Genomic DNA, 110,811 nt, shown 5'->3' on the forward strand with positions numbered 1-110,811 from the left:
CCTCACGAGAGCTGCTCAATCAAGGTTATGACCTCTCATCAGGAGCGGGCCACCACCAATGACTGGTTGAAGTGGAGGTAGAAAAGCTTGCTCACCCCACTCTGGCCGGAAACTGGGACAACTCCAAGGGGTCTCCCAGCTGCTGGTCATCCCAGCTTGAGGCCTGGCTGAGGCATTGGCTGCAGCTGCATGAGAGTTCAGCCCTGCTCCCCTCACATCCTTACAAATACTGTTTCCAAGTGCACTCCATAGAAACCTGCTGCATGCAAATCTCCAGTTTAGAGTCTGTTTTTAAGGTTTTTAGAGAACCCAACTGAAGGCAAAGGATGAACCGGCTTTAGATAGTATGACTGTCAAATTCAATCTGTAAAACATTTAGTTTTAAAACATCTTCCCATATTATTTTATTTGCTCCTCTAAACAACTCAATTAGGTAAGTATAGAATTATCCCACTTTGGCCGGGCGTGGTGGCTCACGCCTGTAATCGCAGCACTTTGGGAGGCCAAAGCAGGTGGATCCCGAGGTCAGGTGTTCAAGACCAGCTTGGCCAAGATGGTGAAACGCTGTCTCTACTAAAAGTATAAAAATTAGCCGGGTGTGGTGCCAGACATCTCTAATCCCAGCTACTCGGGAGGCTGAAGCAGAGAACTGCTTGAACCAGGGAGGAGGAGGTTGCAGTCAGCCGAGATTGCGCCACTCCACTCCAGCCTGGGCGGCATAGCAAGACTTCGTTTCAAATAAAGAGAATTATCCCATTTTCTATATGAGTAAAGTCCAGAAGGATTATGTGTTTGATACAAGTCACATGGGCTATCAGTGAAGAATCCTATCTAGGCTTCTGGTCCTCCAAGCCCTGCTCCCTAGTCACCACAATGGCCAGAGCTGACGGGTGAGGGACTGCATCAAGGAGAAGAGACAGGTGGAGTCAGGACCGATGCCACAGACCATCAGGCTTCACACAACTTGGGGTACGATGCACATTCCTACTCATCAGAGATTTCTATTTTCTCTTAACTTTCCAGCAGATGGCAGTCGAGTGTCTTGAGGAAGGGGCAGCTCCTCCTCATTTGCAGATTTGCAGGCTGGCATTACTTGAGCTAGTGGGACCACTAGCAGAGGCACGAGCACGTGTGTCTGACTTGGGCTGAGGGTACGTGTCAGACAGCAGATGCTTCCCGCTGGGAATGGCCCCTCAGATAAGAGCATTACCCTGTCCATTGTCTAGGTATAAAGGCAGAATCGGGTCACCAGCCCCCTTTGGCAGGTCATGGCCTTGACGATGAATACATTTATTTTTTTCTCTGCCGCATTCTAAGATAGAGGGTCTCAACTGCTCAGGTCTTCAAAATAAAGCAAGAACGCTCACAACCCATGAGGGTAGTATCTGATTACTACTTAAAACTACCTGGGGTAGGAACTGAAGTGGAAGACTTTCTTCAAAATATAGTGAAAGACACCTTTTGAAACATCACTAAAATGACGGTGAAATAATTTTTGTTTGTTTGTTTTGAGATAGGGTCTCATTCTGCCACCCACACTGGAGTGCAGTGGCGCAATCTCGGCTCACTGCAACCTCCACCTCCCAGGTTCAGGCGATTGTCCTTTCTCAGCCTCCCAAAGTGCTGGGATTCCAGGTGCCCGCCACCATGCCCAGCTAATTTTTGTATTTTTAGTAGAGACGGTTTCACCATATTGGCCAGGCTGGTCTCAAACTCCTGACCTGAGGTGATCTGCTCGCCCTAGCCTCCCCAAGTGCTGGGATTACAGGTGTGAGCCACCATGCCCAGCCAACGGTGAAGTAATTTTAAAAGGACAAAATGTATGGACAAGGGGCCAACAGCAGATGCGATGACAACTTTCTGGAAGTTTGAGCAGTGACTGCCTTAGCTGAGTGTGCCTGCAGAGCGAAAGCTGGCAAAAGAAAGCAAGGGTAGCCTCTTTCCAAAACCCTGGAAAGTTCTCAGGACTCCAAGCATTGGGTACCTTTGAAAACGGGGAGGAAGAGTGAGGTTAAAAACAGGAGAGCTAGTAAACAGTTTGTATTCACAGCAATTGAGCTGCCAGGCCCTCCCTCACCCAACACAATCTGGCTGCGGATAGCAGAGCATCCTGTCTTATATGTTTAGACAAAGAGTAAAAGAGAAGGCCGGTGCATTGGCTCACACCTGTAATCCCAGCACTTTGAGAGGCTGAGGCAGACAGATCACAATGTCAGGAGTTCAAGACCAGCCTGGCCAAAATGGTGAAACCCTGTCTCTACTAAAAATAGAAAATCAGCTGGGCATGGTGGCTCATGCCTGTAATCCCAGCTACTCAGGAGGCTGAGGCAGGAGAATCGCTTGAACCTGGGAGGCAGAGGATGCAGTGAGCCAAGATCGCACCACTGCACTTCAGCCTGGGTGACAGAGTGAGACTCCATCTCAAGGAAAAAAAAAAAAAGAGTGAAAGAGAAGCACGAAGGCATTAGTTCTGTGGTTCACCATCATCCAAGCAGGTGTTTCTGCAAATCTCACGGCCCTGCCTTCAAGGCTGAGGGAGGTTTCGTCAGCTCCAATCATCATGTCCTCGTTCAAGGCGTGGAGAATTGAGAAGAGGAAGACGGTAGAGCCAGCAGCTCCTGTCCTCTTTACCAGGAAAACAAATGCTCTCTCAGAAACTGCCCTTCCCCAGCAGAGGTTTGCTTCTGATGCTTGGCCCTCGTGGAGTCACATGGCCACCACTGGGTACAGGAGAAACTGGAAAGGCGAATACTGCGTGCCTCCTACAGGCTTCATGGGAGAGGCCAGCAGGAGAAGGAGGGCTGGGGGTGAATGTGGAGCAGGCAGAGTTTCTTCTCAAGTGGGCAGGGTAGACGCTGGTGTGGATGCCCAGTATCAGAGCTGTTTTCTCTTGGGCTGGTTGGTGTCTCACTGTGGAAATTCCCCAGCCCCCGGCCTAGTGGGAAGTGCACAGGAGAGTCAGAGTAGTCAGAGTTCCAGCGCCCAGCAGAAGGAGGGACCCAGGGTTCTCAGCAGACCCCCTTACTTTCGGTAAGGATCCTCGAGCCTGCCTCCACTGTGCCAGATGCCCCCCACCTAGAGCTCAGAGATAGCCATCTGCATGAGGGAGGACCAGCCTCTGCCTGGGAGGCTGGGTGAGGCCTTTCTGGGTCTGCTGGCCTTTGTGTGGCCTCCTGTTCTCAGCCCCAGCCTGCATCTCCACCATCTAAGATGCCTCCTGGTCCTGCCTGTTTGTGGATTCTGAGGCCCCACTTGCTTCTTTGCCCACCTCCACCCCTGGAATTAGCAGAGTGAAGAAAACAAGAACACAAGACAGTTACTACTCTTCCATCCATTTACCTTCTTCTATATCTAACCTCGAGGAGAATGGATTAATCCAGTGCCGTGGAGGCAGAATACAGAACATTCTGAAGCTATCAGAAGCAAAGAACCAGCTGCCTGCGCCACAACACAGACACAGTCCAAAAGCAGAGCGTTGAGGGAGAGACGTAAGGAAAAGAAGGAAATCTAGAACAATACCCATTTATATAAACGAAAAGCACGTACACACCAACGGCCATTAACCATAAAAAAGTGCTCACTTTCATTAGTCATCAGGGAAATGCCAATTAAAACCAGAGTAGAAACCTCTGCACACCCACTGAAGGCGCTAAAATGAAACGACAGAAGCACTGAGTGTTAGGGGAGGGATGCGTTCACTGACGGCGGAGGGAATGTTGGTGGAACCCCCATGGAAAACTGGCAATATCTGCTGAAAGTGAACGCACACTATCCTATGACTCAGCAAGTCCACCCCCAGGTATGTACCTGGCAGAAACAGGTACATATGTTCATCAAAATTTATGTACTAGAATGTTCATACGTGTGCTACTCATGAACCCCAAACTAGAAACTACCCAAACACCCATCAGCAGTAGAATGGAGTCTGCTCTATGCAGGATTCTGTACGGCAACAAGAATGAATGAACTACAACAAGCAGCAACATGTAACTCTCGTGAGCACAAAGCTGATCAAAAGAAGCCAGACACGAAAGAGTTCCTATCATTCAATTCCACTTGAAACAAATACCAAAGCCAGGCAAAACTAGCAAGGGGAATTCAATGCGACTGTCGTAGCTAACTCTGGGTGGGTGAAGTGGTGGTGACAGAAGGAGGGCACAAAGAGATCTTCTGTGGTGCTGATAACGTTTGGTTTCTGTGTTGTGCTGCTCTCACCGATGTGTTCAGCAATGGAAAACCCTTTGAAATGAATTTGGGATTTGTACACTTTCCCATTATGTAGGTTCATTAGATGTAAAACATAAAAAGAAAAGCTTTGGGCTGTTAGAAGAGAAAACGCATATGCACAGGCAACAATACTACCTGTTTTACAAGGATGTGCACATAAATACCTCCTTGAGCTCTTAGAGAGGTGCCTGTATTAAGGAGACGGCAGTGGAGTGATGATAGGGGAAAGAAATACAGCACAGGAGAGGAGTGATAATACGCTTAACCCAGCTTCGAACCTGAGGCAAAGTAAAGGCAAACCTTGGGCAAGACTTAGGGCCAAATAAAGGAAATATTAGTTTTGAAAAACATTTATCTCTGACAGCTGACTGCGTGTTCCTCTTACTGCTTTAATTAAATAGGGTTGGTCAGGAGCGGTGGCTCACGCCTGTAACCCTGGCACTTTGGGAGGCTGAGGCAGGTGAATCACAAGGTCAGGAGTTCAAGACCAGCCTGGCCAACATGGTGAAACCCTCGTCTCCACTAAAAATACAAAAAATTAGCTGGACATGGTGGGCTGTAATCCCAGCTACTCGGAGGGCTGAGGCAGGAGAATCTTTTGAACCCAGGAGGCGGAGGTTACAGTGAGCCAATATCACACCACTGCACTCCAGCCTGGGCAACAGTGTGAGACTCCATCTTAAAAAAAAAAAAAAAATTAAATAGGCTCTGGCAAAGAGAAGGGATAGCCAAGATCTTGGCAAGGGTTCTTTGTAGGAATTGCCTGTCTCCGCACACCTGTGGCCCTTCTCTGCATTCTGAGACCTTTCTTGAGCCACAGGTGTGCTTTTATGGATGAACCTCTACAGGGTCAGAGCTCTGGTTCCTCTTCCCCTGGGTTTCTCTCCCCCTGTTTAAATTTGGGGTGCATGTAGATTTAACAGGCTCAGCCCACCTCTCCTGCTGGCAACATCCAGTTGCTCAGTACGAAAGGGGAGTGAAAACCCTACTCCTGCTACCTATGGAAGGAGGGGAGGCAGGTCTCCACCCCGCCCCCAGCAGCTTCTGTCCTAGCCTTGTCTCCTGCTTGACCCAATGTCCGTTCGCAGTGGCATCTTCATTCTGAGGCCGAGAAGCCCGTGATGGAAGTTTTTAGGGAGGTGGGACATTCCTGCTGCTGTACTCCCCTCCGGCCTGGTAGGTGTGACTCTGGAAAGGCGGTCCCGCCCGGGGCCGAAACGTTAACGTTGCCTGCACTTCCTCGTCTGGCCGATAGCGGGAGCTGCTGGCCCACCTGAGGCTGGTCGGGCGCTAAAGACTGGCAGCCGACCTGTGTGGGGTCCATCCTCGGTCCCCAGACACCCTACTCGACTCAGGGCCGGAGGGCCCATATCCTGAACTTTACAGTCCTGTAGACTGACTTTCTTCCAGATCCCCTCCTGCAAGCAGAGCAGCCCCTCTGTATGTACCTAAGGCGTCCAGCGAAGCCCCACACCCAGGTTGCAAAGGGACGCCGTCCCCCGCCCCCTCGTCGCCCTCCCACTTCTCCAAGATCCTCATCACGGAGGGGCAGGTCCCAGCCTCCGGGCTCCCAAACCCAGCACCTCTGTGCCTTCTGGGACCCCGGCGCCCATTTGTCTCTCTCAGAGCGGTTCTTGCCTCCGGGAGCCCCGAAAATGTGACAGGAGAGTGCACTGTCCCTTCCAATGGCCGCTCTGATCTGTGGGCAAAAGCTGGGAGCCTGTTTGGTTTAAAGCAGAAGTGTGTCCCCGCAGGTTCTGGGCAGGGGCGTGTGAGCAACCGTTTGTCAGCGTCTGTCTCCGTGCTTGTGTGCCTGTGACCGTGTCTCTGTGTGCGAGACAGTGGGTGTGTGGATGTGTGACTCCAGGCCTCTGTGTGCGACGAGGTGAAGGTTGTGTGTGGTCCAGGAGGGTGAATGTGTGTGTGTCTGTGTGTGTGTATCTGTGTGTGTGTCTGTGTGTCGGTTGCCTGCTTGCCTCTGGGTCTGGGGGTGTGTGTGGTTCTGTCAGCGTGTGCGTCAGTGTGTTCAGGTAGGTGTGTACCGTTGTGCAGATGTCTGTGCCATCCCTGTGTCTCCAGGGAAGTGTGGTTGAAGTAAGTGTGTGCGTCTCTGTGTCAGTGTGTCAGTGGATGTGTGTCTAAGCCATGTGGGCGTCTGAGTTTGTCAGCGTGTCTTCCTCAGTGTCAGTGTGTGTTAGTGATGTGTCTGTCTGTGTCTGCGGGTGTGTGGGTGTGTGTGTCTGTCTCAGGGTGCAGGTGTGTGTGTCAGGGCAGGTATGCCTATGGCAGCGTGTGTCTGTTTCGGCATGAGTGTCAGTGGACACCCGTGTCCACGTGGGTGGGTGGGTGTCTGCTGTAGCCTTCCCAAGTCAGCAGGTCGTGTGTGTGTGTGTGTGTGCGCGCGCGCGCGCCAGTGTTTGTCAGTGTGTGCCTGTCCGCCTGTGCGTGGGTGGGCATCTGTGGCGAAGCGTCCCCGGGTCGGCGTGTGTGCCCCCCGCGTGTCTCTCTGTCCGCCTCTGCGTGGGTGGCTATCTGTGGCGCTGCGCCCCCGGGTCAGTGTGGGCGTGTGCGCCCCGGCGGGCTGGGCGGGCGCGGGAGTGTCCCCCTCCGAGCGGGCGGAGCGCCACGTGCGGAGCCCCGGGCGCGTCGCTCTGGGGCGGAGCCAGCCCGGGGCCCCGAGCCCCAGGCCCAGCCCAGGCGGGCCCCGCCCCCGACCCCGCCCCCAGCACAAGCCCGCGCCGCTCGCCCAGCCCGGGAGCCCGGACCGAGCAGCGCAGCCGAGACGGCGGCTGCGCCCGTAGGATGCGGGGATCGCTCGCCCGGGGCCGCTGAACCCGCGCCCAGTGCCCCGAGCCCCGCGCCGAGCCGAGTCCGCGCCGAGCCGCAGCCGCCCACCCCAGGTCCGGACCGGGGGACCAGCAGGTGAGCGAGCGCCCCCGCGCCCGGCAGCCCCGGCCCGGCCGGAGCCCCCTCCGCCTGCCGCCGCCCAACTTTCCTCCCCGAGAGCCGAAGCCTCCAGCCGCTGCGTGCTCCTCCCCTGCCCCGGGTCCTCCCGGCAGCTCCCTCCGCGACCAGTGCCCCAGAGGGCCGGAGGGGGCGAAGGGGCGCAGATCCGCCCGGCTGGAGGGGATCCCCGGGGGAGGCGTCCCTGATCACCGCGCGCCCCCCTTCCCTTCCCTTTCCTTCCGGGTTTCCCGTTGCGCTGTCGAGGGCCGGGGGAGGGGGAGCTGCGGCCCCCGCTTCCCGGCCATCCCTGGCGCAGACTCGGGGAGGGTCTGGGATTGGGACCCGGATTCCGGAGGCCGGAGACCCCAAGGTCAGAGCGGCGACTGGGCGCGCAGTGAACGTGGTTCCAGAGAGCGGGGGTTGCGGGGGCTGACTGAGCGGGGCTGGATACGAGGGAGGAAGCCAAGCACCCCCTTTCTCTGGGCACAGGGGGAACCGTCTGCTCGGGCTATCCTCTGTGTGGGACGAGATATCTGCGCGTTTACACCATGGAGAGATCTCGGTGCCCTTTGACGCCCTAAAGGGGCCGCATCTCCTCTGTCTGATCTCTGTGCTTCTTGAAGGGGGAGAGATCTCTCTGCCTTCCTCTCTCTGTGAGCCGGACAGATCCACGCACCCTGATGGGAGGTGTCTCTCGAACTCTGTGTTATTTGATCGTCTTTGGTGGCGCCCTGGTAGAAAGTGGAGGTGCCAAGCCTTGTCTGAGAGGCCAAGGGCTGGTCAGGGGCAGAGGTGTGGGGACTGTTAGTGGTAGTGATGAGGGTGGGGGGAAACGATGTTGGGGACAGTAGGCCTGCCTTGCAAACAACTCAGGACTCCATGGCTGAGATAGTGCAGGACTCACGCTTGTGCTCCCTAGTGCCTTCAGCCCAGCCCCAGGCCATGGGATCCATCTCCTTTTAATATCCTGGGCCTACGTTCCATTCCCAGGTGTCTGTTCACCTCCTGCTGAGACCCCTGGTGTGTTTCCCGGTGAGCCTAGGCGGTATCATCCAGACAGGCACACCACATGACCCACACCATGCCATGGCATCCCAAGCCCGCTCCCAGGTTCCCACCATCCTTCAGGATCTAGTGGACCCTGAGCAAAAGAGGTGCCAGCTACTGGAGGCCCAGGCCCTCACTGCTGCCCTCAACTCCATCTCTTTGACTTCATCTCCACTCAGTTAGAATTGGGCAGGTGTACCTGAGTCGGTGATAATGAGTGGGAGGGGGAATGAGGGCGGTCAGGCTGCTGTTGCAGGGGCATGGGGAGGGTCAGGTCAGTCCACAGTCAGGGTGTGGAACGCAGATTCTGTTTCAGTGTCCAGCCCTGTGCTGAAAAGAGCCTCATTAAACTTTTGATCCTGTCACCACCATATTGTGCAAGTGGGGAAACTGAGGCCCAGAGGGGCTCAAGGAATTATTCAATGTCATCTAGAGAGTCAGTGGATTGGGAGCACCACTCAGGGTGAAGATACCTTGAGATCTGCTTTCTCTGTGGCAAATAAGCCTAGAATTGACCCAAGAGGATCTGAGCAGAAGAGGAACTGGCCCTGGGGTGCCAAGAGCCAGCATTCAGCCCAGTGTGGCATGGGCAGCTGCTGTGCTCCAAGGTGCTCGGCCCCCTCTCTGTGGTGATCAAAGCTCCTCTGGAAAAATTCTAGGATTGACTCACTCAGCATGAAGACTGGGCTTGGAGGACTGGTGGGAAGCACCAGAGACAGCTGGGGCCAGGGGAACAGCGGAGGCTGGTGCCCAGGCAATCCAAGGAGAAGGGAGTCCTGAGGGCAGCCAGGGACAGTGGCAAATTGCAGTCTGTGTCCTGTTCAGAGGAGGCTGGCTTCTGCTCACTCTTGGGAAGGTTATTGGAAGGGTGTGCAGTGATAGAAGTGTGTCCCCAGAGCCCACTCACAGGAGAGGTGGTTACCTTTGGCTGGGATAGTCAAGAGTCTTATTCTAACAAAAATAACCTTCCACTGGGTTTTGAAGGGTGAATAGGAGTTTTCCAGGCAAGGACAGTGCAGTCTAGCTGTCAGGACCAGTATGTACGAAAGCACAGAAATGTGAAACAGCACAATTATTAGTTGAGTGATTCCTTGGGCACCATGGTGTGAGGAAGAGAAGAACGGAGTTCAAGCCAAGGTCACAGTCACGGGGGCCCTTGTGAGCTCTGCTCAGGAATTGGGAATTTATCCTCAGTAATGTTACTAAAAATAGCTAACATTCACTGAGTGCTTTCTGCAGGCCAGGCATGGCACTAAGCGCTTTATAAGGTTAATCTCACTGAATCCTTGCATCAACCCTAGAGGTAGGGACCATCATAATGGCCATTTTGCAGATGGTGAAACTGGGGGTCCAGAAAGGTTCAATAGTTGCACGCCGTCACACGTTTTCTAAGTAGCAGAACTTGGGTTTGAGCCCAAGGGTCAATATCTGCTGTGCATGATACCATCTCCCCGGCTCAGACCACGGGTGCCACCCAAAGTCTTTCCATGGAAGGAGAGGTGACCGGCAGGTTACACAGGATACAGAATTTATGGTATTCCATCTTCCTTCTAAGTGACGTGCTGCCCTCCCATTCCCCACCTCAACGTCTCACTAAGCGAGGTGTGCTGCCCTCTGTCGCGTCATGAGAAGAGGAATGGGCAAGTGAAATTTGGGTTGGCAAGCTTGATGAAGAGCAAAGGAGAAGGGACAGATGTTTCATGGGTCTGATTTGAAACTGTTATATTTCTGGACACAGATGCTGACATCCAGAAGGTAGTTGGAGGGAAGGGCCCAGGAAGGAAGTATGTTCAGGATGGAGATCTGGGCTGGAAATGGAAACGTGGAGTCTTCAGCAGAGCTTGGTCATTGGAGGCATGACACTGAATTAGATTGCCCAGCGAGAATGCAGACCTGGGGTTCTCAATCCGGGTGACGTCAGCATCACTTGGAAAGCTTTAAATAAAAATACCTCTGCTCAGGCTCCACCCCTAGACATGCTCGTTCATTTGGCCCTGGGATGGGGCCTGGGCGTCAGGAGTTTTGAAAGCACCCAGGTGATTGTAACGTGGTGTAGAGGGTGAGAAGGAAGGAGGTTGAGTCGGGAGCCCAGAAGTGTTCCAACAATCAAGGCAGGAGACGTCTGCAGAGAAGGCTGAGAAGGAGCAGCCAGAGAGGCAGGAGGAAAGCCGGGAGTAGGAGGTGCTGCGGAAGGCAGGGAGAGTGCCCTGTTCCCTTCTGCGGAGAGACTTAAGGTGCATTCTCAGAAGTTCATGGATAGATAGAAAAAGAATGAATAATTTAAAAAGAAGTGTCCATTAGATCGAGCCACGGTGAGGGTGCTGGTGACCTTGGCAGGAGAAACTCCACTCAGTGCCCGCAGAATGTAGTGCCCGGCACAGACAGGTTCTTGTTGAATGAATGAATGGGTGACTTGGTGGGAATGGAAGCCAGTTTGGAGTGGGTTGAGAAGTGAGCTGGAGGTGAGGACGTGGAGACAGCATGTGTAGACAGCTCTTTCAAAAAGTTTGATGGTTGAAGAGGGAGGAGAGAGATAGAAGGGAGCTGGTGAGGGGTGGGGTCGGGGAGGGCTGTCGGGAGAGCCTGGAGTGGACGCTGTAGGCGTGCGTGCCTGGGCAGCACATTGCCTGCAGGAGCTTGGGGATGGCCTTTCCCTCAGTGAGGGCTGCAGGTTATGCGTCAAGACAGTGACCATGCAGTGTGTAGTGGTTACGATTTGTTCAGGGGGCAGTTAGGGAGGCTGGGTGGGAGGAATAACTCTTTCTGTGAATTTCCGAGACAGAGATTTTGATGGCAGGAACTGTGATTCCTGCTGGGGATGTGGGCAGGAAGGGGAGGGAGCCCTTGCTCTACAGAGAGAAGGGTGTTCCGGAAAGCCACATCTGGAGACAAGATGAGGTTGTCTAGGGCAGGTGTCCAGGGTGATAGGATTGGGAGAAGGAAGCTGGAGTGAAAGTCCTGTGGCTGCTAAATACATGAAGAAGGCAGAGACAGAGGCAAAAACAGGGCCAATGGGTAGCCTGTTGACAGAGGCTGGGCCCCATGGGAAGCAGACCCACTACAGGGCTGGCCAGGGCTGCAGGGGGAGCCTGGGATGGGAGGGCCCCACTGCCTGCTGCCAGCCCAGGCTGCCCTGATGCAGAGGTCTGAGACAGAGTTCATGCCTTTGGGCCATGGAAGGTTCTAGAAGGTGTACAAGCTATAAAAATTGCTCTCATGAAATTTATGTACAAGTAGGGAAAAAAGACAGACTGGATACCATTAAAGCAATCCATACAGAAGATCATTTGAGATAGGGGCTGGTGCTGTGAAGGAAATACAACAGGGCAGTGTGATGGAGAGACACGGGTGGCTCTAGACTGGCTGGGCAGGGAAAGCCCCTTGAAGGAGGAGACTGACCTGAGACCTGAATAACATGAAAGAACCAAACCTGAGGAGATCTAGGGAAAGAATGTGACAGAAGGAAGAGCAGGTGCAAAGGCCCTGAGGCAGGGGCGAGCTCCGTGGGTTAGAGCAGAGGGAACAGGGTGAGGAGGGAGAGGTTCTGTGCCTCCATTTCGGACCCGCCCCTTTAGACTGCACAGCTTACACCACTCGCCCCGGGCTGGCAGCGGTTCCTGAGGATGAGACTATTTTTAGACATAACTCTCCTCTCTGTGGGCCTAGAACATACCGTGTCTTTTTAAGATGATCAATATGGAATGACGCTATTTATAGAGACCCCACGTCAATTCCCAGAGCCTGGGACCCCCAGTGGGGGGCAAGTCCAGGACCAGGCTTTGCGGAGGTAGGCACCACCCCTGGCACAACACGGGCCATCTGACATCAGTTCTCTAATGCTCATCTTACCTCCTCTACCCTGCCTGCTGTCGCCTGTCTTCCCTGAAGAGCCACAGCCAGGGGCTGGGGAGCTCAGTACCCACAGCTCCCCCAGCAACTGCCTTTCCCCAATGGGTACCTGGTGTGCCGCAAGCCCAGCAGAAAATTTAGTTGTGATTTTTGAAGCCAGAGTCTGATAGAACAGTTTCTCAACTTCTCTTGTCCCTTCCTCACTCTGTTTACTATTCTGGAGGGACAGAAAAGGACGGTGGAAATCCTTAGGACCTCCCAGGTTTGCCTCAGAGGGCCAGGGAGAGATCTGCCCAGCACAGGAAGAATGAAAGGTTGAAGTTAGGGGCTGAGATTCCCTGGCGGGAGGTCAGTGTGGTCCAGAGCAGCCAGGGGAGACTGCCTGGAAGAGGTGGGACTGGAACCCCACCACAGAGGATGCATAGAATTCAGAGAGGTGAGTGCTTTGATCGTGTGGCTGGGCCTGTTGTCAGGACAGAATGTTTATGCTCTGAGCTTTCAGTTCTTTCTCTCCTCTTCAGTTTGTTCTCCTGATTAAATCTCCTAGGAAGGCAGCGGAAAGTCATGTCCCCACAGGGGTATTAGCAGAGTGGAGGGATGGAGCTGCTCTCCCAGCATCCGTGTGGGCCCAGGAGGGTCCCTCGCCCACTCAGAACCCTGTCATCACCAAGGGCGTTCCCTGCCCTCCTAACAGCCCTGGGTGGCTGAGGCTGGTGCTGGCTGCCCTATAGGCTCAAGGTCACATGGGGATGTGGACAGAGCTCGGACAGGACCTCATCCTTGCCCTTGCCCAGGGAGCCCCCATGCTTTCTGGGAAAGGATTGTGAATAGGAGAGAGGCTTCTCCTGGCACCAGGAAAGTGGTAAATGCTGTTCTGGTGGGTATTGATTCCTCGAAGGCTTGTGCAAGGCAGGAGGCCTGGCTCAAGAGGCCGCTTTCAAAGAGATGGCAGAACAGAGAGAGGTAACCTGGCACCAAATCAGTTCTCAGGGTACTCAAGCTACATTAGCCATCCCCCTACACTCAGGCCAGGCTGGGTGGTACCCCAGATGATCTAAGGTGGGGGAAAAAATCAGACCACACGCAGGACCAGCCCAGCCCAGTCGGTGCACCCGGCCCGGCCATCAAAGCCCCAGCCTCATCAACCTGGGCCAAGCACGGAAAGTGGCCCAGACTAGCCCCTCAGAGCCAAGGTGCCCACCCTCGCCTGCCCAGCTCTGCTGCCTCTGGACATGCTCCTGGGAAGAACCCAGTCCCATGTCCATTCTCTACTGAGCCCAGGGCTCCAACCAAGGGACACCAGCTGGTGTGGGGTACAAGGAGGCTGAAGGCCAGAGGCCACCCACCATAGTCCCCGTTCCTCATGTGCTGCTCGCAGACATAATCAGAAGACACGGGAGCTCGGCTGGCCCTTTGCAGCAGCAGCCCCGCCACTGTGCTGGGTCAGATGCAGCACGGACTGCCAGTTAAATAAAGCGACAGCCTACTGCCAACAAAACTGGAAACCCAAGGAAAGCCCCCACTCACTTGCTGAGCCTGGGCGCCTATTAGATGTCTAATTGCTGAGCTTCTGTTTCAGGAAATGTCTGAGGGAAAGAGAGATAAAGCTCCCTAGGAGCCCCTTGGGGCCTACAGTCCCTAAAGTTAGCTGGACTTCAGTTCCCTTCCAGTCCTCACCTTTTATGATCAAATTAAGGACGTGTCTCCAGGTGGGTGACCTGTGTTCACAAGTGCATTACACAGGGAGCTTAGATCACACTCACCAACAAATAAAAAGTAAAAATCTCAAACATTATGTTGAGCAAAAACAGCCTGGCACAAAAGAGCCCATATGGTAGGATTCCATATGCACGAAGTTCTAGAACAGGCAAAACGAGTCCAGGTGATAGAAATCAGAGCAGGTGACTGGAAGGATTAGCGGGGAACTTTCCAGGGCGAGGGCATGTTTACTATCTTATTGGAGTGGCACTTACTCAGGTGTCATTTGTCAAAACTCATCCAACCATACACCTAAAGCGTGTTCTTGTGCTTAAAGCATATCTCCGTATAAAAGAATATTAAGGAAAAAGGGTTGCACGTTTCATTAAACTTCATCATGGACATTTTGTGGCATAAATGTAGTGTATTGGTGGATTGGCTTATTTCTCTCTGGACACTAAGGGAGCCTAGAGGTAGGCCTCCCAGGTTTCTGTCTCCCTTAGTGCACACAGTAGGCGCCCTATAAATACCTTGGTTGCCATGCCATCAGTGCACAGTTCCTCTGTGAAGCTTTTTTTCAGCTCAAGTATTGAGAAAAATGAGTTGGAAGAAATGGAGCTAGGAAGAGTCTTAGAACTCTGATTGCGGTCACGGGCACCTGTGTGCCATGAGGGTGTTTCCTGGGCCACAGATGGGCACCTTTCTGGCCTGATTATGTGTGCCATGTGGGTGTACACAGAGATGATCTGGGGTCTGGGGTGGAATGCCCCTGGGTGACTGAGCTGGCTCTCCAACTCTGGGTCTCTGTGGTTTCGGGGTATTAGACCGTCCAGATCCCCACCCTGGAGACCCAGGGCCAGAGGCAGTGCTGCTTTGGCTGACAGCGCTGTGCCCCTCAGCATATTCTAGATCCCCTGTACATGGACCTGGGCATGTGTAAAGGGGCTGACAAGGAAGACTTGGGCCCGGGGGAGGGGGTACCTGAACGACCTGGGCTATTTGCAGTTCCCCTGGCCTGGCCAGACACTGATGAACAGTTGATGGGCTGAATGAGCTGCTCCCAAGCCCCTGACCCCATCCTTGCTGTGGGGAAGGGCCATGAAGATAAAAACAGGGCCCCCCCGTCTTTCAGAGTAAACAGTGGCTACCCCCAAGCCAGTTTGTCCTTGGGAGGTGGGCTAAGTTCAGTGAAAATCGACAGTAAGTTTCAGATCATCCCTCCCGCCCAGGCAATTACCTTCACAGTCTCGGCTCTCCCGCGGTAGGCCAAAGGGCCCACTCTCCCTCAGCTCCCACCTCTGCAGGGGGACCTGGTCTCAGGGACTCCCATTTCATTTCATCCTTGCCTGGGGAATCACTTCAGCAGAGCCGCAGAGCTAAAGCGGGTGGGGTTTTCCAGTCAGCTGAATTAGCCTCGGCTTCAGCCTAAGTGTTGGAATAAATGAGATGCAAATGTATGTAAATGAGGGCATCCCCGGCTTCAGGGTGGGTGTGTTCGCCTCCACCTCTGGGAGGGACGGGGATGATTCTGCAGGACTTACCAAGGTCGTTGGAGGTGGAGATTAAGAGTAGAGGAGGACAGGCTCCTCAGACTCTCCCACCTCCCCCAGAACTGGGCTCCGGACTGGACAGGGTTAATCCCTGTGCAGCCTCCAAGGAGCGAGCCAGTGGGGAGCTGGTTAGCGGAGGCCTCGTGCAAGGACAGACCAATGTGCCTTTGATCTGGGAGCTGGGACCTGAAAGCACAGGCCACCAGCACCAGCTGGCACCCCCACTGAGCCTTTGTCCAAGCGGTTAGCCCGGGAGAGCCGAGACTATGCAGATAATTGCCTGGGCGGGAGGGACAGTCTGAAACTTACTGTCGAGCCCTCCGACTTCCATCCCTCACCATCCCAACCTGTGGCTTGAGCCTCCACAACCACCCACAGCCGCTGCCGGCAACCAGGGTGGCCACTTTCTGGTCTGTGGAGGGCAACAATTCACTCCTTCCCTGCAGCCCTCCCCCCCACCGCCGCAGCCCTACCCCACCCACCACCTATCTCCCCTAGAGACTTGCCTGACGTTCAGTCCCAAAGCAGGTAGAATTCCTTTTTTTTTTTTTTCTGTTTTTTGAGACAGAGGCTCACTCTGTTGCCCAGGCTGGAGTGCAGTGCAGCGGCACAATCTCAGCTCACTGCAACCTCTGCCTCCTGGGTTCAAGCGATTATTCTCAGTCTCCCGAGTAGCTGAGATTAGAGTCGCCCGTCACCACACCTGGCTAATATTTTGTATTTTTAGTACAAAACGGGTTTCACCATGTTGACTAGGCTGGTCTGGAACTCCTGACCTCAGGTGATCCACCTGCCCCAGCCTCCGAAAGTGCTGGGATTACAGGTGTGAGCCACTGCGCTTGGCCTCAGGTAGGATTCTTTAAAGGCTTAGGGCCTGGTAGCTGGAACTCCATGTCAGTGCCATCCAATAGAAATATAGTATGAGTCACCAATGCAAGCCACATATGTAATTTTAAATTTTCTAATAGCCATATTTTTTAAGCTAAAAAAAGTGAAATTAACTTGAACACATTTAATCCAGTATGATATTATCAACTTAAATACTATCTGTTCAGCTTGTAATCGATACTAAAAATCATTAATGAAATAGTAAACATTCCTCATTATACCAAGCCTGCACAAGGGATGTGACTTCACAGCCCCACAGCTCGGTCCGCAGTAGCCACATCCCAAGCACTTGGTCGCCACATGTGGTGAATGAGTGGCCGCGCTGCCTTGGACAGTACCTGAGCTGGAGAGAAAAGCTGCCGGGGAATCGGTTCTGTCAGGAAAACTGTGGACTCTGTGGGCATGGGCAGAAATCGGCTAGGTCTCCCTGGGAGCGTCTGGGCTGCATAAACAGAGAACCAGGCTCAGACGAGGCCGACAGGGCTGACTCTCAGCCTTGAAGTGGGGTCACAGACACGCTCAGCCCAGGCAGACGGGCCATAGGTAAGCCGTGAGCCTTTCCCCGACTCTCTGCACACAGAGGTAGGGGACAATGTAGTGCCGTGGACGGGCTCACAGGCCCGGCCTCAGACAGACTGAAGCTCCTTTCATCTCTCCTAGAGTTAGATTTCCCATCTGTACAATGAGGATAATAACCCCTGTCTTCCTAGGATTGCTGCAAGGATGAGGTAAGGTGATCCGTTAACAGCGCTAAGTGCAGTGCGGGGCACAGAATGAGCATGTGATGCTGCTGGGGCGGCCCTTAGGCCGGTGCCCGGGGCTGGAGAAACTGAGGTCTAGAAAGGGGACCAAGTCCCAGTGTGAGTGTGGGTCCAGGCAGTAGGAAGGTTAATCTCGCACTCACTCATTCTTTCATTCCTTCATTCACCAGTCCCTGCTTTGAGAGACCGGGACAAACACCCAGGGGGGACGCAGGCATGCAGGCAAACTGCTCCATCCTGTGCTGAGGTAGGGATGGGAATTCAAGTGTGCCAGGAATACAGAGAGGAGGGAAAGAGCCAGCCCAGGCAGGGAGGGCTGCTGAGGGCAGCACGGAGGCCTTCTCAGCTGGATCTCCCATAAGAACAGTAATAATAACAGCAATAACCAGAATAGCAACTGAATTCATTTGGCACTTTCTGTGCGCCAAGCATGTGCAAATACCAATACATTTATGCTTCACAGCAGCCCTGTGAAATAGATCTTATTATTAACCCCATTTTACAGATGGGAGAACTGAGGTAGAGAAACATCAATCAATTAATCTGCCCACAGACACAAGACAAATGCGTGGCCAGCGCCCAGATATACTCTGGTAGCTGGCTTCCCAGCACAGCCCTGTTTCCTTATCCCTAGGAACATGAAATCTTCAAGAGGGTGAGGTGGGAGGCCAGAGTGGGAGGCAGAGATGGGTACAAGGCCCGGTTCTCTGGCTCAGAGCATTTCCTCGTTGCCAGTGTCTGCGAGTCTGGGTGAATTTCCTTGCCAGCCACCATGGACTCTCTTTGCTGGTGACTCTTCCCCTTCCCCGCATTATCCCCTGTTGATTTGGGATCCATCGCTTTGGGAAGACAAGTATTCTGTGTAGTCATTGTCGGGACCATGTACACAATGGTTGCTGATTAAATGATCACTGGGTCATTCAGTTAATAAGACGGGTCCGTGAGGTGTTGGCGGGTGACATGTTCTCAAGGAAGGTCATGCAGTCGCCTTACAAGCAGGACTAGAAGTTCTGATGGGGGCTCCAGGCAAGGAAGCCCAGAGAGTGAGGTTCCTAGCTGTCATTTCCACATCTGGGGGCCTGTGGGGGCCTGTGGATGACTGGGGTGAAGTTACAGCCTGTCAAGCTGCCCCTACTCCCGTTCTCCTGTCCCTGGTCCTGCCAGTCTAGGAGCACCCACTCATCTTTGTAGGATGTCCTCTCAGGCAGGGTAGAGAGGAGGGGCCCATGCTCGTCTGTGGAGTGTGATCAGGGCGTGGGCAGGAAGTCCTGGCACCCTGACCTCCACCTTTAGGGAGTGAGCGCCTGCTTTGAGGACACCCACACCCTCTCCCTGAGCCTCTTCTTTAGCACTGAGGAGCAGGCAGAAGGGGAGTGCCCTGTGGCCGGGCAAAGCTGCACTGCGTTCTGGGGTTGGTGGGACTGCAAGCCCTGGGTGCTGCGTGCTGCAGCCCGAGGTCACCCCAACTGCAGGGCAGGAGAGAGGAGCTCAGAGCGGAGGAAGCCCACAGAGATTTTCTAGGAAGCCTGGGAACCACTTCCACACAATGCTTTGCATAAATTTACATGGCAAAGAATATTCTTTGCATGCTGTGTTCCAGAGGCTCCGATTCCAAGGCGACCAAAATGCCAGACATGACTCAGGAGGTTGAAGTGTGCCTGCCTTTGGGATCAGGGAGGGGAGTGAGTAGGGAGCGGCTGCAAGGAGAGGGGAGACTCCCCGGGGTGACCAGCCACCCTGATTTGTCCAGGACAGGGAGAAATTTTAGTGCCAAAATGAGGAAAGACCTGTGTAAACTGGGGCAGGTAGTTCACCCCACACCCACCTCCCACCTCCCACCTCCCACCTCCCACCTCCCACCTCCCACCTCCCACCTCCCACCTCCCACCTCCCACCTCAGACAGTGCCTGCAGCTGCACTCTACCTGCCTGGCTGTTGTGTCCGTGTCATAGCAGTGTAACCATTGCTGATTGAGTACCAGCTCTGTGCCTTTGCCTTCAGAAAACCCTCCTTCAAGAAAGCCAGTTGAGAAAACAGTGCAGGGGGGTCTAGTTTCTGGTGTGAACAGTGAATATTCTTCTCATGCGGCATCTCTGCCTTGATGTGAATACGCATGCTACAGGACCTGTCCGTAACCAGCAGAGGCCAGGAAGGGGCCAGAGCTGAGCAAGGGGGAAAGGAGGAAGGAGCCAGTGTGGGTGGGTGGGCAGTCAAGGGAGGTGCCCTGGAGGAGGTGGAGTGGAGAGGAGAGCAGGAGGTGAGTCTGGCATGGCTCAGGGCACACAGCGATGGCTCAGGGCACGCAGAGTGTTGGAGAATGTCTAAATATAGGAGCAGGGTCTGCATATGTGGGATAGAAGGAAAGAGGGAGGCACTGCCATGGTCCAAGCAGGGGCAAGGAGGCCTGTCCCAGGGCAGCGACTTTGGATGAGGATTGGGAACTTATGGCCAGTGCCAGAAGAAAGGGTGCCAGGAGGAGCCAGTCTGGAAAGGAGGATTCAGAGCCTGCTCCCATCATGAGCTCTCAGGAGCTTCCCGGATGCAGGGACGGATGCATCTACTTCCAGAGGCTGATGAAATGGGGCAGGATGGAGTTGGGGAGGGGGGCAGGCTCTAGAGTGAAGCCCAAAGGACAGGGAAACCTGGCCCAGGAAGCGTGGATGGCCGGAAGGAGCGGCCCCAGCCTGATGAGCTGCGGTAGGGCTGGGGCAGATGGCGAAGCTGATGCAGATGGAGCAGCTCTCCTGCGGGGGGAGAATCATGAGGTGCTGGCATCTAGGGGATCAGTGACTGTGGACTTACAGTCAAGCCAGGTCCAGCCTCCCCAAACACTGGGGCAATGTGAGACCGAGACCAGGGTCCCCTGCTCACCTATTTTCCCCTACAACCTTCCACAGCTGGGGGATGGGTTGGTTCCTCTGCAATCTGGAGGCCTGACATCCTAGACCTGAGGGCTGTGGCTGAACCTGTACCCAGAACATCCTCAGACCACCCCTGAGCCCTCCTCACCCTGGCAGCAGCGGAAACCCTGCAGCCGGGGCTCAGCCAGGCTTGGCCACAGCAGGGCGTGGGCTCTGAGCTGCTAAAGGAAGGGCAGGGCCAGAGCCAGGTGCAGGTGGCAGGAGAACAAGGGAGAAAGCGGATCCCGCCCGCCCACCAGGAGCCGCCTGTGGGGCCCAGAGACAAAAGGCACTGTTCACGGGTTTACTTTGGAACATGAGGCTTCCCGGGTGCTGCAGCAGAGAACTGCATCTAGAGTCTGGTTTCAGGAGCTCTCCTAGGCAGACTATCCCCTCCCAGGCCAGGGCCCTGAGGGAGCGGATGCTCTGTAGAGGCCAGCGGGGGTAGGCTCCTTCTTAGGACCTAGTGCCTCATCACCAGGTCTTGGATGGAGAAGACTGGGGAGGGTGTGGAAATGCTTGGACACAGGACATCGGCCCCCCTGGTCCTCGTCCATCCCACAGGGCCACTGCAGGACTCAGAGTGGAATTTCTCAAGTCCAAGGGCGAGGCAGACTGGGGTCCCAGTCCACACCCAGAAATGATACAAAGTCCAAGTAAGTCAGAACTGGAGGCCAGGGGAGCGGCTCCACTCACAGTAAGAGCATTATAGAATCCCAGAAAGGACTGGGAGGCGCGTCTCATCCTTCCTCACTTTACAGATGAGGAGCTGAGGTGCACAGGAGGGGACCCCAGGGTCAGCACCTGAGCACGGACCAAGCAGGGTCTTCTCTCCACCTGCGAGTGAAGCCCATCTCAGAAGCACATACTCTGAGACAAAATAAAACACATAGGATTAAAAAGGAAACCAACTGTATTGAAATGCAGCTATCGGAACACAAAAAACAACTTTTGCTAGTGTAATATATGTCTTTATTCATGTTTTAAATTTGAAGATCTAGCAGCAAAGCTAAGTGCTGTGATTTTGCAGTCGTGATGAGTATTAACGTGATTTGAGAGGCCAGCAGCAACTGTACCACGACAGGGAAACATCTGCAGCTTCTTTTGGTCAGAATTTCTGCTTTGTTGCCTACATTCATAATGGAAGGAAATGCTAAATTTGAATTAGAGGTTAATGAGGAGATGCGATTTCTTCCCTGAATTTTCCATCACCCCTTCACGGAGTCTGTTAAGAAGGGCCCCTGAACTATTAATACATAGACAGGCAAAACGAATCTATGCCATTAGCAGCGAGGAGAGTGGTTCCCTTGGCAAAGGAGGGTATTTAGCGACTGGAGGGCAGCCTAAGTCTAAGAGACTGGGAGCGTTTTATCTCTTTGTCTGGGTGCTGGTTACCAGGTGTATTCCGTTTGTGGAAATTCATCCAACTGTACATTTTTGTGTGCCTAACTGCATGAATCCTTTATTTCATACAAATTAAAAACACCTTTACTAGAACAGACATACGTGCAGGTGTAAGCTCGCACCCGCACACTCTCTCTCTCTCACACACACACACACACACACACCCTTGCCAGTTGTACCAGTGAGCCTCTGCAGATCCATGGGCGGGCTTGTGTCCCCACAACCCTTGCAGGCATATGGACACAGATGGATACAGTGAGACAGAGAACACTATTTTTAGGAAATAAGTCCAGGCAAAAGAGGTGGCTTCCCAATTTATGGAGCTGATTGCTCGCAGTGGAGAGGGTTGCCCTGTAAGAAGCTGCTGTCATCCAGACTGGTTTCTTTTTTAATTTTTAAAATAAAAAGACGAATAAGTTTATTGTTTCTGTAAAAATAATGCAAGCTCATTATAAAGAATTCAAGCAATGAAGACAAGTGTAAAGAAAATAGTTTAAAATTACCCAAATTTCCACGAGCTAGAAGAAAGACGTCTTCACTCACACGTGTTGATGAGGGTTGCAGATGCCTGTCTGTTCACTCAAAGATGGAAGGGAGACAGGGAAATGCTTTTATACAGTGGAAACCTACTCCCTCACCTGCTATTTTTAACAAAGATGTTCCTTTAACTTTACTTGAATGAAACAAGAAAAAGACACAGAGTGGCTCTTAACGTGCAGCTCCTGGGACTCTGTCCTGCCTCCCTCCACAGATTTCGTGCTGCACTTCCCCAGGGACCAGCGGCACCCTTTTGAGGCCTGAGTGTGTTGTGTTTGCTCACTATTTACCTGCCTCGTGGCCAGGTGCCTGCTTCACAGCAATCCAGTGCTCAGGGCTGTGACCCCCAGGTCCAGGCCCTTTGCTGCCCACGTGCAGGGGTTGGCACAGCAGCAGCTCGCTGGGGTCATCGGTGACATGTTTTGCAGGAGGAAGATCAAGGCAAAGCTGACCCTCGTGAGGGAAAAGGATTCTGTTCTGGCAGAGATGTCCAACAGGTGTCCACCGTGCCCTCTTGAATGGGTGCCCGCCGTTCCCGGGTTTGATGTGGTAATTAGCGATGCAGCCTCCCAGCCTGGTGTCAGAGTCAGGAGCTGCTCTGACCACATCCTGTTTTGGTGGGGCAGTTGGGACTGCATTCTTCTGCCTCGGTGTCATAGGCAGAGTGTGTTCACACCAGGTTCTGGATTGTTGGAGGCCACCAGGGGCCACATTCTCCCGGTTTGGCGTCACATGCCTGTGCTGGCTGGACGTCCTCGCTGATGAGTGGTCACCGTTTTCCGATTCTGCTGTCACTTGGGATCAGCATTCATTTATTCACATTTGGGAGGAGGGGAGCAAGGAGCAGTGCGAGGAGCCAGAGATGCTCCATCAGCTCTTCCCATTATGATTCAATTTATTGCTAGAATTTTATTTGGTTATTACCAAATCTGTAAGAGTGTATGTATTTTTAAAGGGGATGGGGGACATGGCAGGCAGAGTTATCTTCAGGTTACCTAAAGTGCCAAGCTAACTTTAACCTTTCCAACAAAGGGAAATAGGTCAGATGGGCAAGGGAGGCATTGCCCATTTTTTGAGCCAGATTGTTTGGGAAGGTTGCCGCGCCCTGGGGATTTCCTTGTGAGCCTCTCTGCAGGGGCTCCACTGCAGCTGTGTACACCAGGGTACCAGAGTTTGGATGAGAACTCCAAGCTGACAAATGTCTCAAGTGGTGACAGTTAAGGAACCAAAAGATGCAAGTGTTTCCTGTTGTGTGGAATGGGGCAAAAAGAAGGTGCTTGGATGACACAGTCACTGTTGCCTGCTTGAATTCAGACATGCTTGTTAGGAGGGGAAGAGCAGGCGGCCCTGCTGCCTGCCCACATGCGTGCCCCGTAGCCGGCCAGTGTTGCCCAGGTGTGCCCGTGGAGTGGTTGGCATCCTGGGGTCTGGAGCCTCTCTACAAACCGTGTCCCTCCCGCCGGTAGCACAGCCACCCCCAGGAGGTCTGCCCGCCCTGCCCTCTGTCCCTGGGCATAGCATCAGGACCACTGTCTGTGTCTTCCAGCTTCCCTGCAGGCAACGTGAGGAGAGCCTGTGCCCAGAAGCAGGATGAGAAGATGGCAAACCTCCTATTACCTCGGGGCACCAGCAGCTTCCGCAGGTTCACACGGGAGTCCCTGGCGGCCATCGAGAAGCGCATGGCGGAGAAGCAAGCCCGCGGCTCGGCCGCCTCGCAGGAGAGCCGAGAGGGGCTGCCGGAGGAGGAAGCTCCCCGGCCCCAGCTGGACCTGCAGGCCTCCAAAAAGCTGCCAGATCTTTATGGCAATCCACCCCGAGAGCTCATCGGGGAGCCCCTGGAGGACCTGGACCCCTTCTATAGCACCCAAAAGGTGACTACCGCCCACCTCCAGCCCTGCCTGCCTTTCTGTGCAACTCCCTTGTCAATAGAGCAGACGTGGAGAGGGCCTGGCCTCTATATGGGGCTGTGTTTAGGGCAGCTTGCCAGGCTTTGGGGGAATGAGTCACTGATGATCTAGATTCCAATCACCTTAATTTGGGAGTTCTGGAATAAAAGACAAGAATTATGCAGCCTGAGATGCTGGTTTGGTGTAATGAAGAAAAGAGAGGGTAGCCTTAGGGACAGTCATGTCTCCTATGACTGCCTTCTTTGGGAATGACCTGTGGTTAGATTTTCACCTTTGAAGGACTCCTCCCCATTGTGTGGGGTGTGTGTGTGTGTGAATTGGAATCAAGCCCTGAGTTTCAGCCTGCGTTTGGGCCCCAGAGTATAGCATGTGGTCCCTTCTCCTTACTGGGGACAGCGTGTAGCCCCCACACCCCACCTGCCTGACAACATGAACCCTTTGCCGTGCATGGCTGTGCTGGCTGGCTTAGGCCATGGCCACAGCAGCAGCTCCCTGAGCTTTGAGAGCTGGCAAGGGACCAGGAAGGCCAGTGGGGAATCTGAGAGGGATGGAGGGGGCAGTGACTGCTGGGGGATTTTGGGGTGAGGGTGGCACGTGGTGTTCTGCCATTGTCCCTTCCATGATAGGGAGGAGAAGTGGCTTTTGTCCACTAGGGCAGGGAGACTCAGGCGTCCTCCCAGCATGGCTCCGGCCCACGAGGTAACTGCCCCTGTCTCCATCCCCTGCCCTGGCCTCCCTCCTCCGGATCTCAGGCCCATTTGTGCCCCAACCGTGCACCCCACCACACACAGACGTCCCACAGAGGCTTGGTCTCCCAGCTGCCCACACTTCTGGGCCTTACTTCCAGAGGAAGGGGAATTGGAATTTGGGGAAGGTCTTTTTCCCAGAAGGCTGAACACAAGGAAGACAGTGCCATGCACAGTACTGCAATCAGCACCAGGCTGAGGAAGCTCGTGGGGGCAGACAGGGCTGGTGTGGCCAGTGTGAGAATGTGACTGCGAGGGGTGGGACTGCGGTGTGAGACCCAGAGCCTGGGGGTGGGCCTTGGGCACGTCTTTGGGTGTGCATGCATGCCTGCATGCCCTGTGTGTGTGAGTGGGTGTGCATGCATGCCTGCGTGCCCTGTGTGTGTGAGTGGGTGTGCATGCATGCCTGCGTGCCCTGTGTGTGTGAGTGGGTGTGCATGCATGCCTGCGTGCCCTGTGTGTGTGAGTGGGTATGCATGCATGCCTGCATGCCTTGTGTGTGTGAGTGGGTGTGCATGCATGCCTGCGTGCCCTGTGTGTGTGAGTGGGTGTGCATGCATGCCTGCGTGCCCTGTGTGTGTGAGTGGGTGTACATGCATGCCTGCGTGCCTTGTGTGTGTGAGTGGGTGTGCGTGTGAAGGAAAAGCCCACCCAGTCCACATAAACAGGCGGGGGAGGAGGCCTTGAACTGGTCTGCTCCCAGGCCCCCAGCTGAACTTTCCCTTGGTTCCAGTGACTCCAGTGGAGTCCAGGCCAAACTGGGGCCACAGCTGGTGTCAGAGTGAGACTGGAAGGTGGGATTAGTCAAGGTGGGCGGGCCTAGGTCATGGCTGGTCAGAGATGGAAGTGGGAATTGGGGTTAGGGTAAGGCCGCAGCTGGTGGTGAGTCAGTTACAGGGGCAGGATGAGTGGCGGTCAGGCTGGAGTTAGCTGGGACAGGCGGCCCCACGGCAGGTGGACCCCACTGAGTTGAAGTCGAACCTGGGCTGGGCTTTTGGGGCTGGTGGCAGCTGAGGAGTCAGGGACACCATGTCTTCTGCCCATGGGTCTAGGAATGCTTTAACAGCAGCTCCAGGGATGATTCCGGCCTCTCACTTTGTTTCCACTCATGGATTCCTGGCCACGCTGCCTGCAGCCCCTCAAGGCAATGGAGAGCAGAACTTTTGGTCCTAATCTATCTGGTCAGCTTGTCTTCCCAGACCAGGTTAGGTAGACCCTTGTCCCACCAGCTCAGCCTGTGGAGAAGTGAGACCACAGAGCTGTGACCACCGCACACCGGGGCAGGTGGGGAGGCACTGCTGTCCTCAAAGGCTGCTTGGCACCTGACATGCATGTGGCTCAGCGTTCAGCTCTCGTCTCTCCTGTGCCCCATTGCTGTGTAGAAAGGACCTTCTATACAACCCCTCCATTCTAGATCAGGGAGGGGTTGCATTGCACTGTTCATGACCCCCTGGAGGGGGCGGTGGGCTGTGACCTGCAGGATGGGGCTGATATTTGTCCTGGACTCCAGGAGACAGGGTCCCAAGCTCTCTCAGGGGACTGCATCTGCATTTTCTTTTTCCCTTCTCCTCACCTGTAAGTCCTCCCTGCTGACCCAGCTTCCCTTTCACACCCTCCCTCCCAGTGGGGCTGGCAGGGACCCCATACATGGTGAAGAGGGGTCAGCTAAGGGAGAAGGGGAGGGAGGAGGCATTCCCAGGTCTGCTGAGCCTCTGCTTTGTCAACAGCTGGGCAAAGACTGTGAAAGGTCCCTTCTTTTTGTTACTATAATTTTGAAACTAAATCTCAACCAACCCGACATCCCCCTAAACTAGACCTCCCTCTCGTGACCCATAGGCAAGACAGTGGATTCACCAACCTGCTGAATGTGCTGGCAGCCTCCCTTCCCCTTTTCCTCCCTCGGTCCCTCTCCTCCTCCTCCCACCCCACCCCTCCGCCACAGTCCAAGGGCTCTGAGCCAAAAGCTGCCCCCAAGAGCCTTGCTACACAAGGGCCTAATGTTACTGTCTGTCCCCAGACTTTCATCGTACTGAATAAAGGCAAGACCATCTTCCGGTTCAGTGCCACCAACGCCTTGTACGTCCTCAGTCCCTTCCACCCCATCCGGAGAGCGGCTGTGAAGATTCTGGTTCACTCATATCCTTTGCAGTTAATAGCTGCTGAGAATCCCCTGGCTATGCGCACAGGGTGCTGCCCCACCCACCTCCGTCCTTGTTTAGGGGTGACAGTGCTGCTGATTCCTTACTGGTCCTAGGACAAGCAGCCTGGCCATGACCTGGGAACTGGTTAGAAACGAAGAACCTCTGACCCTGCTCCAGACCTGCCAAGTCAGCACCTGCATTTTCATTTGATCCCCAGGGGATTCTTGAGCACATGAAGGTTTGAGAAACCCTCTTCTGATTCTTCAGGAGAACAATCTAAAAGCTAGGCTACTGAGGATGCCAGAAGAAATGACATCTGTGGGGCTCTGCTGTTGGCTCCAAATGTCCCCTCCCACCACACCCCCTTGGGCCGTCCTGCCCCCCACCCACTTGCAGGGACCTTCAAGCAGGTCACCAGGCCTCAGCCAAGGAAAAACCATTCCCCAGCAAAGAGGCCTCCAGTTATTCACATGTGGGCATCTTTCGAGGGAGGCAGCACTTGCTTTTTGATTAGGTGTTGACAAAATGTTTGCAGTTTCAGAGTATCTCAAAGAACTCTGGTTAGCATTAAATTATATAAACCACAGCTGAAAAAAAAAGCTCCAGCCTGCAGAGGAGAGCCACTGGAGTGCTGCAGCGTAATGACAGACTTAACGGGCTGGGGCCTGAGAGGGGCACCAGCACCTCATCACTCTGTTCTCTGGACTTCAGAGAAGGGGCCCCACAGATGGAGCCTTCAGGGAGGGGGGTGCCAGCTGCAGAGTCAGAGGCATGAGTATTTCACTGCAAGGGCCTGGGCAGTCCTCCCTGTGGCCAGTGGCAACCAGGGTGAGTGCACCCATGCAGGTGGCTCTGCTGTTCATCTGAGCAATGCTGCTAACTCAGCAGTGGGACTGATTGTGGGTCTAGTGGGCTGGCCCCACAGAGCTCCCCAAGGTCCCCTTCAGCCCCTTCTCTGAATGGACTTTTTTGAGGCAGAGATAAAGACTTCACTCACCTCCAGCCAAGGCAGGAGGCTTCAGGATGACAGCTGCCTAGTGAGTGACGAAGTAGCCAGGCCCGAGGCTGGCAGGTCGGGAGCTTTTCCTGCCCAGGCAGGGGTGGAGTTCTCCTTCTACGGCTCCACTTTCTTCCCACCTGTATCCAGTGCCTGATCCTGACCCCAGGGGGTAATTGGAGGGGTGTGCGCTGCAAGCAGTGTCTGTGTGCAGATGCGCAGCGAAACGCATGCCTCCAACCACGTGTCTGCTCTCCTCCAGCCCACCCCTGCCTTTCTGGTGGGGTTCCTGAGACAAGCCCACATGCAAGCCATGGCTGTGGCATCTGCAAGGTGGGAGGCAGACACTGTGGCGAGGGACATATGCAGGGGGCAGCCTGCCATTCACAGCTGCATCTTACTGTGTAGGGCAAGTGTGGGTCCAGGTTTCATCTTGAGCCATCCCGAGTTCCCTGTAGGTGTCAGGGGGCTCGCTGGGCACCCTGGGGTATCGAGCCGACAAGGACCCCGTCTGGCCCCTTGGGAATTTTATAGGCCCCTAAAAGCGATAAGGCAGCTTCGCAAATAGTTATCATTTCTATTTAGTTATTTCTTCCTGAGTGCGGTCACGGCCTGGTAAGCAGAACAGAGCAGCAGGAGGAGGAAAAGTCAGCTTCTTTCTTGCTCTGAGCCTGCCTCCAGCCCCACTCCAGGGGCCTGGCCTCTCTCAAAGCATCCTCCAGCTCTCACCTGGGGCTTCTCCTCCAGGTATCTAACCAACCCGGCGCTGTTTGGCAGCCACAGAAGCCCTTGGGGAGGCAGCAGCAGCTCCAGGGCTCCCGCAAGGGGCTAGGCTGGGCATGGGGCAAATGGAAGGTCAAGGAGGCAGGTGAGCAAGGGAGGCAGTGGGGCCCCTCGAGTGCCCAGCCGGGCCAGAGGGTCCATTGAACAATGGCTCTGAGGCTGTGAGGTCCTGCTTCCACCTGGAAAAACTGGCCCTGAGGACTCCTGCCTCCCCCAGGACAGCTGCCCCAGGGAAGTGCGGAGCATTAGTGAGGACCCGTGCTGGGTTCCCAGCGGCTGCCTTCTGCTGCTGCCTGGGGATGGCAGCACATTGCTGGCCCTCGACAGCGCCACTTAGTGGGCTCAGTGGGCACTGGGAGGAAGAAGAGGCCTGGATTGTGGGGTTTGGGAGCAGACCCTTTGCAACACCGTTGAGCCTTCACACTGAGTGTGTTGTGTGGACCAGTAGCATCAGCTTCACCAGGACGTTGTAGGCATGGCCAAATCTCGGGTCTCACCCCAGAACCTGTGTTTTAGCAAGGTCCCGTGTGCACGCGACCCTAGCGCAGCTGCTCCCAAATGCCAGCATGAGGGCCACCTCAGTCTCACCTGGGAAGTTGGTTACAATGCAGACTCAGCTTTTTCCGGATCAGAATCGCCAGTGTGAGGCCTAGGAATCTACAAGCACTCCATGAATTATTTTTTAAATTTGAGGTGTACTTCATATACCATAAAATTGACCATTTTTAAGTGCACGGTTCAGTGGTTTTAGCATATTCATCAGGTTGTGCAGCCATCCCACCGTCTGCTTCCAGAGCATTCACATCACCCCAGAGGAAATCCTGTGCCCATTGTCAGTCACTACGCATTTCTAAACATCATCACATCTCGTGTTTTAAATGAACTTTTGCTCTGCTTAAATTTTTATATTCATTCAGACATCTACTAAGTTCTCCGTGTGCAGATTTCCATGCCACACCCTTTGGGAAGGGCAAGTGGGGCAAAGATGAGCTTAAAAGGGGGCAGGGATGCAGCCTGGTGAGGAAACCTGCTCACTCGTGGCGATCCAGGAACTCACAGGAGTAGCGAGTGTGCACTGATCCTGCTTGGCCTTTTTCTGGGCTCCGCACTTGCCGTGCATCTCTGGGAAGTTACTGAAAAAGCAGATATGGGCACGTAGAATGCTTTTTCTTCATATGTATTTTTGTTATAATCCTGCAGAATGTGTTCCTGCCAGGATTAAATAAAAGAAACCAGCTGAACTCCATACTCTACCACAGTCACATTCAGAGAGGCCTCACACACACACCAAGACACATTCTGCCTTCCTGGTTGTACAGGATCTGTGCACAAAATCCTCCCACGTTCCTCTACCAGATTCAAATGGGCAATCAAACCACATGTCTCTGTGTGTATGTGTGCATGTTGATTTAACAGCACAAATACGTGAAAATACCCCCACCCCACCCCCGGCTAGAGTTAATTCCCTTTTCTCTGGGAGTTTCTTTTCTTTTTTTTTTTTTTAAACTCCCTGGGATCTGAGGACTTAGGCAGCCCAAGTGTCAGGCATTCCCCACAACTCAAGCAGTCCTTGCTGGCATTTTAATCACGAGGCTAGGAGTGGGTGTTTGGGGACAGTGACATGACAAGACTGAAGATGTTCGGCGGAGCACAGACCTTGAGAGCTGGCCTTTGCCTCAGCTCGCATGAGGGACCGGCTCCGTCTTTGGCCTGAAATTACAAGGCAGTGCAAACAGGTGTGCCCTGGCCAGGAGCTCAGTTGCCTCGTCTCTCTGGCATTGACTGCATGCTGGGCTCCGTGGGGTCCTGGGTGTGCGTTAGTCAGAGTCATCTGGACCTGGGGCTCAGTCTAGGAAGGAAGAGATCTCACACATGCAGAAGAACTGACGATTGTCTAAGTATTGTCCTCAAGGCCACGGGAACCAGGCAAGGATTTTGAGCAGTGGAGTGGCAGAGAGACAAGAGCTACACCTCACCCTAAGCCATTGCTGTGTCTGGAAAAGATAAAACCCAGATAGATAGATTGCCCACCATGGGACCCAGGCCCTGACTGGTGGGATTCAGAGGCTGTTCAAGTTCTCACTCACCTCTGTCCGGGTCCAGCCCATCCTATAGTACAACGCAGCCTGTCCACCCTGCTGCTCCCCACAATGGGGCCTGTTCCCCACTCTAAGAGAAGCTGTGAGTAGTCCCCCTAGATCTTGGAGGGACTGGGCCCCATTGAGTCCACCACCCAGCCTTCAGCCCACCCTGCTTCACCATGACCAACTGGGCTGACTGGTTGCTGGAGCAACCCTGGTCAGCCTTGGTGCTTATCTAAATGCCTCCTCCAGGAAGCCTTCCTGCCCAGCCCAGCCAGAGGCATGTCTGGTTTTCTCATAACATCCCATGTCAGAGCATTTTGGGAATGCGACTCCATTGCCTCCCTGGCTCCCACTCACGGCCACACACGCATGCTCAGGTGGAATTTCCTCTTACAAACGACAAATAATTTCCTCCCTCCTGTATGGTAGTCTCCCATATTCGATGGTGCTCTTTACCTCGTTTGGTTTTCACACTGCTCCATGGGTGGCAGAGGCCAGGCGTGGAATAGCTCACCTGCTTGGCAGGTGAGAGCTGGAAGCAGCGTGACTCATGCAGGCCCTCCAGTCTGGAGGCAAGAGAGTGGCCCAGGGAGCCTTGAATGTCATCTTGCAGGGACAGGGCAGCACAGGGCCTCGGAGTAAGGCCGGGATCAGGAGAGCCGGGGTGCAGATTGGTTCAGCCGCTGATCAGCCTGGTCCCTGGAGTACTTTCCCAGGAGTGCTGTAACAAATTACCACCAACACAGTGGCTTAAAGCAACACAGATTTATCATCTTACAGCGCTGGAGGTCAGAGGTCCAAAATGGTTCTTGCTGGACTCAACTCAAGGTGTCGGCAGGGCTGCACCCCTTTTGGAGGCTCCAGGGAAGAATGTGTTTCCTGGGCTTTTCCAGTTTCTGGTGGCTGCACTGGATTCTTGGCCCGTGGTCCCGTTTCATCGTCAAGCCAGGAATGGCCAGTTGAATTTCACATCACAACAGTCTGGCTTTCCTTCTTTCACTTAAAAGCACCCCTGTGATTATACCGAGTCTACCTGGATAATCCAGAATAATCTCCCAGCCTCAAGGTCTTTAATTTAGGGCCAGGCACAGGGACTGACACTTATAATCTCAGTAGTTTGGGTGGCTGAGGTGGGAGGATCCCTTAAGCCCAGGAGTTCGAGACCAGCCTAAACAACATGGCATGACGTTGTGTCCACAAAAAAATTACAAATTAGCGGGATAGATAGTGTACATCTATAGTCCTAGCTACTCGGGAGGCTGAGGCAGGAGGATCTCTTGAGCCCAAGAGTTCAAGGCTGTGGTGAGCTTTGATAATACCATCGCCCTCCAGCCCCAGTGACAGAGCTGGACCCTGTCCCTCGGAGGTGGGGAGACACTTAATTTAATCACATGTTCCCAGTCTCATTTTGTCATACAAATTAGCCTATTCACAGTTTCAGGATTCATCTGTGGCTGCCGTGGGGTGCTGGGGGCATTAGTCTGCCTACCGCAGTGACCTTCAACTTGACCACTTTGTGCTCAGTCTTCTCGCCACCTAAAATGGAAACAAAGTCCCCGCCGCATAAGGTTGTTGGGAAAATTGAATTAGCAGATGGACACGGAGAGGAAATTCTGGCATCTAGGAAGGGCTCAATAAATGTTGCTTGCATATTTTAGGAGTTACCTGGGATCCTCAGTAGATGCTTAGCAATAGATCCGTGGGAGTGAATAAAGACTGGTTGGAGGGCTTGTTAACAGTCTACCCAGTGAGGAAAGCCTTGGCACATAGCCCAGGTGTGGGCTCTGTGTGTGTGTATGTGTGTGTCTGTGTGTGTGTAAGGGCAAAGGGGTGCTGATACTGAGATGATTATCTGATCCTGCCTTGAAAGCTGGAGAGGGATGTAAGCCTGGGCCTGGAGACCCTCACACAGGCAGAGAGCTGGGCAGATACCAAGCTGATGGAGGGACCCCAGGGCCTGAAGTGATGCCTTCTGGCCAGGGAGAAGTCATGGCTTCCTGGAGCTATGGTACTGGAGCCATGGCACCGGAGCCCTGAGCAGTCCTGTTGGCTCAGCCCTCGTTTAACTAAGGGAGACTCCCAAAGCCTAATTCCCTCTCTCCCAGATGAGAAATTAGATAATTAGAAACTGGAGGCTGGTTTGAGATACTGATTTCCTGATTGCCTGACTCCCTAGAAGAGGACTGGTGGCGTGGAGGGCATCCACCTGGTTAGATTCCTGAGAGGCCTCCCCACTGTCCCCAGCTGGGGCAGCCGGCCTGGTCTGTGGTCGGATGCAGCGGCCTCCCCGTCAGGCGAGGCGGAACTGTGCTAGGGAGGAAAGAGGCAGCCCCTGGAGCTCAGTTACCGCAGCTCCTGGGCGGCCCCTGGGAATCGCCAGTTTGGCAGCTGTGCATACGGGGCTGAGGCCGGGTGTGGTGTCGTGTGCTTGGGGGCAGCCATAGGGTGTGGAAGGCCCAGGCTCTCCTCTGGAGCTGGGGGGGGTGGTGGTTGTGAGAGAATCACAGGGTCCCTGCTCTAGGCCAGGCCCCCAGGGGTGCCCTAGCCCACAGGAGGCCCAGAGTCTGCCCGCTTGTTCCTCTGCAGGCCTGCAGGAGTGAGGCAGAGGTGGAGGAGGGTGGTTTAGAGCTTGAAGCAGCAGCTAGGATCTGTAGCCAGAGTCAGGGTCACAGAAGGCCTGGACAGCTCATTTCATGGCTAGGAGCCTACAAGCAGGCCTGAGGCACAGTTCTGGCATTTGAGGACAGATGGACATTGCCGTTCAATGAGCTACCATGGCGAAAAGAGGGGTGCCCGAAGCCCCCAGGGCACAGGGGCAGCAATGTGTTACCAGAAAGGCAGGACAGGCTGCTGGGGAGTTGGGTGGGGTCCCGCTGAGGGGCTCCTGCGGGGCGAGAGGATGTCTAGGTGAAGCTTGAAGGGCAGGTGCACAAGCAGGAAGCAGCCAGGGGGGCGGCCCTACCTCCCAGGGCAGCAGGCCCCGGCCATGCGTGTAGCTGTGCGGCAGCAGAGCATTCTGCAGAGAAGCCCTAGACAAGGCCTGGCCTGGGCTGCTCCCTAGACGTTAGGGAGGGAACTCAGAGCCTGCCACCCTGGCCTCGCCTTCCCCTGAGGAGCAATTTGTAAATGCCCATTTCTCTCCTGTGTGACTGAGGACAGGGCCCCTCGCCTGACTGCGGTTAAAAGCCTTTGAGGCCTGGTAAACACCTTCCTGCCTTCCCTCCACACGAAGCCCTACCAGCGGTGTGGTTTCAGGCTCTGGTGCCTTCTAGGTGTCATGGAGCAGGGCAGGGGCCAGCCTGGGCGGAGGGGGGTTGGCATGGACTGGTCACAGCCCCAATGTGTCTCTTTGGAGACCCTGTTTATTGCTCTGGTAGCACTGGCCTGGCAGTGGTGACCCCAGGGGCAGGACCCCCTGCGGTGGTGGCACCGCTGACCCGCGTGGCTCGGCTTTCCTTGACCCCACGCACGCTCTTCAGCATGCTCATCATGTGCACCATCCTCACCAACTGCGTGTTCATGGCCCAGCACGACCCTCCGCCCTGGACCAAGTATGTCGAGTGAGTATCTTCTCCACGTGGCCCCTCCCTTCCTTTCCATTCCATGCCGTGGCTTCTGAGGCCGCCCCGGAAGGGGGCTGTGTCCAGGCCCAGGAACTTACCGTGGCAGCGGGGAGGCCCTGGCCTCAGCTGCTACCCTTTTTTGACTTTCCCAGTCCTGGCTTTGAGTTGTGCCTTCTGTGGAGGAAGCTTTCCAGATTGGCAAAGTAGGGAGTTTCTCCCTGTCCCACCTAAAGAGAATTGATGACATTGGAGAAAGATCTGAAGTAATAGGAATGTATGGAGCATTTTGTGCACGCCAGGCACTGCCATCAGAACAATAAGCATCATCTCCTTTAACCCTCATGGCGACCCAGTAGTGTGGGTGCAGCCATGTTGCCCATTCCACAATGAGACTAAGAATTGGAGAAATAGCTGGCCTGAGTCACGCAGCTGGGAGGTGGCAGCTGGGAGGCGCCCCAGGGCTCTCCCCACTTCCGTAACACCCTCTGCTGCCTTTTTTTTCCCCCTAAGTCCTGCCTCCTATAACCACTTGCACGATTTGAGAAAACCGCCTCTGGTCTTTTCTTCTTGAATGGAAGTACCTTACCGAGAGGTTCTAAGCAGACCTGATTGGCGCTGACTGCATTTGGCTGCTGTTTTGAGGCCAGCAGAATGCTGGGGCAGCCTCTCTTCCCAAAGCAGCCTGTCTGGTAGTTCTCCACGTTCACACAGGGCCCAGCAGCTCTCTCAGCTGGTACATGCAGCTGCTGGGTCCTGGGATGGTCGTCTCCCACTCCAGCCCTGGAGGCCCCAGTCCCAGCATGCAGGCATTGTGGGTTCCCTAGGCTGCCCCAGAGAGAACAGCACCCCCACTCCCACCAGCCCCATGCATTAGAACATAAACACCCCTTCCGGCCCAGGGTGGACAGCTGGACCCAACTACCCTGTAAGCAGCTGAGGATTGACTGGGCCCATTGCTAGCTGCTGAGGCCCCACAGACACGAGTGAGGGTCCATGCATGCTGTCTACTGCATGCCTGTTGTGCACACACCCCCCAGGGCAGACAACTGAGAGAGAACACAGAGTTCAGATGGACACATAGCAGTTACTCAATAATATGGAATTAACAGATTGGACGATGTATTCGTTAGCCAGATGTTTATAGCAAAGCTCCTTCCCCCAACTCCAGCTCAGCCATGGGGGCATTGCAGACAGCGTCGCTTGGTGGCCCCTGTCGAAGGGAGCTGTGTGGGGCTCACACCATGTAGGGAACCCGCAGAGCCTGGCCTGCTTGGGCCTCCCTGAGAAACTCCACTGGCCTCTCCCGCCCAGGTACACCTTCACCGCCATTTACACCTTTGAGTCTCTGGTCAAGATCCTGGCTCGAGGCTTCTGCCTGCATGCATTCACCTTCCTTCGGGACCCATGGAACTGGCTGGACTTTAGTGTGATTGTCATGGCGTAAGTATCTCGTTTGCTGTGCTGTCGTGTGCCATGCAGGCCACACTGGGATGGTGTGTGCACCACCCCAGGCCCCGGACCACCCCTCTCTTTCTGGCTTCCCCCCTGCAGTCCACATGCACACAGGCTGAAGGAAGGTAGGGCGGAGGCCCTCAGCTTGTCCTGGTGGGTAGAGACGGCTCAGGCAGGCCTTGGTGGTCAGGCCCGCTGGCTCACCTGGGGCTCCACGGCAGCCCTGGGCTCCAGGGACATCATTAAGATTCTGGTTTCGTATCCTCTGCCCTTTCCACCAAGAGAAACCAGTATTTCTACCCCTGGCCCACTGTGAATGGTGACCTGGATTCCAAGAGATTAAGAATGAAATTGCAGTAAAGAGAAAGAGCCTGGAGAAGTGACTAAGCATCCCCAGAAACCCACACCAGGCGCACCAGCACATCAGCTTGCTCCATCCAGAGGCTGAACGTTTGGCACATTTTAAAGCACCCGGCCACTGACACAGTACGGTGGATCCTCACACCAGCCAGAGACGTAGGCTACATGGGGATGGCCTAGCCCATTTTATGGGTGAGAAAACTAATGCCAAGGACACACAGGGAGCCTGCCAAGAAGTGGACACGACCCCAGGCCTGCCGCAGCCCAGGCTGAGGCCCCACCTCTTTGCAAGGAGAAACTCTCGCTGAGGGGTCCGTCCTGTAATTCCAGCAATTTGGGAGGCCAAGGTGGGCAGAATCCTTGAGCTCAAGAGTTCAAGACCAGCCTGGGCAACATAGGGAGACCCATGTCTATGAAAAACACAAAAATGAGCTGGGCGTGGTGGCACACACCTGCAGTCTCAGCTATTTGGAAGGCTGAAGCGAGAGGATCACTTGAGCCCATGAAGTCAAGGCTGCAGTGAGCTGCGATCACATCCCTGCACTCCAGCCTGGACAGCAGAGCAAGACTGTCTCAAGGAAAGAAAGAAAAAGGCCTTTCTGAAGTCAGAGGACCTAGTGTGTGCAGGGTTGAGCACTGCACCTCAGCAAGGAGCAGAGCTGGTGAGGCTTAGATCCCCTGCCCTTGCAAACCCTGTTCCCTGACATGCGAAAGGACATGGTTGCTGTGGTGTCAGAAGCTCAGTTCAGCTCTCACTTTCTAGGGTGCCTGAATCCCCGAATCTACCTACTGAAAACAGTCTTTAGCCCAGACGTGAGCAGCCCTGAGCTCAGCCATGCTGTGGGGGAGAGACGGCAAAGAGGGAAGCTGTACCCTGAACCCTGGTGAATGGGGCGCTTTCAAGCTAGGCGGTGAACCTGGCAGTGGGAAAATGCATCAGAATCTCTGTTTCCGGGAATACTATTTGTGAGCCAACTCTCGCCCTCCGTTTTGCAAGTGGGAAAACTGGCTCCAAGAGACAGTACCACATACTTGCCCCAAATCCAGCGTGGACTTCGGCCTCAGTGGCACTGAGCGAGCAAGGGAATAGTGGCAGAGGATGAAGTTACAGAGTAGTGGAATGGAGGACAGATGGTGGTAAAAGCCAGGTGTGATGGGAGTCCTGGGGGGTAAGAACAGGCCGAGCCGGGACCTGCTTTACATTCTGTAGAGACTCCCCTGGCTGTGGTGTGGACCACAGACTGGAGACGGGGCAGGCGGAGGCAGGCAGAGTAGTTAGGAGGGTCTCTCGGCAGCCAGGAGAGAAGGTAGTGACTGGAGCCAAGGACCGCGTGGAGAAGGGGAGCACCTGGTCAGATTCTGGAGCCGTATTTTGCAGGTAGGGCTGATGGGAGGCCCCCTAGATGGTTTTCGGTTGGAGCAGATTCTGGGTGGACGGTGTTCCCATTGGTTGAAATGGAAAATTGCAAAGAGCATCACTGGCTGAAGTAGGAGGAAAATCAAAAGTCCGGAGTGGGATGTATGACATTTGAAGGCACCCAGGGTGAGATACTGAGTAGGCAACTGGATATTCCAGTCTAGGGTTCAAGAAAGAGGTCCAGCATGGAGGTATACATTTTAGAAGCCATGGGATACGGATGTAATTTAAAGCCAGGAGACCAGATGAGACCACCTAGGCCAAAGTGTGGTGTGTAACCTGAATATACTGTGGGGCGCTCCGACATCGGGAGGCCAGGAGCGAAGACTGGAGCGTGGAGGCAAGTCAGGAGAGAGAGGTGTCTGGGAAGGAATGTGATCCACTGGAAACCCGCCACCAGGAGGCTGGGGAAGGTAGCAACTAAGAATGGACTGCTGGATTTGACAGTGGGAAGGTCACTGGTGCCCTTGACAAGAGGGGTGCACCTGGTTAAGGAGGGGTCGAGAGAGAGTGGGAGGAGAGTGGGTGTGGGAAGTAGAGACATCTGTTTTGTGGGGCTTGCTGTAAAATGGGACCGAAAATGGTGTGGTGATTGGCAAGGAATGTGGGTCAATCAAGGGAGGACTTTTAAAGAAGGGGGTTGTCTTTGCAGCCAGTGGAAGTGATCCATTAGAGAGGGGATGCTAGGTGATGTAGATGAGCAAGGGGATTGCAGGAACCAAGCCCTCGAGCTGGCCCAAGAGGGTGGGAATCCAGCGCCAAGGGGGAGCATCGACCTGAAGAGCGGGGAAGGCAGAGTTTCAGGTGGAGATGGAGGTGGACTGATAGAGCTGATGATGAAAGAAAAAGGAATTTCTCTTCTGATTGCTTCTATTTTCTCAGTGAAATAAGAAGCTTGATCATCAGCTGAGAACAGAGTGGGGAGGCATGTCTGAGGTTTCAAAGAGGGAGAAGTTTTCATGTCAGAGCCGGGAAGTTGCACTGACTTGGGAATGGAGTAGGATTGCCAGGCTGGGCCCTGGGGTGCCCTGTGGCTGGGAAGCAGTAACACGGGGTCCTGAGGCTGGGTGTCCCAGGAAGGAAGAAGGTTTCGGGCAGGAGAGGAGACAGCATCTGCCTGAGCCTTTCCTAGCTCCCCAACCTGGAACCTGGGCAAGACGGTGTCACCACAGAGGGACCCCCAGCTTGCTTTGGGGCAAGCTGTGGCTCAGGCTCTGTATCTGGGAGAATCCTGAGTGACCTCAGGCCCTTAGCAAGTCCTCCCTGCCTGACTCCTGGGAGAATCCTGGTTTCATTCCTAAACCGCTTCTTCCACTGAGAGTCACAAAGCAGGTGTGCCTTCCTCACCAAAACCTGCCTTCACTGTGTGCCAGCGCTGGGGCTGGCAAGGCAGAACATGGCCTTAGAAGCTCAGACACTCTCCACATTTCCAGGCATCTCACAGAAATGGCACATCCACTTCCCATAGGGCTGTGTGACCTATTGGCACATCAGCTGTGGGCCCTTGGCTGACCTGGCCTGGCAGCTTCGACTGATGGGGATTCTGCCTTATGAAAACCAGTTAATTACTGCGTTTAAAATGCATTCTCGTAGAGATGCAGTGGTTCAGTAACAAGGGACTCTAGGATGATCAAAGCAGACGTGAGTGAAGGGAAACATTCTGTTCAGTGAAATTCTCTGTCTGGCCTCCATTACACAGATGGAGAAAGTGGGGCTCACAGAGAACCTGGCACCTGCCCAGAGTTATAGGCTGAATCGGCAGCAATGCTGAGACTCTAACCATGAGATGGATGGGAGAGGCACCCCGAGTCTGATGTTTCTGTGGGGCAATCCTCTACCCCACTGATCTAGAGGCTGTGGGAGCGTCTGGGGCAGGGTGCTGGGAAGCCTGCCAGGCTCGGCTCTCAACCCTCCAGGCAGAGCTCTTCCTGTGGCCCTACTCACAGAAGGGCGTTACCTGCTAGTTAGCACAGCCTCCAACCTTCTGAGTTGTTATGGAAACCAAACCTGGAGGGGAAGGGAGGGAGGGCAGAGAGGAGGGTGGCAATTCCTGTAGTCACTAACAGCATGGGCTTCACCATCTCAAGATAAGGGCGGGGCAGGAAGAAGGCTTCCCTGCGCTGGGGCTGGTGATGGGATAGGATTCTCACCCACCACCCTTTGCTCTTTCTGTGTCAGAGCCAGCAATCCCGTTCCAGCTGTCTGCCCCTGGCTAGCAGCATAGCCGTCACGAAAGGGGAAGACTGGCTTGGAGGAGGGTTTTGCCAGCCTGAGAGGGGCAAAGCTCCATCCCTTCACGCGACCCCACATTTGCCACCTCCGCAACTGGCCCTGTGTCATACCAAGCATTCCTCCTGCCCTGCCACACTCAGAGGACCCAAAAGAGGCCTTGGTGGGGATCTAGGCAGAATAAAAGAGGGCAGCAGCCTCCCATGTCACCAACATGGTCCTGGACATTCAACACCCTTACCCTTTAAGTCCTCGTTTAAGACTTCCTCTAACTTATGATTGCTCTCCCAGACAGACACACGACCACCAGCTGCACTCCTATTTCCAGCCACTCAGCTGGCTTTGCAAGCCTGCCAGGAGCACAGATATGGTCCTCCCTTATTCTGTCATTAAGCTGTCCTTGTCACCTTAGGACACCAGCTGCCTAGAAGGCAGACAATGAATGGAGGCCAAGCACTGTCTGTGCTGGGGACACTGTGCTGGGGGCAGCTTCCACCCTGGGACGGGAAAAGACAGGCAGAATCTAAACTCGAGGCAGGCAGTTTTCAATGGAGACATCAGGGGACAGACTGGGTCTATAAGGGACAGGAGGGAAGCAAGGACGGTTGGTTCCCTCTCTGACCTGCACCCTGAGACTAGAAGAGACAGCCTTGAAACCAGTATCCTGGGCGAGGGGAGCTGCCTTCCCTGGCCACTCAGTAGACTGGCAGCCGGAACAGGGGCCCAGCGCCTCCGGCAGCCAGAGCCATGGTTTCCATGGGATGGACACGTCAGCAATATCCCAGGCCCAGCCAGAAAGCCCTGTGGCAGCACCATGTCTGGATAGAGACCGAGAGAAGAATGTGGGACAGAGGCCTGAGGGTCTGAGCCATTGTGGAGAACCGAATAGCTCTCAGAAGTTGAGAGGGACCTTGGATCAAATTAACAGGTGTATATGGGCCAGAACGAGCACAGTGACTTCTGCTCCCCAGCACATGATGGGACTGCATCTGACTGCCACACTGGAGAAAGATGGACATGCTGAAGTCCATACAGGAGACAGAATGGAAACCACACCACAGAAAGGGTCTGGTGTCGCCAGAGGAAAGCAAGCTCTGGCAATGTGTCAGCCGACACCCCATCTGTGTAGAGCTTCGTAAGGAGAGATCAGCGTGGTGCATAGGGCCAGGTGAAGATGGAGGGGCTCCTCCAGTGGATATAGAAAAAGCTGTTGTCAGCCCAGTGTCAATTACAGCCGGACCTGCAGACCTCAGGGCACTAAGCCCCTTGACTCAGCTGGCTAAGTTCTTTCCTGTAGGTATCCAAAGCCTGACGGGGAACTGGAAAGCTGGGAGCAGACGGGAAGGGCCTGGAGGTCCAGATCACCCGGCAGAGTGATTCTGGTGGCAGTGCCAGCCCACCCTCACACTCTCCCAGAGCCACGGGGCTGACGTCCTGTGTCTGACATCACTCAGACACCTGCGTCAGACGCACTTGGTTAAACATCAGACATCCAGAGTCCAATGTCCTTTGCTAAACACCAGACACCTTCGGTTAAATGTCAGACACCCTGGATGCAAAGCCTTTGATTAAATGTCACAAGTTACTTGCCACTGTCCCGATGACCTTGGTCACACACCGGCCATGGTCCTCATGGTCATGTGGCCCATCTACTGCATGTCATCATGCTCTGCTTGTGCAGATCTCTGACCCCCAGAGACAACCTTCTTCTTCCCGTCCCTGTGGAGGCCATGGATCGGCAACTGTCTGAGTTCCAGGAGGGGACCACTCACCCTGCTGAGTGTCACTCAGATCCAAGCAGCACAGACCCCAGGGAGGGCATCTCGCCTCTGAAGACCACTCCTCCAGTGGAGACCCAGGGCCATCCCTGGAAGATACCAAGGGTCTGGGGGTGGGGCCGGTGGACTTGTGTGGGAGGCACTCTGCCACCTTGGGGCTCCTCTTCCTGTCCCTTTCTCTCCTTGGGTTGCTCCTTGCCCATGAATAGTTGAAGAACAGATATTCAGGCAACCTCTCTTCCCATCTTCCAGTGCCTCTGTCTTGGGAACTCTGTTTTTTTTCAACTACCTCCACCTCATGACTTCAAGGACTTCTGAGCCAGGCACAAGCTGATCACAGACCACAGAAGATGTGGACCGAAACTAGGAGCAGAAACGCACTTGCTTCCTGTATCAGCTGACCTGAGCCTCCTGGAAAACAGGCTTCCCTTTCACTCTGATGTGTCCGCAGCCCCAGACCCCACATGTGGCTTCATGTCACGGGCCTCAGTGGTATGGAGACAGTGGCAGAGTGGCTGCCTCCTAGCACCGGTTTTCCATGGCAGCATCACCAAGTGAGCCACCTGGAAGCTTGCTGTGTGGACGTCCTTGCTGTGTGGACATCCTTGCTGCGTGGACGTCCTTGCTGCGTGGACGTCCTTGCTGCGTGGACATCCTTGCTGCATGGACATCCTTGCTGCGTGGCACTCAAGCTGAAGTCCTGTGTTAGGAGGGTTGAAATCCAGAAGAAAACCTGAGGGAGGCCCTGGGCTATCCACAGCACTCCCCCCACCCGCTCCTTGGTGGGAGGGGGCCAAAGGAGAGGGCTGGTCGGGGAGGGCAGGTGGAGGTTCTGCTTTGTAATTCCCAATAACTGTGGTTTGATTCTGCAGGTATGTATCAGAAAATATAAAACTAGGCAATTTGTCGGCTCTTCGAACTTTCAGAGTCCTGAGAGCTCTAAAAACTATTTCAGTTATCCCAGGTAAGATGCCCAGGTCTGCCTTTCAGATCTCAGCTACAAGTGACTCTCTCTCTGTCTTCCCCACCCCCTCCTCCTCTGACTGTGTGTCTCCTATTGGCGTGTTGTCGTTGTCTCGTGTGTGAATTTCCCTTGTTACAGATACACAACTGAATTTGTGGACCTGGGCAATGTCTCAGCCTTACGCACCTTCCGAGTCCTCCGGGCCCTGAAAACTATATCAGTCATTTCAGGTGAAAATCGGGTTAAACGCCAAGGCTGGAGGGATATGCCTGGGCCTTCCCAGCCTCCTGGGGGCCACGGCAACCCTCCAGAAGGCCCTTCGACTGTGCCTGTCACCAGAATACCTTTCCCGGGGCTCAGGTGGCAGGGGCTATTGGCAGTGGACCTGCCTGTCCCCCTGGCACCTCAGAATGGGCTTCAGGCTGCCCACCCTAGCAAAGCCCACTCTCACAGATGCCAGGGGGCGCAGAGCACCCCACGGCGGGGCCTACATTGAACCCAAATGTTTTCCAAGATAATGGACTGCTTTTCCAAACCACACGCAGCTATTTGAATAGCTGAAAGATTTTACATGAATCACTTCAGCCCGAAATGTCAGCTTCTGATGAGGAAGCCAAAGGAAATGTGTTTGAAGCACCTCCATACACACCCAGAATGTAAAAGGAAAACTCCGGCACAGCCTTTGATGACTGAAGGCCTCGGCCTGCCTTGTGCCCCGTCTGGTGAGATGAGCAGGGCCAGGGCCTTAGCCCCGTTTGTGAAGCAAAGCGTACTCTGTGGACAGGCGCCATCGGGCCTTGGTGTGCAGTAGAGGTTTAGCAAACCACGCATGGTAACCTCAGGAAGAAATTCTCCTTGGCAGATGTTGGCAATTGCACCTGGGAAATCTCCTAAGCCCAGATGGCCTCTCTAGAAACCGTTCCATTCGTCCATCCAGGAAAACTCTGAAAAGACTGTGATTTCTGAGCCTGGTTGTGTGATGTGCCCGTGCTGAAGCTGAGTTCCACCTGGGAGACATTCCTATTCCAAGTTTGAATTCCCCCTCCCTAGACTCAAAGCTCCTCCTGTTTGGAGGAACTTCCTCTGGAGGGGCAGTGCCCAGAGGTTCCTGCCAGGAGTCTTTTCCGAGGGCAGCCACACTTAGAACTGGGGAAGTTGCTTCTTTTAAGAAGGCAGCTTGGCCAGGCATGGTGGCTCACACCTGTAATCCTAGCACTTTAGGAGGCCGAGGTAGGCAGATCACCTGAGGTCAGGAGTTCAAGACCAGCCTGGCCAACATGGTGAAACCCCATCTCTACTAAAAATAAAAGAATTAGTTGGGCATGGTGGCACACTCCTGTAATCCCAGCTACTTGGGAGGCTGAGGCAGGAGAATTGTTTCAGCCCAGGAGGTGGCGGTTGCAGTGAGCCAAGATCACACCGCTATACTTCAGCCTGGAAGACTCTGTCTCAAAAAAAAAAAAAAAAAAAAAGAAGGCGGCAGCTGGAGATAGGCTGCACGCTGTCATTCTGGGGAGGTGTGAGAGCTGAAGGGAGGATCGGTTGAACCAGATGGCTACATCCACTCCTGATGTGGACCTTTGTGGCTTCCAGGCCTGTGGCTTTGAGCTATTGTCTCCCCCAAGGAGTCAGGGCTCCATAAAGAATCCGGACTCCCCTGGTAGGCTAGTTATCTTGTCAGAGGAGCCCCCAGTTATACTGTGTTGACGCTGAGCTTTCTGGCCTCTCAACCCACTATCGTATGTTCATAAGGGCCACATCTCCCCTAGGGCTCCCACAAGTGGCCCAGACCCCTGCTAAGGGCCAGTAGCAAGGGGGCAGTCTCCCCGCCGTCTCGCATGGAGCCACCTGCATGGAGACAGACATCACGGCCCAGGCACACATAGACTCAGAGCCCACGTGCTCTGTCCTCTAGGGCTGGGGACAGCCTCAGAGGCACACACCCCACCACAGTAGACAAACACACTGACCACAGGACTCAAGGCATGTTCCTGGTGTGTTTTATAAAAAAGATTTACAAAGGGAAATATTTCTCGGTCCTGGGGAAAAGGAGAAGCCCACCAGTCTCAGCCTAGCTCCGTGGGATCTCTTCAAAGCTGCCAGCAACCTGGTGAGACAGCAGGCTCTGAAAGCGGCCATTAGAAAAATGCCACGGTCAGCATTATGGAAGGCTCTCGGGAGGAGGTATCCTCTGAGCTGAGTCTTAAATAGCTCTAGTTCTCTCTAGACTCGGTCTCTTTTCCATAAAATGAGAGTGAAATCAGACTTGGTGGTTTCCGAGGGCTCTTCCACCCAGCCTGTTAATTCAGTGGCGGGATTTCCCAGTCGGTCTCCTGGGGCCCACGCCTTCCTGGGTCTTTTCTGAAAGAATCCTGCAGTTCTATTGGAGAAGCGAAGTGATGATTTCTCATATCGTCAGTATGAGAAATGTTCAAAGGGGTGAGTTACCCTTGGCCACTGTCTCCACAGAGCAGGTTGGGGGCGCTTTGCTGGCCTTGAACGGGATATTTCAGCCCAGAGACTTTAGCCTAACAACTGAGGCAGAGACCAGTTTGGGTATTCGAGCTGCTGTCCATCAGTCCTCACTTTGTTCCCCTCGAGACATGCGGGTCTCCAGGCCCAGTAAACTCACCAAAGGGTGCAGGAAGCTCTGCTGCAGACGAGGAGCTCTGGACCACGAAGAGCTGGGAATCCCACCACCACCGCTGCTGTGGGCCCAGACCCCCACTGCCCAGGCAGTTGCCAACATCTGCCAGGACGATTTCCACAAGGAAGGCTGAGTGCCTCTGAGCCCTGGGCGGGCAGCAGCATCAGTGGCACCATGGGGAGGTCATCCTCTCCCCATCTTGTGTTTGCCCACCGTGGCCTCCCTGCCTGTGGGTCACAGGCCCAGCAGCAGGCACAGAAGCCACGGGTGCTCCTAACACATTAACCGGCTGGACAGTGGATGGATGGAGCTTAACCTGAGATCTGGCTGCTTGGACAGGGACATGAGGGGCAAGGCCCTGCAGCTGGCAGAGGAGCCCCTCATTCCCCGTGCTCTGCTTACACTTGTCCTGGGACAGTCGCTAAGGGCCAGACTGGTGTGTACATGTGCTTTTTTGTCATTCGCTGTGTGGTGCTGGCTTCTGCAGGGAGCTGGGCCGTGCAACTAACAGATCACAGCCTCTCAGCTGTGGGCAATGCGATGGATGGGGCAGGGGGCGGTCCTAGAGGAACAGGGCAAGTGGGAAGATGCAACGCAGGTCAGCCCTGCTCCTGAACCTTCCCTAAGGGCAGGCCTGAGCCAGCACATGCCCCTTAGACATCACCCACCATGACCCTGCCAGACCCTCACCCACGGCCCCCAGCACATACCTGACCACAGCCCCCAGCCCCTACCCAGCCAGACCCTGCGCCCCTAATTTCCTCCAAACAATCCACACTCCCTGGCATCAAAGAGAGCCGGCCCCAGCAGTGGAGCAGGAGGACCCCCTGGCATGGATGGCTCTGTTTCTCCCCAGCTCAGGATTGAGGCTGAGGCCCCTCCGTTGCCTCCATCCCCTTTTCCATGGACTACATTCAAAGCAGTAGGCCTGGCGTACCTTGAGACCAGCCGGAGGGGGACATGCTCTGAGTGTCTGTTTTCTCAAGGAAACAGCACTTTCTACATCCCTGCCATATATCTGGCTGGTGGAGAGCAAGGAGGAGCAGGGGCCCTCTGAAAATACAAGGCCAGCCTGGACTCCTGCCGGGGATGTCAGGACACAATCCCAGCTGCCGAGGAAAGCGGGGCTCGGGTCTCAAAGCCCGGGAGAAGCCTCCTTCATTCTGTCCCCACCTCCGGTTGCCCACTCTGACCCCAGCCCAGCTCACCTCAGGCCCAACCCCGCCAGTGGAGCACAGAGCTCGGTGCCCGGGTGACCTGGGGCTTGTCCTTGCCTTCTCCAGGCCTGAAGACCATCGTGGGGGCCCTGATCCAGTCCGTGAAGAAGCTGGCTGACGTGATGGTCCTCACGGTCTTCTGCCTCAGCGTCTTTGCCCTCATCGGCCTGCAGCTCTTCATGGGCAACCTGAGGCACAAGTGCGTCCGCGACTTCACCGTGCTCAACGGCACCAACGGCTCCGTGGAGGCCGACGGCTCGGTCTGGGAATCCCTGGACATCTACCTCAGTGACCCAGGTGCGGGCTCGCTCTGCAGCCGGGGAGGGCTTTGCGAGACCAGCAGGGTGGGGGCGCCTCCCACACGGGCGTCACCAGAGGGCAGGCCTCCAGGGCTGTTCGAGCCCTGCCTCATCCCCCAGAGACTCAGACCGAGGACAGGCAGGGAGCAGACCTGGGGCCTGCCTTGTGACTTCTCGGGCTAGATGCCTGAAGAGCGGGAAGGATGGAGTTAGGTGGAGGGGCAGACGGGGGACAGCAGCTGCAGCACCGGGAGACGGGACGGACCCTAGAGTGTTGCAATGGCAAGGTGACCAGCCTGCCACAGAGCGTCAGCTTAAGAAAGAGGGAGGACACAGCCGGGGTAGTTGGCTTCAGACTAAAACCCCACCTACCTGGCATGGAGATTTCCCGGTCGACATCAGTGTTCCTTGCTAGAATGCTAATTCCATGTACGTGTACCCCAGAACTCTGCAAGAGGGTTGGAGCAAGCCCAGTGATTGTGCCAAAGTGTGTGAGCCCCTCCGATGTTTCACTGCTCCATGGCTCACACTCCCATGCTCCAGGCTGACGGCCAGCACCACTCTTGACTAGAGCCATTGGTCTGCTTCATGGCACATGGTGGCACAAGGCCAGATTCCAGGCCACAAGACCCTGGGCCAGGATGACCCTCTGGGCCATTCTGAAGTTAGGGCCTCTTCCATCCACCAGAGTCCACTTTGGAAAAAGGAACATAGACACTTAACGAGTAGTTCAGCAGTGGCCTTAGAGCGGTGATGCTGAGACTTCCGTGTGCTTCTGAATCACCTAGAGAGCTCCGGAAAACAGTCTGTTGGGCCCCACCTCTGGAGTTTCTGAGTCCGTAGGTCTGAGTGGCAATCGGGAAGTTGCATTTCTAAGCAGTTCCCAGTTGATACTGATGATGCTGGTTCGAGGACCATGCTTTGACAACTGTTGCCTATGACAAAGCCAGGAGACGGTGAGCGTTGGGACTGATGACAGCCACGGAGGGAAGAGGACAGGGTGGGGTGTCCTGTCTGGCGCAGTCCCAGCTCCATCCAGACAGACCACAGTGTTGCCATGGTGGCTATGGCAGGCGTCACTTCCACCATTTTATGTGACAGAAGTGAGTACAGAGCTATGTGGGAGCTGGCCAAGGCCCCACAGTGACTCGGCAGCCAAGCTGGGACTGCGCAGACCCTTGCCTCCTGGCCTTGGCGGGCCCCCTGAGTGGCTTCGGGCAGGGTGTAGAAGCTTCCTGTGGGGACAGCTGCAGCCCGAGCATGGGGCACTGGCAGCAGGATGTCTGCAGAGGAGCAGGAGGAAGGCCAGAGGACCAGCCGGAGTTGCCTCAAGCCTGGCCAGGCAGAGGGCAGGGGCAGGGCGGGCGCCGAGAAGAAGGAAGACCATTAGTGAGGTCTCCACCTCCCCAAAGCCCTGGGTGCAAGGTGGGAACTTTTGCCAGAGCTTCCCTCACCGTCATGATGTTTCTCTTACAGAAAATTACCTGCTCAAGAATGGCACCTCCGACGTGTTACTGTGTGGGAACAGCTCTGACGCTGGGTATGTGGCACCCCCCACCCCGGGTCTCCTTGTCCTGCCAGGGGAGTCTCCTGGTGTTTGCACAACTGACTGTATTTTCTATTTGTGCCCTGACCCCAGGGACAGCAAGGCCTTCTTTTGTCTCCCTTCCCTGCCAGGACCCCGCCAGCTTCCCCACCCTGCCCCCAGCAGAGGAGATAGCTGCTGGAGAAAGTCAGGGGCAGAGCTGCAGGGAGAGCTGACGGAGCCCTGAAGCTGGGCTGGGCCTGGGGGGATAGCTTGGAATGCCTTGCACTGCCCCGCCACCAGCCCACCCCCAGCTCCATTCCCTTCCAGAAGCTCCCCAGAACTGCTCCCTCCAACTCCGGTCTTCCCTCCCTCGCTGCTGCTCTGTGCCTCAGAGGGAACGTGCTTTCCCCAGCAGCCTGGACTTTCCTCGAGATGCCCAGTAGCCACGTGCAGCTTCCGGGGCCCTGTGCACACCCGGGGTCCAGATCAGTGTGACAGTGCCATGCGGTGTCGAGAAGGGGTCACAGAGGGTCCCCTCATGGGAGAAGTACCGAGCGTGCTGCCTCCTTCCTGTCACCAAAGAGATTGTCTGGAGGATCTTGGGGCATTAGCAAGGCACAGAGTTCCCTTGGCTGTATCCATCCGCTTGCTAAGTCCCTCATGTGTGTGCGTGTGTGTGTGTGTGTCTCACATTTCCTCTTTGGGAGAGAGGCTGTCACCTCCAGCTCTGTGAACCGATGTGCCTCCCTGAACCAGTGCCTGTGTGCACCATTGCGCAAATGGGCTCCTGACATGGCGAAGCCCCAGCCCATCCCCTCCAGAATCATTTCTCAACCCCAGGGCTCTGCCTTTGCCCTGGGCTCATCCTGTTCAGCTCAGCCAAGGCTCAGTGCTCTCCCCAACCCTTTTCTCCCCTGTGCCCGTGCTGTACGCAGCTCCTCATGGGGTAGACGGGCAGAGGAGGAGACATGAACCAGGCCTGTGTGCTTCCTCTCTGTGGGGAGAGGCAGCTTGATAGCAGCTGAGGATGGAGTGTCATATGGGCAGAAGGGAGTTTGATTTAGGCCTGGCAGAGTACAGATAGGTAGAGTAAAGAGGAAGATAGTGTCCCAGTGGGAGGCACAGCACAAAGTCACAGAGGCAGGGCCCAGCAGTGTGGCACTAGGTTTTACAACTCAGCTGCACAGAGCGGTGGGGCATACACTGGGTTGCCCAGGGAGAGAAGTCTGGCCCAGCAAGGGTTTCAAGGGCAGCAGACTACTAACTGCATGGAACAAAGTCTCTGTGTGTGGCTGCAGGACATGTCCCGAGGGCTACCGGTGCCTAAAGGCAGGCGAGAACCCTGACCATGGCTACACCAGCTTCGATTCCTTTGCCTGGGCCTTCCTTGCACTCTTCCGCCTGATGACGCAGGACTGCTGGGAGCGCCTCTATCAGCAGGTGCGTGTGTGCCCAGAGGGACAGGAGGTATGGGCTCAGGGTCCAGGCTACACAAGTGACTAGCCATATGTGGCCCCAGCAGCCTTCCCACTGGTGAGAGCTTTGGAGGGGACAGGGGACAAGGACCCTTGCTTCTGAGGGAGAAGGGATCATCAAGCAAAGAAACTTTCTTTTTGCTGGTGAGGAAGTACCAGTCCCTTTATATAGGATGCTCTCTGCTCTGTGAGGGGGACACTTTTCCTCTCTCTAGGATGGAGTAGTCTCCCTCTGTGGGCACAGCATCCCCCAAGTGTGACATTCTGCCTCCCTCCCTGGGTGGGATGTGGCCCCGCTGTGTGCAGGTCATTCTTCTCTGCAGGTCAGCACATGTCTCTCTCTTTAGGTGGGACATGCTCCACCCTCCTCCCTAGGCTGTGGCTATTTGCACCCCTGGCACAACTAGACTAGGTGACTTGGGGATGTCATAACCCAGAAGGGGCCCCAGCGAGGGTGACATCTGCCCCTTTGTTCCCCCAGACCCTCAGGTCTGCAGGGAAGATCTACATGATCTTCTTCATGCTTGTCATCTTTCTGGGCTCCTTCTACCTGGTGAACCTGATCCTGGCCGTTGTTGCCATGGCCTATGAGGAGCAAAACCAGGCCACCATCGCTGAGACCGAGGAAAAGGAAAAGCGCTTCCAGGAGGCCATGGAGATGCTCAAGAAAGAACACGAGGTGGGTGAGCAGTGCCACCAAGGAGCCCCCAAGCCCTCGCCTGATTATGGGTGCCTATAGGCAGGGTAATTGCTGGGTAAAGCTGGTACCTGTGGGTGTGGTGCATGCTGGGTAAAGCTGGTACCTGTGGGCATGGTGCATGCTGGGTAAATTTGGTGTCTGTGGGCATGGTGCATGCTGGGTAAAGCTGGTGCCTGTGAGTGTGGTTCATGCTGGGTAAAGCTGGTGCCTGTGGGTGTGGTGCATGCTGGGTAAAGCTGGTACCTGTGGGCCTGGTACATGCTGGGTAAAGCTGGTGCCTGTGGTTGTGGTGCATGCTGGGTAAAGCTGGTGCCTGTGGGTGTGGTTCATGCTGGGTAAAGCTGGTACCTGTGGGCGTAGTGCATGCTGGGTAAGGCTGGTACCTGTGGGCGTGGTGCATGCTGGGTAAAGCTGCTGCCTGTGGACGTGGTGCATGCTGGGTAAAGCTGGTGCCTGTGGACGTGGTGCATGCTGGGTAAAGCTGGTGCCTGCTGGGTAAAGGTATTTCCTGTGAATGTGGTATCTGCTGAGTAAAAATTTGGAAGCTGCTGGGTTAAGATGTACCTGTTGGTGAGGGGCCTGCTAAGTAAAAGTGACGTCTGCTGGGTAAGGTGGGTCCTATGAGTGTGGCTTGTGCTAAGTAAACTTGTTCCCTATGGTCATCATGTCTTCCACGTGAAGGTGGCGCCAACTGGGTAAAAATGGTGCCTGCTGGGTGGTAGCTCCTGGGTAAAGATGGTTCCCGTGAGCATAGTGCATGCTGGATAAGAGATCCATGTGTCCACGGACATAGTTTATTCTGGTCAAGGGATGCCTTCTGCTGGGGGCCAGTGAAGAAGGTCCAATGTCAGAGAACAAAGCTGTCTCAGAAAATGAGCACTGACAATGCTGCCCTGGCCACCCGCAGTCCCCGCCTTGGTGGAACCTTGAGGCTGGCTACAGAGTGAGCTTACAAGCCAGGATGTGAGCATCCACTTGTTCTTCTCACTACCCCTTGCCACATCTTCCAATACACTTTTGGCTGCCTAAACCTTCTAGAAGAGCCTCTGCCCTCTGGTTCTGGCCACTTCTCTGTTCGTTTACACCCACCTCCCTTCTGTTCCACACATGCTCCTCCTCCAAGGCTGCCCACTTCAGCCACTCCTATCTTCCTTCCTGGATCTTGGTCTTTCCCAAAACATTCTGGGCCTGTCTGAGTTTATCGCCATAATGTCCTCATTTTGGAGTAGGTGTGCAAGATCACTTACTGATAGGGAAAACCAGTCACTGAGAGTTGCCTGGCCTGCCTGAGCCTGAGGCAGCACAAAGTCTCAATGATGGAAACATCCCTTTCTCTACTCTTCCAGGCCCTCACCATCAGGGGTGTGGATACCGTGTCCCGTAGCTCCTTGGAGATGTCCCCTTTGGCCCCAGTAACCACCCATGAGAGAAGAAGCAAGAGGAGAAAACGGATGTCTTCAGGAACTGAGGAGTGTGGGGAGGACAGGCTGCCCAAGTCTGACTCGGAAGATGGTCCCAGAGCAGTGGTAATCCCAGCTATGGTTCTGGCTTCTCCAGGGTGGGTCTGGCATTAAAAGTCCACCATGCTAGGCTCCTGTACAGTCACAGCCCCCATGGTTGTTCCCCAAGGAGAGCAGCCTTGAGCCCCCTCCCAGCCCTTCCTGTTTCCCATGGCCTTTCTTAGAGTAGGGGAGCTCTGGGTAGACGGATAGGGTAGGTTTGGGTGTTATGATATCCCCAACCTGAGGCTAGTATCCCAGCACTGAGGCTGGGGCTGGGGGACAAGGCCACATGGTATGGGTTGGTAGGCGTTCAAGGACATGCCCTTAAGAGCGAGGGGCCATGCCAAGTGCTCCAAGTCCTGCTAAGGCCAGGAGCCTTCCTGCCTCCTTCTCCCTTGCCCCGCCTGAGCTCTACCTCCAAGCCCATATAAGCTTCAGGCTCCCAGCTCCAGAGACGTAGACTTGATGTGACTAGAGGTCCCAGAAGATACAGGATTATCTCTCACCCCACATCCCCTCTTCCAAATACCCCGGCCCAACCCACCCAGTTCCCGTGTGGCCAACAAAGCCCTCAGTGCTCCGGGAAGTTTAGCTGAGGCCAATGGCACAAAAGACAGATTGAGAGCACATGAAGAGCTGTCATGGTCATGTCCCCTCTCCTCCTGCCCTCAGAATCGTCTCAGCCTCACCCACGGCCTCAGCAGGACGTCTACAAAGCCACGTTCCAGCCGCGGGAGCATTTTCACCTTTCGCCGGCGAGATCTGGGTTCCGAAACAGATTTTGCAGATGATGAAAACAGTACAGCGGGGGAGAGCGAGAGCCACCACACGTCACTGCTGGTGCCCTGGCCCCTGCGCCGGACCGGTGCCCAGGGACAGCCCAGTCCCGGAACCTCGGCTCCTGGCCACGCCCTCAATGGCAAAAAGAACAGCACTGTGGACTGCAACGGGGTGGTCTCCTTGCTGGGGGCAGGTGACCCAGAGGCCACATCCCCAGGAAGCCATCTCCTCCGCCCTGTGATGCTAGAGCACCCTCTAGACACGGTGAGCCAACCCCGAGATGCAGGTGCCAGGGTAGCTCTGGTCTCCCAAACCGATCAGCAGTGCCAAGTCCAGAACGACTTTCTGCAGGTTCATGCACCGAGCCCAGCACACAACACACTGCACATGAGCGTCTATTGTGTACTGGGCTCTGGGTGCTTAAACCTGCAGAAAAATCTCTGCCCTCAGAGAGTATCCATGCTAAGGGGGACAGAGAGACAAAAATCAAAAGAAAGCCAGGCGCGGTGGCTCACACCTGTAATCCCAGCACTTTGGGAGGCCAAGGTGGGCAGATCACTTGAGGTCAGGAGTTTGAGACCAGCCTGGCAAACATGGTGAAACCCCATCTCTACTAAAAATGCAAAAATTAGCCAGGCGTGGAGGCGTGTGCCTGTAATCCCAGCTACTTAGGAGGCTGAGGCAGGAGAATCACTTGAACTCGGGCAGCAGAGGTTGCAGTGAGCCAAGATCACGCCACTGCACTTCAGCCTGGGCAACAGAGTGAGACTGTCTCAAAAAAAAAAAAGAAGAAATAATGTCTATATTGTGTGTCATGGTGATAAAGAAGGATCACAGTTAAATATGTCACAACTAGTAAGGCCATCATTACCATCATCTGGAGAAGCCTGTTCCAGGCACAAGGGACAGCGAGTGTGAAGGCCCCGAGGCAGAAGTCTGCCTAGCCTGTTGGAGGAGATGCCATGAGGTCAGTGTGGCTGGAACAGAGGGAGCGAAGGGGAGAGAAACTGCAGTTACCGTTACAAAGGTGATAGGAAGGGACTGGCCAGATCACGAAAGGCCAATCGGAGCATTGGTCACTTAGTCAATCCTATGACAGACTGATGGCTGCCCAATCAGCCATCAGGTGTCCTTACTGACCCTGGGCCCCCGACACGGTGACCAGAGCAGCCCACCCAGGAAAAAGCTGAATGTGTGGCTCAGCTCCCAAGGTCTGCAGGGTGCACTTGGAGAGGAAGCTAGAACGGACGGGAGGCTTGACCAGGAAGGTGGAGGACGGCCTGAAGAGGCAGGGCTCCCAGCCACATGGCTTATTTTGTGCCACTCAGACTCGCTCAATCTGCAGGACTTGGTCCAGGTTAATTAATCTCTTTGTGCCTCAATTTCCTCATCTGTAAAGTGGAAACAATACGCCAGCGGACTGTGGTGAGAGCTGAAAGAGTACATCTAGGTCTGGTGCTGAGGCCCGTACTAGCCTCATGTTGAGTCATTAGTATGATCTGTCATTGGTATTAGGGAGCAGGAAGGAGTCAGGCTCCTGGGCACACTGCGGAATGCCCGCGCCCCACACTCCTCTGGAGCACAGTGTGAAGGGAAGGAAACTGGGCACCCCTTGGGACAGACCACAGCTTTAGATAGAGCTGGGGAGGCCCTGGCCCATCTGAAGGGTGGGATGTCTAGCTTCCAGGCAGGTTCAGCCCTGGAGCCTCAGCCTCATGGAATCAGGTCGGCAGCTGGGAGCGCTAATAGAATTTCCTAATCTCGTTAAGGAGAAAATCATCTCATTGTACTGCACATGTCAGGAGGAATCTAAGTTCAAGCACTTCATTACCAGGAATTCTGACTTCACCCATTCTCACTTCTGTGGGGCCCATTTGTAACCTTAAAGGGATTAGCAGGCCAAGACAGGGTCATTTGCAAAGTTAAAGGAATTAACAGACCAAGATGGAGACATTTGAAAAGTCAAAGAGATTAGCAGGCTGCAGGCCCCTGGGAATGCCTTCTGTGTTTCCACTGGGTCCCCAGTGAGACATTTCTGCCCAGTTCTAGTCTGAAAACAAAGCACCGTGTTGGGCACACTGTGGATGCCTCATCAACAAGGATCGGGGGAGGAGCCAGCCCAGCACACAATGCAGATTGGGAGGTAGGGGCTGAAGACTTACTTAGCCCTCTGCTTGTATGACAGTGCCTGGTTCCAAAAGGCCAGATAGAGGTAGAAGCAGCACACTGAATATCCATTCCTCTTCTCCCTCCACATGTTAGATCTTCATCCTCATTCCCTGTGGTCACCTAGCAAGTTAGGACCAGAGCTGGAACTCTAACCCAAGCGTTCTGATTGATTCCCAAGAATTTACCTATCCACCAATATTTATCTAGTGCCAGCCTGCCATGTGGAGTGCCAGGCAGTGCTGAGACTCCAGGGTTATAGCAGCGAACAAAGAAGACAAATCCCTGTTCCCCTTGGAGTTTGTACCATAGTTGCGAAAACAGTAAATTGGTCAATATTTTCAGGTAGCAGTAAGTCGTGTGATGGAAAGTTGCTAAGGGGAGGATGGGGATGAGGCCTTCCCAAGGAGGTAAGTTAAAATTGACAGGCAAAAGATTTTAGGGAGCCAGCCCTAAAATGCAGAGGAATAGCATTCAGGCAGAGGGAGTAGCAAGTGCAAAGCCCCTGAGGGGGCACGTCCGAGGGGTGAGAAGGACTAACAGGGCCACGTGTGGTGCAAACATTAAAATGAGTTTCATGAGTTAGGACTTGGGCTGTGCCGGACCTTGTAGATCATAGAAAAGTTTGGATATACTGTGAGTAAGATGGGGAGCAGTAGGGTAGAAGGAGCTGTTGAACAGAGCGTGACATTATCTGATTTACTTTGTAAAGGAATCTCTTCCTACTATGCAGAGAATAGAGCGACAAGGAGAAGGAAAGAAGCCAGTTAGGAGGCTGATGCCGGGTTTTGGGAAAGAGATGCTGACCACCTGGACTAGGACGGTGTATTAGTCAGCTGTTGTCACAATAATGCTGTGTAACAAACCACCCCAGAAGTCAATCTCTAGCAACAAGACTTTATTCTCATGCTCATTCATCTGCAGGTTGACTACAATGTGGCCCACGTAGGTTAGGTTAGCTGGGCAGCCCTGCTCCAGACTGCACGCTGGCTAGGCTTGGTTCCATGTTGTAAGTTAGGCTCAGGGCTGCTCCACGAGTCTTTGTTCTGAGGCCCAGGCTGAAAGGGTGACAGCTATCAGGGAAGCTCTTTTCACAGAGGGTTCCTGGAGCACAAGAGCAAGGTAAACAGCACTAGCCCAGCTGAGGTTTCTGTTCACAGCATGTTCACTAATATTCCGTTGTCCATAGCAAGCTGTTCTGCCCGGGACACGGAAGTTTAATTCAGCCCCGGTGGGAGGGGAAAGAGTGCATACATGCTAAGTGATAACCAAACCGTCACAGATGGCAAAGAAAGAGGGGAGAGGTTGGGAAAATTTAAGACATGCTCGTGAGTCAAGCTGGTCAAAGTTATGGTTGCGTTGGACCTAAGGCAGTACCGTTGCACCAGCCACCTCTGCCCTCTCAGGGGCCTCCACTTGAATACTTCCATGACCAGGAGCTCACTACCTCCCTAGGCAACATTTCAGAGCAGTCCTACCAATGGCCAGGATGTCCTTAACTTGAGCCCAGATCTATTTGGTACCACCCCACACCCTGTTTCTCCTACCCTGGGTAGTCTAGACCCACTTCCCTCTGCCCTACGAAGATTACAGAGTCTTGCTATCGCATGCCGAACAGCTTGGCGCCTGGGCTGTGGTCACGCAGGGCCCTGCTGAAGTGAAGACTTTATGGGCCCTCCTTGGTTTTGTGGGAGGCTCCAGGTAAGTCTGGAGAATGCCTGCCTGCCACCTCCCTTCACCAGGGCTGTTTCCAGACCTCGGTTTTTTTACTGATAAAAATGGTGCATGCATGGTGAAAACAAACGCCCCAGTGCAGAAGCACATGAAGTGAAAAGGGAACGCCTCCCTCCCTTTCCCCTCCCCCACAGTCCCGTTCCCCAGATTATGTCCACCTTAATTATTTGGCATGCATTTTCCAGATCTTTTTCTTGTTTTTTTCATCAAACTGTTTGTCTTGGAGATGTTCCCATGGGAGCATACACAGAACTGCCTCGTTCTCTTTGTAGTCGATCTGAGCCCAGGCTTGGAGTGTGTCTATAATTGATTTTAATATGGTTGCTATTGATTGGTTGTTTTCTGTTCTTATGGTATTAGGAACAGTGCTGCAATGAACATCATTTATGTGTATTTTTGATGCACATGTGTAATTATTTATGAAGTAAGATTGCTAGATGAGGACTTGGAGGGCCAATTTAAACTCTTCTTGGTAAATCCAGCCTAACTGCCTCCCCAGAAGACACAGCCTCCCACCAGCCACGTCTAAGCATTGCACTCTGTCCTTCTATTAACATCATCTTAGAACATGTTAGGTTTTTTTTTTAGCTTCTTTATGCTCTTGACTCTAGGAAGCTTGTGGTCAATTAAGACTTCCACATCGTTTTTGCATGTACTAATGTGTATGGCAGCATCTGGCTCAGGGAGGCCCTGTGAGATGTGTAGCTTCCTGACCACACTCAGGAATCACTGCTGATGAGAGGCAGTGAAGAAGAAAGGAGGATGAAGGAGACAGTGATTGGCAGGAGGGGCGGAGGGAGCTGTTAACTGGGAGGGAGTTGGGAATAGAGACAGCGTTCAGTGTCCCATCAAGACCTGCATCCTATCCCTGTGGCATCCCCAGCCTGAGTCTGGACTGGCCACCCCAGGTCCAGCAGGACTGAGGACAAGAACTGAGGGCAGAGCTGGGGGCAGGCCCCCTTTCCCCATTTCCCCAGGCTGACGCATATCTCCTGATTGCACTCAGACCACGCCATCGGAGGAGCCAGGCGGGCCCCGGATGCTGACCCCCCAGGCTCCGTGTGTAGATGGCTTCGAGGAGCCAGAAGCACGGCAGCGGGCCCTCAGCGCAGTCAGTGCCCTCACCAGCGTGCTGGAAGGTCAGCACCCCCAGGTCATTTAAACACTCCCCGCTTCTGCTGCAGGCACCCTCACCTTTATCCCAGCCTGACCCAGGCATCCGCCATTGGACTTGGCCTGCCTTGGACATCCCCACACTGTCCCAGCCTTCTCTGTCCTGTGCAGCCCTGCCTGTCCTTACGTGTCTTTTCATCTGTTTCAGCTTGTTCTTTCCTAGGAATTACCATGTCTGTGTTTCTCCCCAACACTCCCACATCTGACCTGTCCTAGACGCTTATCAGTCTCGTTCCGCCATCTCCCATCCATAACCACGTCTGTCTAGAACCATCCTGTCCTGAGCACACCCATGCCTGTTCTAAGCTATTCCCATATCTACTTCAGACTATTCCAGCCATTCCCACCATGGGCAACTCCACATCCTTCCAGTCTGAACTTGCAGCCCCATCCTGGTGTTCCCTCCTGTCCCAGATGAATTCTCATCTTTTCCAGCCTGTCCTTGGCACCCCCTCCCTTTATCCTGACACAGCCCAGATGTCCACATCTGTCCCTCCCATTCTGTCACAGGTGTCCTTGTGTCCGAACTTGCCTGTCCCATTATCGCCTCATCATTTTCAGCCTGTCCTCCCCTGAAGATCCCGTCTCTGCGGGTCCGCTGTCTTGAGCGAGCGCACGTGTGCCCTGATGGCCCTGTTTTCCCCACCTCCATCTTGGCTTCCTGTCCCGGTGGCCCTCTTCTCTCATATTTCCAGACTAATGAGCTAGGACACAGGCCACCCATTCCCTCAGCCTCCCCTGCCCCCACTGTCCCGCTGTCACATAGCAGCCCTGTCATCTCCCAAAGCGAGTCACAAATCTTTCCTGGAAGGTATTCCAGATACATGTGCTCAGTCAACAGAATCAAACTAACTCACTGGCTGTCTCCTCAGAGCTGGAGGAGTCTCACCGCAAGTGTCCACCATGCTGGAACCGCTTCGCCCAGCGCTACCTGATCTGGGAGTGCTGCCCGCTGTGGATGTCCATCAAGCAGGGAGTGAAGTTTGTGGTCATGGACCCGTTCGCTGACCTCACCATCACTATGTGCATCGTGCTCAACACACTCTTCATGGCGCTGGAGCACTACAACATGACAAGTGAATTCGAGGACATGCTGCAGGTCGGAAACCTGGTAAGGGCCGCCTGCCACTGGCTCTCAAATGGGCATCCTGGCAGGAGGGGTTCTCGGGCAGCTGGCACAGCCTTCATGGGTAAGGGAGAAGGGATCCTGCACACAGAAGGATCTTTTGGGGGTGGGAACCATTGTGGAAGACGCCTTGAAGAAGGGAGGGAATCTGAGTTGGCTTCTAAGGAGCTGAGGAATGTAGATGTGGAGTGGGAGGGTGGAGTGAAAAGCTTATGCAGATGCCCAGAGGCTAGAAAACAAAAGTGAGTTGGGGGTAAACCTGAAATGTGTGGAGACCTGAAATTTTGTAATCTGTAGATGGAGGAGAGTGCGTGCAGAAGGAGGAGTTCTCTTGTGAACGGAGCTAGCATCAGTGTTGTTGGAAGGGGGAAATTGTGGATGGATGGATGGATAGAAGGAGGGAAGGAGGGAAGGAGGGAAGGAGGGAAGGAGGGAAGGAGGGAGGGATACATGGATAACTGGGCGTAGTAAGTAAATCAGTCAGAGCCAGATTTGAATTCTGACTCAGCTCTTACTAACTAGCTGATCTCAAGCAATTTTCTCAGTAATTGGCTCAATAAATATTTGTTGAATTCAATAAATGTGAAATTAGTATGACAATATCAACCTCACAGGAAGGTAATGAGGACTGAATAAGATGATGTGTATGATATGCTTGGCTCATAGACAGACAAACAGTACGCACTCAGAAGAAATGATAGCTGTGCTGTGTTGTCGTTAGACTGCTCCTGGAAGTCAGAATGTCTGGGTTCTAATTCTGACTTTTTTCCTTGAGACCAAATCAAGTCCTCCCTCTTTACTGTACAGAGGGGTAAACCAAGGCCCAGAGACAGGAGGGGTGACATGGCAGGGGCAGAGTTGGGCATCTCTCAACTCCCAGGGACAGGGCCATATTGGATCAGTCCAGGCAAACAGAGTCAGCCCATCTTTAGCAGATCCTAGGACAGAGCTGCCATGAGCCCACTGGCCTCAAAAAGGAGCTTCTGAGAGCATCATTGAGGTTGGCATGGGGGTGGTAGGGGGACTTCTGGCCGCATTGGATCTAAGCTCGCCCTTACTGCAGACCCAGCCTGTCTCAGGCCCAGCTGTTCAAGTGACCCCCATAGGCAGGTAGGTCTCTCATACTGTGGGGTATGAGGATTTTCTTTTCTTCTTGCTTTCCAAACCCAGGACCTATTCAGGTTTCTTCACCAATTTGAGTCCGCTTGCTATAATTTTACTTTGCTTTCTCTATGTGTAAACAGAAGGGAAACCTCCATCTCAGTCTGTAGAAGTCTTACGGCACTGTTGTGTGGTCTTCAGATGGTGGTCATCCAGGGTTTCAGTTGGGTGTGGTTTACCAGGTTGTGACGATTGGGTTGGACTGAGCAGCAAGTTAGGTGTGAGAATAGCACTGGTGGCTTCACTGGGTCAGCACGTTGTGGCTGAACTGCAGTTATATTAAACTTGTCATTGAATTACTGATAACGGGCAGTGTAGCTGGGTTACGGCTATATTTTGTTCTGTTTGAATAGCTTTATTGCTAGTATGTAAGGTTTTGATTTTATTGCACTTAATATAGTCTAGGTAGTTTAAATATTAAGTGTTAAGAAATAAAAGCATAAAAATAACATGAGTAAATAATCAGGATGGGAAAAGCCTTTCTAAGCATGTCTCTGAAGACAAATTCCATAAAGGAGAAGATCGATAGATTTGACTAACTTTTTAGCCCATCACACAAATAAAGGTAAAAGGCAAATGAAACTCGTGTCTCCAGCAATATTCTGGACAAGAAAATCTGAAGTCTCCTATTAATAAACAATTTAAAATACAGCAAACACTCTTTGAATTAATAGCTAAGTGCATGAGAAAGTACAGTAGTTCCTCTTATCCACAATTTTATTTTCCATGGTTTCAGTTACCCACAGTCACTCATGATGTGAAAATATTAAATAGAAAATTCCAGAAATAAGCAATCCATTCGTGTTAAATGGCACGTTGTTTTGAGTATTATGATGAAATCTCACACCGTCCTGCTCCATTCTGTCCGGGGACATGAATTGTCCCTTTATTCAGCCTATCCAGGCTCTATATGCAACCTGCCCATTAGTCACTTACTAGCAATTTCTGTTAACAGATAGACCCTTGTGGTGTCACAGAACTTGTGTTCAGGTAACCTTTATTTTACTTAATAATGGCTGGCAATTCAGATATACCAAAGAGAAGCCAAATATATGCCAAAGAGAAGTTGTTAATCTCTTATTGTGCCCAATTTATAAATCAAACTTTATCAGAGGTATGTAGATTTAGGAAAAGGCATAGTACATATAGGATTCAGTTTATCCATTGTTCCAGGCACCCACTAGGAGTCTCGTTGGAATGTATCCTCCATAGATAAGAAGGGGCTACTGTAACAGAAACCCCAAGTGCCAAAAACAAAAGGAGGCTTAAAAACCATGGCAGTAAACATGGAAAATGGTTCTGTAGTTGCCCTGGGTGGGGTGGGGAGGTCTTGATTTGCATAATCTAGAGGCTTGGATTTTAATGAGCACGTAGAGTCAAGACACTGAACCTTGGCATAGTGTGAGTAGGGGTGGAAACTGAGTAGCCCCATAAGAATATGACCATACATTCAGAAAAATGATGAACCAAAAAAAACCTACACACAGACCCTGGGAAATGATAAAGAAGCCCTGTCTCCAGGGCTGGAAAGGAAAAAAAAATAAACCCTGGAAGGCTTGTGACTGTGGATTTGGTCTTATATAGGTTTGGGGTTCAGATTTACACCTGAGTAGTCCTGGAACCTATCTCTAAAAAATTAACATAGAAAGTGATCCTAGGATGATGTCTTGGGGCCCGCCCCTAAAAGGGAACGAAACTTCTCTGAAAGGACACACCTTTAGTCCAGGTCAAGCTGGATTCCCCAAATTATAAAACACAGAAGGAAATATTCCACCATGAGGAAGAGTCAGCAGACACACACACATGCACACACAATCAGGCTACCCCTTAAAAGTGTCACATAGTAGAATTACTTGATAGAGATGATAAAAATGTTCTTCATTGGCCAGGCACAGTATCTCACACCTGTAATCCCAGTATTTTGGGAGGCCAGGGCAGGCAGATTGCTTGAGCTCAGGAATTAGAGACCAGCTGGGCAACATGACAAGGTCCTGTGTCTACTAAAAGTACAAAAAACAGCCGGTGTGCACCTGTGGTCCTAGCTACTTGGGAGGCTGAGGTGGGAGGATCACTTGGTTCCCCCACAGGGTCAAGATTGCAGTGAGCTGAGATCGTACCACTGCACTCCAGCCTGGGTGATAGAGCAAGACCCTGCTGAAAAAAAAAATGTTTATAATAACTAAAGACATAAAAGAAGGGATTTGGAATATAAGAAAATAATACAACTTTGGAAAAGAACCAAATCTCTAGAAATAAAAATATAGCCACTGAGATTAAAATTTCAAGGTACACATCAAATAGCATATTAATCCAGTTGGGGAGATAATTAAATGATTGTAAATTTAGATCTAATAAAGTTTTCCAGAATGTAATGTAGAGAGATGAAGAGGAGAAATAGAAGAAAGAAGGAGGAAAAACGTATCTGACATTATTTTCTAGATTATTTTGTTGTCTATATACATCATTTGAGAAAATCTAGAGAGGCTATTAGAACTAATATGAGAGTTCCACAATATTAGTGCGTACAGCCTCAGTATTCCAAATAGTCTTCCTAGTCATCATCCACAATCGATTGGAGAAAATAAATTTTTAAAGTTATCACTTATAATCACAATAAAAACTATGAGAAATTTAGTAATAAATATAACAAAAGGTATGCAAATTTCATATAAAAAAATTGTGAAACTACCAAAAAACATAAGACACATAAGTGGAGAGATGTGCCGTTTTCATGAATGAAAGTGTGAACATTGTAGAGATACCAGTTCTTCCCAAATTAATCTATAAGTTCAATGTAATTCCAATCAAAATCTCAATAATTTTTTTTAATGGAACTTGACAAGATAATCCTAAAACTCATGTGGAAAAGTAAAGCAGATCAAGATAAATTAAGAACTAAGGTGGGGGATTTACCATAGTAGTTAAGATATCTTATAAAGCTAAAAATATTATAGTATTGGTACAAGGATGGAAAAACAGATTGTGCTACAGAATTGAGACCACAGAAATAGAACAATCCATATTCTGTGACTTGATAAATAACAGAGATGGCATTATAAATCAGTAGGAAAAGGCTGGGTGCGGTGGCTCATGCCTGTAATCCCAGCATTTTGGGAGGCCAAGGTGGGCAGATCACCTGAAGTCAGGAGTTCGAGACCGGCCTGGCCAACATGGTGAAAGCCTATCTCTACTAAAAATACAAAAATTACCCAGGCATGGTAGCATGCACCTGTAGTCCCAGCTACTGAGGAGGCTGAGGCAGGAGAATCGCTTGAACCCGGGAGGCAGAGGTTACAGTGAGCCAAGATTGCACCACTGCACTCCAGACTGGGTGACAGAGTGAGACTCTATCTCAAAAAATAAATAAAATAAAATAAATAAATCCATAGGAGAAGGACGGGACTGTTCAATAAATGATGCTGGGAGAACATCTACATGGAAGAAGATCAGTTTAGATCCCTACCTCACATCATATTCACAAATTAGACGTAGGGGAATTGGACTTAACACCTAATGTGATAAAGCAAAACTTTAAAGCTTTTTGGAATAAAAACAAGAGAAAAAGCTTTAAGATCTTAGGGTTGGGAAGGCCTTCAACAATCCAAAAAGCTTATATCATGAAAGAAAAGATTGCTAAATTATAAATTGTTAAAATTTATCATCTCTGTAAAACAAGGGATACTACAAACTGAAATCACTACCACAAACTGGAAATTGATATTATGATAAGTATATGGAATCCAGACAACACTGAAGATTTACACATCAATAGGAAAAGAGGGACAGTGATAAAATGATAAAAACAGAACCACAACCATGGACAAAGGAAATTACAAGCAAATCACATAAGAGGAAATTCAGATGGTTATAAACAAATGAAGAGAAACAGAGGAATGGAAATTAAAGCAGCATTGAAATACTTTTTCTTATCCTAACAGAATCAAAAATAGACTTCTGTGTGTTGACCAGGATGTGGAACAGTGGGAACGCACAGCTTGTAAGAGTGTGGATCTGGTACAACCGTTTTGGGGAGCAATTGAACAATATCTGGTAAATCACAGATGTACACTGTGTACCCTGCAACTCAATTCACAGTACTTTCTTAAGTATATATTAAGTATATATCTTTAAGATATATATGTATATATATAATATATGTTAAGTATCTTAAATATATATAGGTACACACATATATATATACTTAAGAAATCTCACACATCTGTATAAGGAAACATGTACAAGAAAGTTATTTACAGTATTTTAAGTCATAGGGGAAATTGGAATCAACATAAATGTCCATCCTTTAATTTTATAAAGTGGATAAATGTGGTGTACTCATACAATGAAATACTGTACACAATTAGAATGAATACATATACATGTGTCAATAAACCTCTGAAGTTAAGAATAAAAAGAACTTGAAAGAGGATATATACAGCATAGCCCATTTACATAAAGCTAAAAAAATACAAAAATACTATGTGTTGTCATTATATACATTAAAAATGTAAAAATGTGTAGAAATGATAAACATCAAATTTGGGACAGTGATTACCTTGGAGTGATTATAGTACTCTGGGTGACTCCTGGTTTATCTGTGATGGCACATGATGGGTAAGAATTCATGGAGGAAACCATCGTTTGAATTACGGTTTAACTCCTTTGTATCTCAGTTTCCCTACCTGTAAAATGGGGATAATAAACATTACATATCTCATAGGGCTATTGTGAGGGTTAAATGATTTAATATATGTAAAACACTAGAATCGTGCCTGGCATATATCAAATGCTATCTAAGTCTTTGCTATTGTTTTGTTGCTGTTGTTTTGTTTTGTTTTTTGGTAAGGAAAAAGAAAACAAGATTTGAAACAAATATGGCAGAATGTTAATATTCATTTGAGTTTGGTGGTGGGTGCACAGGTAATCATTTTATTATCCTATACAAAGTATATAACCTGAAATATTTTAAAATTTAAACAAATACAATAAAGGTAAATGACAAATCAGGAAAATTGTGGCAATACAAGCAGTATTAATAGACAAAGGGGTAATATCCTTAATATATAAAATACATTTATAAACCATACAAAAGAGCAAACACCTTAATTGAACAATTAAGAGCGAAGGATATGAATGAGAAATTTCATCAAATAAGAAGTACAAAAATTAAAAGAAATGCCCAATAAAACAAGAGTGCCCTTTTGGATTAGAAACGAGAATGGGAATGGAATACCCAGTATTTGCATAGTCAAAGAGAAGTAGTTACTCACAGGCAGCTCACGGAATTGGTTAAAACCTTTCTTTGAGGATCATTTAGCATTATGTGTCAGAATCTCTAAAAATGTTCATTGACTATACAATTTCATCTCCAGAAATCTTTCCTAAGAAAAGAATTAGACAAGTTGTTTTAAAACAAGCATGTAAAAGGGTATTTATCTGGGCAATGTTTCTAATAGGGAAAAAGGAATGACTATCACAGGGAAATGGCTAAACCGGTTACAGCACATCTCTACGGTAGAATGTGCCATAAATGAAAAAAAAGAAAGAAAGAAAATGATGCCATAGATTGTGTTTAATTGGCATGGAAGGACGTTCACAAGGTATTATGCTTTAAATACAGGTTTTCAGTTCATGGAGTATGTTCCCATTAAAGTCATATGCCAAAGTCAAAGGGAGTTTGGGGTTCCCCGTAAGTCCCCCCAGTTCCTGGAAAGCGGCCATTTGCATTCATTGCTCAGTGAACCTCCTGCCAGAAGTTAGGGGAAGTGGGTCACCATGCTCAGAGCCTCCGTCTGCCAGATCTGAGTGAGCCTGTAAAACATGCAGAGCTGTTTATATCTGAAGGCAGCCCCTGCCTGGGTCTGGAGCTCTTGGCCACTCTGAGCAATCATAATAAATTCTGCTGACAGTAACAATAATTGCCCTTTCATACGGAGTACCCACTTTACAGCCATTAGCTGTAACTCCTAGAAACCTCGTACAGAGTCGTTATTATCCCCATTTTATATATGGGGACCCTCAAGGCTCAGAGAGATGAAGAAACTGGCCCAAGATCACACAGAGGCAGCCCCTGCTCTGGAACCTGGGCCTGGCCACCATTCTCTGCACATCCTAAGCCATCAAGCTTTGATCACATGGCCTTAGAGAGCATGGCATGAGCCTGTGGAAGGAAGAGGTCTGTTACCAAAATGTATGTACTTCTCAAGCTTAGCTGCACATTATAATCACCTGGGAAGTTTTTTTATTAATCCCCATACCTGGGCTACTCTCCAGTCCAATATAACTAGAATCTAGGATGGGACCCAGGCATCCATATTTTTAAAACTCCCTGGGCGATTACAGAGTGCACCAACTTTGAGAACTCATGGTCAAAAACAGCACTTGAACTTTGAATCCCAGGAATCTGGTCAAAATGCAGATTCTGATTGAGCAGATCCGGGACCTTGTTAAGATTCTGCATCTCCAAAGAGCTTCCGGGCGATGCGGCGATGCTGTTGGTCCCTGAAGCATCTTTTCTTATTTCCCCGAAGAGCATTCCCCCAGAGCCTCTTCTGTCTTTTTCTTCCGGAGTCCTAGCTCTACCGGATAACTGCCATCTTGGCACCAAAACAGCTGGGAGCCTGCACAAAGTGAAGTGCAGGGCTTTTCCTGAGCTCCATTCTCTAGAAATGTGTGTCGGTGCTCATGGGTGTCAGACCCACCCTGGTGCACCTGGCAGTGCTGAGGAAGACCAAAGGTGAGGTCCAAGGGAGGCGCTCCCCGGGCCCCAGCTGTAGGGGCTCTCAGGGAAGCCGTGCAGGGTGTGCTGCTGAGTGAGGGCTCCATGCACAGCTGTGTGTGTCTGAGGCTGGGTAAGGAAGGCTCCTGGAAGTCAAGCTGAGCAGCACAGGACAGGCAGGACGTGGCACACGGAACTCAAAGGCTCAAACATTTGTACATCTATTCAACAGATACTAGTGGACCACCTATGGGCTGGGCACCGTTCCAGGTGCAGTAGGGAAAGGTCCCTGCCATCACAGAGCTTACCTTCTAAACACATAAGGCTCGATAAACAAATAGCTGTTGGATGGTGGTGTGAGGCAGACGAAAATCAAGCAAGGATGGGGGATAAGAAGTGTGGTGGGAGGGAGGCACATTCTCAGTTGCCAGGATGCCCATGGATCAGGTGCTCTGAAGGGAGTGAGTCGTGCGGCTGGGGAGAGGCGCGGCCCAGGGAAAGGGAGCAGCAAGTGCAAAGGCCCTGAGGAGGGGACAGAAAGAAGCGGGTGTGGCTGGAACAGGAGAGCAACAGGCAATGGGGCCAGGGGTTGGAAAGTTCCGGAAGCAGGTTTGGGTGCTGGGGAGAAGCAAGCTCCAAGGCTGTCTCTCCATGTGTGAGGGCAGCCCAGGAATGTGAACTGAGGCTGGAGGATTTTAGGGTCCCTCCCTTTCCCAAGAGCCCAGCTGGTGGAGGAGCAGGTCCCTCGGGGCACAAGCAGTAAAGGGACCACCAAAGTCAGGAGGGCTGGCTGGTGGGTGGTGCCCCGTGTGGCAGTGCTGAGGAGCCACCCACCTGCCCTCCTGGTACCTCTCCCTGAGCCAACGGCATCCCACTGCTCTCCTGCCCACCTCCACGGGGCCTCTTCTGAGCTGGTGGAGAGAGGATGGCACTGGGGTGACCAGCAGATGCCTCTCTCTCCTTCCAGCACAGAGCCCCATCAGGGTGGGTGCCCAGACCAGAGTGACCTCCCCTCCTGATTGCCAACCCCAGTGAGGTGCCTCGGCCATACCTGTCTCTGACCCCAGCTCTTCACGACTGCTGCAGGCCTGGCACTGTTCCATGGGTACTGTTCCCTCTGGCTTTAGCCCTCCCCTCCAAAAGACCTGGAGTGCCTCCTCACTGCCCTCAGGACAGCCCCTCAGCTCCCCAGCATGGTCAAGAGGCCCTGCGTACAGAACCCCAACTTCCTGCCACCCACACTGTCACAGAACATTCTCCCCTCCGGGAACCATCCATTGGCACACCGCAGGGCAGCTGGCATGGCTCTCGGGTCCCCTGCACCATGGGATGCTTAACCACAGGGTTCTGCCAGCCAAGGTTGGGCAGCTCGGGACTCATAAGTCAGTGAACCAGACAAAGCTCAGCCTCTGCACACTCAGACATGTTTTCAGAAGAGAGAGGAGGTTTCCCTAAATCCCAAAGGGCAACACTGGGTTCCTCTCCTCCTTCTCAAACTTAATAGCTACGTGACCCCAGACAAGTTACTTAACCTCTCAGTGCCTCAGTTTCCTTACCTATGTAAACTGCAGGCAATGATACTACCTCACGGGGTTGGATGAATCAAAAGAAACACGTGCAGAGTGTTCTGGCCAGCACTTGGCACATAGCCCTCGGGAGGCAGGGGCTGCCGATTATCGCAGCAGGCACAGTCCAGCATGTGGACGACGAGGAAGGGCCTCCTGGGGAGCAGGAACAGCAAGGACAGAGGCCCTGGGTCGGGGGAGCCATGAGCATCTGTGGTGATGCGTGGACTTGGCATGTGTCAGGAGAAAGCCCTTCTGTGGACACACAGACCGAAAGGAGTCTGGCCCTGGGTCATGTGACCATCCACTGCAGGTTCCCCCTAGAGCTGAGTCTCTGTGGAGCCTGCAAAGGGCCCAGGCCATTCCTGAAGGCCAGGCTGGTGTGCCTGGTGTGCTTGGTGAGCAGCTGCAAGGGCTGGGGGAGCAGGCTGGAGAAGAGAGCTGTCCCCAAGGGGCTGGGCTGTGACCAAGCAAACCCCCACTGGGAGCCTGGCCCCAGTCAGAGCAGTCAGGAGGCAGGCGCCCGTGCTGGCCACGGCGTCTTTCCATCCCGAACGATTCCTGCTCCCTTCTCAGGTCTTCACGGGGATTTTCACAGCAGAGATGACCTTCAAGATCATTGCCCTCGACCCCTACCACTACTTTCAGCAGGGCTGGAACATCTTCGACAGCATCATCGTCATCCTTAGCCTCATGGAGCTGGGCCTGTCCCGCATGAGCAACCTGTCGGTGCTGCGCTCCTTCCGCCTGGTACCTGGCTGGACCCACTGCAGGGAGGGTAGGGGTGGGGTGGAGGGCGGGGCACAACCCAATCTCAGGTCACCCCTACTTTGGTCTGTCATGCCTTCACCCAACAGCCATTGGCTAGGTGTCCCTGGATGCCTGGCCCATGCTGGTGATATGGGGGGTGCAGAGGCAGGCAAGACAGGAGACATTCCTTCAGAGGAGCAATTGCAGTGGCCATCCCGATGAGTGCAAAGCCCTTTGTGGTCCACAGTAACCCCTTTAGCCCTCACAGGATCCAGGAGTGGGGCCGGTATTACTTCATTCCCATTTCACAGATGAGGAGACTCAGACTCACAGAGGTGAAACGAATTCCCACAGCCACGTGGCAGATAACAGAGGGAGCTGGGCTGCTGACTGCTCTGAGGTTCTGCCTGCTGGCTTCTGAATCAGCATCATTAAAACATTAACGCACATGCAAATCACCTGGGGATCTTGTTAAACTGCAGATGCTGATTCAGTGGGTCTCAGGTGATGTCAAAGCTGCTGGTCTGTGGACCACACTTGGAGCTTGAAATGCTTGAGAGGTCCAGACGTGGGGCAGGAGGTGTAGTCAGGAAAGGCTTCTGGGGAGGTCCTGAGCACTATGGGTCGCTGCACATACAGTGGATGGGAGTCGGGGGGTGGCGGGATGTGTAGGAAGACAGGGTGATGGGGGCAGGAGGGAAAGCCAAGGCTGTGGGTTCTAATCCTGACTCCACTGCTATGAGCCAAGGGACTTAGACAAATTAGTCCACCTAAATGAGGTAATGCCGGTGCCAACCTCATGGTTATTGGGAGTTCTGAATAAGTTCATCAGTTCTAAGCACAAGGCCTGGCACAGAGGCATTCAGTAAGCATTAAGCACCTGCCCTCTTTCTCTGTGATGACAGAGAGAAAGGCGGAGGTGACTGGCCAAGTCAGAGATGGTCTGAGCCGCCCCAAAGGACACCTGATGAGGACAGGTCTGAAAGAGCAAGCACACTTCCTGTTGGGAGAATCTACTGGGAAGTTCCTGGAAGTGAGGCCAAGGCAGAGAGAAGGCTGGTGTGGGGACAAAGAGAAGGGCTGACTGGGGAGGTGAGGCTGGAGCTGTTGACCTGCCCCCAGAGCAGGGTCCAGTGAAGCCGCCCTCAGGCTGCGGAGAGGAACAGTAGCAGGTGCTCTGGGAGATGGGGGGAAGATAGGTGTCGGTGCCCTGCAAGGACTCTCTGGGCTTTCAGGCAGGAGCTGGAGAGAGTGACGGTGCCCATGGGCAGCAGGAGCCAGAGCGCTCACAAGGTCCCCTCCTCTTCCTCCTTCCCCAGCTGCGGGTCTTCAAGCTGGCCAAATCCTGGCCCACCCTGAACACACTCATCAAGATCATCGGGAACTCAGTGGGGGCACTGGGGAACCTGACGCTGGTGCTGGCCATCATCGTGTTCATCTTTGCTGTGGTGGGCATGCAGCTCTTTGGCAAGAACTACTCAGAGCTGAGGGACAGCGACTCAGGCCTGCTGCCTCGCTGGCACATGATGGATTTCTTCCACGCCTTCCTCATCATCTTCCGCATCCTCTGCGGAGAGTGGATCGAGACCATGTGGGACTGCATGGAGGTGTCTGGGCAGTCATTGTGCCTGCTGGTCTTCTTGCTCGTTATGGTCATTGGAAACCTTGTGGTAAGTTGGCCAAGGGCCTCACACACACACCATGCATTCATCCACCCAGCTACCTACCCATCTAATTATCCATTTACGTACCCTTCTGTCCATCCATCTACCCACCCATCCATCCATCTACTCATTTACCCACATTTCTTTCTATCTGCTCACTTGTTTATTTCATTGCTCCCCCATCCACTCACTTGCCTGTCCATCTATGGACCATCAACAAACCATCTATTCATGCACCCGTTTATTCTTCCATGTATATGCCCTACAGCCATCTATCTGTCGATCATCCGCTTACCAATCACCCACCCACCAACCAACCCAGCCATCCGTTTACCACTCCAGCAATCTGAAGGATCCATCGATCCTCCCCCAATTAACAAGCCACCCATCCATTTATGCACTTATTCACCTTGTCATTCATCCATCAACCCCCTTTTCCTCATTCGCTCATCTATTCATTAATCTGCCTATCAGTCACCCATTCATCAACCCCCATGCACACACTTACACATCCATATGCCCATTCATCTATCCACCCATCCATTCACTTACACAATGATCCATTCCTCCCTTCATCCACCCAATCACCCAACCACTCATTTCTCTACTCATTCTTCTCCCATCTGTCAACTCACCCATCCATTCACTCATTCACCAATCCCATCTGTCTACTCATCTATCTATCCAGTTGTCTACTGCCTCACTCATTGACCCATCCATCCATTCACTCACTCTTCACCGCATTTTTTTTTCTGAGACTGAGTTTCACTCTTGTCACCCAGGCTGGAGTGCAATGGCACCATTTCAACTCACTGCAACCTCTGCCTCCCAGGTTCAAGTGATTCTCCTGCCTCAGCCTCCCAAGTAGCTGGGATTACAGGCATGCACCACCACGCCTGATTAATTTTTTGTATTTTTAGTAGAGATGGGTTTTCACCATGTTGGCCAGGTGGGTGTCAAACTCCTGATGTCAGGTGATCTGCCCACCTCGGCCTCTCAAAGTGCTGGGATTATAGGTGTAAGCCACCATACCCGGCCTCTTCACTGCATTTTGCTTATTCATTCATTTACCCACTTACTTGCCTATTTATTCATTATTTACTCATTTTGTTTTCATTCGTTTACTTATCTGTTCATCTACCCATTATTTCTCTGTCAGTCACTCTCCATGATTTATCACTTGGTTTTTCAACTCATCTTAACGTGCTAAGCCCTTGTTGCTGGGAAAACATTGTGCCACATACTGTTGGGCATACAGAGGCAAATGAGGTCCAGCGTCAGCCCTGACATCACTCTCCGACTTGAGGGATTACTGGGGAGGTGGAGAGTTCAAACAGACCCGAAATAACTCTCAGACTGGTCAGAGTGATCAGAGCCGTTAAGGAAGGGACCATGGGTACTGTTCCCATTCAGCTAGAAAAATCAAAGAAAGCTTCCTGGAAGAGGTTTTGGAGCTGATCTGATGAACAGGTAATGCCGAAGAGGGAAGGAGCGGGATGGGCAAAGCACAGGTGCAGACAGGTGGTGGTCCAGGTAAGGCGGGACCCATAGGAGCTTTCTTTATATGTCTCCTTGAGTGGCGTGGTAGGAGTCTCTGCTGTCCCATCGTGAGGGCTCCATATCTTTGTTCCTGTGGGTTCCTGTATGTCCTTGGGCAGGTACATCCTGTCTTGTGTCTTTACAATGTGGCTAATTCTGGAACTGAGAAAGGTCAAAATTTAAATACCAGAGAAGGAGCCTGAGGAAGAGACAGGGTTGGGGTCAGTCAGTGGTTCAGGCAGCAATCAGTGTCCACTGTGGACATGAAGCCACCTTCCTGGTGGCCCACACATGCTCAAGCACCATGCCTGCATTGTCTGACTCCCACCTGTAGCTGTATGTCTCTGTCGTGGGCAGTGCAGTCACATCAGCTCACGGAGAGGTTTTTGTTCTCTTTTTCAGCCTGCTGTGGGGCAAGTACTGTGGGCTGTAGATTCAGAGCCTTTCCCCAAACCTGCCTGCTTTCTTCTCCCATGTGCCTTAACCAGGCCAGGATAGGACAGGCCAATTTGGGATCAGTCCCCTGAGGGCCCATGAGCCCAGAGGCCAGAGGAATGTAGAGCCCAAAGAGAGGGGAGCCGGGGCATCTGCACAGTGCCAATAGAACCCTGCTCTTTGGCTGGCCCCAAGCCCCTCCCATCCCCCCAGACAAGCTGTCCCTCGGGGTGGAGGGTGGAGGGTTGCTCAGCCCGTCCCAACCCCAGGGCCTGCCAGACTGCCTATTCCAAGGAGAATGAGAGTTGCTGAGTGCCACCTCTCACACATGTAGCCCTGCGATTTCCCAGCAGATCTGCCTGGGGATGAGAAAATTAGAGGCTGCTGGAGGACGGAGCTAATGCCAACCCACGCAGCCCCCTCCCCGGCCGCCTCAGGAATTGGGCCGCTGCCGGGCGTGGGAGGAAGCAAGATTGCCGTTGAAATGGGAAGTGATGATCAGGCAGGGCTGGGAGCAGCAGCGCGATTGATGGAAGCACTGGAAGGAGCTGAACTTATGAAGCCAGCGGCAAGGGGGCCTAGACTCCTGTGTGGGTGCGCATGGCTGCCCAGGTACCCCACCCTGCTCCCAGCCTAGGCCCAGGACTCCTGGAGGTTAGGGGATGCAGGGCCTGGAGTGAATGAGGGCTGCGGGGGAAGGACCCCCAGTGGGCATCCTTCCTGGGAATGGAAGCGGGCCCTGCCTGGGTTCTTGTGGAGAAAGGCCGGGGGCCAAGCCAGAGGTCAGTGCAGACAGCAGCTCCGAATCCCATCACATGCCCCGCCCACCTAGTGATGACAGAGAAAGCTGTCGGGTATCAAAAGTATCTTCTATCCTTAGAGATTGTACAGGAGAGCCTCCCTGTTCACCTTCCATACTGTCCGCATGAATCCGTATCACTTTTAAGTCAAAGGCATGTTTCTGAGGCTACTTGTATCAGAATTCTTATTCCCAGCTTCCTGATAGGTCTGGGGTCTCTGGCAGAGGTGTCTTTTAGAGGCTCCTTGTATCAGAATTCTTATTCCCAGCTTCCTGATAGGTCTGGGGTCTCTGGCAGAGGTGTCTTTTAGAGGCTCTTGAGAAGCCAGAACAGAGTCTCAGAGTGGATTTCCAAAAAGAACTACACAGCGACCCTAACACACTACCCTGCCGTGAAGGTGCTGGGAGGGAGGAGACACCACGCCCATGGTGGCCTGGTGGCCTGGTGACACACGGGCCAGTCTGACCTATGCGTGTAGGAATCAGCCCACTGCCATCCTAACTGACCCTCCATGAGACCTGGAAGTGGACACAAGCCCAGCCTCTTGTCACACAGCAAAAGCCAAGCCTCACACTTGTCAGAGGGCTTAATGACAAGCAACTCTCCAGAACCACCCAAAGGCAGAGGGGTTATGCAAACTCCCTTAAGGGGTCTGTAGTCCCTAAGCCCTGATGAATGACCTCAATAAAATACTGCGCCCCGTGGAACCTCTGACTCTGCAGCGCCTCCCCTGACTCCCTGCAGTATAGCAGCCCTTCACCTGCACACAGCACCCTTCCTGGCACCCCTCACATGGAAAGTCTGGACACAGTTGGCTTTCCATGGCCTGACCCCATGGTTAGGCCAAGTGCCTGAGGGCTGCCTGTGCCCTCCTGACCTCTTTTCCAGCCACTGCACGTTTCTCTGCCCAGTCCCAGCGTCCTTCACCTGGAATGCGTGGCAGACCTGGGCCTCGGGTAGTGCGTGCCCTACAGCAGCAGCCCCAGGCCTCTGAGCTCCGAGCTGGCTTCAGTGGGGAACTCAGAGGCAGCTCACTGCTCTTCCTCTTTCCAGGAAAGTCTCAAAAGCTCTGGGTGGCTTCTGGGTGGGATTCTGTCTTGTCCCTGGACTCAGACTTCCCAGGAAGGAGACCTGTGCCCACCCTGACCCCACTGCCCCTCACTACTCCTAAGGCGGCAGGAAGAGGTGAAGGGAGAAGGTGGTGGTAGAAGCCGCTGGTGCGGACAGGGCTGCGTGTGTGTGGCTTTGGGCTAGCCGCTCGCTCTGATGCTGGATGCACGCGTAGTTCTCCCATCGGACCTGAGCCGGGACGCGACGCCTCAGTTCACACTGTGTCTGAGCCCCTGGAAAGAGGGATTGGAATCTGTACTTTGTACTGTAGCCACACCTTCCATATTCAAGAAAATGAGCGTTAGGATGGTGGCTCAGGGCCCTGGATTCGAGCCTTGGGGCTGTTTGTCACAGGCAGTCTTGAAGGTTTCTGGGCCTCAGTTTCCCCACCATAGAACTGGGACTGCATGCCTTGGCATGGCGCAGTGCCTTGGTGAGCCTGGCCCATTATGTCGACAGGTCCTGAACCTCTTCCTGGCCTTGCTGCTCAGCTCCTTCAGCGCAGACAACCTCACGGCCCCTGATGAGGATAGAGAGCTGAACAACCTCCAGCTGGCCCTGGCCCGCATCCAGCGGGGCCTGCGCTTCGTCAAGCGGACCACCTGGGACTTCTGCTGTGGGCTCCTGCGGCAGCGGCCTCAGAAGCCCGCAGCCCTGGCTGCCCGGGGCCAGCTGCCCAGCTGCATTGCCACCCCCCCACTCCCCACCACCCCCAGAGACGGAGAAGGCGCCTCCCGCCCGCAAGGAAACACGGTTTGAGGAAGGCGAGCGGCCGGGCCAGGGCAACCCCGGAGATCCGGAGACCGTGTGTGTGCCCATTGCCGTGGCCGAGTCAGACACGGACGACCAAGAGGAGGACGAGGAGAACAGCCTGGGCACAGAGGAGGAGTCCAGCAAGCAGGTGAGCGCACCCCGGGAGGCACTTGCCTATACAGGGCCCAGAGCTCTGCTGCCCAGGCGACTCAGCCTTGCACAAAGTGGCTGCCCCTGCCAGACTGCCTCGGCAGTGGGTAGCGTAGGGGTAGAAAGCAGGCCCTTCCCACAACAGCCAACCTCAGAGGAGTGCTGAAACGAGCCCTCAACGCTCTTCCTAACAGTCCAGAAGCTGACCTGGGGAGGGGCTGCTGTCCATCACTCATGCCCTGGCTGGGCATGGGGAGCTCATTGTACAGAAAGGGAAACTGAGGCATGGCAAGAGAGACTTGCTAGGCATTCCTCATGAGTTTGGAACAGAGCCTCTAGCCCCCAGCTCCCATACTGACCATTGTTCCCCTCCAGGACTGGCAAGGTGGAGTGTCTTGGTGAAGGAGGAATGCGTTTTTCTGACCTCCAGACTGCCCCTTCCCCTCCTCCCATACCCAGGGCTCATTCTGAGATTTAAAAATAAGCATCCCTAAGACTGAGGTGTCAGGAACAGCCCTATCTTATCTCCCAACCTGTTATTTTTAACACTTGGGACCAGAGTCTGCACGAAGAAGGCAGGGCCCCCCCCTCCCCTCCCCTTCCCCTCCCCTCCCCTTCCCCTCCCCTTCCCTTCCCCTCCCCTTCCCTCCCTTCCCCTCCCCTCCTCTCCCCTCCCCTCCCCTCCCCTTCCCCTCCCCTCCCCTCCCTTCCCCTCCCTTCCCCTCCCCTCCCCTCCCCTCCACTCCCCTCACTTCCCCTCCCCTCCCCTCCTTTCCCCTCCCCTCCCCCTCCCTTCCCCTCCCCTTCCCTCCCCTCCACTCCCCTCACTTCCCCTCCCCTCCACTCCTCTCCCCTCCCCTTCCCTCCCCTCCACTCCTCTCTCCTCCCCTTCCCTCCCTTGGCCTGAGCCAGGCTCCGATACTTCTCCTTAGGGCTTTAGGTCAAGCCCCGAGTAGTGTTCTGCCTGTTGAGTTGGGCCCATCTTGGCTGCTTCCTCGGGGCCTGCGCTGGGTGGGCCTGGCCATGGAGAGCAGCTGCTCCCTGTGAGTGAACCTGGATCTAAGGCTCTGGGTTTGGTTTCACATCCTCCTGCCTCCCTGTGGCCCCAGAGGCCAGCTTTGGCCCTTTCAGTCAGGTTGCGGGACAGTGGCAATGTCTGCTCGGGAAGTGGGACTGTCGGCGTTGCCCAGACCACGGCGTCCAATCACCTCCAGCACAGGAGGGGAAGTCCAGCTGCCTCTCCTTTCCCTTCTCCTTTCCTTCTCTTGAGCCTGTTGACTCTGGCTCCCTGGGATGTGTGTGTGCGTGTGCACGGGTGCGCACGTGTGTAGGCAAGCTGGGCGTGCCACGGGGACTCATAAGGGAAGTCAGTGTGCCCGTCCTAAGTACAGTGGCCAGCATTTGTGAGCTGGGCATCGCAAACCAGCTGCACCTTTCCTTCCAGGGAGTCTGGGGAGAGGGAGTTGTGCCAGGCTGGCTGGGGCTTTGTCTGGCTCTATACCCTTTGCCTGGACATACCAGGAGTCTCCCACTGCCTGCTCAGGGCCCCTGAGGGAGGGGTCTTCAGTGAGCTGGAGGCCCCATGGAGAGGGCTGGAGGCAGTGCTCCAGATGCATGGGCAGGCGCTGAAGTCCCCAGGGTCAGTGCCCTGGAGACCCTCTAGCTGGGTGCATGGACTCAGCTCACGGGCTGGGGTCTTTTCAGCAGGAATCCCAGCCTGTGTCCGGTGGCCCAGAGGCCCGTCCGGATTCCAGGATCTGGAGCCAAGTGTCAGCGACTGCCTCCTCCGAGGCCGAGGCCAGTGCATCTCAGGCCGACTGGCAGCAGCATCGGAAAGTGGAACCCCGGGCCCCAGGGTGCAGTGAGGTAATGCACGCCTTTGTCCCTGAAGCCGCTGGGCGCTGCTGCTTGGGTTGGAGCCAGGCTGTGAGAGGTGCACGCCTGCATCTGCTGCTGGGAGCCACAGCCGCTATCACAGGCAGTGTGGAAGAGCAGTCTGCAGAGGGGAGGGTGGGCATCCCAGTCCTGACAGGGGACGGATGGTGCAGGGCCCAGGGCCGTGAGGAAATTGTGGGAATTCTGGCCCAGAACTCTGATGCAGGACTAACCCACCCTCTCCACGCTCTCCATCCTTGTGTTTTGGTCCTGTTTGGCAAATGTTTGTCCTGTGAATCTCCCCATCCAAAGAAGACTTCAGGAGGCTGGACACGGTGGCGCACGCCTGTAATTCTAATACTCTGGCAGGCCAAGGCGGGTGGATCAGTTGGGGTTAGGAGTTCGAGACCAGCCTGGCCAACATGGTGAAACCCTGTCGCTGCTAAAAATACAAAAATTAGCGAGGCCTAGTGGCACATGCCTGGTAATCCCAGCTACTCAGGAGGCTGAGGCACAAGAATCACTTGAACCCTGGAGGCAGAGGTTGCAGCAAGCCGAGATCATACCACTGTACTCCAGCCTGGGTGACAGAGCAAGCTCCTGTCTCAAGAAAACAAACAAAAAACAAGACTTCAGGGTGCTCTGAGAACAAGTTCTGGACACATCGGCCACCAGCAGCTTCTTCCCTGCACCAGAGCAGAGGCCACAAGTGGGAGACCACCCAGCCTACCATTGCATTTTGGTCTGACCACAAAAAGGTTTTACTTTAAATTAGCTGCCACCATTTAAAACTTGGGAGCTTTTATGTAAAAATCTGCATTTCTGGCTTCTCTTTAAAACTCAGAAGACATGCCACCCTGCCAGAGGCAAGAGAGAGCCACCTCCCAGACGCCAGCTGGAGCTCTCTAGTTTGCCACAGACCCACCTGCCTGTCTGCATTTTGTTACCTGCCTGATCCTGTAAGCATTGGAGTTCGAAACCCCTGAGCAAAGGCTTGTGGCATTGCTGACTAGTCCACCCAGCCTCACTCACATCTAGCCCTGGAAGGTGGAGGGCAGGTGTTCAGCGTGCGTGGTGACCACGTCCTGCAGCCCGACCTCAGTCCAGCACCTGTGTGAGATGGACCCATGTGAGCTTGGCAAGCATGGTCAGTTTTTGGAGCGCAAGGGTCTACTGGAGTCATCTTCCTTGTGCATGGTTCTCCCCGCGTGGTCTGACCCATGAAGGCATGTAGGAACAGGAAGACAGGAGAGGCCGAATGTCATGGGAGAGAAGGGGCTCTCTCCCGCAGATGCTAAGCTTTGAATGAGTTTTGTAAGTCTTCCTTTCTTCAAATCAGTTCATAGGGGAGGCTACATAAGGGAGAGACAGGCTGGGGTTCTCCTGGGAAAGGGACTCCCTCGTCTCACCTGCAGTAGGACCTGAGAACTTGTCCTCTCATGGACTTCAGACAGCTCCAGTGTCTGGAAGGGAAAAAGAAGCGTGCTGCTCTCCTCAGGCCCGCCTCTTTCATCACCCAACTCCTTTCATCCCCCAGCTGAGCTGGGAGGAGAGGGGAAGGACCCCTCAAAGCCACGGGGGGCCACGAAAGGCTGAGCCTCACCTCTGTGGCTGAGGACCCACCTGTACCGAGCAGTCGGCTCTGCTTTCCCTCCCGAATCCAGCCCTTTCCCATCACAGATCTCAAACATGGAAAAGAAGCCACAGAGACATCAGCAGATTGATTCATCTAAGGAAAAGGAAAGAAAGAAGCAAGCATAGGAGCCTGGCCACACCCAAGAACTCAGACGAGCCCTCTCTAAGTGGAGCCTGGGCCTGAGCTGATGTGAGGGGGGCAGCGGGATGGGGGCTTTGGACCTGACCTGAAGAGAATGCCAGATTTTCTTCCTTCACTGACACTCCTCCCCTGACACACCTGTCTTCAGGCCTCATTCCCTAGAAGCAGAGGGATTCCTGTGCAAATGACTTGTTGAGGGGTGTTCTCAGGAGAAACCCAGGAAGAAGTAAGAGAAAACAGGATGAGGCAAAGGAGGAGGCTACGGAAAAGCTTTCCAGCCGGAGTCAGCCTCATCGTGTCCCAAGTAGAGCTCTGGGGCCTGAGTAGTATGACAGCATTGTCCCAACTCAAGGCTAGGGGCTGGCCTTCCGTATTCTTGTATCAATGGCTGCTGGGCACCGGCCACCCCTCGGGAAGGCAGTTCCCCAGCTGAAGATGATTTTCTGGAGGAGGGCCGGCTAAGCAGCTAGCACTCACAGTGGCTGAGAACGGGTGCACTGGTCTCATGAAGTGGAATTGGGCAGGGTACCCACAGTGGCCCCTGTAACACCCTGGTATACCCACACCCACAAGTGACACGCACGGATACTCACAAGGGCACACCTGCACTCACATGCCTGTCTGTAGCCTCCCTGTAATCAGGTTATCAAGGTCAGGGCAGCAGACTTGCAAGGACAGAAAAGGGGGCTTCCAGCACCTTCTCGGTCTCGCTCCTGGCTCTGCCCAGCACACTGGCACCTGTGGTATGGGTAGGGCTGCTGCCTGTGCTCTGTGGTCTGGCCTTGCTGCCTGTGTGTGCCCAGGATCCTGGGTCTGACTCTGTTCTGGATGTGCCATGGCTGTTCCCACTGTGTGTGCCATGCCACCACCATGCGTCCATGTCCCACTGTGCGTCCATGTTGCTACCCTGTGTCTGTTTTGCTCCCAGCTAGATGCAGTCCCCATCCCCAGTGGCTTCCCAGAGCCCTTTCACAGCCCCCACACCCCAGCCCTGGACTCCAGCAGACCAGAATCACAGGAGCCCCGAGGTCCAGCCTTGGCTCAGCCCCGACCAGCCTGTGGTGGCTCTGTGGCAGGTCCCAGGGTGTGTCATGAAGAGGCTGCCTCCCTTCAGGGCGCCCCAAGTTCCTGCAGACTCTGGGCTCGAGGCCAAAGGCTGCTACTCAGCCCGCACTCACACCTTTGCCCACCCTGGCCCACACCCCTGTCCACAGACTCCAGAGGACAGTTACTCCGAGGGCAGCACAGCAGACATGACCAACACCGCTGAGCTCCTGGAGCAGATCCCCGACCTCGGCCAGGATGTCAAGGATCCGGAGGACTGCTTCACCGAAGGTAATGTCCCGGGCCACCCTCTGCCCCGGCCTCAGTTCCAGGGTACAGGAGGACCAGCAGCTCCTTGGACCCCAGGGCCACGTGGCACCAACACCCTGCCTTAGATATCTGCCTACCTCCTCCAATTCCTCTGTGACCCTGGCGTTCCTCCATCCGCCTGACCTGTCTGCCCCCGGAGCCGGGCTGGACAGTTCAGCAAAGACTGGAGAGACTGTGTTTGTGGTGTGGTAGCACCACTGTGTGCCCCACAGCAGTAGGGTCTGGGTCTAATTCACTCCTGTACCACCAGGCCCTGGCACGGTTCCTGACACAGAGTAGGTCCTCTCTAAATCCTTGAGGCAGGTGTGACACGTGGCTGTGTTGACTGGCATCTATAGCTTTTCTGGATTGGTGGTGTATTTGGAGGGTAGCTGGGTTAAATGAGAGCGTGGCCGGGCGCAGTGGCTCACACCTGTAATCCCCACACTTTGGGAGGCCGAGGTGGGTGGATCACGGGAGGTCTGGAGTTCGAAATCAGCCTGGCCAACACGGTAAAACTCCATCTCTACTAAAAATACAAAAAATTAACCAGGTGTGGTGGTGGGCACCTGTAATCCCAGCTACTTAGGAGGCTGAGGCAGGAGAATTGCTTGAACACAGAAGGTAGAGGTTGCAGTGAACCAAGATCACACCATTGCACTCCAACCGGGGCAACAAAAGCAAAACCCCGTCGAAAAAAAAAAAATGAGAGCTTGTCCTCCATGTGACAGATCCATAGGGCTCTCACTGACGGGTCTGCCCTTCCCATGGTTCAGAAACTACAAACATGGAGAAGGCCCAGAAGTTCCTGCCATTTCCCTAAGAGGATAGTTTCCCAGAGGAGCAGAGGACAAGCTAGAACCCATCCCAGCCCCAGCCTTGTCCCTGCCCAGACCCGCCAGGCTATTCACCTGCTCGCTGAGTGCTCGGTCCATCCATTCTCCTCAGAGCCTGCAGAGTGTGCAGCCCACACGGGCAGTGCCCACGGCCCTTGCCCACCATGTTGCCCCGTTCTCCTTCCGCCCCCCACATCATCATAGGCTCTTTCTCCCATTCTTCCCTTCAGCCATCCAACCTTCTGTCATTAGACATAGGCATTCACAGTCCCTGAGCTGGGCCTGACCCTCACGCTCTCCCACAGGCTGTGTCCGGCGCTGTCCCTGCTGTGCGGTGGACACCACGCAGGCCCCAGGGAAGGTCTGGTGGCAGCTGCGCAAGACCTGCTACCGCATTGTGGAGCACAGCTGGTTCGAGACGTTCATCATCTTCATGATCCTGCTCAGCAGTGGAGCGCTGGTACCCTCCTGGGGATGCAGGGTTGGGGCAGGGATGGTTGGAGGAGGAGGGGAGGGCAGGGAAAGGAGGTCTCCAGCTGGAAAGTCGGGTCAGAAACTGGGGCAGAGCCTCTGCTGAAAATGCGCTCCTCAGGCCCCCAGAGCAGGGAACAGCTCACAAATTCTCAACACCCACGGCACGTATGGAAGCCAGAGCAGGAAGGGCTCACAGAGCGCAGGTGTCCAGGCCTTCTTCTTTTTCCATAAAAGGGAAATGATTTGCCCCAGATCACCAGCCTCCCACACCTGAGCTCTAGTGGCACACAGCATCAGTGTTCTGTCACGCTGTCACAGTGCAGGTGACCATGCTGGATCCGCTTAGTCCATGTCTTCTACAGGCTGGAGGCTGCGCCCTGTAGTTCACACATGATTACGTTTAATCCCCATGACAACTCTTTGTGGGAACAGCAAGTAACATTTCCAACGTCCCAACACTCAGGAACCTCAGATCTGGCATTTGAACCCAAGCAGTCAGATTCCAGAGTCCTTTGTCTTCACCTCTCATTTGTTCTGTTGGTCTTCTAAGCCCTCCTTGTATCTAGCTCTGTGTATCCAGCCATGTGCGAGCCACGGGAGAAGGAGACCCCAGCCCTGGCCTCAGGGGCGCCCAGTCTAGTTGGGGAAACGAGATTCAGCAGGTGTGAGATAGCCAAACATCAACACAGGAGAGAGTTGAGCAAGAACAGAGTAGAGGATTCAGGGTGATGGGAGGTCAGAGGGGGTGGAGCAATCAGGGAAGTCTCCCTGGAAGAAGCAAATAGAGCTGGACTGTGGAGAACAGGCAAGTGTTGAAACCAGGAGGAGCAGTGAGGCCCTCCAGGGTGCCCCATCTGGCTCCAGGAGCCTACTCTAATCTCTCAGACCACTTATAGGAAGAGATGGAACAGCCCTGGAGGGGGTTCTGGAAGGTGCTGGTGAGCAGGGAGAGGTGTGATTAAGAAGGCAGAAGACAGCTGGGTGCAGTGGCTCATGCCTGTAATCCCAGCACTTTGGGAGTCTGAGGCGGGCAGATCACTTGAGGTCAGGAGTTCGAGGCCAGCCTGGCCAACAAGGCAAAACCCCGTCTCTATTAAAAATACAAAAATTAGCTGGGTGTAGTGGTGGGCACCTGTAATCCCAGCTAGTTGGGAGACTGAGGTATGTGAATCACTTGAACCCAGGAGGCGGACGTTGCAGTGAGCAGAGATCATGCCACTGCACTCCAGCCTGGGAGACAGAGTGAGACTCTGTCTCAAAAAGAAAAAAAAAAGATGATAATGATGATGAAGGCAGAAGACATGGAAATTTTGCTGGACCAGGGGAATTAAGAACCTGTATTGCTGGGGAGGTGAGAACTCCATAGATGAGCAACTAACAGAGAATGCTTTAGAGAGAAAGGGCACTTTGATCCAAGGCTATGTGCCTCCCCTCCATGCTGCCTCCTCCTGTGGGGTTAGGCCATGGGGAGGCACTGTGGCTGTCACTTCTAAACATCTAGGCCTCCCACCCCACCCCATGCTGCCCACTCCTGTTCCAGAATGGGCCTGGAGCCATGACTTGCAGCTTGCCTGCTGTTTTACCATTGGCAGCTAGAGCCAAATCTCTGTAGGTTTCAGAGAAAGATGGTTTGACAATATGTTAACGAGTTTTGTTTTTAAACAGCCACAAACAAGGGCAGCCAGAGCCATTTCGTCTGGGCTGTGGAGGAGAAGCTCAGCCTGGCATAAGTGAGGAGGAGTTTTGGCAAGCATCTGGTGAATCTAATCAGGGTAGACAGCCAAGCTCTGTTGTTAAAAAATCACGTCAATGATATATTGAGAAAAGAGAAATCTAAGTGTGTTATTTAAAGTTGTAAACTTGTTTAACAGAAAGCAAACTGTATGCCTTCCAAACTGCTGAGGGAAATTTTAAGAAAAAAAAAAAAATCTCACAGCAAAAGATAGAAGAAAAAAAGAAGCAATAAGAAAACATAAAATCAGAAAACAAAATAATATAATAAAGGCAAGATCAAACATGTGTTTTAATAATAAATGTAACTGGATAAAATTCATCTTTTAAAATGAAAGGACTTGGCCAGGCTCAGTGGCTCATGCCTGTAATCCCAGCACTTTGGGAGGCCAAGATGGGCAGATCACGAGGTCAGGAGATCGAGACCATCCTGGCCAACATGGTGAAACCCCATCTCTACTAAAAATACAAAAAAATTAGACAGGCAGGGTGGCACACGCCTAGAGTCCCAGCTACTCAGGAGGCTGAGGCAGGAGAATTGCTTGAACACAGGAGGCAGAGATTGCAGTGAGCTGTGATGGCATCACTGCACTCCAGCCTGGGTGACAGAGCTAGACTCCATCTCAAAAAAAAAAAAAAAAGGAAAGGATTCAGAATGAATCCAAATTAAAAAAAAAAAAACCTTTTAGCCATTTGCTTTCAAATAACAAACCCCCAAACCTAAAACAATGTGACTTGGAAATATTAAAAGCCACTAGTCTTGACAGCTCACACCTGTAATTTCAGCACTTTGGGAGGCCAAGGCAGGAGGGTGGCTTGAGCTCAGGAGTTCAAGACTAGGCTGAGTAACATAGTAAGACCCCACCTCTACAAAAATATTTTTTTTTTTTTTTGAGACAGAGTCTAGCTCTGTCGCCCAGGCTGGAGTGCAGTGGCGCCATCTCGGCTCACTGCAACCTCCACCTCCCAGGTTCAAGTGATTCTCCTGCCTCAGCCTCCCAGGTAGCTGGGATTACAGGCACACCCCACCATGCCCAGCTAACTTTTGTAATTTTAATAGAGACGAGGTTTCATTGTGTTGGCCATGCTGGTCTCGAACTCCTGACATCTTGATCCGCCTGCCTCAGCCTCCCAAAGTGCTGGGATTACAAGCATGAGCCACCTCACCCAGCCTGCAAAATGATTTTTAAAAATTAACTGGGCACGGTGGCATATGCCTGTGGTCCCAGCTACTCGGGAGGCTGAGGGGAGAGGATCACTTGACTGAGAGGTCGGGGCTGCAGTGAGCCCTGTTCACACCAATGTCCTCAAGCCTCGGTGACAGAGCAAGACCTTGTCTAAAATATATATATTATAATATATATATATAATATATATATATATCATATTATATATAGAGAGATACAGTGAACTAATAAAGTAGATAAGGCAAATGCAAATAATGACAACAAATTCACAGTGCTTTTTGTTTGTTGAATTCAAGGTTAAAAGCTTGAGATGAGACACAGAGGGTCCAACGTATAGTATAAATATAACTATTGGCTGGGTGCAGTGGCTCATGCCTGTAATCCTAACACTTTGGGAGGATCGCTTGAAGCCAGAAACTCAAGACCAGCCTAGGCAACATAGTGAGACCCCATCTCTACAAAAAAGAAAAATTAGCCGGGCATGATGGCACATGCCTGTAGTCCCAGATACTCAGGATGCTGAAAGGGGGAGGATTGATTGAGCCCCGGAGGTGAAAAGCTGCAGTGAGCCATGAACATGTCACTGCATTCCAGCCTGGGTGACAGAACAAAACGCTGTCTCAAAAAAAGAAAAAAAGTGTGTGTGTGTGTGTGTGTGTGTGTGTGTGTGTGATATATATAATACACATTCATATTATATATGTGTGACCACATATATAATATATAAATATATAAAAGAATATATATTTATACAAAATATATAAATATATAAAATATATAGATTTATGCAAAATTTATAATATATACAAAATATATATATTTATATATATTATATTATATATTTAATATATATATTATATTATATATTTAATATAAATATATATGAATATATATTTATAAAAATATAATTATATGTACATGTTTATATAATTATATAAACCTATATAAATATAAGTATATATTTATATATTATAGTACATAATTATAAATACCCATATAAATACAGATGCATATTTATATATTATTTTATACATAGCTATTATATATACATTTGCTTGGGATTGCATAGCACTTAAATATATAAAACAAAAAACAGGAAAAAGTGACAGCAGTGCACTGGTACTGGGAAACTTTACCATATTTCTATTAGTTCTTGACATTCAAGTAGAAAGAATGAGCCAACGAGTGATCTAAATACATATATATTTTTATAGATGATAAATTTGGCCTAACTTAATAAAAAAGATAATAACTCTTAAATAGAACTCATTATATTCCAGATACTGTTTTAAGCATTTTACAAGCATTAATTCATCTAATTCTCATAATAACCCTATGAGATAGGTGCTATTATTCATCCTATTTTACAGATATGGAAGTGCTGGAAATGGAAAAAATAGAGGGATAAAAACAAGCAACTAATATGTAAAAGTCATTCTTAAATAAACCTTGGATCAAACAGAAAATAGTTTGGTGGTAGTTCATCGGTGTTCAGTTGATTAATTAATTAACAAAAGAAGGCCATTCGTGGACCAAAGATGATGATAGTGTGCAATAAATCAAAGATTGTGATTCAATTAATTCTGTCCATGTGAGATCTGGAAAAATAAGAAAAGTGTAGCGGTAGAGAAAAAGCTGTGACTAGTAGAACAAAACTGGACAATAACAGTATTGAGACTACTGCATGTGGAGTACAACCAAAGCTGTAATAAAAGGAAAATTCATTGCTTACTTTTATTATTAAATAGAAAGAACATAAATAAATTATTTAACTCAAGAAATAAAAAATATAATAATCTTAAAGAAACTATGGCAAGTAATTAATAAAATAAAGACATTTTTTCCTTTGCCCCATATGATCTGCAGTAATAAAAACACATATTAATAAATTAGAAAATAAATAGTAAAACTGATATAAAATTCCAAGGCTGATTCCTTGAAAATTTAAAGCAATCAAATTGATAACCACTAGCTAATCTAATTTCTCACATCTCCAGGAACAGATTCTTTCACATTCTCAAGGAAGAAAATAATTCCAGTGCTATTTAAAGTACTCTAGTTCATGAAAAAGGATGGCAGGTCTAGAAATTATTTTTTTAAAAGCTAAATAGTGCTGATTTTAAAAACCTCGGGTATACCAAAAGGAAAACGTAGGCCAGTTTTCATGCTTCATACTCCATACTTATGAATAGTGATGCAAAAATCTCAAACAAAATATATACAGATAGGATCCAGAAATATATTTAAAAGATTGAGTACATCATATGGCAAATATGTCATAGCCTAAAATGTGAGGATAGTACCATATTAGGAAAACTATATTAATAGGACAAAGATGAAAAATCATGTAATTATCTTAATGAGTGCCTGATTTTAAAAGCTCTGGTAAGAATAGAAAAAAAAAATTGGGCGCAGTGGCTCACATTTGTAATCCCAGCACTTTGGGAGACCAAGGTGGGCAGATCAGGGGGTCAGGAGTTCGAGACCAGCCTGGCCAACACAGTGAAACCCTGTCTCTACTAAAAATACAAAATATAGCTGGGCGTGGTGGTGGGCGCCTGTAATCCCAGCTACTCAGGAGGCTGAGGCAGGAGAATCGCTTGAACCTGGGAGGAGGAGGTTGCAGTGAGCCGAGATTGTGCCACTGCACTCCAGCCTCGATGACAGAGTTAGACTCTGTCTCAAAAAAAATTTTTTTTAAAGAAATTGTGTTTTCTTCTATTGAATCCAAAGGACAAAAAAAAAAGAAAATACATTTTCTTAATTTAGTAAAAGCTGACTCTCAAATTAACTTATGTCATCATTAGTAGTAAAACCACTTGAAACGTTTTCATTAAAGTCAAGAATAAGAAAAGGATGATTTAACTACCTTTTTTAGCTATTGCTCATTATTTAATAATAGTCTTGAATTACTAGCCAGTGTAATTAATTTTAAAAATTAAACACATTATATAAAAGTTGGAAAATAAAATAATTGAAGTTAATCCAGTCAAGTATAAAAGCAAGAGTTAAAAATGATAGAACTATATCATTATTTATAGATAATATGATTGCCTAGAAAATAATTTAAACCTATTTTTAAAACATTATATGGCCAGTTATGAAATAAACATGCAAAGAATTGTAGCTGTTGATGTTTTATCCTAAGAGAAGCTATTTAGTCACAAGTAACAGCTCTCAGATATTTCTTACATGCCATGTACTGCAAGCATCAAATAACTGGGAATAAATATAATAATAAATGTGTAAGACATGCATGAAGAAAACTGTAAAACTTTGCCAAGCAGTATAAAACAGAACAAATAGATAAACATACCCTCATCTTGGGTAGGAAGACTTCATGTTAGTTCCTAAAGTAATTAATAGATTCAGTGCAATAACACGTTTTCAGTAGTTCTACGTAAATATGACAAAACATTGGTAAAGTTGATCTTGAAAATTATTTAAAATTTCCAGAGAAATCCATATGATACTAATTCAGGAATAGACAGAGAACAGTAGAACCACATAAAGAGATCTGAAATAGACTTAAGTAAATAAAGAATGTACTGTATGATAAACTTGACTTTTAATCAGTGGATTTTAAGTGGATTATTTAATAAAGTGTTGGGGCAGTTGATGAGCCAGATTCTGAAAAAAGTATTAAAATGGATATTTGCTCCTTACCAAACTACATTTAATTTTTAAAATTGTAATGTAAAACAATGAAACCACAAAAAACGTTTTAAGAATCTCATTTTTTTCTAGCCTTGGAAGAAATAAGGGCTCTCTTAGCACAACACCAAAAATTTTACTAAATGAAAATTATAATAAATGATATAATCATAGTAAATGATATAATAATAATGGAAAATGACGTATATAGAACTTCAGTATGAGATTTAAAGGCACACAACAAACCAAGATGGTGTTACCAAAGAGTTAATATCCCCAAATAAACCAGACACTCAAATACAAAAACCGGCAAAGGATATGAACAGATAATTCACACGAGGAACACTGCGGATATCCAAAGAAAACACGTCGGCATTGCTCCTAATAAAATAAATGGGCCTTCGAAGGGGCCCGTTCCCAGACTGCTCCAAAAGCACACCTCTGGCCTGGCAACCCAGTTTATCCTCAGCAATCCTCTGTCCAATGCAACTTTATTTCTACTAGGGATAAACTGGAAATAACTGAAATGTGCATGATTAATAAGGTTATTGCCTAAATAAATAGTAGTGTGTGCAAATAATGAAATCATGCAGCCTTTTAAAACAGTGATAGATATTATTGCTTATATTCATGTTACTGAGTGAATAAATGTTCACAACATATTGTTTAATGGAGAAAGTAATTTCAAGGCAAATATTTAGTATGTCTCATAAAATTGTGATTGTGTGTGTGTGCACACACATACACACTGTCAAAAAGAAGGCTCATGTAAATGTTAGCAGTGGTTACTCTGGCGTCATGAAATTAGAGATGCCTTTTACTTTCTTTTTTTGCTTTCTATACTATTTAACTTTTATAAGATGTACACATTTTTATACTCAAAAAGTATACAATACACCTACTTTTTTATTTTTAATCTTGAACAGCTTCCAAAGTCCATTTTGGGACCTGAATGATCCTGTCATGCCGTCTACACTGACCCAGCGAGCCATTTGTATGCCTCAACCGTGCCAACGGCACTGGTCTCCTGGGTCACAGTCGCTCACAGAGGCCCTGAAGTCAGACGGGGAGGCCCAAGAGTGGCAGGTGGAGGCAGCTCCCCCAGGACCCTAGTGACGTGTTCAGTTGCCTAGACAAGAGCCTCAGAGCACACTCTGGACAGAGACAGAAACAGGAACAAGTCAGTGGGCTGGAGGTAGAAGCCCTCTGGGAGCCACTGGAGTTTCTCTGTTAGCTCAGGAATTTGAGTTGAGGCAGAAATGAGGTGGAGAAAGACTTACAACTCCTAGCATGTTGGAAACTTTGACTCCTAGAGCGTAAGAACCACAGGAGATTTAACACTGTGCCTGTGGTTCCTAAATCACATCTGCAAACCGCTTCTACTATCATTTCTTTAAAATTCAGCTTTACATCTGCTCTCGCTGGTTTTTGCTTATTTAAATACGTTTTGTAAAGTGAAACTTCATCATTATTAATTGGAAACCAATATTTTTCCCACGGAAAGTAAGTAAATGTATAAAGTAAATAAAGCTAAGCAAAATGGAGTGAAAACAAAAATATTTTATGTTGTTTCCAACAGAAAGCTGTGAGCTGAGCCTGCATACCCTCTCTTCTTGTTAAAATGGCAAGTTTTGGCTGGGTGTAGTGGCTCCAGCCTGTAATCCCAGCACTTTGGGAGGCCGAGGTGGGCGAATCACAAGGTCAGGAGTTCAAGACCAGCCTGACCAACATAGTGAAACCCCATCTGTACTAAAAATACAAAAAATTCACTGGGCATGGTGGTGGGCGCCTGTAATCTCAGCTGCTAGGAGACTGAGGCAGGAGAATCTCTTGAATTCGGGAGGTGGAGGTTGCAGTGAGCCGAGATCGCGCCACTGCACACTAGCCCAGGCGGCAGTGCGAGACGAGACTCCGTCTCAAAAAAAAAAAGAAAAAGAAAAGAAAAAAAGAAGAAAAAGAGATAAAATGGCAAGTTTTAGAAAGGCCTAGCCCAAAACTCAGACTTGATCTTCATTGCAAAGGGAGAGAGGGTTGCCCCATTCATTCTGCCTTGCTATCCAACTACCATGTAAGGCCATCTCATGGCCGGCAGTGGCACAGGCCCGCCTGGAAGGCACACTCATCTAGTCCAACACTGACTGGGAGGAGCCCCGTCCACTGCGTTTCTCACCCCTTCCCCGCTCTCCTGGGCAGCAGGAGATGCCGAGTGCAGGGTGGGATCAGCAGTGGTCCAGACTTCATGTCCGCCTTGTTCGGCCTTGTCTGCAGGCCTTCGAGGACATCTACTTGGAGGAGCGGAAGACCATCAAGGTTCTGCTTGAGTATGCCGACAAGATGTTCACCTACGTCTTCGTGCTGGAGATGCTGCTCAAGTGGGTGGCCTACGGCTTCAAGAAGTACTTCACCAATGCCTGGTGCTGGCTCGACTTCCTCATCGTGGACGTGAGTGTGGGCACCCGAAGGGAACAGAGGACGGGGAGACCCACTGCCGGTGCTGGTGCAGAAGGAGGAGCTGAGGCAGAGGGCCCGGTGGGAGCCAGCAGGCTGAAGGGGAGGCAGAGAGGAAGGCAGACGTGAGTCTGAGGGACCCAGGCCTTGTCCTCAGGTCCCCAGGCTCAGAGGAAGAGAAGAAATAGGAGACAGGGTCCTGCCACTAGGGCCCCTAGTTCGGAGCCACAGCAGTGAGAGAGGGAGGCCCCTGCTTCTGGGGGATAGTTTGAGAGTTGTCAAGGGCGTGAGCCAGGGCAGGAGCTGGGGGCTTAGGGTCCAGAAAGGGAAGTGAGCAGACAAGCTTGTGCTCTACAGCAGACTGAGTGCCCATCAGGCACGCTCGACACATGGCCAGTTCAGAGCCTCCACGCACACACGAGGGGGACAGAGTGAGCCACGGGCCAGGGGGAGAAGGCTGCTGAAGGGATGCTGGGCAGGCGGGGGAGAGCCTCTGTCTCAGGGAGAAGGTGCCAGCTGGGGAGGATGAGAGAGGGGTGGAGTCACCCGGGAGGAGGAGGAAGCCATGGACACTGGCCAGGGGCTCTGGGTCACTGCTCTAGATGATCAGGTAGCTCTGAGGGCTGCCTGCCCAGATTGTGTCCAAGGAGGGCCTGGGGCAGGGGGTCATTGTGGCTTCTGAACACCCGGTTCGCAGATGGAGCGTGCAGCCCCTGCCCCACAGCTACCCAGGCCCCACGACTGCTGGGTGCCAGACAGCATGAATGCAGGGTCTGACAGGGGCCCTGACCTCAGTCAAGAGGGAGAGTAGCTGAGGGAGGAGGAACAGTGGTCAGTGCAGGGCAGCCCTGGGTCTGCACTCACCAGGGGCAAAGGGAGCGAAGGCCAAGGGTGCAGGTGGGGGTGCCTCTCTGCAGGGTCCCACCAAACAGAGCGGGAGGCAGGATCTGCAGCCTGAAACGGGCTTGCCAGAGGCACCGGGTTTGCTGACGGCTGCCAGCTTTGACACCAGGCTCTGCACACCAGCAAGGGCTGTCTTTCCTGTGGCTGCCGAGCAGGCTCAGGCCTGTGCTGTCTCCATACCCTGCTCAGAGGCTCAGGCCCCAGCAAGCCTGGCCAGAGTCCAGGTTCAGGCTACCAAGGCTGGGTGGGAGGTCAGAGTATGGGTGGCTGTGGTGGCAGAGGTACCTTGGGCTAGAAAGGAGGCACAGAGACGCAGACCCAGGTCCTTGGACCTGCAGTCCAGCCTCTTCCTATCACCCCAGGTGGCTGAGAGGTTGCTAATGCTGGGCTGAGGGGTGCTGGGATGGAAGGGGGACTCTAGGCACACTGGACTGCCCGGCCCAGCCCTCGGAGCCTCCCTAAGATGAAGGTCCCTCCCTGTGGAGGGACCATGGGAGGGCCTGGGGTCCTGGCAGCTCAGCCCTGAGCCTCCCTGACCCGCTCTTCCCGCAGCATCGTGGGCAGTTGGGCCTGCTGAGGCTTTCCCGCAAGGCAGGCCAGAGGGTCTCTGCACAGACTTCTGGGAAGCCCCCCCAGCAGCCACCGGCCACCTTGGGGAGCTCAGAGCCAAAGCAAGAGAAAGGGAACTGCCAGTGCTTCCCGGTCCAGGCCCAGGAGAGGAGTGGGAGCCTGTGGAGAAGGCAGCCGAGGCTCACAGCAGGGAGCGGCCGTGCCCCAGGCTGAGCAGGACTGGCCACGCTGCTGTGCCCCACCCCGTCCACAGGCTTCGCAGGAAAGTTTGTCTCAGGCCTCAGAGTCTAGGGAAGGATGTTTCCAAGATGAATTCTGCATTATTTCTCAATAAATGCTACTGGGTCTCTACTGTGTGCCAGCACTGTCGCGGTGCTGGGACAAAATCAAAGCTCTTCCCCACATCGGGGAAGTGGCTATGATCAGCACAACCAGTCAGCCACTTTCACACCGTGTGAGGAAGCGGCTTCTGCCATGGAGCAAAGAGAGCTCGGGAAGGGAAGCGGGTGGCGGGGGGAGGCGCAGGTTACACTCTAAATAGGATGGTCACAGTAGGCCCTCTTTGGTGTCATTTGAGTGCGTTTGAAGTTGGGGTTAGCCAGGCTGATGTCTGGCAGACGTTCCGAGCAGAGGCTGGAAGGGAGGTTGGAAGAGCAGCGCAAGGCCCGTGTGGCCGGAGCACGCCTGGCGTCCCGGAGGGAACGCAGGAGGCTGCAGCCACTGAGCAGAAGGAAGCGCAGGAGATGAGGCCAGACTGCAGCCTCCGAAAAAAACATGGGCTTTGATTTCGAATGACATGGGGGTAGCGGGGCGGAATTGGAGGGCTCTGAACGGAAGACTGCCGTGAGCTGACTGGTTTTCTTAAGGGGTCACTTAGTCACGGGGGCGGGGGTAGAGAGGACGTGGGTAGAAGCAGGGAGAAGAGCCGGGAGGCTCCGGCAGTGATCCAGGGAGGCGTGGTGGTGGCCGGGCCAGGACGGTGGCCGTAGAAGTGGTGAGAAATGTTTGGACTTAGATGTATTCTGAAGGCAGAGCCAACAGGAAATCCTGACGGGTTAGACACAGGGTGTCAGAGACAGAGGAGGCAGGGATGACAGCAAGCATTGTGGCCTGCGCAGCTGGAGAGAGGGAGCCGCCATCGCCTGAGACAGGATGGGGCAAGCATTGGAAAGAACAGAGACTGCAAGGTGGCCTGTTAGGAACGGGCGGGCACACCACCTGGGCCTGGATGGTGCTCTGGAGGCCCCGCCCTTGAGGAGAGGTCCCTGAGACATGCCCCAGCCTCTCCAGGATTGGAGGCCCACAGCCCAGCATCCTTGAGGGGTGAGTGGGGGCAACACAGAAATCAGTCTGGAGCATCTTCCTCCCCCAGGCCTCTGCCCAGCTCCCTCCCACCTGGTGCTGCCAAGCCTTGGAGGAGGCTGTGGGAGTCAGGCCCCTGCCCCAGCCTCTCCCAACCCCAGGCTGGCCTGGGTGCTAGGGCGATATTAATGGTGACTGCAGAGGAGGTCAGGCAGGGGGCCATTTTCAGCCTGTGATCACAGGCCAGCGGTGAAGTAAGAAGGGAGCGGATGCCCAGGGAGCTTTAGAAGGATAAAATCCACAGAGTGGAAGTGCCCTGGGAGGGGCAGGGCAGAGGAAACGGAGGCCTGAGGCTCCTGGTGCCACCAAGTCCCCACATTTGCTTTTCTCCTTTGAAGAGGCTGAAATGTCGCCCAGTCTGGCTTTGGGGAAATGCCCCACGGTTGTCTGTCTGTTCCTACTCAACCCAGGACTGCCTCTCCTTCCCAAAAAAATGCTTCTTTGGGGAAGATAGAGACAGGTCCAAGAATTTGAATTGAAGGAAAGAATGTGGAGACCAAAAGCCCAGTCTTTGTGTCCCTGCTCTGCCACACCTGCAGAGTGCCTCTGGAATTCAGTTTTCCCATCTGTGGAATAGGGGTGACGCATCCCAGCATCGCAGGGTTAGTGGGGCTGTTGTGTGTGAAGTACACGCCGCTCTCAATAAAGACCCAGAAGCCAGGACACTCTTGGGCTCGCCCCAGCTTGGGCTCTGGGAAGCCTGGCCCAATGCGTCGCTGGCCTGTGATGACAGTCCAACCCAGGACTAATAAAGAGTGGACCCAGCACTGTCTTAGGGGCATCAGAAGCCCTACCATCTGTCCCAACAGTGGGGAGCTGTCCCCATCCTCCCCACTTCCCCTTTGCCTCCCACAGGTCTCTCTGGTCAGCCTGGTGGCCAACACCCTGGGCTTTGCTGAGATGGGCCCCATCAAGTCACTGCGGACGCTGCGGGCACTCCGCCCCCTGAGAGCCCTGTCACGATTTGAGGGCATGAGGGTAAGAGAGGCAGCTGCCTTCCCACCAGGGAGTGGGAGGCGGTCCCACGGAGGGATGCCCAGCCTCAGCTTGCTGGCCAACAGGCCCAGCCCCTTAGCACCCAGGGCCCCTCCCTGTGTTTCTGCTGTCCTGTGGCCACGGGGACTGTGGCTGTGGCTGACTTGGTAGGAGCATGGCCCAGAACCTCCAGGAGAGGCACAGCTAGGCATGGAGGCACCCCGAGGGTAGATGGCTGTGAAAACCCACCCCCAGGGCTCACCCACGTCCAGGGCTCACCCCCCTCCAGCCCTGTGGGCTCCCGTGAGGGCTGGGAGAGGAAGCCGGACTCGCTGGGCACAGGGGTCTCAGCTACACCCCAGGCCACTGGCACCAGGGCCCCTGTGCCTCTGCTGTCCTGCTGGGCTGCATCCCTGTGTGCCCACTCTGTGTGCCCCTCTGCATGCCCTGCCTCCTGACAGACACAGGCTGCCAGCCCTCTGTGATGGGCAGTGGGCTGTGGTCGGGAGGGTGAGGGAAGAGGCACAGAGCAGGCTGCATTCCCAGGATCAGACAGACGAGAGGAAATGACCATGCGATGAGTGATCTCCTTTACACTGTTTTCCTAGTGCAGATCCCTATGCATTTTCCAAGTCACCACATTTTACCAAAGAATGTGAGCAAATAAGGCAGATGAGAAAGCCCACCAAGAAAAACATCAGTCATGACATGTAGCAAGAAAACGAAGACACGTGTGTGTTTGTGTGTACCTGTGTGGGTATTTTTTTTTAACAAAACATACACAGTTCTGTGTGGCTTCAGAAGACATATTTGTCTGTCTCTCACTGACCCAGCAGGCACCATCACACCGCTCAGCTTACCAGTTGGTTGATGGGTTTGAACCCTGCCCACACCCCCAATCCATGGAGAAACATACAGCTCATTCCTGGTGGGAAACCACCGACAGGTTATTATTCAGAGTTAAATGTCTCTTTGGGAGCAAGGACATTTGATTCCAGAGGGACACGAGGAGACACTGGGTGCCAGGAATGCCTCTGCGGTGGCCACTGGCCACAAAGCCAGCCAAGGGCAAACTCCCAAGTTCCCCACCTCACTCTATGCCCTGATGTTTGGTGCTCTACGAGCTGAGTTTCCCACCCTGTTCCAGGGTTCAGCGTGCCTGCTGGGGAACAGCAGCCCCAACCTGGCATCTGGGCCACACCACACGGTCCACACCAGCTTCACCTCCGTCTGTGTGGCACACATGTTCGTGGTGTGTGGACAGCTGGGGACGTGGTCCTTGAGTGGGGTGGAGGGTCCCAAATGCCTCTACTAGGGAATCCTCTCCAGGGTGCTGTGAGTTTAGATGCAGAGCGTGAGGCCGTGGCTCCATGGGATCTGAGAGCCCCCTCACTGGGGAGCGGGTGTCACGGGAGTGTCCATGCTGCTTGCTCTCTGGCTCTGCTCTTACGGGAGCACTGGAGAACTACCACAACACCCTCCAGACACTGCACTGAGGTCTCCCGGGCTACTTCAGGGGAGAACACCCATCCTTCCAATGGCAACAATCTAAAATAAACCAGAATTTAGCTCGAGAATGTAAGGACTCATGAGGTTTTTAGGAAGCCCGAAGTCTTGGGGACGTGTTTTGAGGGTCCTTCCCCATCAAGTTGCTGGCATCCTCAACAAGCACACACCTTGGTGAAAAACAAGTTTTGAAGATCACAGATTCAGGGCCAGAAGGAAAGCAGCCGTTCTGAGGCTACACCAGACTCTACGGTGCACTCCCCTCACTCCCCACCAGGGCTGCCGGCCGTGGAGCTGGCCTCTCCCATGATGGGATCTGCACACCCACCTGCACAGCCCCCTGCAGCCAGGGAGTTCAGCCGGTGGGGGCGGGGGGGTCTTGAAAAGGGCATGAGCTCTGGGCCCCCCAGGAACTGAGCCACCTCTCTGTCCACTTGAGGTGGTAGTCAATGCCCTGGTGGGCGCCATCCCGTCCATCATGAACGTCCTCCTCGTCTGCCTCATCTTCTGGCTCATCTTCAGCATCATGGGCGTGAACCTCTTCGCGGGGAAGTTTGGGAGGTGCATCAACCAGACGGAGGGAGACTTGCCTTTGAACTACACCATCGTGAACAACAAGAGCCAGTGTGAGTCCTTGAACATGACCGGAGAGTTGTACTGGACCAAGGTGAAAGTCAACTTTGACAACGTGGGGGCCGGGTACCTGGCCCTTCTGCAGGTGGTAAGTCCAGGAGAGAAGGGACTTCCTTCCTCCCGCTGGCTGTCAAGCAGCATGGCCATCACCCACAAAGTGGGCAGGAGGGGGACCGTGGGGCCATGCTGGATCCTCATAGGAGGATCACGGCGCCCAAAGGAGGCTCAGGACTCTCCAGGGATTTGGCTCCCTGGGAGATCCCCAGACTTTCAGTTCTAGAACCAATACCACATTCTCCAAATTGCAGAGTATGGGGACAGGTCAGTGCTACTGTAGAACCGACTCCCCAGCCAGCAGGCAAGTTGGCCTCTTCGGGCTCTAAGTGAGGCAGTGTGATGGCACAGGTTGAAAAATGAAAGCCTGTAGACTACCCAGGAACTGAACTATTAGCAAGGTTGTGACTGTGGCCACCCTCTGTTATTAAAGATAGTGATAGCTCTTGTGTTGTTTAAAAGGACATATTTCCATCTTTGATGTGCAGTGTTTAAGCACACACAATCCTTCTGGAGTTTCCACTGATTTTGTGAGTATGGTGGCTTCAGTGATTGTAATATAGTCCATAAAATTAATTTACCATTAGCCCTGACAACAGAAATGCAAACAGAACCGCAAGGCATAAAGCTGCTACTCGCTTGTCTTGCTAGCCCAATCTTAAGCCCAGACGCCTGCCTCTGGTCCCCAAAGCAGAGGAAAACTCAGACTCTCACCTGAAAACTTTTTATGCATCCACTCACACCTCCACCATCCCTTAAGCCCCATTGTAGTCCCACAGAGACCTCCCTGCACTGCCTAGTGGAGAATGGTAGATTAGCACCAGACCCAAAGACCTGTCTCTTCCTGCAGCTGTCCCTCGGAATGTCAGAACTTTGGAAGAAAAGGCCTCCTTTGTAGACTGAGAACTGCTCACCTTTTCAGGCAAAGCCACTCGGTGTTTGGGAAGAATTCAGTCATAAGTATCTCATACCCTTGGGCGGTCCCCAGCAGTTTCCAAAGTATTTCCGGACCTATCTTTATAGGCAAGGGCGCCTCAGTACACGGAGCTGAAGTAGCTTGCCTACTCTGGGTGGCCTCAGCCTCCCCATCTGCCCTGCCTGCCTCATGAGAATTCATAAGACACAGGAAGTTTGTCTAGCTGAGCTGGTGCTGAGAAAGGAGGCTCAGGGCAGGACTGGATTTGGCCAAAAACACAAGTGAGACTTCACTGGAGAGTCAGTCTCGCCACCGAACATGTCTCCTGGGCTCTTTCTGCATAGCAGCCCAGACCACCAGGGCCCTCTGTGGCTCAGCCTCCCTCTTTACTCCCTTGGTGTGGTATGCTGGAGCCGGCTCGTGCCAGCTCACAAGAGCTCATTGTTACATTTTCAGAAATTTTGCAAGCTGTTTATTAAACAGCCATTGTAAAAAATTAAATTCTATAAACATAAAATTAAATGATATTAAAACAAGGTAATAAATACTGAAGATTCATCATTACCTTTTGGTATTACCCTCCGTGCCCTTGAGGCTTCCCACATCTGTTGTGTCTGTACAGCGGAAGTGCCGTAATGCTAAGCTCCTACGCATCTCTTCTCAACTCTGTTGAGTAACTTCACATTGGTAACCTGAAATCGACCATGGTGGGAATATTTACACAAGAGAAATCGGCAAACCAACAATCAGGCTTTTTTCTTTCCTTCTGGGAAGTCAGCCGTTAACCATTTACAACACACTATTGGCAAAAGAACCCCCTGAAGTACAGGGGAAGGTTGAGATTCTTCGGGAACTCGCCTTGGAAGTCCATGGAGCAGAAGCCACATGGTTCTCTGAGATGGATGACAAGGGGGACTAGGTCAGCCCTAGAGTCTAGAACACAGAGTTTAAGCTCGACCTCTGTCACCCTGACAGAATCACTGGCAGGACTCTGTGATGTTTTAGAAATGGAAATGAGTATGGATCTGAAGGGCAGACCTCCTGCAAGCCCCCTCAGACTCTTGGCCTCAATCAAGAAGCTTTATTCCCTGCTGCATGGCCTTGTTGGGGTGTCCGCTCAGCTGCTTCCCCTCCACCCCCAGCCCTAAACAAGGTTTTTCTCTGACCACCCAGGCATTGGATGCTATGAAGGGGTGGGGTGGGATGGCTTGCTTTTCATAAGGAGCTTGCTTCATCTCTCTAGACCGGAGCCCTAGGTAGCTCAAGCGAGATGCAGAATTAAATGATTGTCTTAATCTTATCTTTTCCTCCCAGGCAACATTTAAAGGCTGGATGGACATTATGTATGCAGCTGTGGACTCCAGAGGGGTAGGTTGCCACAGTGGCCTCTGCTACCAAGTCAGGCACCAGAGGCTCCTGGTTGCTTGGCCACCAGGGAATTCGTGTCTGTATCTAAAAGCCCAGCCCACAAGGGCAAGATCTCATGTCACTCTGGAGGTCAGCCTCTCTGGAATGCCCAGGCCTGGTTGCTTGGTCTCCTAAGAAGTCCCCAAATTCTCAAATGTCTTTCAAATTAAACTCACTGTAGTTTGCTGACTTTTACCCCAGGAGGATGGGGTGGAAGCAACAGAGATGCAAATCAAGTTTCTTCTTTGTCCTGCACCCCACCCAGTCACACTGACAGCTCAGTCAAGACTGAGAGAGGTCCTCATGTTCTGCAGCCTCCCATTGGCCCAGGACCAGAATAGGCACTGATACTATGCCGGCCCTGAGCCCAGCATGTCTGCTGTCCTCTCCTGCCACCATCCACTCCTCCAGCCTCTATCCCCACCCACCTGGGGCTCACAGACTCACATAACTGGGCTGGTGACCTTCCTCTAGATATACCTTCTCTCCCACAGAACGGACACCCCTAGCCATCCCTCTGCCCCTGCCCCCCACCCTTCCCCATGCGATACCCGAGCCCCCAGCCTGTCTGATCTCCCTGTGTGATTTCTCCTTCTCAGTACGAAGAGCAGCCCCAGTGGGAGTACAACCTCTACATGTACATCTACTTCGTCGTTTTCATCATCTTCGGGTCTTTCTTCACCCTGAACCTCTTTATCGGTGTCATCATCGACAACTTCAACCAACAGAAGAAAAAGATAAGTAGAGCACCAGCTCTCCGCTGGGCTGGGCAGGGAAGGGCCGGGTGCCAGGGGATTGAGGAGCCATTCGGGCTCCAGGCCCCATCTCACCGTCCCTGCCGGGGATGGTCCTCTTCTTGCTCCTGTGGGAATGAGGTGGGGAGAAGGGTGTGGGCAGGGATGTAGCATGCCTGCACCTGTAAGAACACAAGAAGGGGCTTTGGTGGGAGGCCCCGTGCCTGCCCTAATCCACCTGAGAGATGAGGGTTCTGGGAGAAGCTGGGGTGAGGGCTGCAACTGTTCACCTGGGCCATATTCAGAGGCCCTGGGTCTTTGCAGAGCTTCATCAGAGGGGCTTTGACTGAGTTGTAGGCAAACCAAGTGAACAGAGAGAACCCACAGGCTGGCTGAGCTGGTGGGAGGAAAGGGCTTGTGGAAAGGGCAGTCGGCTGACCCTGGCATCCTCATCAAGGAGGCAAGATCCTGGAGCCCTCATGCTGGGACCTGAGAACCCCAGAATGAAGTTGGCGCCTTCTCTCTGCACTTAGGGGGCCAGGACATCTTCATGACAGAGGAGCAGAAGAAGTACTACAATGCCATGAAGAAGCTGGGCTCCAAGAAGCCCCAGAAGCCCATCCCAAGGCCCCTGGTGAGCTAGGCTCCTGGTTCTGTGGGAGTGGGGAGGGTCTTCTGGGGGTCCCTGGGAAGCCTTCATGCCACATGGCCAGCCCTCAGGGTCACTTGACAGTCTTTCAGCCCAGCCTGAGGGGCACTATCAGATATCTGATCATGAAGAGAGGTCCCAGCCTCAAACAAATAGGGAGGAAGTTATGAGAAGGATGTAGTATCCTGGGGATACTCCCCACCCACAGGAACCCTTCTGTCTTTGAGCGAGTCCCCTCCTTCCTCTCAAGGATCCAGGCTTTCCACAGGAAAAGCAGGGTAGCCTTCAAATCCCCACCCCACCCCAACTCACAGCCCCATCCTTGGATCCCCAGAACAGTCAGGGAGCCGGATTCCTGAGTCACCTGGTGGGGAGGGCTAGGAGCTCTGGAGAGCTGTGTCCTCTCCAAGACTGACTCCCTTGGCCCAATCAAGCCATTATCCAAAAAAGGTGTGTGTGTGTGTGTGTGTGTGTGTGTGTGTGTGTGTGTGTGTGTGTGGTGTGGTGTGTGTGTTTTACTTATTTATAATCTTTAACAAGTGGAAGAACAGAAATATATATTACACATATATACATATAAATATATATATAATTTCTTCCCCCAGATAATCTAGGCTGATTTATGATTAAAGACACATATAAATATGGTTTATTAGTGTTGAAGTTTGAATTTCCCCTCGAGCCTTCAGACTGTGGGAACTAAAAGACAACGCAATGAACAGTGTGCTCAGGATGCTCAGGGAAGGAGAAACCTCTCCCTGAGGATCCATCATGGAAGGCCTCGTGAAGGATGGAGCCCTGGGGTTGGGTCTTGAAGCCCAAGAAGGATTTCAGCAGGAGAGCCAGCGGCGTTAGCCTCCAGGACTTTTTCCTCTATGCTCTCTGTGGCAGTGGGGCTTTGGGCTCACCAGAGGGTAGAGTGGGAAGGTGGGTGGTGTGGGAGAAGAGGCAGCAATGGGCAGTTTGCCAGCCTGCCCAAGGGCCCTGCTGAGCGCTTTCCATTTGCCTCTCCTTTCAGAACAAGTACCAGGGCTTCATATTCGACATTGTGACCAAGCAGGCCTTTGATGTCACCATCATGTTTCTGATCTGCTTGAATATGGTGACCATGATGGTGGAGACAGATGACCAAAGTCCTGAGAAAGTCAACATCTTGACCAAGATCAACCTGCTCTTTGTGGCCATCTTCACAGGCGAGTGTATTTTCAAGATGGCTGCCCTGCGCCACTATTACTTCACCAACAGCTGGAATATCTTCGACTTCGTGGTTGTCATCCTCTCCATCGTGGGTGGGTATCCAAGTCAGCTGGACAGAGAGCCCTCCCCAGCCAGGCCTCTCCTCCAGCCCCTGGGTCTCTGATGAATGGCAAGTCCAACCCTAGGTTCTTTCATTCCTTTTCTGGTGCATTTCTAACCCCCCCCCCCACATACACACACACACACACACACCCCTCCAGAGAGAATTTATCTGAGAGGGCCCACTCAGGCCAAGGAGACCAACCTGGCAGAGGACCCAGCACTCCCTCCTGGCCCCACCCTCCAGAGGAACCTGGGAACATAGTTCTCTAACTGCTTAGAGAGCTTCAAGGATGAATCTGGGAAAGGGAGCAGGTGCTCTGGAGGCTAGTTCTGCCTGCACTCTAGGTTGAAGGAGAAGGAAGCTCAATCAGAATGAGGTGTGCCCCCAGGGATGGGGGGTAGGTGGCCCCTCAGAGTAGAAGTTATCCCTTGAAGATGGAAAATTCTAGAGCTAACCGCCAAAGTGTATGCCAGGCTCCTTTAGACATCACCTGCCTCATGCAATTCACCTAGTCAATTCAGCATCAAAGGAGGGAGATCATACAGACAAGGAGCAGCAGAGACCCAGTTCTGACCCGTGTCTGTTTCACCTCGGAGCCCAGATCTTTTTTTTATATAACAGCTTTACTGAGACATAACTCACATACCATAAAATTCACAGTTAATTTTAAAGTCACTTTAAAGTACACAATTCAGTGTTTTTTAGTATATGGACAGAGCTTTGCAATGATCATCAGTATCCAATTTTAGAATATTTTCCTTTCCCCAAAGGAAGCTCTACCCATGTAATAGTCATTCCCCATTTCTCCTCTCCCCCGGCCCCTGAAAACCACTTATCTAAAATTTTGAGGGACCGCCAAACTGTTTTTCCAATTGGCTGCAGCTTTTTACATTCTCACCATCAATGTATGAGAACTCCAATTATTTCCCCATCACCAGCACTGGTTATTGCCTGCATTCTTTTTATGGGAGTCCTCCTAGTGGGTATGAAGTGATATCTCATTGAGGTTTTGGTTTGCAAAAGCAAATGGCTGATGACTGACGATGCTGGGCATCTCTCCATGTGCGTGTTAGTCATTTGTATATCTTCCTTGGAGAAATCACTATTTGGATACTTGGCTCATTTTTTAGTTGAGTTCTCTTTTTATTGTTGAGTTGTAAGAGTTCTTTACATATTCCGGATCATAGTCCTTTATCAGATATATGACTTGTAAATATTTTCTCCTAGTCTGTGAGTTTTTTCATTTCCTAGTGGTGTCTATTAAAGCACAAAAGTTTTAAACGTTAATGAAGTCCAGTTTACTTATATTTTTTTCTTTTGTCACTTGTGCTCAGAGCCCAAACTCTTAACTCTACCCCTATGGGGCTCTGCCTTGGGATGACTGTGACTTTCATCTTTCTGCATTATACAACCTCTGCCTCTGGTGAATGTAAGGGGTAATGCAGGGGCTAAGGCAGGTGCTGCTGTGGCTACAGTGATGGGCAGATGGAAGCATGAAGTAGGGTCAGGAATCTCCAGGGGAGTCTCAAGCAGGGTGAGGGTGAGAGTGCCTCACGGACTGGGGAGGAGCTTTAGAGAATGCAGGACGGCAGCAGCAGGAATGGAACCACTGAGGGACAGTCTCAGAGGCTTTGGAAGGTGCAGCGTGTTCTTTGAGATCATCTCCTGACCCAGTGTTTGGGCGGTACCAGAGAGGAGTGGTTAAGAGATCAACTTGGAGCCAGAATGTCTGAGTCAAATCCCAGCTTCTCACTCACGAGGTGGCAACTGGGTAAGTTACCTCACCTCCATTCCCTCTTCTGGATATGAGCATGATGGCATCTGCTCACTTCCTGGGATAACGGGAAGGACTAAATGAAATGATGGCCATAAAGCGCTCAGCCCATTGCCCCACTGACTGTCAACACTGGATACATGTCAGTCAGTGATGTTATATAAGGAGTCTGGAAAGGGCACTTGGGCCAATATAAGACAAGCTTATTTCACTCTTTATTCTATCGTTTATATCCATGCCCCTTAAAACTCCAAACCCAGGTAGTCACTGGAGACCCAGGGGTAGTGAAGCCCTAAAAGGAGGCCGGGTTAGGAGGGTGAGAAGAACCATCACAGAGAGGCTGAGAGAAGACACTGGCGTGGCGTGGCATCGGGGAGCACTGATTTCTGGGCCAGTGTTTCATGCCCTCTGATGTGCACATAAATCATTTGGGCTTATTAAGATGCAGTGGGCTGGGGTGGAGCTGAGATTCTGCATTTCTAATAACCACCCAGGAGATCCCAAGGCTGCTGGTCCTCAAACCATACTTTAAATAGCAAGGAGCTAAAAGGCCTGAGTTCTGGTCCAAGCTGGGCCAGCAGGATGCTAAGCAGACTCCCTCTGGCCTCAGCACCAAGATGTAGAAGACGGGCCTAGGACAGCTCTATTGTGCAGGTGTACCCTGAAGATTAAGGAACGAGGGGGCTGAGAAGGCACCCTGCAATGGACCCATTTTTCTGGGTCACAGATGCAGACATGGAGACTCGGAGAGGCAGGAGCAGACAGGGTCCTGGCATGCCCAGTGGACCCAATCCTCCTGGGAGGGCCGCCTCTCCTGGGCTCCTTGCTGTACAGAGGCTCCTCACCCCTGCCTGCACAGTGATGCTGGCTTGAGGAAGAGGTGCCACCAGGAGCCACAGTCTCTGTTGTTTCCCACAGGCACTGTGCTCTCGGACATCATCCAGAAGTACTTCTTCTCCCCGACGCTCTTCCGAGTCATCCGCCTGGCCCGAATCGGCCGCATCCTCAGACTGATCCGAGGGGCCAAGGGGATCCGCACGCTGCTCTTCGCCCTCATGATGTCCCTGCCTGCCCTCTTCAACATCGGGCTGCTGCTCTTCCTCGTCATGTTCATCTACTCCATCTTCGGCATGGCCAACTTCGCTTACGTCAAGTGGGAGGCCGGCATCGACGACATGTTCAACTTCCAGACCTTCGCCAACAGCATGCTGTGCCTCTTCCAGATCACCACGTCGGCCGGCTGGGACGGCCTCCTCAGCCCCATCCTCAACACGGGGCCCCCCTACTGCGACCCCAGTCTGCCCAACAGCAATGGCTCTCGGGGGGACTGCGGGAGCCCAGCCGTGGGCATCCTCTTCTTCACCACCTACATCATCATCTCCTTCCTTATCGTGGTCAACATGTACATTGCCATCATCCTGGAGAACTTCAGTGTGGCCACGGAGGAGAGCACCGAGCCCCTGAGTGAGGACGACTTCGACATGTTCTATGAGACCTGGGAGAAGTTCGACCCAGAGGCCACTCAGTTTATTGAGTATTCGGCCCTGTCTGACTTCGCCGATGCCCTGTCTGAGCCACTCCGTATCGCCAAGCCCAACCAGATAAGCCTCATCAACATGGACCTGCCCATGGTGAGTGGGGACCGCATCCATTGCATGGACATCCTCTTTGCCTTCACCAAAAGGGTCCTGGGGGAGTCTGGGGAGATGGACGCCCTGAAGATCCAGATGGAGGAGAAGTTCATGGCAGCCAATCCATCCAAGATCTCCTACGAGCCCATCACCACCACACTCCGGCGCAAGCAGGAGGAGGTGTCGGCCACCGTCATCCAGAGGGCCTTCCGCAGGCACCTGCTGCAGCGCTCCCTGAAGCACGCCTCCTTCCTCTTCCGACAGCAGGCGGGCAGCGGCCTCTCCGAAGAGGACGCCCCTGAGCGGGAGGGCCTCATCGCCTACATGATGAATGAGAACTTCTCCCGGCCCCCTGGCCCGCCCTCCAGCTCCTCCATCTCCTCCACTTCCTTCCCACCCTCCTATGACAGTGTCACTAGAGCCACCAGCGATAACCTCCAGGTGCGGGGGTCTGACGACAGCCACAGCGAAGATCTCGCCGACTTCCCCCCGTCTCTGGACAGGGACCGTGAGTCCATCGTGTGAGTCCACTCGGCCACACCGAAAAGCAGCCTGTTGCACTGTGGCAAACCTAAATACAGTCAGTCGCAAACCAGCCTGGGGCCTTCCTGGCTTTGGGAGTGAGAAATGGGCCTCGGCCCCGTGGCTCAGCCAGCCAGAGTTCCGTGGCACCACGTGGACACCCGGAGCAGCTGGCCTGTGCCTGGAGGCCTCAGGCAGAGCCATGGCCTGGTCTGGTCAGGCAGCGCCCTAGGGCTCTGAAAAGCAATTTCACCCCAGCTGCAGAGGCGAAATAGAAAACTGAGACTGTATATGTTGTGAATGGGCTTTCATAAATTTATTATATTTGATATTTTTTTACTTGAGCAAAGAACTAAAGATTTTTCCATGGACGTGGGCAGCAATTCACGCTGTCTCTTCTTAACTCTGAACAAGAGTGTCTATGGAGCAGCCGGAACTCTGTTCTCAAAGCCGAAGTGGATTCCAGCGTGGCTCCCACAGGTCTTCACTGCCCAGGGGTAGAATGGGGTCCCTCTTCCACTTGCGCTGAGATGCTGGGAGGGCTGAACCCCCACTCACACTAGCACACACACACAGTCCTCACACATGGAGGCCAGACACAGGCCACAGGACCCAGGCTCCCAGCCTAAGGGAGACAGGCCTTTCCCTGTCGGCCCCAAGGATGGGGTTCTTGTCTGCGGGGTTCCCTCCACGGTCCCATGTTTCCTGTGTTTTTACACAGGTCACATGGGGTCAGTCCTACAAAAATAAGACTTCCGGAGGAGAGTGGCCTGGGTCCCAGGGCTGGCCCCAGGCACTGATACTGCCTCTTCTCCCCTCCCATAAGAGTATTAACCTTGAAACCAAAGGGCACGAGGGTGCCAGCCCCACTTGTGGCCTGGCATACAGCCTGTCCTTGCACCTGGAACCTGGCAGGCCCTGCCCAATAGGCCAAGGGAAGAGAAGGCTGAGGCATGTGGGTTTGGGGCTAAGAGGCTCAGCATCCCTCAGCACGTGGCCCCTCAGCCTGCATGAAGACAGGAAATTTCTGCCATCTCCCAGGGCTCTCTGGACCTTTCCGCCTCTGACCATACACGGAGGAGTTTTCTTTGTGTTCCCCAGCTCCTCTCAAGACGCAGAGACATAGGAGTGAGGAGAGGAACTTGGCCCTGCACCCTGTGCAGGGAAAGGGGTGGTCAGGCCCAGTTCTCCTGCCTTAGAGGGGAATGAACTGTGGGGGGCACTGTGGTCAGGTCCAGCCTCTGTGGCTCAGCCCGGGATCCTGATGGGACCCACACACAGGACCTCTTTGGGGCAAGGTCCAGGTGGTCCCATAGGTCTCATCAGAAGGCTTTTTCAGGGAAAAATATTTTACTAGTCCAATTACCCCCAGGACCTCTTCAGCTGCTGACAATCCTATTTAGCATATGCAAATCTTTTAAGGTAGAGAACTGTCACCCTGAGGTCACAGGGTCAATTGGCAGAGCCTGAGCAGGCAGGGGCTTGGCTGCCCGATTCCAGCTCTCCTTCAGAGCCCCCTCCAGCGGGCACTGCCTCCCAGGCCACCTCAGTCTCACCTGCCCATCCTGGGCTGGCTGCTCCTAACCTACCTCGCCGAGCTGTCGGAGAACTGGACGTTTGTGACACCCATGGCAGTGCTGAAGGAGGCATTGCCGGCGAGTAAAGTATTACGTTTCTCCTTGTCACCCCAGTTCCCTTGGTGAAAACCCCAGACCCAACCCATGCCCCGAGAGGTCTATTTCTCTTCTCCCGTGTTCCCTTTGAGTCCAGTGTGGGACATGGTTTGACTGTCCCAGCAACGTTTCTCCAAGTGGAAATCCTATTTTTGTAGATCTCTGTGCTTTGCTCTCAAGGCTTGGAGAGGTGTGTGCCCCTCCTGGGTGCTCACCACCTCGAGGGACAGGCAGGAATGCAGTTGGGAGGCGGGCCGGGCTGCCAGCCCAGCTGGCCGGAAGGAGACTGTGGTTTTGTGTGTGTGGACAGCCCCAGATCCTTGAGACAGGTGCCTGGGGCTGGCTGCAGATGGTGTGGCTGGGGGCGGGGAGAGCTAGACCCAACCCCTTGGCTTTTAGCCTGGCTGTCACTTTTTTAAGTTCCAGAACTGCACAATGACCAGCAGGAGGGAGAAGAGAGTAGGAGAAAGGAGGGAGGGACAGACATCAAGTGCCAGATGTTGTCTGAACTGATCAAGCACTTCTCACCAAACTTGATGTATAAATAAAATACATATTTTTAAAACAAACCAATAAATGGCTTACCTGACCTGGTCTAGGCTCTGTCCTTGTGCTGAGACTTGACGAGAGTGGTAGCCTGGGAGATGGCCTCGTCCTGAGCAAGTCTGGGGAACCTGCTGAAGCGTAACACTGACCATAGCAACCACGGTTTACGTGTAGAGTCTGTGGGGTAAAGCACACGCACACTGTGGCACCCCCATCACCACCATCCACAGCCAGAACTTTCGTATCAGCCCAAATTACCCCGAACCCGTTAAACACTAACGCCCCACTCCTCCCTTCCCCCAGCCCCGGGGACATGCATTCTACTTTCATCCCTACGAATTCGACTAAGTGCCTTCTGTGAGTGGAACCACACAATACTCGTCGTTTTGTGACTGGCATATTTCACGTACCACCAGGTCCTCAAGGTGAAGCCACGTTACAACGTATCTCCTTCCTTCTTTAGGAATTTTTTTTCAGGATTTTCAGAATTTTCTTTTTTTTCATAAATGTTCAGAATTTCCATCCTTGTTAAAGCTGAATAATATTCCACTTATGTATTTGCTTATCCTCTCACGCACTGGGGGACACCTGGGCGGCTTCCACGTTTTAGCTATTGTAAATAATGCTGCTGTGAACACGATGGCACAAATGTCTGAGGCCTTGCCTTCCATTCCTTTGGGTAGGTGCCCAGAAGTGGAATTGCTGCATCGTACGGCAATTTCATTTTTAACGTTTTTAGGAACTGCCATACTGTCTCCCACAGCCAGGGGTTCTAGTTTGTCCACATCCTCGTCACCTTTCATTTCCTTTTTTCTCAAACAGCAGTTATCCTAAAGTGTCTGAGGTGGCATCTCATTGCAGGTTTTTTGTTTGTTTGCTTTTTGTTTTTTGAGACGGAGTCCTGCTGTCGGCCAGGCTGGAGTGCAATGGCGTGATCTCAGCTCACCTTAACCTCCACCTCCTGGGTTCAAACGATTCTCCCCGCTCCTCCCGAGTAGCTGGAACTACAGATGCCCGCCACCACGCCTGGCTAATTTTTGTATGTTTAGTAGAGATGCGGTTTCACAATGTTGGCCAGGCTGGTCTCGAACTCCTGACCTCACTTGATCCATCCGCCTCGGCCTCCCAAAGTGCTGGGATTACAAGCGTGAGCCACTGCGCCCAGCCTCGTTGTAGTTTTGATCTGCATTTTGCTAATGATGAGTTATGTGGAAAATCTTTTCACGTGCTTGTTGGTCATTTGTATTTCTTCTTTGGAGAAATGTCTACTCAAGTCCTCGGAAGTTGTTTTCTTTGTTGTTGTTGACTTTTAGAAGTTCCCTCTATATTCTGGATTCTTTATCAGATATCTGATTTGCACACATTTTTCCCCATTCTGTGGGTGCCTTTTTACTCTGTTGAGATTGTCTTTGGATGCACAAAGCTTCAGTTTTCATGAAGTCCGTTGTCTGCTTTTTCTTTTGTTGACTGTGCCTTCTCAGCCTCCTTTGGCAGGACATCCTGTGGTGTCTGATGTTCAAGTTCTTTAGGCCCTGTGCTCTCTCCCGAAAAGAGTGGAAAACACATTCTCTTCCCCTTTGAAGAGCCTTGATCTTTTCCTGAGGCCAGGCCTCTCCCTGGAGCCACAGGCCAGCAGGTCTGGCTGCTTACTTTGGACATCTCCAGAGCTTTCAGGCCCATCCCAGCCAACTCCGAGCTCCTCCGCCTCCCCATGAGCCTGTCTGTGAAGGTGCTCCCACAAATCCATCCCCAGCCACATGCAGCCCTCACTCCTCACCCCTCACCTGGTCCAAGCCCCGCTGGCTCCACCTCCTTTGTATCTTTCAAATCCCACCTTTTGGCTCCATCTTATTGTCCGTTCCTTGGGTGAGGCCAGCATCGCACCTCACGGAGGTCACCAAGAAGCTCCTTCCTCTAACTTTATCCATTCCAAACTTCTCCACTCAGCTACCAGAGTGATATTTTCATCCAAGATAATTGCCCTCTGGATAAGACCTCACAGTGGCCTTCTATTGCCTCAGGATCAAGGCAAACCCCTCACAGTTCCCCCCAGCCCTGCCAACCTCTGTAACAGCATCTCTTCCAACCCCCAAAGGCTCCAGGCTCTTCCTCCTCCCAGCCTTGCCAGAACACTCTTTCCACTCGGCCTTCAGGCCTCCCTGAATGTCCCTTCCTCTGGGAACCTCCCCTGACACTGCCGGGCCCCCTCCCCACAATATGCCCACTCTTGATGCTTCTCTGCCACAGCCCTCCATGCTTCTCACAAACACCTGCAAAGCCATTATGTGAACAAACACAACCCAGGATGTAACAGAACCCAGCCTCGGTCTCTGTCCCTTCCTGTCCCTTTCAGCTTTATTCAGTGGCGATCATCTTCCCTGGCCCTGGAGAAAATCTGGGCAGATCTGTAGCTCTGAAGCTCAGTCTTGGCTCAGTCTAATCAGTCAGTTTGTGTCGTGAATACAGGCTCAGCCAGGCCAGGAGAGCATCTGATCCCATGACTTGTCAGAGACAGGGTGCCTGATGGCCTGTCCTCCCCAGGCCAGGCAGATGGCTAGGGATGCTCTCACACAGGGCATTGTGGGATCTCTCTTCTGGGTGCCCCTGGGGATGTCTTCCTTTGCCCAAGGGCACTGTGAGCCTAGCCCTTCCTGGCAAGGCCCCTCGGCCCTGCCATAGTGGTGCACACTGGCTGTCTCTCTACCTGCCCACCTCTGGCCCACAGGAAACACGTGGAGCGCTTGTCCCACCCACTCTGGGTGGGGGCCATGCTGACAGCAGTGCCCTCTGCAGCCACACCCGGCACACTGACCTGCAGCCCTTCCTCCGGGTTCCCAGGGTGGGAGTCAGACCGCACCTGCTCATCCACATGAGCTTTCCTGGATCCTGGAGGCCCGGTTCTCCATGTCTCCAACGTCTCAAAGCTCTATGAGCAGCTCTGGAAGCCCCTCGGCCTGCCTGCGGTCAGAAGGTGGGTGTGCCTGCCGTGGGCCTTCCCAGAACCTCCTGCAAGGGAAGGCTGGGGTCCGGGAAGCAGCACAGCAGCAGCTCTTTCCAAAGAAACCGGCTCCCGGGCCCCGCAGCCCTCCACTCTCTGACCC

The 110,811-nt window shown here is 52.6% G+C and overlaps 1 protein-coding gene across 1 annotated transcript; it reads left to right on the forward strand.

The window, feature by feature from the left end:
• The first annotated feature begins 6,993 nt into the window (after nucleotides 1–6,993).
• On the forward strand, nucleotides 6,994–107,753 carry SCN5A (sodium voltage-gated channel alpha subunit 5). The gene is given in 29 exon segments (XM_064360128.1): nucleotides 6,994–7,149; nucleotides 23,354–23,678; nucleotides 26,478–26,595; nucleotides 33,935–34,025; nucleotides 35,340–35,468; nucleotides 42,367–42,458; nucleotides 46,159–46,389; nucleotides 47,868–47,931; nucleotides 49,218–49,359; nucleotides 49,876–50,073; nucleotides 51,441–51,620; nucleotides 52,269–52,640; nucleotides 57,283–57,415; nucleotides 58,322–58,560; nucleotides 68,596–68,769; nucleotides 70,089–70,439; nucleotides 74,777–75,010; nucleotides 75,012–75,218; nucleotides 76,925–77,086; nucleotides 80,087–80,207; nucleotides 81,367–81,521; nucleotides 90,376–90,549; nucleotides 94,246–94,368; nucleotides 96,311–96,592; nucleotides 98,789–98,842; nucleotides 99,481–99,622; nucleotides 100,149–100,249; nucleotides 101,283–101,553; nucleotides 104,257–107,753. Coding segments are annotated over 28 exon segments (6,051 nt in total). The 5' UTR covers nucleotides 6,994–7,149; nucleotides 23,354–23,405; the 3' UTR covers nucleotides 105,495–107,753.
• Nucleotides 107,754–110,811: the final 3,058 nt, after the last annotated feature.

Source organism: Aotus nancymaae, unplaced genomic scaffold (genome assembly GCF_030222135.1).
Source record: "Aotus nancymaae isolate 86718 unplaced genomic scaffold, 86718_ANA_hifiasm-v0.15.2.pri h1tg000038l, whole genome shotgun sequence".
NCBI lineage: Eukaryota > Metazoa > Chordata > Mammalia > Primates > Aotidae > Aotus > Aotus nancymaae.